A 144,179-nucleotide genomic window follows, 5' to 3' on the forward strand; every position below is an offset into this window, starting at 1 on the left:
TTTGACTTGGAACATTTCACAGATATCCATCATTCTCAGTCTAACAAAAGAGGTGAAAGACCTATAAAAGGAAAATATAGAACACTAAAAAAAGACATTTAAGGAGACCTTAGAAAATGGAAAGAATTCCCATGTTCTTGGATAGGTAGAATTAATATTATCAAAATGGAAAGAGCCATACTGATTTGACACAATCCCCATCAAAGTCCCAATGATGTTCCTCATAGAACTAGAAAAAGTAGTTATAAAATTCATTTGGAAAAAAAGAGACCCAGAATACCCAAAACACAATCCTTAACAAGAAAAGGAAAGCAGGAGGCATCACAATACCAGAACTTAAATTATATTACAGCACAGTACCTGCACCAAAATAGGCACAAAGACCAACGCTATAGAATAGAATACATAAGACATACCTACATAAATTCAGTTATGTGATACCAGAAAAAGGTGCCAAAATCAAATGTTAGAGAAAAGGTAGCCTTCTAAACAAATGGTGTCAACAAAACTGAAAAATCTACATGTAGAAGAATGAAATTTGATCCCTTTCTCTTGCCCTGCCCCAAAGTCAACTCAAAGTGGATCAGAGACCTAGAAATTAGACCAGAAACCCTGCAACTGCTAGAAGAAAATGTAGGCCCACCACTCCAACATGTCTGCACAGGAACTAACTTCCCTAACAAAGACACCTAAAGCACAAGACATAAAATAAAAAATCAATAGGTAGTATGGTATCAAATTAAAAAGCCTTCACACAAAAAAGGAAACAAAAACATAAAGAGAGAGCCTATAGAATGGGAGAAAATCTTTGCCATCTGCTTCTCAGATAGAACACTAATATCCAGAATAAACAAAGAACTCAAAAAACATACACAGACATAAACAAAAAAATAATAATGACCCAATCAATAAATGGGCAAAAGAACTGAACAGATACTTCCCCCAAAGAAGAAATACAAATAACCAACAAATGTATGAAAAAAAATGTTCAACATCTCTAGCAATCAGGAAAATGCAAATCAAAACTATTTTTGAAATTTTACCTCACTCCAATCAGAATGGAAATTTTCAAGAATAATAATTATCAAGAATAATAATAAATGTTTCAAGTATGTAGGGGAAAGGTACGCTCACACCTTGTTGGTATAACTGCAAATTAATGTAACTATTCTGGAAAGCAATTTGGAGATTCTTCAAAACACTAGGAGTGGAACCACCATATGACCCAGTTATTCCATTCCTTGGTATATATCCCAAAGATTTAAAATCAGCATACCACATTGACAAAACCACATCAACATTTACAGCAGCTCAATTCACAATAGCAAAGCAATGGAACCAACCTATATGCCCTTCAAACACATGAATGAAAAAAGAAAATGGGGTATATGAAGAAGAATGGGGAGCTAGAGTTGTGGCTCAGAGGAAGAGTGCTTGCCTTGTATGGGTGAGGTACTGGGTTTGAGTCTCAGCACCACATGTAAATAAATAAAATAAAGGTCCAACAACTAAAAATATATTTTTTAAAAAAAAAAGAGGAAGAAGAAGAAGAATGAATGGCATTATGGCATTTGCCAGTAAACGCATGGGGCTGAAAACTAGCATGCTAAGTGAAACAAGCCAATTCCAAAAGGTCAAAAGGTTGAATGTTTTCTCTGATATGTAGAAAATACTCCAAAATAAGGAGGTGGTATAAAAAATAAAATAGAAGGAAGATCAGTGGAGCAGACAAAAGAGATTGAGGGGAGGAAGGAAAGATGGGATTAGGAAATAAGAGTGGAATGAATTTGACATAACTTTTCCACGTAATATACAAATACACCACTGTGAATCCCACCATCATGTATATACACAAAACATTAATTTAAAATAACTGTAAATAAATAGCAGAAAAATCAGTAGAGTAGAGGGAAAGCAACAGGGGGAAGGAGATGAGGCAGAGAGAAACAGGAAGTACTGGGGACTGAATTAGAACAAATTATGTACCATGTTTTTATAATTATGTCAAAATGAATCCTAATGTTATTTATAACTGAAAAGAAACAATAAGAATAAAAAACAAAGAATATTTTACATTGTAGATTGATTTTCTTATGAAAAAGGTTTAGAAAGCAATTCTGAAAAAAAGGAATTAAAATATTATTTGAATAATGACAGTATTTTGTTAAGATGTTGTTATTTTTAAGGAGACTACCTTAGGAGCCAAAATCTCTTTTAATGCATATTGATTTGGTTTGTTTAAAAATAAAGTCCCTTTTCTTATCTAACTGGAATAATGAAACATTCATCCTAGCCTTCACAATACTAGAATGAATAGGATCTCAGGAAGAAGAGGCCCTTTTTTAAGAATTCACTAGTTCCTGGTGCAACTACAGAGCAGCCATTGACAAGTATATGGACCAGTAACAGGGCTGTTTTTATTGTTAGGACGCCCTAGAAATATCACTAACAGGAAGACAGGAATGGAGAAAAGGCATTGCTCTCCATGTGAACTTGAACTCATGTGGTCATTGTGAGAGAGACAATTGACTGGAGAAGCTAGGAAAATGTTTATAAGTCCTTTTATATTTATAATATAAAATATTGAAGTGATTATACTAATATATATATATATATATATATATATATATATATAGATAGAGAGAGAGAGAGAGAGATATGATAGATAGATAAAGTTTTAGCTCCTGCAATATTGGAAGGTGATGTCCCAAGATCTGTGACCTTGGGACCAGCTTCAGGCCCAGGACAGCCATTTATATAGTTCGATGGGACTCCCCAAAAACCTGAGAATCAGGATGCTTGATGGTATAAGTCCCAGTATGAAAACTGGCACATTGAAGACTTAGAAAAGCTGACTTTTCAGGTCAAATCTAAAAGCAGAAAAAGATCAATGTTCCAGAACAAGCAGTCAGGCAGGAGGGGTCTATCTGCTCCATTCAAGTCTTCAGTTGGTTGATTGATGTAAGCTTACACTAGGTAAAGTAATCTGCTTCACTCTATTTAATAATTTAACTGTTAATCTCATCCAAAAACACTCTAGCAGACACATCCAGAATAATGTTTGGTCAAATATCTGGGTACTCCATGGCCCACTCAAGTCGACACATAAAACTTTCCATCACATGTTTTTAAAAATATGGATCTCTGAGAATTCCTCTAACATAATTCAAATTATAAATCAACACTGGAAACTCATTTCCATTTTGTAGTAGTAGGGGCTGCCATAGTCCTCGCTCGCCCCTCCCTGTGATACTGTGCCCTGGCATTTACTTGGTCTTTCTAGGTATAATATGCACACAATTGAATTTGGGATTCTCTGGTTTAAACTGTATTGTCTATAAGAGCTGACATTGGTCTTTCTGGTGTGTGTGTGTGTGTGTGTATGTGTGTTCACATGCGCGCACGGATGTGCACACACATGTGTAGTCTCACAGCTATTACATTAGACCATAAGAAAAACTAAGAAGCATAGAGATCACTTATATAAAGGGGACACCTCCAAGAAGAAATAAAATTGATGTGCACATAGCCGTCCCAAAGGGTTCAAAAGGATTTGAAACACCCTAATCCCTGCTCCCTATCCTCTGACTACCCCGAGGTGCAGAGAGTAGCAAAAGTCACCATAGACCGCCCTGCTGGACTCCTGGGCATTAATTCTAGAATGAATTATGCAGACACAAAAGCATGTAATGCTGGGGAAAGAGACTGAATCTTGAAGCAGAACAACAAATCCGAGAGCTTTTGCACTGATTGAAATAGATGCGCTTCTGAAAGTGAGTAAATACCCTAGGAGATCAGTAACTGCACTTTTTTAAAACATTGATTTCTCAATCCTTAATTTCAGACAAATATTGGCAGTTTCTTAATGCCAAGAGGCATAAGTGAAGATTAAGTACTGAGCCAGACAGCAGCTTTAGGCTAAAAGGAAAGAAATTCAAACTCCATTACAAAAGTAGTGATATCCAAGTGCTGAATAAATTAATGAGCATTTCTACCCACTAGATACCTAACATCATCTCCTTGTGCTATACTCTCCAGGTGAGCTTAGATGAGCATCATGTTGAAATATGGTGGACTTTAAACTCCATTAGGATAAAAAAGAAAAAAGCGTAGCATATTCTTTTATTCTACTCCCCATGGCTCTTAAAAATTGGATACTTTTATATAATAATGCCTCAGTAAATATTAACTAAATGAATGGATTTAGTTTTCTTAAATATAATTCTCATAGTTAAATACAACATTCAAGTTACTGAGGGACTGCTGAGTAAAAAAAATGAAATTGTGATAGATAATCACACACACACACACACACACACACACACACGCACAAGAAAAAACATTTAAGAGGATCTACCTTGCTGTTAAAAAGAGCAAATCAGTTTTCATATTTATAAGTATGATTTCAGTCATGGTACATGATCCTCTTCTAAAACAGAGTGCTTGAACCTCCCAAATATGAGTAGATTCTTAATGCCTTTCCCCACTTCAATTCAGACGTTCACCTAATTTATACTTGACAGCAGTGGTATACATGGAATTTCCAATTCTTCCATGTACAGAAAATAGAAAAATCAGAAATCGGGAACAGAAGACTCACCTTGAAAAAAAAAAAACAGACATAAAGGATACAGAGAACAGAGCTCCTCCACATAGCTCTCTTATGGTGTTTCCTTTTTGTCAGAATTGTGAGATGTTAGCAGATTTTGAAAAGAGAAATAACATGACAAACTGGTTTTTTAGAATGAAATAACATGGCAGCTTCCTCACACTCTCCTGGTCTGAGCTGGCAGGACAAAGGGAGAAGTCTGCAGCAAGACATAGGTCCAGGAGGGAGGAAATGGATTTACCTTAGGACATTACGGACAAGAATGGAAAGACCAGAGCATACACAGGAAAATGCTTGAAGGGTCACTTTATAAAGATTCATGTCTGAGAAAGGGCCTGAGAAAAGAAAAAGATCAGTACACTCTCCAAGGTTTTATTCCATATGATTCAGACAATGAGGACTTCATTGACAGAAATAAGACAGAATTAGAAATCGTAAAATCAGTCCTGCAGCTGCCACATCTGAAACAATACTAGGAAACATCTTCTTTGTGCCACAGTTTTCTCCTCCACAAGGTAGAAAACATAACATCTATTCCCGCCACTGACCCACACTGACGTGATTAACTGGGTTCAAAAGAACTGGCTGCAACATTAAACTATGAAAATAGCAAAAAAGCACAGGACACAGAAGTAATTTTCTTATCCTGGGCAGGACTGCTCTGTGACCTCAAGGGTCCTCCTCTTCCATGCTGGAAAGCAAGAGAGCAAGTGCACCCCAAATCACTTTATGTATAGGGAAAAGACAACAAAAGATTTTTGATAGCATATTCTACACCAAATAAGGCAGGAGACAAGGTTTCAAAGGGGGTTGCCCAATCCCACTGGGTAATGGTCAAGTCCAGAGCCAAAGCAAACTTCTTTGAGAAACAAAAGTGAATGCCACTTGCTTCGTGCACAGCGAGTAGGGTTCCATGCCAGAACTATACCCCCTTCACTCAAGGCTGAGAGGGGATGCTTAGAAATGGGCGGGGCAGCCTCTCACATTCTAATTTTAAGATTTTAAGGTGGATTAATTGAGATGACATAAAGCACTTAGAACAGGACTCGGCAACACTAAGTGACTGTCAACACTAAACACAGTCACGATAGCATTTGAGCAGCACAAAGATGAAGCATTATCTGTTTTATCACCACTGAGTCTCTAGCACTTGAGACCCAAGGAGAAGTTGCCTCTGTGAGGACCAAAAGTGCAGTAGGATTGAGGAATTTGGGAGGAATAGGAAGTTCCACAACTGGCAACAGAAGGAAGCTGCCATTAACTGTAGATAGAAAGAAGCAAGAAGAGGAAGTGGTTTACCTGAGGCTAGAGTAGTAAAAAGGGATGAACCATCAAGAGCCCACACGAGAAACAGTTCCCCAACTTATTTGCCTCCCATCTTTCCACTGTCTAAATCCAACTAGAGGCCAGGGCCAAGAGTGCCAGGACGCGCTCTGTGGAAATTATCCTCCTTCGGCACAAAACAGGGCAGAGAAGAACCAGCACAGCACCCAGTGAATACATGTGGTTGTTCAACATATGTGAATGTGATAGTTAAATCCAAAATAATAGGCTGAACTCTAGAGATGAACAGAAAATAAATAAGCATATTCTAAAGGATGCCCTCTTTGAAGGAATGAGAAAGGGAGGTTTAAAAGGAGCAACACGACATTTGTTGAGGGCCACTACAGTTTTTCATTACTATTCATCATACACTACAAATTTTCAAGTGAATATTCTTTTTCTTTTTTTTTTTTGAGGGGGTGGGGTTTACCCAGGACTGAACTCAGGGGCACTCGACCACTGAACCACATCCTCAGCCCTATTTTGTATTTTATTTAGAGACAGGGTCTCACTGAGTTGCTTAGTGCCTCGCTTTTGCTGAGGCTGGCTTTGAACTCATGATCCTCCTGCCTCAGCCTCCTGAGCCTCTGGGATTATAGGTGTGCACCACCATGCCCAGCATAAGTGAATATTCTCAATGACCAATTTTTGTATTCCACGTTTTGAGTCATACAAACTCTGTATCCACTTTGAGGCTTCTGGTATTCATTCTTTATTAGAACATAGAGACCAGTCTTCAAGATTCCCCTGGTAAGAAAGAAATGAATATAACAAAAAGGGGAGGGGGGAAGCAATGGATTGTAGTCCTCATATTTCTAAGCAAATTACTTTAAGTTAAACTTAGAAAAGTTGAAGTAAGTAGATACCAGATGTCTTCTCAGAAAAATCAGAAAAGCAACAGAGTGAAAAGTCATAGAAAACATAACAGAGAATAAGGTCAACCTTCAGAGGTGAAGGGGATACTTCCCTACAGGGTGCATCTTTGGAGATGGAATACATGACACACTGAGTAATTCTAATTCTGAAGAGGATACCACATCTGTACAGAGTTAATTAGAATGTTTGCAGGGTTTTGGAGATCTACAATCCAAGATAGGATCTAATTTTATTGATATCAAGAGGTCCCACAGGGTCCTTGTAAGTTTTGGCCGAGTGACCAGCTGCTTCAGAGGAGAAATTTGGTTGATGTTGCTGCTGGTGGTAGTGGTTCAGCTGCAGAAACTCTGCAATTGATAAAGCTCAGATAAACCCTTATAGGAGAAATGAGTAAAATGTTTGTCCAGGATCCACGGGATTTGTATTTTTTGTAGCTGTCTTTTTGAAACATCTACAGTTGCCACCATTGACCTATCATAGATCTCCTAATAAACTATGATAATCTAAAGTTTGAAACACTACTTTTGTTTTGCAACAATACTTAAGCAAAAGTACTGGAATCATTTTATATGAGTTCTGTTTGAATTGTCTTTAGAAATGTTCCAGGCTGAAAGAAAAATTCAGATAATGTTTATTGCACAAAGAGATAAGAATGTCAACTCTGTTTTCATGGCATAGGGAAGTTGAGACTGACTTCAAATAATCACCAAACCCCTGGAGTTACTTTAAGGAAAAGCAGCACAGAAAGACAGAAGGTATTTTAGAATTTTGAAGAATAACTGTGTAATTAGAAGCATTTTAACTCCATTTTACCTTGATGTCCCCATAATATTGAACTTTGGGTTATAAAACTGCATGATTGTAGCAGAAATACTTGGCTAAAGTAAGGTCTAAATCATCCTTAGAATGTGAGGTGAAAATTTGTTTTCTTCACCCTACTCTTCCCAGGGCCTAGAAAATACTTAGCACATAATAAGCACTCAATAGACAGCTGCTAGGTGAAAATTAATGAATGAACACTTCAACTTAATTTAAAACATTCATCTGTAGAATAGAGAAAAGCACTAAATAATGAATCATCCTTGGGCCTTGAGTGAAGACTTAGCCTAAGGGTAACTGAATTAGATGATAACAAACTTGGCCTGAAATTTTCCTATTATGGCTCAAGAAGATCTTCTCATAGAACCATCCCATAATATTCTCAGAACCAGCCTATCCTAACACTAAAGTCTCCTCAAACCATTAAGTCACAGCCTGACAAACGGATGTCAACCATAACAGGTGTCACCTATATTTTAGGAATATTTGTAAATGTTCTCAGCAGGCATTGAGACAACAAAGTTCTTTTATCTAGTTTAGGCAAGTGAGATAATCCATCTCATCCTAAATTTAGTCTCTAATGACCCCAACCCTAGGTAATTTCTTCTTTGATTTCACATTAAGAGAAAGGAATGTTGATAAAGAATCCTTGTAAAATCCAGCCCTGAAGGAAAATGAATTTAATTTATTTGTCTTTAATTTATCCTGGAAACAGGTTTCTCATGAGTGCATCAGGGCCTCCATCTGTGCTTCTAATTTTTTTTTTCCTGGTAAAACCAGTGCTGTGAATAGATGACTGATAAGGGATATCTTGGATTTAAACTTGGGTTTCAGGTTGCATTCTTCCCATTCACTCCTGCCAATTGCATGGATGTGTTAACCAGAGGCAAAAAGTTACACCATCTGGTTACCAGGCATCAGGTGACTGGGTATAAGCAAACCAACACACCACACCACCTTCAGTATCCTCTTAAGGAAATGTTTATATTGCCACCTGCTGAGAAGCCAGAAGCTATGGTTTTAATTTTGGAGGTTTTGGCCGTCTCCCTCTTTTATTTATTCATGTGTATAGATTGCTTACTACACGTAGGGCACTATGCTAAGAGTTGGTCATATGTGGTGTGAGGCCAATTTCCTCTAGGTCAAAGAGATCACTTTAAATTAAAAGGGGGATTCTGAACTGGGTTCAGAACACATGGACTGGGTTCAACTTAAGATTGTTCAGAACCTTCTGTATTCTGGGCATTTCCACATTAATTATTACAGGTGATACACATTCTCACATTCTTTAAAGTTGTTTTTTTTTTTTTTTTTTTTTTTTTTTTTTTTAATGAGACAGCAATTAATTATCCCAAGTTACAGAGTTAGGGAATAGACATGCTTCGTTCAAACACTGAGTTCTCTCTAAGACTCCACCTGTTTTATTGTGTTGTTGTACTAGGGATAGATACCAAGGGTGCCCTACCACTAAGCTACATTCACAACCCTTTTTTTTAACTTTTTTTTTAATTTTTAATATTTATTTTTCAGTTTTCGGCGGACACAACATCTTTGTTTGTATGAGGTGCTGAGGATCGAACCCAGGCCGCATGCATGCCAGGCGAGCGCGCTACCGCTTGAGCCACATCCCCAGCCCAACCCTTTTTTTATTTTTAATTTTGAGACAGGGTCTTGCTAAGTTGCCCAGGCTGGCCTCCAACTTCAATGATCCTGCCTCAGCTTCCTGAGTTGCTTGAATGACAGGTATACAGGTCTGACCTTGCTTGGTAGAACCTCCCCTTTTATGTGCTGCATTTATTTCCCTGAAACTAGCTCACCTAAATTGGTGTGAGGCAAATAAACATTTTATGAGGAACCCAGAAATTCCAAAATTCACTAAAGAAAGACACTAAATTTTAAAAATAGGAATAAAGTCAAAAACAAACATGGTGATTCAAAAAATATGACAAGTTAATGTAGATAAAAATCCATTAAATATAAAACTAATTTCTAACATTTGATAAGATAAAGGGATCCCTAAGAACTAAATCAAATCTTTGATGTACCAAAAAAAACATCAAAAGTCAAAGATGTAAAACTAATTTCTTTCATGTCCTGAGAAGCAGGTCAGAGGTTAAAAACCTTAAGTAGAGTTTCTTGGACAAAAGTTTCCTTTGTTTGAAACTCAGACTGGAAAGTTATACTTGTGCACCAATATTTTTTCAAGCCAGAATCAATCCTTGGCCTAGCATGCAATTTCCTTCGAAACCTGGCGTTGACATCCTCTTCTAACTCAGACCAACTCTCCAATCTGATTTTCAGAGTGTCCCCTGAGCCCTTGTAATAGACCATGCATTTCTGGATAATAACAATTAATTCTATGTTGTAGTCATTGGTTTCTTATCCATATTCCCCATAGATGACAGTCTTGAAGGACAGAGACTAGATCTGTAGAGGTGGCATGTACTAAGTGTATAGTCTTGTGCCAGACCCAGTTCAATGTGCTTTTCTCATTTTATTCTCAAAATAAGTCTGTGACCTAGACAATATCCCCCTTTTACAGATAAGAAAACAAATAAAAGAGATTAAATAACATGCCCAAGGCCAACAACTAGTACTTTATATCTAGAAGTCAAATCCAGTAAATCTAACTGCAAAACCTTTCCACTCAACCACACTGGACTCACTCCTTTATTCCTGTTTTTATTCCCAGTCCCTAATCCCAACCCTAGCACAGAGCAGATGCTGGCTCCATAAGTGTGGGGGACTGATTGAAAGCCCAAAGCGGCTCCACCAGCAGCACTCACCAAGCTGCTTATAGCTCAGCCTTCACAGGAGATTTACTGCTCACACTAAAATTAAATTAAATTGCTTTCCCTAACTACCACTGACCAACTTGTGAAAGGAGACAGGTCAGAAATATGTTATGTAGCAAGGGGATATCAATGCCAAACCAAGTCCCCACACATAACCCAGTAAGTGGTATTTGAGAGTTGACTGTATTTGATAACACATACTTAGACCCAAATATCTCATGAACCTCATGAAATATTCATGGCTTTATATTCATGAAACCCTCATTGTGATTCATAAATACTAACAATAATATTTTACCAAGGGCAGAAAAAGGGGGTTATAAAATTAAGTGATTTGATTTGGCAAAGATCTGTCAGTAAATCTCTGGCTAAGACTGAAGCAGATACTATAAATCTAACTATGTAGTCTCAAGAGGGAAGAACTAGTTTTCTTCTGCTAGCTCTCTCCTAGTCTCTGCTTACCTACATTTTGCCTTCTTCATAATTGTCTTTCTTCTTTTTTCTATGATCTCATTCCAACTCTCTGCCAAATGTTTCCCTGGTATAATAATTTAACTCGCCTATGAGTGAAAAAAGAGAATGAACTGTGATCAGCTGTCAGTTTGTGAGTTAGAACTGAAAATGTTTTGCTTTTTATATTAGTTTAAAAAAAAAAAAGAAGTACGAGTTATGAAGTAGAGAAATTGGGACAGCCTCTGTGGGAGCCAAAAAGAAGAAAATTCCTAAATTCCTTGGAGAAGCTTCACCCTTTCCCTTTTCAATAAACTCATCTTTCCCTGCAACTACTTAGTAGTTATGGAAGTATTGCTGAAAACTTGCTCTGCAGTTGAACCAAGTGATCTCTGAAATGAGCCCAAAGGCAAAATTTTCTCTGTGCCCAGAGGTCTGCCAGAATCATACTGGGATTTTAACATTCCATGTATTCTCATCCACTGTATCCCCAAAACAACAAGACCAAGAAGATGGAAAGCCAACTTTCCTCTGGCATTTTTCCAGCATTAACTAAGTAGTGCATTTCTTTCTAAAATCCTTCTCACTATGACTTTCCAACATAAGACTGGCAAACTTTAACCAAGCAATGTTAAAAAAAAAATAGAGAAAATTCAATTGTGTCATTAATGCAGGAGAAGTGTATGAATATTTGTAATACTTTATATCATTAGAAATCCATTTCTTAGATAGAATGGACCTGAAAAACATAATTCTTCTTCATTCAACAGATTGATTTATAATCATAATATTGAGCAAATAATAAAGTATAGATCAGCTGGTCTACAGATCCACCACAAAAGTATCAATGTGATTTAGATAGGCTTAAAGTGTTAACACAAAATCAATGCTTGATATATTAATATTTAAATTTTATGCTGAAAATGCATTAAGGATTTAATGGAAGAAAATAAAATTTTTCCAAGTTTCCAAATTAGTAGACATAATGCCACAAACAACATATCATTGTCACTGTTTCCTCGACTTAAAGTTCTAAAGTACAGTGGTAGTGGGAGTGATGAGAACTGTCTAATTTTTTTCTTGTATAATAATAATTTAACTCTCCTCCTATGAGTGACAAAAAAATGAACTATGATTAACTGTCAATTTATAAGTCAGTATTGAAAATGTTTTGCTTTTTATATTACTAATAATCCGAATGCCTATAATTTTTAAAACTAATTTCAAACAACCCTATTCATAATTATTAAAAGTGAATAAGCAAAGAATGAGAGCAAAGATATATAAAAAGTACTTCAATGCATTTGAAATATAATTGGGCATGTGGGAAGATATTCATCACACATCATAAAAATAAGAGCTGAAATATTAGAATCCATATATCAAAAAAAATAACGTTCATGAGTTCTAAGTGCTATTAGCTCTAATTTGGTGAGATGTTCTTCAAGTTATTTTGATAATTAGAGTTTGGTGAGATCTGAAATACATTTCTCTAAACTGTGAAGCACAGTTATAATCAATGTCTTTGCTGCAGGTCTGAGTGTAGATAAAAATTTAAGAAAAGTAAACTTACTTTCAACATAAGCTTTTCACACAAACTGAATATTATATGAGAATTTTAGATTATCTTTAAGGTCCATTTCTTCTTTCTTCTAATGATAAACTCTTTGGCAGCAATCTGGGCCCCCATCTACTGGTCAGCTTGAGAATTCATGAAATTAATTTATCCTGTTGCTTTGGTTTCTGCTGTTGCTTGATATTGGTACCCATTCCCATTAGCACAACATTGCAAAACTTACATGCTTCTTAATAGTACTTTTAATGCACGGTCCACAAAATAAAAGGTACAATTTTATCTTTGCTATTTTTCTACATTAAGTGTTGTAAATATTTCTAAAATACAGAAAAAAAGGAAAATTAACTTAAGACATTATTTTTGCTGTGTCTTTTCTTGAAAATATGCATGTAATCCTGCAAGGTATTAAAGAAACCATGAAGCAATTTCATTTGAAGGAAAAATCTTTCTCAAATGACTATATATGTCCCTTGCTTTTTATTAGTTCTTGCTTCTGAATTTTCTTTCAAAGGGGAAGAGCTCCTAATAGTCCAACTACAAGATCTCCAAGGTTCTTGTCGGGTCTAAAATTTTTCAGTTCTGCAAAAATAGATTGATGAAGATAATTCTCAAGAAATATTTCATTACAAAATCAATTCTGACTCAGATCCTAAAACTTAAGAATTGGAACTAAGGATACTTTAAAGCCAGATAAGAACATTTCTTTAGTATTCATAAGCTGATCAACCAGATAAAGGAAGAAAAATTTTCCAAAGACTTTGACAATAACATTTTCTTAAAATATCCTTTCCTTTCTTTGTTTTCATTTTCCTTTCTTTTTCTCTTTTATTCTTCCTTATAACTGTATTCTTCAAGGTGTTCAAATGTCTTCCCCCTGAGATATTAAAATTCAAGCTTCTTATCATCTCCTTGACACTATTTTAACATACTCTTAAATTGATTTTATAATTCATCTGCAATGATCCATATTGTTTCATTTTGAACAATTAGACCTGACATCCATAGTCAAGGAAAATTAATAGATATTTTACCTGAAATTACTTGAAATCTCTCTTTCTTTAATTTTTTGTTTGTTTCTCTAATCTAGATAAGATTTATATTTCCAAAGAAAAGCAACCTACCTATGCATAGAATATTAACAATTATATCAATCTTGGGGAAACAGGAATGAAAATGTCACCAGGAAGCTTTCATTAAAGCCAAGTAAACTGCCGATTCTGGAAGAAGAGGTGTACCACTTTAAAATAAGCTTTTACTACATTCCAGGCTAAGTTTCCATAGGAGAAGGATATTTAGCTTAACAAAGAAGAACTATATTATAAATCTATACAAACTCAATGAACAAGACAGCAGTTGGTTACTCTTTCAGACTTACTTTAGTCAAAAAAATGTCCCTATAATATATTCCTACTCCACGCCTGCTGAAATATCTTCTAACAACAATCCTTTAAGCATTCAAACAAAATCTAGTCTTTCCCCTATTCTGGAACACACACATCCCCTCTGAATTCCACATTCACATTTAGTTGCTATCTATCCTCTCACATTCAAAGACACATACTAGGAAAAGTTGCTGGTGTGACAAATGCTGTCCCCAACCTCCTGTCTCTCATTGGTGCCTCCGTTCATAGAAGTCTGACTTTTTTTTAAGTATTTTATTAGTTGTTGGTGGACCTTTATTTATTTTTATGTGGTGCTGAGAATCTAACCTAATGCCTTCTCACACATGCTAGGCAAGCTCTCTACCACTGAGCTACAATTCCAGCCCAGCAGACTGACTTTTAATCCCACTTCTTGGGTGAAAATGCTCTTCCTAAGAAAAGCATTGAACTGCAAGTTGTTAGAGGCTAATGGAAACTTTCAACTCTCCACCTGTATTGATTTCTCTGATAAAACTGCTGATATGAGATTCACCAAAGCTCTTGGGCCACTCCCTAGTTCTTGGCTCCTGTGATAATGTTCTACTGATTTCCCACTCACTGATTGCTTCTTCACCCAATTTTAAGTGTCCCCATGGTTCCAGGGACCAACACTGGATCTTCTTTGTTTCTCACCCTATACTCTCTCTCTTAGCAGGCTTTTCTTCTTAATATAAATCTAGACACCTCCTTAATTTTTGTTTAGCTTCATTCTTCACTTCACATCCCAGGTACACCCCCTTAATCCACTGACCAAATTGCACATTTCATGACATCTTAAACTAATCAGCCAGCTAGCTGCTGTGATCACCCCTACTCATCTGCTTCTTTTTCATTGTTCCAAATTTCATTTGCTCCTGGAGGACCCATGAAGTCTTCCTTGATACCTAAGTATTTCTGGCCTACATAGTCAAATAGTTGTCAAGTGCTGTCTCCAAATGTCTCAGGTGTTCATTGTTCTCTAAACCTCTGCTACCCACTAATCAACTACAGTATAATCTCTTACCCAGAAAATCCATCCTCCTAAACTCTCTCCTCGTATCCATTCTTATTCTCATCTAAGCCATACTTTTGTGGAAATCATATTTTTAAAATCTGGATTAAGTCACATCATCGATTTGAATGTTTTCAACTTCTGTCTCATGGGACTATGATGATCAACCCAAATGTGAGGGCCCTCTATAACTGGGACAGGATTTGATTGACCAGCCCTAACTTAGATCCCTTTGTCTTCTCTGCCATACGCATATCAAACTGGATTTCTTTTTGTTCTTGCACTGTATGATACTCTTTGTCTTGGCAGGCCTATGTCTTTATCTTGCCGACTGTCTCCCTAGAGCTAATGAACACCTTTTTACTCTTTAGATCACAGAAAAACACCACTTCCTTCATTTCCCTCTAAGCCCAACACCCAATTATGGGTACTTGATATTCATTCACACATCAACTCGCATTCGTAATATTCAGCATAACCATAATTAAGTGTTTTTTCCTCCCTATGTAGCTACTAGACCAAGAGGCATCTATTACCTAAAAGAAGGATTAATACAGTTGACAAATAGGAAAACTTGCATCAAATTAATATCTTTAGAGTTTTAAAATCTAAGGCAATTCAAATGCTATTTTTGGTTGTGTAGTCTACTCCACCTAATCCCAACTCATTTAAAAAGAAGAAGAAGAAGAAGAAATTCCAAGGACATAGGGAAAAGGGGAGTCAAAGGCTGGTAGATCCTGTTCTGAGACATGAGGAGGGTGAAAGAGAAGACTCCCATATGAATCTCTTTGAGGAGGGGATATGAAAGAAGGGGCCACCTTCATTCCAAGGAGAGGCTGCAGAGAAGAAAAGGTTCATTGTGCTTCCTCACACAGGGAGTGGTGCAGGGGAAAACAGCTCCTGGTTAGGGACAATTTAGGCAGAGAGGTGAAATGCATCCTTTGGCCTGAAGAAAAATGTAAACATAGATGAAAAAGACCTAAAACCAAGATCACCTCCTATGGAAGAGAGGACATCACAGCGGAGGTCAGATGAGCAGGTTAAAAACCAGCACCATATAATATTCCTTCCGCCAAAGCTTGAACACATCATAAGCACCTAGGAATTCGGGGCAGGTGCTTCATAGAGACAACTGAGACTTATTTTCCAATACTTGCTGGAATGAAGATTTCAAATAGATAATCTGTCATTCAGAAAGTTAGTGTTCAAATCTCTGCAGAGGTTAGAAATGACAGCTGCTCAAAGCGCACAAGATTTCTGCTGTCCTATCATAGAGTTCCTGAGGTCAGCAACCCAAGGCTGGCATGACAATTTTCTTCTCATCAAGGAACTAGAGTGACTTCCATCTCCAGGTTTTCTTCATCATCTAAGATGTCTTCAAATATGCAATGGAGAAAAAGACAAGAAAAGGCCCAGGCTATCTCTCTGTCCCTTCTGCAGCTGGATCTACTGGGTGAAAAGAGAGGAGGGAAAGGGAGACTCGATACTAGCTTACAGATAATAATTTAGTTTTTAAAGGGAAAACCAAAAGATAAAATTATGCATGTAGATTTGTGAGCTGAGATCTGTGTACCCAATTCTGTCTTCCTTAGTAGATTATAAACTTTAAGAAATCAGAATCTATTTCTCTCTCTTCACAATTTTATCCAAACATCTAGCCAACTGTCCAATACTTTGTCCAACAAATGTTTGTTGAATGAATGAATAAAATAATTGGTGAAAAAGAATCAGACAAATGAGTATATGTGGTCTTCCATCACTCAGCATGACTTGAGATCTACTCTATGTTTTAATGAAATATGAGTCTTTAGTGCTATTTACTGAGTATTATTGAAGTTATGTCTGGGCACATGGTAGGATGGCATACATCTCATTTCTTGTGTCTGAGTGAAGCCACATGAGTGTGGCCAATGAGAGTAAGCAAAAAGGACTTGTTTATCTTCTGGGCTAAGGGATATAACTGCTGATATAAGACCCATCAAAGCTCTATTCCTACTGTTAAGAGTGACTAACAGCTTAAGAGATTGGGTTGTCTCCATCAACCTGCTGTCCTGATAAAGGTGACCTGCAGGGAGTGTGTGGCACAGACAAGATCATCTACCCTGCATTATGGTTTGAATCTAGAAATGTCACCCTCTGTCCCCCTGCCAAAGTTCATGTTTTGATGATTCCCAATGCAAGGTCAAGAGGTGAGGTTTTAGGCAGTGATGGGAACTATAACCTCTCAATGGATTAACCCATTTGATGGATTAATAATTTGAATGGTCTTCTGGGCGTCATCTATAGGCAAATGGAATGTGGATGGGAGAAGTAGGTCACTGGGGGTGTGCCTTGGGAATTATATCTTGTCTATGTCTCCCCATTCTGCTCCCTGGCTAACATAAGTTAAGCAGCTTTCCTCTACCGCACTCTTCCATCATGATGTTCTGCCTCACATTGGCCACAGAGCAATGGAGTTGGCCAACAACAGTCTAAGACCTCTGAAACCCTGAGCCCAAAATAAATTTTTCCTCCTCTAAGTTGTTCTTGTTGGGTACTTTGGTCACAGTGACCCCCCCAAAAAAATGACTAACACCTTATATTCACAGAATTACTTTCCCCACCATACAAATACAAATGTAGTCAAATGAGGAAACACTTTACTTGCAGGGAAATACAGTAAATTTTTTTGTGGATCCACCACCAACTTGAATTCTGAAATGGTCAAGTCAACTTCTAAAAGTCAAGACAAAAACATATAATTACAATAATTTTTAAAAAAATCAAGTGCAAGTAAAATTACAAATATATTTTCAAAAAAAGTCTTTTTCCTAATGTTTTAAAGAGTCCAGAAATAGAATTTTTTTAAAAAATTAATCACACTTGAGCCCAGATAATAGCATTATAACAACTGTACAATTAAGAGGTCTTTTTCAATCCCTTTTTGGACACCAAAGCTGATCATGTGTAATATATATTCACATATTATTACACAATATCAATATTAAAGAATACCACACAGAAACATGAGTATATTTAAGAGACACAAATTGCACTATGCTAACTTTAAAGTATAATAATCTGGCTAATCAGTGTCATTTCTCATTTTATGAATCTATAAATAAGTATGGATTCTGTAAGTTGATTAAAATCTATGATTTTTTTTTTATCCTGAAATTTTGTGGACCATAAAATTTAAATATAATTTGCTTAATACTAACCAGTTTTATCTTTCACAAACAGTATAACCAAAGCCTGGATTTTAAAATCTCAGAAATTTATAACAACATTTTGCTTCTTCCAAACAAAGCAGTTTTAGTTGCTTTTAACCATTTTCCCCTAACATAGGATTTCATGGCTATTACACCATATGATTTGAATACGCTGCAGGGTAATACTCCTAACTGGACAGTTAAGGTATGTCTGAATTGGTCACCCTTTTCTGGAAGAGTTGATTATTTTCCATGAGAATGAAAGAGTTTTACATTGAAGTCTTTTGCTTCAGATGGCTAATGGATAAATCAATTACACAGGCAAGAGGAGTGAATGGAAATAATTGGGTATCTCTTTCCTTATAACTTAGTCTTATTGACCCCATGTACATAGTATCATCTCAATCTAAATGAAGGTAAACTTGTTAGAGCCTCTGAAATTCAAGTTTGCATACTATTTTTTACTCTCTAGTTTATTTCTGAATTTAGTCCTTAATTGGAGAGATCTACCAACACTATTCCTTATTATTAAAAAGAGGCAAAAATTTCAGTTCATGGGGAAATACATGGGAAATGATGTCCCTATGAAAATTAAAATATTGCTGGGGTCCCAGGATTTAAAGGTTTGTTGGTATTCTCCACTAAATTTCCCAGCTTGTTTTGTTTTGTTTTTCGATCCTACAACACCAACTTTTTGCCTGATGCTGATGATTACAAACCAAAACTTCTCCTTAACGATAACAGGAAATAAAAGAACCAAACATTTCTAGATGAGCCCACTGGTAATTCCCAACTCCAAGGTGTACAGACCTCATTTACTATTTTTTAAGAGCAGCCTTTCTCAGTGTAAGAACATGATGCAATTTGGAAAAGGTGCTCAAACCAGCACCATTCTAACACACATAGCATGTCCTTGCAAAGGATCCCAAGAAGTCACCACAGATACATGACCAGCAGGATTGTTTGGCCCAGACAGCATGTGCTTAACAATTCCATGAAAAACACAATTGTGGAAATGGCATATGTTTGACACACCATGCAGGACCAGCTGGGCCCTGCTTCCTCCAGGAAATTCCAGCTGGGTTACAGGGCGGCAACTTTCCAAGACCATGATTCCCTTTAGGCCACCAGAGAGTCACAGGAGTTTGGGGTTCCTCATGGTTCACTGAATCCATGTGGTCACCATGCAGACACATGTTGTCAGTAGACATGGTGACTGAGCCCAGCTTGGCATTTCCTTACAGGCCTTGCTCTTCAGTGCCCTCTAAGGTGACCCATTCCCCCAGCCCAGCTTGCAATTGCTGCTCACTTTGACTTTACCTTTGTTTTTTATGACAAAATATTCAGCTTCCCCCACTACTAGGAGTTTCACTCTGTGCCTCTCTTGACCTGAGGTAATTTAAACCTATTTCCTTCCTTGCCTTCTTAAAAGGAGGCTTAATGGAATTTTGAATTTTTCCTATTATAAAAATTCTTAACGTTTTTTGTCAGGAGAGATTTGAAATATCACATAAAATGATGTACTCCCATCCCTCACCACCACCTCCAAATAACTGAATTACATAAATAAAACATTACGTGAAAAGTGCTTTTCTACAATTTATGGGAAGTAAATTTAACAAGAGCTGGCTCATTGTAGGAAAATTCAACTTATCTTTTCCTGATCCTTTTATTCTATACAGGGAGAGAAATTTATGTCAGTTAAAAAAAATCTATTACTGCTTCTCATAACGGAATCCATTATTTTTCTCCATGATCCATCAGGGTAAAAACAAGAATAATAGATTGCTTTGACAGAACCTTGAACATAAATGTCCCAAAGAATCAAACATAGTAAGTTAAATGAGTTTCAGGTGGTATTAAAACAGGAAAGGATAACCTCCATTTCATATTTTAAAACCAAATCTTACTTAAAAATTTATTATTATCAGCTACTACAAGACAGATTATATAGTAGTAGAATTTGCACAGTGAAATGGGAATATTTCCAATCATTCCTATATATGCCCAAGCAGAACTGAACCAAAAAAAAAAATGAACTCAGGAAAAGAAATTATTTTAATTTTATAATTCTTTTAATCTTATAAATAACTGGTTATTTATAATCTACTTGATTTTATTAGTCTAGATGACTTTAAATAAAGTTATCCTATACTCAGCCTACACACTAAAAATATTGTTGACCTTATTTTACAAATAGTATCACTTCTATGCATGGCTCTATAAACTTTAGTGCCATGAGACTTATTTTAGTCTAAGGTCCTGGAACAATTCTAATGTATATGCACATACCTATCTGCCTAACACAAATATGTAGGGAGAATGTGGAGGAAGGTGATAGGTATATACATGCCTACGTTAATTCTAATAGTTAATCCCTCTCACGGGATTTTCTCAATGGACAGCTATCCAGCCTCTAATCTCTAATTTTTTTCAGATAAACCAAAAACCAACTTGTCTCCAGGGAAGGTAAACTACATTCCCAGTTTTAGTGGCAGACCTTCTCCAAAACCAATCAACACAGTATTCTCATTAGGTGTATTATTGGTTCATATCTGGGCAGGTGACTCAGGTTGACTTGAGCAGAAAAATAAGAATGATTTTTACGCAAACTTGAGCAGAAAAATAAGAATGATTTTTACGCAATCTTGTTGGATGAGGCATAGAAAAAGGAATCCCAGTTGCCACAGACAGACATCTGTTACCATGAGAATGAAAACAACATTGATGGCAGAGGGGAGGGTCGGAAAGGTCATGGGTCTTGATTGACATCATTGGGCTGTTAATGATATTATACCCCAAACTCTCTCTACCTCTTGCTCCCAGTTAAAAGAGTTCACAAATTTACTGATTGCTTATTCCATATTGATTGAAGGTTTTTGCAACTTCTTTTAAAGAAAGATAAGAAAATATACTCAAAATATCCTGATTTACCATGGCACATTTCATTCATTTTTCTGTGCATGAGAACATCTTTGAACATATATTTGTCTCTGAAACCACCTTGAAGAAGTTCTTCTCCTTCTCAATTGGAGAATTTAACACAGCCATTGCTTAAGAAAACAGTTTTGGAAGGTGATCCTCAGGGTTATACAAAATTACATATAAGAGGAAAGGAGGGGTAAGAGAAGAATAATACAAGTGGAAGAAATGATTTACAGTAGAGGGGGTAGAGAGAGAAAAGGGGAGGGGAGGGGAGGGGAGGGGAGGGGAGGGGAGGGGAGGAGAAGGGGGATAGTAGAGAATAGGATAGACAGCAGAATACATCAGACACTAAAATGGCAATATGTAAATCAATGGAAGTGTAACTGATGTGATACAGCAATCTGTATACGGGGTAAAAATGGGAGTTCATAACCCACTTGAATCAAACTGTGAAATATGGTATATTAAGAACTATGTAATGTTTTGAACGACCAACAATAAATAAAATAAAAATAAAATAAATAAAGCAAAAAAAAAAGAAAAGAAAACAGTAACATTGCTACCAATGTCAATGTATATTGAAGGTAGAAAAAACCTTGTCCTGCTAGACAAAAAATATACAACTGCACGACTAAGTTCAGTTGTTATTACTAGACTCTATATCTGAAATTGAGCTTGACCTGCTTTGTGGTCAATTAAAAACTGGCCTGAAGGTACTGCTCTTTTGTAATTATTCAGAAGGCCACAGCCATTCTACAGCTTTCCTTTTACTTTTCCTAAACTTCTTTAGTACCTGTTTCTCAGATTTTGTGGGCTATTAGGTGTTTCTCACATATATCTGTGCATAATAACTCATCAGCTTTGCAAACTAATTCTTTAACATTGAGATTAAAACTAATGTAGATGATTCTCAGATGACACATACTGAGGTATAGAAAAATTCCATCATTTCCTTCCACAAAATGAGAAAGATTTTAATTCTTTTTCTCAACAGCTGCTTCATTTTTTTTATGCATAGGAAAAAATATGTGCAATTACTTCAAGTACAATCAAGTCATTTAACACGGCTTTGCCATCATTGTAGTTAAAGGATATTTTAAAAGAGAAAAAAAAAATTCTCAAAGCACAGGTCCTGCTGTGCAGCAAAGCAATCAAATTCCTTCATAATAACAGCCTGATGGGATTCAGCAATCCGAGGAATAATGAATAACGGCTCTAATCAGTAAACAGGAAAATGCTACAACAGTCACTGAGTAAAAATTGACTATCATCTGTTGATTCTCTTGATCGGCTTTTCAAACAATAAATAGAAATATAAGTGTCTCTTACAAAGAAAAATAACTTCATTTAGTTTGTTTGATTTTATCAGGCAGTGAGAAAATGATACATCATCTTAGACTGTCTGGTAGTATTTCCTAGTCAATAAAATGCACATATAAATTTTTTTTATAATGCATGGCCAAATTTGCCCTATTACTTGAATATGTCAAGAAAACTGATTTTGCAGTTCGTTGATAAAATTGAAGACTGTATTTCTTTATTAGTTATTCCTTTTTCTTAATTCTTAATTACTTCTTCTTCAGTATTCATCTTATGAAGTTATTTGTATCTGAATATGAAGACTCTGTTTCAAAATAGTCCTCAAGTTTCCAATGCAGTGTCTCAAATGTTGGTCGTTCCTTAGGGTCTGCATTCCAGCACTCCAACATGATGTTGTAGAATTGCTGTGGACAGTTAGATGGCTGTGGAAGTCTATAGTTTTGTCCCAACAACTGGATTACTTGAGTACCTGTCATACCTGAAAAATATAACCAACAAAAGAGGGGGGGCATGGATTAGACTCTTCAATCCACAGACACTTAAACTCAAGTTACAAAGCAAATTGATTTCTTTGATAAAGCTGTGAGATCTACCATACCCTTTACAGGTTGCGGAGATTAAACGACACCCTGCAGCAAGTAATGTCTATAAGACTGCAATTCAGGAGCAAAGGAGAAGGAAGCAATAAACCACCTCATTAATGCAAATTATCACCATCAAATTTTATCTATCTAGCTCCCACAGGCACATGGTATGGTCAGCCTCATAACTCTGCCCTCTAAGTCTGGGCAAAGCAGTTAAAGTCACACCTAAGTAAGTGACCTGCAGCAGAAAGGCCCACTTCAGAATTAATTACTTACCACTATACGGCATTTTGCCATAAGTAATGATTTCATAAAGAAGGATTCCAAATGACCACACATCGGACTTAATGCTGAATTTATTAGTACGAATGGCTTCAGGTGCAGTCCACTTCACCGGCAGCTTTATTTCGTGTTTAGATTCATAGATGTCTTCATTATCTACCTGTAAATGCATTAAGGATTCAAGCCAATTTAAAGTGATTTTTTTTTCTGCCCTTATTCATTTATAACCAGTTTCACATAAAACTTAGAGGGAAAATACCAAAAAAAAAAAAATGAGCTTAGATCAATTGATAACTAGCATAACAAATTCTGACTCTGACATTCAAGACAGAAACAATCTGTGGGAAGTTATCCATAAAATATTTGAGAACCTACTATGTACTAAGAATAATATTGAAAGGAACATCCTACTATGTGTAGAAGAATTCATACATAATGGGATTCTGACTTCCCATCTGCTGTTTACCAAATGGAAAAATAGAAGCAAAATAGGTCTGGTCTTTTTAAAATTTAATTCTGGTATTTAAGAGTCAATGACTTTGATAATTACCATGTAACCAGTTTGCTAATATTAAAAAGTAGAATCCAAATGATTTAAATTAATATATCATCTCATTGGTCTCCTAATTAATTTACACAAAGAAAATATGATGGTTTCATGAGAATAATTTATTTGTTATGTTTTCTGGCCCAAATCCATATTTTTAGGATACAATATGGGAAATTTAAAATTAAATTCAGAGATTAATACCTCGTCTTTATCTTAGTGTTTTTTGAATGGATGTCACCCACTGAGTGGGGAGGAAGAATTAAAAAGCCAATAATTGGCCAGCATGGTGGTGCACACCTATCACCCCAGTGGCTCGGGAGACTGAGGCAGGAGGATCATGAATTTAAAGCCAGCCTCAGCAACAAAGAGGTGCTAAACAACTCAGTGAGACCCTGTCTCTAAATAAAATACAAAATAGGGCTGAGGATGTGGCTCAGTGGCTGAGTGCCCCTGAATTCAATCCCTGGTACCTCCTCCCTAAAAAAAAAAAAAAAAAAAAAAAAAGCCATTAATTGCTCTAGAATTCTGGCAATAGGTAAATGAGTAGATAAAGTGAGCAAAGGTGGATAGGGTAACTGTACAAAGTGTCCTGGTTTTTATACAGGACAAATAGAAGCTACTTTTACTGATTGAAAAATAGGTCATAAGTTCAACCAAAACAATGGTATCATTTTCAATTCAGTTGATTATTTTTTTTCCTCCTTGATGAAGAAATGGGAAGAAACGCGTAGTTTGTCTATAAGATCTTCAGCTATTTGAAATGGTCTATGGACCACATAACTTTGAGGAACACTGCTTTAAATAATAGTGATCAGTCTGTTGGACTTTTAACCTATTACAAAAGCTAATTAAAACAAAACTAAACTTACCTTAAAAACTCTTGCCAGTCCAAAATCTGCTACTTTGTAGATATTATGCTCACCAACAAGGACATTTCTGGCAGCCAGATCCCTGTGGATGTAGTTCTGGGACTCCAGATAGGCCATTCCAGAAGCAACCTGTGCCGCCATGTCTACCTGTTGAGGCAGATGGATTCTTGATCCAGCATCATCTAAGGGACAAGAGAAAATAAGAGATTTATTCTGGAAAGTATTTGAACTATTGAAGTGAATTCTGACAATTTTGATGAATGAGATATTGATAGAAGTATGTGCCATGGTACTGATCTGCTAAGAAAGGAGCAAGGGTATCAAATAATCCAAAGATAGGAGCAAGTTTCTAAATGAGTCCAGTTACTGCCATTTTTTCAATACCACATTTCACCAATTTATCTCTTCATGGAAACTGTTGCTTAGGTACTTTTGGATTACTTTTAAACTTTACATAGTTTATTTTAGTCATTGAGCTTATAGTGGTCCTAATTTGCATGGCTGAACAAATGAAAAGTTTACATTTTTTTATAAGAGTTTTCTTAAAAACTGGTTCACTAATAAAAATGAAGAGTCTAGCAGTAGTTACAAAATGTGCATATTGCAAGTGGTGAACAGAAGGATTGTCAAGTTCAAAGACAGCATCAGCAACTTAGGAAGACCCTAAGCAGCTTAGTGAGACCCTGTATTTAAATAAAATATATTTTTAAAAGGGCTGCGGATCTGGTTTAGTGGTTAAGTGCCCCTGAGTTCAACCTGCAATACCATATATATATATATATATATATATATATATATATATATATATATATATAAAACATTTGTACCTCTAAGTTTAATATGTATTTTTTAAATTTTGCTTTCTTAGTCTGTTGTTCCTAGAATAAGTTGCTCATCTCTCTAAGTACAAACATACCTTTAATGGGCAGCATTTCACCTACTGCTCATTCTGTAAAACTAAGTACAGGAAATTTAGGTAGTAGGATCAGTTTTATCATTAGTAAAAGAGGTCCATGCTATTTTATGATGACTTTACAAAATAGAGTATCTTCAGATTTTGTTTTTTAAAGTTTCACATAAATACAAATTATTATTATCCCTGTGTGACTAAGTAAAATACTATTACACAGAGTCCATTGGTCTTATGAACATGAGGTTTAAACACAAGCCCTGATTTGAGTGCTCACTAAAGCACAAGATTTAGGAAAACTGGCTTAAAGCTGTCAGACTTGAGATCATGGCTGGGCCTCATATTTCTCTATAACCGTAAGCAAACTGTTTAGCACCCCTGTACCTGAGTTTCCTCATCTGTATAGCGGTAACAGTAACTCTTACAGTATAAATTTTTTAAATGAGAGTCAAAACAATTGAATACATGTACAGCACTTAAAACAGTACCTGGTATCTAGGAAAAACACAATAAATCCTAGCTCTTTTTTTTTATTGTTGGAAAATCCTAGCTCTTTATGTTATCATTGCTCCTAAGCAAAATGAAACATTTTGGGACTTGTTAAGTTCAAGATATATATATAAATTAACAATGTGAAAATGGCTGAAAGAAGATGAGTTTATGAGTCTAGAGTTCAGACAAGAACTTTCAGCTAAAGACATAGATTTAATGGTCATAGTTTGAGTGGGAGTTAAAACATAAAAAGTGGGTGAGGTCCTAGGAAGATATAGATTCATAAGAAACACCAATAATTGAGGGTGAGCACAGGAAGCGAACCTGACAAAAGAAAATTGAGAAGAATCAGCCACAATCATAAGAGAGGAGAATGTTTTAACAAATCAAAAATTGTGAAGAAAATGTGTCATCATAATCAAGTTTCACAGATAAGTTCAATAAGACAAGAACTAAGAGGGCTGTGTTAAATATAAGAATGAGGGAGTCATTGGCGAAGGGTTTTATTTGAGATTGTGTGTAAGAGGCCAAAGGGTAACTTGGAGATGAGGACATACAGACAGCAAGAGGAGATGGAAAATTTCAAAACCCTAGTCAAAAAGGGAAGGCAATAAGGATCTGGTAGAGGTAAATGTAATGTCATAGGAAAGCCATTATAGAATTCAGAAAAGTGGGGAGTTGTGATGGTTAAAGTATTCCAGGGTCTCTGGGGTGCTTGCTGACTGTGTTCTAATTCTTGATTTGGACAGTAGCTGCATGGTTCCTTACTTGGGCATGTTATAATTACATGTCAAACTATGCTACATGATTTATGTACTTTCTATATAAATGCTATCTTTTCTGATTAAAAAAAATGAAAGAGTCAAAGGAATTTTTAAATGAGAAAGACTTAAGCACAGCAGGTGTGTGTGTGTGTGTGTGTGTGTGTGTGTGTGTAAAAGGCAGAAGCATATTTAAATTGGTTGTGAGGTAAAACTAACTGCTCACCTATCCTTTTGTCCTTTACTTTCTTTTATCCTGGGCACTAGCAGAAGACCACATTGCCCACCTCCCTTTGCAATGAAGTAGGGCCATGTCACTAGTTCTGGGCAACACAGTGTGTTCAGAAATGATGTACATCACATATAGGACCTCACATCTCTATGGCTAGAGGAACAAATTTAAAAATTTTAGGAAAGAGTCTAATTCCCTAAAAGAGTAGTCTAAGCCCTATCAAAATTGTTATGTGTGTTCTGCCACTGAGAGTTTTGAATTGTGTATTACAACAGGTAACATTAATTATTCAGTCTACAACAAAATGTAAATATAAAGATAAAATATAACGCTGTAAAAAAGCATAATGGCAAAGCCTGGCTGCTGTGATGGTCAAAAGAGCTATGCCTTTTGATATCACATCCACTCAAAACAAGAAACAATGACATTAAGAGAAGCTGGTGACTGACCATAAGCTATGTGGCAGGCAGCTTCTAAAATAGCTTGCAGTGATCCTGCCTCCTGGAATTCACACCTTTCCAAGAGTCCTTTCCAGTGGACTGTTCTGGACCCAGTGACTCACATCTGGCAGAGACTACAGCAAGAGTAATGGGGTCTCCCAGGTTAACTCATAAACGACTGTGACTTCATCTTACTGATGCTCTGAATTCCGTTACTTTCTTGCTTGTTCACTTTAATGAAGCAAGCTGCCATGTTAGAAGCTACCCTCCACATCAAGGAGCATGGACCACTCTCCAGCTAACAACCAGCAAGGAGCTGACTCCCCTCAATTCTGCAGCCAGGAGGAACCAACTCCTCCTGACAATCATAAGAGTGAGTTTGGAAGTGAATCCACATCCACTAGAGCCTTCAGATGACTGGGACACCTGCCAAAACCTTGGCTGCAGCCTTATGAAACCCAAGGCTAGAACTTGGCTAAGCTGCTCCTGGATTTCTGACCACAGAAACTGTGAGATAATAAATGTTTGCTGCTTTAAGCTTCTAATTGTTGGGGTACTATCAAACCAGACTTCAACCTTGGAAAAGTCACCCAGGGTGTCTATTACTCAGTTTCTTCAATTGTAAAGTCGGGATAATAATGATACTTAGTTCATAAAGTGGTTCAAAAATGAACTAAGTTAACACTTGTAAAGAACTTAGAAAAATGACTGCCACATCCACTTGTCCTTACCTCTGTTTAACTCCAACAGTCCCCCGACCTGGTTCTCCATTACCTCTTTGGCCTTATCTTCAGCTTTGCCCTTGTTATTGCAATGTCACGACAGTGGCCTCTGTGATTCTTTCTACCCCACAGGCACACTTTTATGTTACCTCCAGCCCTTTGCACTTGAGATTTCTTTTGCCCATTTTTTTTTGTTTGTTTGTTTTTGTTTGTTTGTTTTAACTTATCCACATGGTCACTTCTCATTTCCTGGAAGTCTTTACTCAGGTTATTCCATCTTGGTAAATTATTCACTGGTCAACTGTCAATTTTTGTTTGTTTCTGGGGTGTGAACTCAGGGGTTCTCGACCACTGAAAAACATCCCAGCCCTATTTATTTATTTCCTTCCTTCCTTCCTTCCCCATAGGCCTCTCTCATTTGAGAGAAATTTATTACCAAAAAAAATCAGCCAAGCTTGGGGACTACAAAGACTGGAATATAGAGAAATATGATTAGAAATATGTATGTTATTTCAAATATCAAATACAATACCTAATCCTATTACAGTGCATATAAAAAGGTTTTTACTGGAAAGTACAGTACTGGAAGAAATTGGGTAATACACATTTCTTATCCTGAAGAGCAGTGACCTAGGGACTGCCTAAGTAAAGAGCAGAGCACATCTATACAACCAGACAGCAAAGCTGATGGAAATGTTCACAAACCTGTGACAGTTTATATCTGCAAAAAAAAAAAAAATTGCATCCTATTACTAAAGAGACTTTTACGTTAATGATACTTGTCTTGATGAGCTACTTATGAATGGCAGATTCACTTTAAGATCTATCTATTAAATCTACAACTCTTGATTGGGAACAAGTATAAATTCACTGTTCCTCTAGACTGGTAGGTACTCTTACAAATGAATGCCTTGGTAATGTTGTCCCTGATGGCCTAATCCAGCAGATGGTAGGGTTTGCACACAGCCTTGAATACCACATCAACCACAGAAATCTTCAATGCCCAAGGAGTTTGCAGTATAGTTAACTGGATCTTTTCAAGATGATACCAAGAATTGCAAAACTAGCTTGACTCTCAATCCCACTCTTACTATATTCAGAATGGTCTCAACTTATTTATTCAGTCAACACATAATCAGTGCACACCTTCTATATAACACTCTGTTCTAGCACTACAAAAACAACAAAATAAAAATTCTACCCTTATGGAATTGCATTTAGAAATACTAAAGTCAGGTGTAGTGGTACACACCTATAATACCAACAATTTAGGAAGCTAAGACAGGAGGATCACCTCAGCAACTAAGTGAGGCCCTAAGCACCTTAGCAAGACTCAGTCTCAAAATAAAAAATAAAAAGAGCTAGGGATGTGGCTCAGTGGTAAAAGTGCCTCTGTGTTCTAATCTCCAATACCCCCCCCAAAAAAATCTAAAATACTAAAAATAAGCTAAATAAATGTCATGCAACATAAGATGATTAACAGCTAAGGAGAGAACACCAAAGAAGAATATGAAGAGGAATATGAAGAATCAGTAGGAGATTAAACTTTACAGTTTGACAAGTGAGCCAGGTGCAGTGATGTATCCTGTAACCCCAGCAACTCGGGAAGCAGACATAGAAGAAGCACAAGTTCAAAGCCCGCCTCAGCAACTTAGCAAGACCCTGTCTCAAAAAATAAAATAATAAAAAGGGCTGGGGATGTAGCTCAGTGGTAGAGCATTCCTGAGTTGACCAGTGAACAACTCACCAAGGTAGAATAACCTGAGTAAAGACTTTCAGGAAATGAGAAGTGACCATGTGGGTAAATATTAAAAAAGAAAAATCAAGCAAAAAAAAATCTCAAGTGCAAAGGGCTTGAGGTAAAATAAAAGTGTGCCTATGGAATAGAAAGAACCACAAAGGTCACTGTAGTGACACTTCAAGTACACGGGCAAAGTTGTAGATAAGGCCAAAGAGAAAGTTGTAGATGAGACCTGGAAAACCAGGTCAGAAGGAATTAAACAGAGGTAAGAACCAGTGGGAGTCTCAGAAGGTTTTAAGCTGAGGAAGAACAAGCTCTGACTTATACTTCAACAAGATATCTCCAGCTGCTGTGTTGAGGAAAGACTGAAGAGGACAAGAAGCCAAAGAGGGAGACCAAGAGGGTGCAGAATCCAAAGTGGAGGCCAATGATTGCTTGAACCTTAGTGGGAACATTGAGAAAAGGGGAAAGACTGGGTATGTTTTCAAGACCAGCCAATAGGATTTCTAGGTTGGCTAGGTAATGGGATGTAAGAAGCAAAAATGCCTCCCAGGTATTAGACCTGAGTGTTGTCATTGTCCAAGAAGGAATTAAACAAGAGTAGCAGATCACCGTGGAGAATCAGGTTTGGACATATCATTTTGAAACGTCTAATTGTCATTTAGAGTAGAAATTAGGGTTGCTCACAAACATTTTCCCCCTTTTTGCAAGGCACTTTGGTGGATTGTACTGCCTATTCCATTGGACTTGATTTGACCAAATGAAAAGGGTACAGAAGTGACAAAAGTTAAGAAGCTTTAAGAGCCAGGATGAGATTGGTCCCATCCCCTTTCCCTACCAAGGTGATCAAAAGAGCTGAGCTACCAATCTGTTTTACACACAAAGCACAAGTAAGGAAAAAACTATTGCTGTGCTGAGCCTCTGAGATTTGAGGACCGTGGCTTCAGTCTGGACACCTGCACTGTCCAGACTGATACAACATTCCAGTAGAGAGGGCATGAAGGCAGCTGGGTGTATTATTCTGAAGTTCCAAGGTAGGGATAAAATTTGAGGAACTGTCGATACATAAACATTCAAACAATGGAACTGGGTGAAGTTAACAAAGGAAGCCAAGTGCAATGATGCACACATATAATCCCAGCTACTTAGGAGGCTGAGGCGAGAGGAATGGCAGGTTCAAGGCCAGCCTGTTCAAAGCATTGGCACCCTATCTCAAAATTTAAAAATAAATTAAAAATTGAAGAGATTAACAAAGGGATTAATGGTATTGCAAAATAATCCTGGAGGACTCCAGAATGTTGAGAGATCTGGGAGAAAATCACTTATTGAGAAGAACCAATGAAGAGGAGGATAAGTGATCAGGTTAACTATCTTGGAAGCCAAACGAAGCAAGAGACTTGAATGCTCCTGATAGATTTGAATACCAGAAATTTGACAATTAGATTAGTAATGTGCATGCTGTAAGGACTCTTATAATATGCACATTGTAATATGCACTTTGTTAGATCTAGCCCAGGATCATTCTTGTACTTTTTCCTGAATAAGGCAAAAGGAGTCAACAATTGAGGTCAGTCTTTCTGTGGTGGGTAGCATTCTAAGGGTGATAAATGTGATGATCTTTATGCAATAGGTAAGTATATTTTTGTTTTTAACAGAATTTATTATGTTATATATATTCTCCATTCTTTTGTTGTTGTTGTTTTGAAATTTAGAATTATCAGCTTCACAAGTCACCCTGAAATCAGAGAACACTCTTATCTTTCTGATATCTTTGTTCCATTATCCTCACCTCCTTTTGCCTCTATATAGCCTATCAATCTCGCTCTGACATTTCAAGAAATTACAGGAAAAGTCTGTTTTTCAAGCATGAATGATTCTCTCAGTATTTGATCTCAATTTCTTTGAATATCATATTTTAATGTGTATTATTTTATTGTTTATTAAATTATTCATTTGTAATAAACATCACAATTTCACAATGCCCTTAAGTCCTTTTTGACTGCAGAAAGTGGATGGAGGAATAAAGCTAATAGTATATTTTTGCTTTTAGTCTGAAAATTCTAATGTTGCCTAGCAGAGAGGTCATTTTTAACACCAAGTACAATATTAGCAAATACTGACAAAGACAAAAACGTCAGATACCTCTCTTGCTCTTTTCCCTGACGTTTCCCATGTTCCAGATTCTGTACCATAGAAAATATGGCTGACAGTGTTCAATTAGTGTAAAAAGTAGAGCATTATGCAAAAAATCCATTGATCAGTTTCCCACATTACATTTAAGCTCTCTGATGTGTCTATTGTGAACAATTTATTCTTCCACTACATAAATATTTTTCTCCCTTTGAGTCTGCAGAATATATCCTATTAAATAGTAGTTGAGCCATTCAATGTTACAACATTCATTCTTACAGATATACACATAGTAAATATCCTTTGGGTTAGACAAAGCTGGCTAAATTGACATTTATAGGACTAGCTAAACTAAATTCCTCCTTTTCTTTTTTCCTTTTATTGACTCTTTAGCTTACTTTGGAGATATTCTTGCAGACTTCCATGTCTCATCAACTCTGTAATAATATAAATTGGATCTTCTAAAGTGCAAACAGCATAAAGCTGGATAAGCTTTGGATGTCTTAGACTCTTCATTATCTGTGCCTCCCTCAGGAAGTCATTTGGATCCATTGAACCTGAAACAAGAAAAGGAGGAAATCACTTTATGTTATTGAGGCATTCCTGTCCTCACAGCAGCCTGGTGGGAATCGCCGAGATTGCCTCCTGCCTCTCAGTAACAGAAGAGCATCTGTGTCACAAATCTTCAGAGTTATCAGAGGAGAGAATCAGTTCAGCCAGGGCAACCTAATTACTAGATGAGGTGTTGTATCAGGGATGTGCACTTTATATGTTATGACCCGTAGGTGAAAAACGGTTGATTTGGGCCCATGTGAAAAATGAAGAGCAAAGGAGAGACTGACAGTCTAATTGATAAAACACGGCAGGCATCTGAAGAACACAAAGAGAAGACATCCTATCAACATGAACACTGGAGGACACGATGGCTGCCGGATGGCTGCCCTGGCCTTGGTACCCACTGTGGGAACAGCTGAAAAACAACTCCAAAACAATGCTATTCTGCCAAATTTATATTCTTATTCCTGTAGGAACACAGGCTATGGGCCACATAGAAAACATTCAAGGGGCATCCCCAAAAGATAGTGGCTTTTTTTCCCACCAATTTTACATGTTTAATGTGAAAATAATACTCAACATTTTCTCCCATACTATTTGCTTCCACTACCACCAGAGCCTCAAAAGCTGGATCAAATGATTAGGGAGATGGCATTGAAGCATATTTTGAAGACTAATCTATAATTAAATTGTGTTTAGATGGTTCAACTCTGAGTCACCATGCAAGGTGCCCAGCAGTTAATGTCAGAAAAAATCTAAGAGGAGGAAGGATACCTGGAGTTGACATTTCATCAGTAATTTTTAAATCTTTTATTTCTTCTAGGCTGTGATGTTTCAGAAACATTACTGTAATTGAAGAAATACTGTCATTTCACATCTTAGTATTCACTATAGATGGTGCAAATATCATTTCTACTGATGTCCAAAGAGACCATTCCATTCATCATCCTCTGAATGTCAGTGACTCTACAACTGACATTAGAACCTGGGTGTGGATAAGCTTTGACAATTCAAGGTAGCACTATGACTTGTTTGTTAATGTCAAGTTAAGAAGAGTTTCATATGACCTACATACAGGTTATTTCACATAAACATTGAAACAGTCTACCTTTTAAGAGCCCAGAAGTTTAGGATCCAGGTCCATTCAAAACTCTGGAACCTGAAAAAATCTTAGCTCTGTTACTGTTCCCTGTGCAATCTTAAGCAGGTTACCAAATCTCTCTGAACTTCAGTTTCTTCATCCACAAAGTACAGCTAGTGATCCTACTAACATCAGAAAATCATTATCAGGATAATAACAATGCCTGGAAAATGTGTACTCAAAGATTGCTGACCATTATATGTATTATTATTAACATGCACACTCATAGGAAAACTAAACAGACCAACTGTAAATATTTTTCATTGACTGAGGAAAAATGAGGTAAGGTGTTAGAGAGGAAAAAAAATGTTTTCTTCTATTTTCTTTTCCATTATATTTTTTCCTTTCTTTTTAGTTTCCTCAATTCTAGTTCTGACATTAAATTTAATCCACATAATCAAATAAGTTTAAAATTTGGAATCATAATAGAAAAATAACACTGGAAGGAAAAGAGACCTCTACACCAAAATAAAGTACTTTGTTCTTGGTTGGTATAACTAGTTTGTCTGGGATCAAATACGGATGACTGCCTCCCTCAAAATATAATGATTCATGAAGGGTTCCGTGATAACAGAATTAGTATCATCACTCAGACTGTTTATGCAGGACACTTAAACCATGCCCAAGTCACACTATCTGCAAGAGCTGAAATCATGATATGCCAGGAGCCTCTGTAGGTAGAGAACTCAGGGAACTCCTTCATGGCTATGCTGGTAGAGCAACAGAGACCCAATCTCAACTCAGTAATGCAACATTAAATATTAATTTTTGCCTGTCATAGCTACTGCAGGAGTTGATTTCAGGCTCATCTTTATTGCATGGTAGTCTGCTAAGCAATAAATAGCTGCTAAGATTGATGAATGGCCCCAGTGAAGTGAAGACATTTAACCAATCACCAAAGCTGTTTGTTGCTATTACACTGTAAATCAATAATAATTATTCCTGTTGGAAAGAAAACTATTGTGCTTTTTTTTACTATAAAAAAGATGATTTTTTTGTTCTCTTTTGACCTCCAGAAGGCCTTCCTTAGAAAGCAATGCTAGCAAGCATAGCTTGATGCTTTTCTTTCTTTTCCTTTTTTGGGGGTGGAGGGAGGGAGGAATTATTAGATTAACAATAAATTTAAAATTTATGTCTCAATAGTTCAACAAGTTTAGGATTTAAAAGCACATATACATGATGACTGAAAATCTTGGATGCTGAAATAGATTGTCCTCACCTGAGTGATGGCATCTGGCCCCTTAAAAGTGCCTCTCTGTTGTTTCCTCTGCCAGATGTTAATGCTAGAACTAAACTCCTGCACCAGTGAATCTACAATTCAGGGTGTGCATCTATCAGCAGCACCACAGAACCTAACATTTATTAAAAACTCACTGCACATACTTTATTCATATTTACTCAATCCTCATACAATCCTATAAAGTGGGGACTATTTTAATTCACATGTCCAAATGAGGAGACTCAGAAAGATTAAAAAATTATATAAGTTACAGAGGACAGAGCCAGGTTTACCTTTATGCTCTAAACTGATAACACCACAAGGTCCCAACCTTTTCAGTCCATGGCATCCTTAGTGCATCAGTAATATTTTTATAGTATGCCAGGTTAAAATGCATATTTAATAGTTCAATTACTAAACAACTAAGAAGCATACATCCTAAAAACTTAATAGCCATTTGAAAAATTAATACAGGTAAATTAAGAGGAAAAAATAATATTTATTTCATTCTTAACCACAGTTATTTATTAGAGTGATATAAGTACTATACAACTTCTCAAAATCAAGTAAGAGTTCAAACAGAAGTTCTGGATCCTGGAAAAATCTCAGCTCTGTTACTCTTCCCTGTGCAATCTTGAGCAAGTTACCCAAATCTCTCTGACCTTCAGGTTCAGCTCTACCACCTTTATTTCCTGATCTGTGTCAATTTTTGTGTGTATCTTGCCAATATTGGTCCACAGTGATAATCAAAAATCCAGCTTCACAAAAATATGATGTCAGAAAAAGGAATGTACCCATCTAAATCTGAATCTACAAACTACCTGAAGGTAGCAATTTGTGTTGTTTTGAAAACGTTTACCGCAAAACTTTTAAATATCCCACAAACCCCTGAGAATTCACTGTGATGCCTCAATGTACCTTAGCTCAACAGTTTGGAAACAGTGCTATTACACACTCTGACAGCCAGCAAATCCCAAGGGCTCAAGTTCTGCCACCAGGAAGCTTTCCAAATTTCTAAGAACTCTGGGCTCAGCAAGTAACAGAGGGCCCCCAGAAAACTCATCTAGCCTGTAGAGTTGGAACCCATATCTGTTTTGTGGAATAATGAAAATGCTTGTAAGAAAAAAAAAAGGAAGATTAATCTTTTGTTGCTGTTATTATTCTTTTCTATGTTATTAGAGGAAGATAGGAGACTGCCACAGTGATGTTGCACTTTTACAGAATGTCACTTCCATGGGGTCTGATATAATGGTGATAAGTCAAAAATCCCAGCTCTGCCATTTACTAACTGTTTAATAATAATAATAATATAATAATAAAATTTTTATTGGTTACCTACTATGAGCCAAGCATTATGCAAAGCATTTGTACTAGTGACCTAATTTAATCTTCATAATAACCCTGCTTGGTATATCTTATTATCCCCCATCACATAAATGATAAAACTGAGAGATAGAGTAGTTCAAAAATTTGCTCAAGATTTGAATACAAAGTCTTAAGAAAGTTATTTTTAATCTCTCTAAATTCTCTTATCCCACCTTTAAAAATGAGGGACTGTTCATTTTAGCATACTTCTTCTGCCTTCAAAGGGATAAGTGAAGATAGGAGAAGAAATACTTCCTGCAAGTTCAAATATGGGATTCTTTAGATGAACCATTTTATCTTTTAGTCATAGTCATTTGGCATCTAATAAAACAGTTATTCCCTGAATATCACCAAAGTTCCATCTGACTTTTCAGTAAGTTTTTATAGTCAGTGGGGTTTTTGTTTTGTTTTGTTTTGTTTTTGTTTGTTGTTTTGTTTTGTTTGTTTTTGCTTTTTAACTAAGATAGAAATGAAAGGGAAGAAGGACAATGGAAGACTGAATCCTTTAGATAAGAAATGTGTTGTTGGAATCTTCATCTGAGAACCTTTTAAGCTTAGCTAATCCAAGGAGTGAGTTGGCCTTTATATTTTAAAGCTTATCCACATGTTATGGTCACCTGGGGTGGCAAGAGAGATGACAACACCTGTTTGCTGCCAGCACTGACTGTCCCATGACCTCTTGGGCATTTTACAGTGGCAAACTGAGCCCATAAAAATCCACGTATGCCATTTAATCTTTAATATTTTCACACCTGGTTTTAACGTCTTTACAGCCACTGGAGTAGTGTTGTTCCAGAGGCCTTCCCAAACTTCTCCAAACTGACCGGATCCCAATCGCTTCAGAAGCTGGACAGAGTTGCGGTCTATCTCCCACTGGTCCACGGTTTTATAGGACAAATCAAAAGGAGTTGGGACTTGTATCTGTTTTGCAGAATAATGAGAATATGTGTAAGAGAAAAAGGAAGATTAACATTCTGTTGTTCAAAATAATAGTGTAGGTACTTGTTGAGGGAAATATTACTTTTAAAAACAAAAACACTAGAAGTTACATTCTAATTCCTTGAAAATAGAAAACAATTGTCGGAGATTCTGCATTGTTAACTCTTTAGATTCATTCTCTCTCAGATCCTGCACTTTGATGTCCATCTGTAGCCAATACCATGCTCACACACAGGTCTGCAATGATGTTTCCACCTCTCTGCTCAGCTAAACCCTCCCAATTTCAGCCTCCATTGGAGTTCCACTCATTCACAAGGCCTTCTCAAACTCTGGCTGTAGTATTAACTAGATATATTATACATTTCTGCAAAATATGTATTATATATGTTTGCAAAATAAAATCAACTCATTTTTGTTTAATTTGTTTGTTTGTTCATTCATTTAATAAATAAAAATTTTTAAGTAGGAACTATCTACCCTTCAGCAAACAAAACAGGCAAGGCCCCTGCCACCTTAGAGTTCGTAGTAAAGATTTCCATCTGACACACTTTCTCTGTTGCAACTATTAAACTCACTGTAATGGCACAAAATCAGCCAACAATAGTAAATGAATGAGCATATCCCTTCCAATAAAACTCGTTTACAAAAATGAATATGAAACAGATAGTTTTCCTCTTCCTGCCTTAAGTAAACAAATGATAAATTTATTTTTCCTGAACTGATATCACATGGCAAATACTTAAAAACAGTTTGAAAGCAGAAAGTAGTTCACCTTTAAGCATGGTTTCTCCAGCTTGACACACAGGCCATCACTTGTGGTGGTGTAGTAGTCCACGAATTCATTCAGTGTTGAGAAAGTTTTTCTCCGGGTAAGGAAAAAGCCTCCTTGGTCTAGTGTCCTGATTCTGTAGTGTTTCACAACTCCTTCATCTAAAACTGGAACCCAAAATAAGTCCTGTTAATAAACTTATTGCCAAAGCCAAGTAGATTCATTCTTTGGAGATTTTTCAATGTGTGGCATGAAATTTATATAGAATTCAACATTTCTCAACTTTGTCTCAGAAAAGTTAAGGAAGTTGATCAAGGATACACAGAAAGAAAGATTAACATTCTGTTGTTCAAAATAATAGTATAGGTACTTGTTAAAGGAAATATCAATAAAGAAAGAAAAAAGAGAGGGAGGGAGGGAGGGAGGGAAGGAAGGAAAGAAGGAAGGAAGGAAGGAAGGAAGGAAGGAAGGAAGGAAGGAAGGAAGGAAGGAAGGAAGGAAGGAAGGAAGGAAGGAAGGAGAAAAGGAAAAAGAATTTCAAGATCCTAGCACTAAAGGAAGTACAAGATAAAAAATAAAGAAGTGAGGTTAATACTAAAACCATTCCATGCTTTGAGGACTACACTTGATTTAAAAAGCCATAAAATTAACTCTCATTCCAGAAATTCAAGGTAAAAAAACTTGTCAGTTTCAGAAATCACAGTGTCCCTGTGATAAAATCACAAAGGTGTTTAGAAACAGTTGAACTCTTTCTGGTAATTTTTCCATGGAGTTTGATAACATGAGACTGAAATAGAACAAAGAGGGTCCTCAGTACTATCTTACAATGTTATAAGAGATTCTGCAGGGCCACTCATTGTACTATCCCTCAATGTAGGCTCATACCAGAATGTCCCAGTACAGCTCAATAAAAGCAATTCCACAGGTCCTAAAATGATGCAGTTCACATGTGCAAATTTCCTGCAACTTTGACTAATCCAAAGATAAATCTCATAGGATCTGAAAGAATAAACATCCTGCATCATTTTTAGGTAGTCTGACTTACAGCGAATATTTTATTATTTCTCCTTGCTACCAACCATTGTTCTTTCTTCTGTTATTGGCACTTCAATCTTTCTCATAAAACCATTGCTTCTCTAAGAACATATGATGCAGAGAGACTTGGTGCCCACCTTGAGTTGAGGGAGGCCTAATCAGACCAATTAAATCCAAGGAGCACCAATTCCAGGGTTCATGTCAGGGAGCTCCAGGAGGTCAAGAGGAATTTTATTGCTGCTGTTGTTTTTGTTTTTACTGATGGGAATTTGGAGCTATTGGCAGAATCCTTGCCTCCAGCATGGAGCAAGCTTACATGAGAAGAGAGGTAGCCCCTGGAGCCAGCCAATTCTGGCTTTACAGCTGCAAGAGTCCATTATTTTTTGCTTAAATTAGTTTGAATTGGGTTTTCTGCATTTGCATTCAAAATATTGACTGGTGCAATTCATACCTATTCTTTCACTTAGCAAAGTTATTGATGAGCATTGAACAGCATTTACCGTGAATATAGCTTTCTGAGTTCCTTCTAAATATAGAAACTTATGCTCCAATAACCAGGTTTAACTGGAGCAAAACTTTCATGAAAGGAAAGAAGACATTCTCATCCCAACATGGAGGTGTACTGAAGGTATGCCCATGGCTAGGAAAAGAATTTCTTAAAAAAAAAAAAAAAAAAAAAATTGGCGCACACCTGGCTAGGTATAATGAAAGAAGGCAATATCTAAAAGTGTTGAAAAAGCAGTGGAATGACTTCTTATGCATAGTTGAGCAAAGCATAATTTTATCACTTTTTTTTTTTTGGTACTGGGGATTGAACCCAGGGGCACTCAACAACTGAGCCACATCCCCAGCGCTTTTCTATTTTTTAAGTTATTATGTACTTAGTATGGCAATATGTAAATCAATGGAAGTGTAACTGATGTGATTCTGCAATCTGTATACGGGGTAAAAATGGGAGTTCATAACCCACTTGAATCAAAATGTGAAATATGATATGTCAAGAACTATGTAATGTTTTGAACAACCAACAATAAAAAAAAAGTTATTATGTACTAAGGTTGAATATAGTCCTGTCTATAATAACTCTACCAGCACATATGAAATCAGCAAAAAATGCACAATATATTTGCCAAAGCACATATATAAGAATGCTTTTGGTGGCACAAAAACAACCCAAATGCCATAAACTAAGATATAGAATAAATTAATATATTATTGCTTATTTGTCAAGTGGAATACAATACAGATTTTCAAATAAACAATTGACTACACTTAACATGAATGAATCTCACAAACAATTTTACATATGATTCCATTATTAAAAAGTTTAAAATGACCCAAAATCATTGATACGAGGAGTCAGTGAGTGAGGTATCAGCAGTATCCCACACAGTAACTAAGTATTGGTTACCTGGATATATTATGTAAATATTTGTTAAATGCTTATGAACTGTGTACTTTTGTTATGTGACTATACATCAATTTAAAAGAACACTAAAAGAGAATAGTTATCTGCCTCTGTTCATGTTCAAGTTCCTAAAATGCTACATCATGGTGCATGCTGCTGAAATATTTAAGTCTGCAAAGTTAAAGTAAATGCCACCTAATTCTCATGTTGGGTATAGGAAATCTCAATCAAGTATTCATAGAACATTAACTTTAACCAAATAAATTTTCTGGTAAACACTGTGAGAAACCTAGCAGCAAAAATGCTCCTTTAAATCACTGAATGGGTTGACTTGTGGTATAAGATATTTGTTACAAGCCAGAAAAATGCAGGGGGAATAGCAAACAAAATAGCAACTACAGGAATTCAATACTAAATTTGAAGGTAGCCTATAACAGTATCAACAACAATAAAGTAACCAATACAGCAGACTAACACAACTATAATTTAATAGCATACCTTTCATTTTCTTCCCAACACTCTTTAGTTTGTACTCCATGGCAATTACACGGCCGTATCCCTGGATAAAAGCTCCAGAAAAGATTTGCTTCTCACTTATAGGTATCAGACAGTCCTACTTAAAATCAGAAACACACTCACAATTCACTCTACTCCTTGATTAAAATGCCCAATGTTCTCCCTTTTACAGCCCAGGCCTGCTTCCAGCTGAAGGGCAGTCACGTAAAAAGTGGTCTAGGTGGCTTCCTCTCTATTTCTCTCTCTAGAGTTGCTCCCTCTCCTTGGCATTGCTTGCTGAGTTCTGAGTATTCAGGGAAGAAGCAGAAGAAGGAAGGGCAAAAACAGGAAGCCCACACTTAGAAGGGTCCAACATCAGTGGGCTTCACAGGCAGAGCATGCTGACAACGTTTCCATCTGACTCCCCTGTGGGCACTCAGATAGGCCCTCTAGAGCTTTCTCATCCTTGCAGGACCTCCCATTATAGCTCCCAAGAGGCAGGTTTTCCTAGGCTGCCTGCACCCTATGGCTTCTCAGCTCTTTCTTTGGCAGTTCATCTACCACACTTCACCCCAGGAGGTCTCTCTCCTCACCCTCTGACAGAAGTGCACTTGGGTGGAACTCTGAGCTCCTCCAGGCCATCTATTTACAGTTCCCTGGCACATTTGCTCATGTAGGAGGCCCAGTTATGGTCAGGAGATGAGGCACTTCTTATATTGCCAATTGATAACTGGGAGGAAAGGCTGATGTCACAAGGCACTTCTATCCCAATGCCATAGGCTATGCATACTTCTCAGCCTACATTGGGCACCTGTGTTCTATCCTCCAATAGCAGAGAACAGAGAACAAGCTTCCTGTGGCCTTTCCTGGAGGTCTTTCTCACTAGTTTGGGGCTCCCACTCATCACTTGGAAGAGAGTCTGGGCTCAGATTGTGCCCACACACAGTAAAATGCTCTCATCAAATCCATGCCTTCCACATGTGAGGAACCCATGAGCAGCAGTACCTATCTTTGACCAAATCCTTTATAAATCTGGGTATGGGGATCTAGCTTTGGAATTTGACTTTTATTTGATAGCCTCAGTCAAAAATTCCATTTAAACATTTCATATTCATTGAGCCAAGCACTCTGCTGAGCATTATTTTGCATTATTTTGTCATAGCTTCATAACAGTCCCACTGGGTAGATGTTACCAGACCAATTTTGTTGCTCATAGAAGAGAATGGGTAGCACAGCCAGATTCAATTCGGGATCTGATGATGCTAAGATTCACAGTATCCAGTGGGTTTCAGATTGACTAAAACACCTCTGGTTCATGACAATAAAATTTCATCATCTGAATATGTGAAATGTTTACCTTTCAATTCTTTTGATTAAAGTACGAAGGGCAAGAGTATGTTCAACTTCTCCGAAGAGAATCAGTTTCTTAATTTACAGATTTTTTTTTTAACTGGCTAAAATACATCATGATATTCTGATCTGTCAAGTTACCAATCCCACTGACTGTGTGACTCTTGGGGCAAGGTTAATTGCCCTGTATAATCATCACCAAATAGAAGGCTTTTATTAGGATATAGAGCTTAGCTCATAATAGATTTCTGTATATGGATTAAAAAGCTAACAAAAAATCAAACAGAGCTGTAAACAATATGTCAGTCTCGATTCATTTCTCCTCAATGTAATAAAAAATATTAGAAGTAGAAGGGTAGCAAAATATAAAGTATACCTGCAATTTATATAAATTACTAGCCTGAAAATTCAAGCCTTGCCATTTATCAAAAAGAAAAGTGCATAAATTATAGCTGAGATGTCTGGTAAGCCAATAGCTCTGTAATTGGAAATGATGAAAAGCAATAAAAAAAATTCTCATTTTTTAAACAAGATTGACCATTTTCTGGATCCAAATTGAAGTGGACTATGTGTAAATTAGACACAAATTTATGGATCTCACTTTAATGTACCACAAAATATCTAATAGTTTGCAAGCTAGAGATTAAAGTCAATAGATGACTGAAGGGTTAAAGTACTCCTTGTTATTTTCTTAGTAAGGGATGTAAATCACAATGATTGATATGGCTTTGGCAATTGCTATTGATTATAAAGAAAGCCCAAGCAAATGTTTTCCAGATCTTTGTAGATACAGGATTAAGCTCTCAACTATAAAACCCAAAATTTGGCAATACATCTAGGGTTTTTAAGCACAATAAGAGTGATTTTATTTAATAGGAAAAGCATTAGAGTAGGAGACTGGAGACACTGGTTAAAATTTATCTAGTATGCAACCAAAAATATGTCAAGCTCTCTGGGCTTTGATTTTTTTTATTATTAAAATTTCAAAAGTAGGCTTTAAAAAATTCTTTAATTTCCAAATATTTCCACCTTCATGTTCAACTATTTGTGATAGTTGTTTTTTCCTCTCCCAGGATCACAGAATTCTGAAATCTCTCTCCTTCTCTCTCTCTCTCTCTCTCTCTCTCTCTCTCTCTCTCTCTCTCTCTCTCTCTCTCTCTCTCCTTTTTTTAAGGTCCATTCACAAAACAAATAATCTTCATCTTGAAACACTTGAACCATACTTTAATATTTTCCTATGAATTGTCTAGCAGTTAGCACCTTCCTCTGGGTATCAATTTAGATCCTAAACCAGCCTTTCCTACCCACCCAAGCTCTTCATTTTATCATATAACACTGTTTAATTGTGATGACACTTATCACTGTAAAGGTATCTCTGTGAAGATAAGGGCTCTGCTGTACTGATTCAATACCTAGTCGAAGCTTGGCACAGAGTGGTGATTTACATAAATACTTATGAAATGAATGAATGATGTCATCAACTCTTGGATTTTAAGTGAAATATAAGTTTCTGAAGTGTCCACTACAAAGTTAAATAGACAATCACACAAAGACTTCAAGACTTAAGAGTAACCTGGAATCTTACTTTTAAAAGAAGAAAAACTTAGCCCAAGGATATAAATACTGGGATAGCCAATTAAGGTATATATCTAACTTTTTGACTTTTCAACATACCTCTATCTAGCATCATGACCATTTATATGTGGTTCATTCAAGGTTTCAATTTAAATAAGACTGAAATATATACATTCTTTTAAAATCAGATAACAGAAACGTCAGGGAAACTAAGTACGGTGTAGTCAAGATGAATACCTTTAAATTACAAAATTCTTAAGTAATCAAATACAAAATATATAAATATGGTGTTTTTCCGGGGGGAGGAGAGGTACCAGGGATTCAACTCAGGGGCACTTGACCACTGAGCCACATCCCCAGCCTGATTTTGTATTTTATTTAGAGACAAGATCTCACTGAGTTGCTTAGCACCTCACTTTTGCTGAGGCTGGCTTTGAACTTAAGATCCTCCTGTCTCAACCTCCCGAACTGCTGGGATTATAGGTGTGTGCCACCGCACCCAGCATATAACTATGTTTTAAAAGTAATTTTAAGTGTTTTAGTAGTGGAGTCCATACACTTGCAAATTCTCTTTCTCAATAAAAATGAATTCATGGGTCTTAGAACAAGGCAGAAAAGAATTTGCTTTTCCTTCTGTAATGTATTGTGCTCTTTATTACTGAACCAAAACTATTCCAAATCCTATATATTATAAGTAAATGATAATGCTTATGCCATTTTTTATTGTGAATTACTATGTGTTCAGATTAGTTAAGCATTTCAGTAGTTCAACCTCAAAAATATATAAGGCTAACTATAAAATGTAATGGAATCATTCATCAACAAAGTCAGTGGCGTCATGATTGAATTGAGTGAACAGACTAGGGATCCTGAGTTTACATCTTTACTCTCATGTTTGCTATTTGACTTAGGGGGAAGTGCTTCACCTGTCAACTGATTAATCTACCAGAGCATGTCCAAGAATTAGGATATATTGCAGAGCCATACGTAAGCATGTATGAAGAGTACGAAAAATGTTCATTGAATATTGAAAGAGTTCATCTAATTCTGCACATTATTTTCCCTGTGGATTATACCACAGGTCACCTATTTGGCTGGCTTTACAACCAGAGTAGCTGAAGAGATCCAGGTAAACTCAGATGGGGTCTGAGATTTCAGTCCTATTTTGCCAGATCCAAATGCATTTATATGTAGTTGATGACAGGTACACAGGCCCAGCTTTCTCCTAAGGCTGAGGTCTTATTCACATTGCTACAGAAGTAAAAAACAGGTTATCTGGCACAAAATAAAGGAGTGCTGTGAGATTTTATCATAAGGTACTTTCATAAATCTGTCCCAACTCTACAACACAGGTCACATATTGTTCAGAACCTATTAAATAATTATGAAAGCCAAGATATTCCAAAATTAGGTTTTTAAAAGACAGAAACTAACTTTGGAACACAACATAGACATGAAGTTAGAAGCTGTCTCTGAAAGACACAAAGACACCTAGTCAGTTCAGTGAAAAATATCAGTCTAACAAGTAGTTTGGTATTTTATAGATAAATGAATGGTTGAGTGAACAGATTTTCATTTTTCAGCAGGTCTTCTGGCATCATCTGGGCACAGTCTTATTCCTACTGACTGATAATAATCTGTTCCCATAGTGAGTAAAACAATATGACTCCATTGATTGAGCAAAGGATTGAAAATCAAGAACTCTCTGCCCTAATCTTATTCTGCCAGTGATTTGTTCTTTGACCTTAGGCAAGGAATTTCATTTCAGTTTCCTTATCTAGAAAATGAGAATAATGATCTTATCTATATACCCCACAGGGATAGTTTGAGTGTCATTGTTCACAAAGGATGATAGATATTTCTAATGTGCAATGTGCAAGTTCGGGTATTACAATATCAGTATTATCAAATAGCTTTGTCTACTGAAAAGAGGCACTTCCAAAGTAACATTTTCTACTCTCTGCAACTAATGCCTAGAGAGCCCAGTGGCTACCCAACATATTCAGTGAAGAAATTGCTATTAATTCCAGGTGAGAAGATTTCTGTACTTACAAACTCTTGTTTATTTGGTCTTTGGAGTATTTGTTTGTACATTTTGAAACCATGACTCTCCCCATACTATTGCCTCAGAAGTTATGCTGAGTTAGTTCTTCACTAATAAGTAAATAACACATAATTGAGTTATTAGGCTGCATTCCCCATTAAAATAGAATTCAAGACAGGTACTTATTCTATACTGAATTCTTGCTCAGTATTATAGAGTAGAACTCCAGTATGAGCACTTTGAAAGGAGAAATTATATCTGTCTAAAACATTGAAGTGGCATCATGTTAAACAGTTGCCCTCTTGGGGCTGGGGTTCTGGCTCAGTGGTAGAATGCTTGCCTAGCACATGTGAGGCACTGGGTTTGATCCTCACCACCACATAAAGATAAATAAATACATAAGGTGTTTAAAAAAAAAAAAAGAGTGGCCCTTTCCTTTTCTGGGGGAAACAACATCCATTGAGGCCAAAGAGAACAAACAGAACTGATTCTTTCTATGCATATAACTCAACTAGTGGGTGCAGAATATCCCTGGCTCCTAGTAAAGAATATTCACTGTGCTGTGGATGTTGGTTAGTAAGTTTTACTTTTAAACTGGTCAAGCGATCAGGCAAAGGTTCAAATGTCTATTTCAGATGACTCAAAAAAAGCTTTTCACTAAAACAGTTATTCGAGGATATGGCTGATAGCTCCCGTGTCCTGGGGACTTCCAGGATTGTTACAAGTCTAGAAGCCCAGCTGAGGTTACAGAGGAAACAGAATCAGAAACCAGAAACCTTTGCAGACAAAAATCAAGTTCTCTCTTCCATGCCATGAAACACAGAAATTGTGCCCTGAACCATGTATCTGTTCAAATGCTTGTCGCATTTTTTGAGGAAAATGTTGGTCCTACTCTCAAGACCCTTATAATTCAACCCTTCATGGAAAGAAGCCAACCCTCCACCCCTGCATCAATTTCTGACTCCTAAATTTAATCCAATTTAGCTGGCTCCTAAATTTTCAGAACAGAATGTCGATTTTATTGTTTGTATATCTGGCGTCTAAATCAGAAGGGTAAATTAACAATACATAATTGTAGCATTCAATATTTTGTCAGCTAATTTAATTGAAAGTCTAACACAGTTTCGCATGAAAACGGTTTTTGCAGTGTCTGATATTGCAGAGAAACTCCAAAAAAAAAAAAAAAAAAAAAAACCACAGCTTGACTCTTTATTCCTCTTGGGACTCTAACTTCTCACAAAGTATTATATCTGCAATAAATCACCAGAAATTAACATACTTGAATTATATTTTCTCAGTTTCCTGCAGAAAATCTTTCACTGGGTTAAGACAAAATGCAACATAGGAGCCAGTGCTTCTACTTTTCAAAACTTACCCGAAGGAAATAATTTAAATATTTACATGCATTTATTTAGTTAGTCCCTGCCTTATTTCAGAAAGCTTCAAAGGCTTGCATAAGTTTCAAAATAAAATAAAATTTAAAATAAGTGGATGAGGGATAGGAGTGTAGCTCAGTGGCCAAGTGCATCCTGGGTTCAATACCCAGGACCCCAAAAGTTTAAGAAAATGAAGAATATAGTGTTCTATTATAAAAAGATATAAGAAACATATGTGAATGAAGCAAGAGCGGGTAAAGGACAGGACAATGACTCTAGGATAAGGCTGATTATGTTTTACATGGGTGGCTTCAGATGCCCATCCAAACTGATGAGATGTAGACCAAAGATTTGGCTATGTGCTTTTCTAGCAGCTCATGGTAAATAAGGAAAAATATTCAGTTACCTGATTCTCAGAAGGAAATATTAACAAACTATTAGTCCAAAGCATTCATGTGCACGTGCATGCACACACGCACACTCACACACGCATACATACCTATTAATTTCTGGTATTAAAATGAGAAAGAAATTTCTCACATAGATCCTCATAAAGAAAACACAGAAAATGTAATAAGCAATATCATCAAAAACATCCTTACTGGTAAATACATCAACACACGGCAAAAAAAAAAAAAAATTGGTTCTTATAATGTCCATTATTGTGAGCCATTTTCCAACATGAAATTTAATAAAAACATTTGTATAGGAAACTAAAACAGCACATTTAATCAACCAAAAGGGGAAAAGCAATATGCATTAGGATGTTCATGCAGTATACTTATAGAATGAAATAACTATTAAATTGTAGTAAATCAAAAATCGAGTTAATTTTAAAAATTGTATAATTGCAAAAATTATCTAGAAATAATGTATTAAGTGAAATGAGGGGATATAAAATTTACAGAATATTATAATTGCAAACATGAGGATATATCTGGCAGCTCACATGTCCTGGAGCCATTTACTATTAAAGGAATCCAGCTGAGGTTCCTTGTGGAAGCCATAATTACATATGGGCAAAGCTGATTAAATTTGCCAACATGAAAATAACCGTTCGACTGGCAGATTTGTGGGTGTTTTATTACATCTGTTTTCTAAACCAACTGTCATAAAGGTATATTGCCTTTAAAATAAGGACATACATATAATGCTTCTAGAATTTTTAGAGAAACAATTTAAAAATTAACTATCTACAGACAATGGCTACAGAGTTTGCTCAAAACGTTGTCCAGTGTGATACTTGATATTCTTTATATTAAGAACCCATAAAACTCATTTCTCTTTTAATTTAATTCTTAAAATCATAATTTATCTTATCTTTCATAAGCCCATGAGAAGCATAATGTTTCCCTTTTTACCTTACTTTATCTGCCAAAGAACCCCTCGCTAAACTGATTTCTAAACTGTGATAATTATCTCCCAGTAGAGGCACAGCAAGACTTATTTCTCTGTTCTTTTTCATTGATTTTGTCTTTTTTATAATTAGCTGTATTTTATACTGTTTTGTTATTTTAAGTCAATTTAAAACATTTTGTAGACATAAATACATGCACAAATGAAATAATAAATAACAAAATGTCTTAGTACCCCTCTTAAACACACACAAAAAAACCAATTTCAAATAAAAGTGAATTACTCAATAATGGAATAAGTTGGTTCTACAGGATACTGTTCATAGGATGTTTGAAGCTTCAAATTATGAGATTCCTCTGAAAGGACAATATTAGGTTAGACATTCCTTGCAAATTTTAGTGTTCTGTTACTGTTAATGAAAATTCATGGGGAAAATAGAAAGTGAAATGTGAACTACAAGAAGTTTTAAAGATTTTTAAAAATATTTTTAATGATGAGAAAAGCAACAAGTAATCTGCTAGCTGGTCATGGAGGTGACATAATGATAGTAAGAACTATAGGAACTTTTAACCACTTATTCCCTGTTTCCTGATTGAAGAAGAGAAAAAAAGATGACAATTTGTTAATTTCTCAGTAGGATGTTACATATTTCAAAGCTTTCTGAATGTTATTTCTCCTCAAAACTCCCAGAACTCTCAAAAAAAACCTTCCTGGTGAAGAATGTGAGCCTCAATTCTTGTTCCCCTTTGCCTCACTGAGTTCCAGTAATTAGTGGACCCATTAAACAAAGTAAACATGAAAATCATTAAGAAATGTAATGGATGGTAATTAAAATGACTTCAGATTAATTTTTTATTTTTAATTTTCCTCTCCATTACAAAGAATTATTTTTGTGTATAAGCTAATTTACTTTCACAATAGAATATTGTCTCCTTCCATTTTTTACCTTGTTTTAACATATTCAAGGGAACTAATTTGCTAATTACTCATTCTCATTTCTAAAAACATGTAGCTCTTGTCCTTCCAAATTCTCACCATATTAAACAAGGATCCATGATAAAAGATGTTTCTGCTGTTTATTTCAAACATGTATTAGACAAAGGGCACTGGGGCCATTATTTTACGAGTCAACTTGAGTTGACTAAGGGATGCCCAGAGAACTAGTAAAATAGAATTTATCAGTGTGTCTGTGAGGATATTTCTTGAAGGATTATCATTTGAATCATTAAAGAAGAATCACCCTCACCACTGTGGGCCAGCATCATACAATCCACTGAGGGCTTGAATAGAATGAAAAGTAAAGAAATGACAAATTTGCTTTCTCTTGTTGAACTGGAAGATCTATCTTCTCCTGTCTATAGACATCGGAGCTCCTACTTTTTGGACCTGGTCACAACCTACACTTCAAATGCTGGCCAATTCTCTTCCAATTCACTCTTACCCATTCAGGGGTGAATCAGCTAAACAAGTGAGAATTACTCAGTAAAATCCATCATTACTCCCAGAGAATTATTCAAAGTACACATTCTAATGCAAGATGGGCTAACATCTCTGTCTTTCCATGCAAAAAGTAACATTCTTCATGCATAATAATAAAAATTTATTAAGTACTTCTTTAAGCAAGCACAGTGCAAAAGTGCTTTCTTATGAAATGCTTTAATAATCTTTATAATAACACTATGAAATATGAATTTTTTGCTATTTTACAAAAAAATGAAGTTTATGGAGTGCTATGGTTTGGTTCTTTAATATCCCCAAAGAACAACTAAAGGCTTCGTCACCTGCCTGTGGTGCTATTGTGGTAGAAACTTTAGGAGGTGGGACCTAATGGAAGGAAGTCAGGTCACTAGGGTTTGCCCTTGAAGGAGCTGTTAGGACCACAACCTCTTCACCTCTGTCTCTTTTACTCCCCAGCTGCCATGAAGTGAGCAGCTTTGTTCCACCACATGCTCCCTGATATGATATTCTGCTTTCCCACAAGCCCAAAAGCAACGGCGTCAACCAAACATGAACTGAAACCTCTGAAACCATGAGCCAAAATAAATCTTTCCTCTTTTAGGTGTATATCTTACATATTTCCTCACAGTGACAGAAAACTAACATATGGAGATAATAAATTGCTCAGGACACAGAAGAGGTAGATATGAGTGCTATAGTTCAAAACCAGGCAGTGAAACTCTGAAACACACAATCTTCATCCACCATCTCCATCTATTGTCAACCAGCAGAAATTCTTAGGTTGTTATCACAAGGCACTGCTCACAGCTCTAAAATAAACAAATCTAGTGCTACAGTGCTGTTCAATAATAAGATGATCAGGCTGTGTATAAGGTCTATTTTTGTAACTGACAACTTTTTGAAACATTTAACCTATTTAATACTGTGACTTCATTATTAGTCTTACAACTTCTCAGGCTTTTCCCCCTTTGTTTGCTTTTTTCAATATGGGTTCTGACCCGGGACATCATTTAATCTGTCACAACTTGTTCTTATTATTTGCAGACCTTCAGCTTCCACTACTGTAGGAAATGTGTGATGACTTTTCTGTCTCTGGGATGCTGCCCTCACTCATCTTTTGGATGCCTGAAGGAACCTCAAATAAAACCAATAAAATTTTAACTCACATTTTCTTATTCTCCAAGTTTCCTCTTATCTTGAATTCTCCATCCCAGTGAATGGCACCGCCATCCTGAAAACCAGACTCTGAAGCAACAGATTTGAGGATCACCCTTGATTCCTTTCTCTTCTTAATTTCTTATCTCTGACTGAGCTTTGTGTCTCATCGGTCTTCGTCCCAACTGTGTCACCTTGCTGAGTGACCCCTCATCTCTCTTTCCTGGTTGAAATAAGGTCATATGCTACTTTCTCAGTCTCCAGGCTTACTGTCTTTCTTCCATGGTTACCAATGTACTCTTTCTAAAATGTAGATCTGAACTTTTTTCTCTCCTCCTTAAAATTCAAATGTACTCCATTGTCTAAAGTTCAGGTCCTATAACGGAATTCTCTGCTGCACCCTATCCTGAATTTTTAAACACTTATTTATAATTCCTTGAAGGTACTATTCTGTTTGTACCCCATCTCTGTGTATTTACATAAAAGTATAACTAGAATGTCATTCTATTTTTCTATTACAGACTAATTCATTTTTCAAGCCTGGGCTCAGGCATCTCTTCCTTTCTTAAGCCTCCTGGCCTATGCCAGAAACACAGCAACAAGAGCAGCTCCTAGGTCCTTAATACCCCACTGTACCTCCATTTTTATTATTAAACTCATTCTGCAATATTGTTCCTATATATTTTCACTATACTTCTCCCACTGAACTTTGAGCCCTTTGATTGTGGAAACCATGTCTTAATTTATTTATTATCCTCAAACAGGCACAAAACTATATCATCATCATGACTAATATGAAGTTTTTATTGTCTGTCAAAGGTGGTGCCAAGAGCTTGGTATACATTAACTCAGTGAATTCTAACATCAGCACTGATGTGGGAAAATCAGGCAAAGTTGACAAATAATTTGTTACGGTTACTCAGCTCAGCTATTAAGTAACAGAGCTGAGAGTGAACCCCAGATAGTTTGATGTCTTAAGCTCTGCAACCGATTAGACTAAGGGTTCTTGGTACCTGTTTCAAGAACAGGTAGATACATAAATAAATACATGAATAATAAATATAGAGAGGTAAGGCTCAAGCAGAATGTGAACTATTGTATGGGTTTTAATATTTATTTCTCTTATTTTCCCCTGTAATCCCAGTCGAAAGATCGTAAACCTGTGTTTCTTCCTCCTATCCAAACAAGTCTAAGGGGCTAGCAAACTTCCAAAAGCTGCTGAATTAGACTTTGAATCACGTGCCCAACATCCAATCCTATCATGAATTTGCTAAAGCCCAATTTATGTTACTTGATTACTTTTGGAAATAAAAATTGTTTTGATATGGTGATAATTTAGAGGTCTTCATTTTAAGTTCATGAAGCATTTTTCTATCACAATTAAAGAAAGCTTCAATAAAAATCCTTAAGGACCTGCGGAAAGAATGTCCCTTGACGGTGAAAATGAGTTCACCCTGAGCCTCTCCCTTGAGAGGCAGCATGGTGGGGAAGTGCGTAGACTTGGTCTTGGGATGGAAATGAGCTGGGCTACTTACTTGCAAAGCAATTTGTCCTCTCTAACCTTCAGTTTCCTCGTCTGTACAGCAGAATACAAAACTCCTTAGAGGATCATTATAAAGATTAAAATGAATATGCTTAATTCAGGGCCATTGTTCCATGCCTGGAAGTTATAGTTACAGGCTACCAAAACTCCAAGCAGATGACACCACTAAGTCTGCCCCTGACATGGGCTCTCCATGGGCTTCTCATCATCAGCCCTTTCAGAAAATAGGAAACACAATGAAGATGAAGATGGAGTAGGGCTAACACACTGCAGCTCAGTTTTCTTTTTCAGTAATGCTTTAAAATATACAGATGCTACAATGTTTGTTTTAAAAAGAATGAGAAATGAAATCTCTATCCTATATTCTCTTTTTTTTTTAGTTTTTGTTAGACTTTTTTTTTTATTTATATGTGGTGCTGAGAACCAATCCTAGTGCCTCACACATATCAGGCAAGTGCACTACTGCTGAGACCCAGATCCAGCCCCCTATATTTTTTTATTAGAGTTTGTGATGCATTTTTTACACATTCTTTTTTATTGTATGGTGGGATAGATGTGCAAATAAGTTTAAGACAGATTATCCAACTATAAATCCCAGAGTCTTTCCTTTCTAGCTGTGTGACCTCAGGCAAGTTATCTTAATCTCTTTGTGCCTCAAGTTTCTTCATCTATAAATTGGTGATAATGATAGAATGTACTTCATAGAGATGTACAAATTAAATTTGTTAACCCATGGAAAAAGGTTCAGGGCAGTGCCCATCACATAGTAAGCATCTTTTAGGTGTTATGTATATTTTCAACAACCAATAAAGTAGACAGGACAGGTGCTGAAGTTATTTTACAGATAGTGAAACTGAGGTGCACACAGCAGATGGCCATAATTTCTGATTTACAATCTAGAATGAAATTATTGAGATAAAAAGGAAGGTATTAAATTATTGAGATAAAGAGGAAAGTTCCCAAGAAGCAACAAAATCATTACTACTAAAATATTTAATGCTTATCGTAGTGTACATACATTTTGTAGTAGTCAGAAAGTACAACAATAAAGTTGTACTTTCATGAGGTTAACTGTTAATTAAGACCACTTTTTCATCACTAGTATGTGTAGATATTTATGTCTTAATTTCCAATAGGCAGACCATCCTTCTCCATTGCACTGACTTAGGGCTGTGGCCAGGGACTGACCTTAGTAAATGGAGCTGCTAACTATTGAGGGTTCTCAGTACCTGTTTCAAGAACAGGTAGATACATAAAGGAATGCATGAATAATAAATGTATAGAGGTAAGGCCCAAGCAGAATGTGATCTATTGTATGTGTTTTAATATTTATTTCTCTTATTTTTCCCTGTAATCCCAGTTGACATAAGCAGATCCTAGCAGAAACTTTAAGTAGTATGAATGGTTTCAATCTCTCCCGTAATCTTCTGTTCTCCACCATGAGATTGTCATAACACAGGGTAGCTCCTTTGGCCTGCATCCCAGGAAGAAAGACAGGGAGATGAGCCTGAGCCTGGCAACCCAAGCAGTGTCCAGCTGAGCCACAGCCAGCCTGCAATCTTCAAGTGACTAAGCTTTAGGTGCAAAAAGTTATTACTATAGAACACACTAAAGAAAGCATTGCAAATTCTGAATACTATTTAAAGATATCAGAAAATCCAGTTGTAGACCTAGCTATATGTTCCCATCTGATTATCTTGGTCAAGTAACTTATCCTATCGAGCCTCTGATTCCTTTAGTTAGGAAAACTGTTTTGACTAGGTGATCCCTCCTGTTCAAATTCTCTAATACTAATATTCTAACAAGGAGATTTACAGAAAGAGAGTCTAATATGGTAGACACTAAAATATCCACTTTCTGAAAGAGAAAACCAAGACACAAATTTAAACATTGAATTGAAACCTGAAAATTCTGGAGCTTAATCATCATGGCAAAGTCACAGCCAGGGAAACATGGGTTATGCGTGGAATGATGGGGGTTGACACCAGGACCTGCTCTGTTCACTGGGCTTTCCTCTGACCCTTCATAGCAGCTCTGCCAATTTACCTAATCCTCCATTTTTGTTACCTAAATTGCTAAAATTAACAAAATGAAATATAGACAGTACACCACAAATTACAGAGAAAAAATAATAAGTCTAACATCTTCTTCTGTCCATCTCCCATGGAAATTGTCAAAGCTTCATAGTCCACTGTGATGCTAGGGACACTCAGCTAGAATCACAGGCAAGCTCAGTACATGTTCCTTGTTGATCAGGTTTGAGCACTAATGACAACAGCAAATGTTATATGGCTTTCTTTGTGCCAAGTTGCATTCTAAGCACTTTTCATTTATTAAATCATTTAATCCAAATAACACCATAAAAAGGTAGATGCTCTTTTCTTTATTTTTTTACTTTATAAATTTCTTTATTCTTTTTAATTAGTTATACATGATAATAGAATGTATTTATACACTTTAATGTATAATACAAAAATGGGGTATCATTTCTCATTTTTCTGATTATACATGTTGTAGAATCACACTGGTCGTGCAGTCATATATGTACATAAGGTAATATATAATATAATATACATAAGGTAATAATGTCTGTTTCATTCTACAGTCCTTCCTATTCCCTTATCCCCTCTATTCCCTTCACTCCCTTCTACCTAATCTAAATAATTCTATTCTTCATAGCAGCCCCCCTTATTGTGAATTAGCATCTGTGTATCAGAGAAAACATTCGGCCTTTTAGTTTTTTTATTTCATTTAGCATGATATTCTCCAATTCCGTTCATTTACCAGCAAATGTTATGATTTCATTCTTCTTTAAAGCTGAGTAATGTGTGTGTGTGTGTGTGTGTGTGTATCACATTTTCTTTATCCATTCATTTATTGAAGGACACTTAGGTTGGTTTCATAGGCTGTGAATTGAGCTTCTATAAACATTTATGTGGCCGGGTCACTATAGTATGCTGATTTTAAGTCCTTTGGGTGTAAACCGAGGAGTGGGATAACTGGATCAAATGGTGATTCCAATCTAAGTTTTCAGAGGAATCTTTATACTGCTTTTGATATGGTTGCACCAATTTGCAGTCCTACCAGCAATGTGAGTGTACCTTTTCCACCATATCCTCGCCAACATTTATTGTTTCCTATATTCTTGATGATTGCCATTCTGACTGGAATGAGATGAAATCTTAGAATAGTTTGGATTTGCATTTCATAATTGCAAGAGATGTTGAACATTTTTTCATATATTTGTTGATCAATTGTATTTCGTCCACTGTGAAATGTCTGTTCAGATCCTTAGCCCATTTATTGATTGGATTACTTGTTTTTTTTTTTTGGTGTTAAGTGTTTTGAGTTCTTTATATGTCCTAGATATTAATACTTTATCTGATGTGCAGGTGGTAAAGATGTCCTCCCATTCTGTAGGTTCTCTCTTTACATTACTGATTGTTTCTTTTTCTGAGAAGAAGCTTTTTAGTTTGAATCCATCCCATTTATTGATTCTTGATTTTACTCTTGTGCTTTAGGAGTCTTTTTAAGGAAGTCAGATCCTAGGCTGATGTGGTGAAGATTTGGACCTATTTTTACTTCTAGTAGATGCAAGGGCTCTGTGCCTAAGTCTTTGATCCATCTGAGTTGAGTTTCTTGCAGGGTGAAAGATAGAGGTTTAATTTCATTTCATTACATGTAGCTTTCTGTTTTTCCCAGCACCATTTGTTGAATAGGCTATCTTTTATCCAGAGAATTTTTTGTCCCCTTCGTTTAATAGGAGATAACTGTGTTTATGTGAGTTTGTCTCTGTATCTTCTATTCTGTACCATTGGTGGTAGATGCTCTTTTTAATTTCTACTCTCCTGAAAAGGAAACTGAGGCATGGAAAAGCAAAGTGATATGCCCAAAGCCACTGCTAGTAAGAGAAAGAACCCAGACCAAGCAAACTGGTTTCACAATTGTGTATTATAAGCACCAATTCTGTTAATGGGATTATCCAGTTGAAACTGTGATGACCTTATCTTTCCAATCAAGATAATCTTAGCAAAAAATTCTGCTCTCAGTTTTCTTTCAAATTCCCAATGTAAGAAAACCATCACCAATTCTACTCCACCTGTTGTTATTATTATTATTATTATGCCTACTACTGTGTACAGAAAGATAAAATGTTTCCTCAATTTGAGTATTTGCTTACTTATTAAAAGCTAGAGTATCACAACAAATAGTTATCTTTCCTTCATAAGTATGTCCTTTCTTTGTGGTTGGCACCTCTTCTCCACTGTCAACTAGGATGTTTGTTCTAGAGGAAGAGTTTATCTTGTTTTCCATTGTAGCTCAGCCCTCTGAATACTAACAGATGCATAGTAGGCATTCAATAAATATTTGATGGATGAATTAATGAATCTCAAGTTCTTTAAGGCCTGGATTACCTCTTTGTTCAGAATTATACATGTAACAGAAATATAGAAAATGATTTCTCTATAATTATATAAAAACAGGCAATATAAATTTTTGTTTTTGCCCTTTATTTTATGCTTTCTCCTCCTCCATATTTTAATTTTCACAAAACCTTTTTACAAACATCTGCAGGTGGTAAAGAAATAGTTCTGCAGGGAGAAGGGATTGAAAGAAAGTCCCTGCCCTACTGAAATAAATAGGAAAATAAATTTAGTCCCAGTCATGCATAGGCTTTTAAGACAACAGAATACTTTCTCAGATTATAGTTTCTGTGCCAAAGTTTCTAATAAATTAAAGCAAAGCACGTTTCTAAAATGCATTAGAAATGACTTCATGATTGATGGGATACTAATAAATAGTTATAAATTAGCTAATATGCATATATCATTTTAAATCATAGTTTAAAATTAGAGCTACTATCTTATTAAATTGGATTGTATTTATTCATTCAGATTTTATATTATGAACACATTTTGCATAGCAATCACCACATAGATAATAGATGTCAAAATCATTAAGAAAATTTAAACCTTCTTCAATCTTTAGAGATTAATAAAGTTAAACTACTGCCAGTTGCATACATTTTCATTTAGAGCACAAGTTTCTAGAAATATTTTGAAATTATAAATTTGTTTTCAGCTAAAATCAGATATCTTCCCCCTCTCTGTAAATGAATGGGCTATGAAAACTAAAAACAAAACCCTGTATTTTGTTTGTATAATGGTATGTTATTTCCTGACACTCCACAAGAGGGAGCAAATTTGATTGAAAGTCTTCCAATAGCCCATGCTCAGAGTGGGGGACAGAAAAGCTGCCATAGGGTCTGGATTTCAAAATAAACAGTTCACATATAGCACACATAAAATAAATTGTAGACAATGTCTCTGTACCAACACATAAAATACTCTAGGCAGATTTGATTTTGTAGTATTTTTTCAGTAATACATTTTTGCCACTTAGAGTAACAAAGAAATCTCTTATATAATTTACTTTAAATTGAGATGCAATGCTTATTTAGATGTTACTTACTTGAGACATAAACTAGACTAAACTTCTTAGGCCTAGTGGAAATAAGGAGGAACTAGGAGGGTTGTGGGTCACTGGCTTTCATTTACTGAGCCAAGACATCTTAATTTCCTGTCCAATCCAAAAGTGACACCATGCTTTTTCAAATATTCTTCCTTCTTCTCTCTGCCCTCCTGTCTTCACTGCTCAAGATCTTTAATCCTTCTCTTTTTTTCCAGTATGAGATTATTAAGTTAATATATGGACCCAAGAACCAGAGAGACCTGTCAATCTCAGTTCTGGTACTGTCATGCTATCTAAAAATATAACCCATATTGAATTTATCATGACCACATTGATAACATTACAACCTAATACCTTTGTTAGTTATTCAGGCATATGGATGATGGATGGGCAATTTACAGATCTGCCAGTTATTTGTTAAAGAAATCAAAAGTGTGTCAGAAAAAAAATAATTTTCAATTCTTAAGGAGCATCATGATTTTTAAAAGAAAGAAAATTCTTAAGAATGGACATTATCTCAACAAAAAATTAACTTTTGTGCACACTGTTTTTCTTAGTTTCACTCACTACCAGGTACAGTGCAAATTGTTTCATCTCTCCCATCATGCCTACCTTACTAATCCCTTCCAGAAAATCAATTGTTCTGTTTTGTTGAGCACTGTACACACAACTTGATCATTATACTTGTCACAATGTAAGCTACTTAGTTGCCTACACAATCATGCCTCATAGTAAACACAAATAAAAGTTCTATAGTGAGTGAGTGAATGGATGACTTAAAGAATACATTTATGTTTTTAAAAGAGTACAAAATGTCCCTCCCAATATTTCTGAAAATTCCTTTTCTATATGAAAGCAAGGTGAGGCAAGGAAAAAAAGTCAGTAGCATCCTTTTAAAATCGTCCAGCTTTCATAAACAAGCATTTATCAAAAAACCAACAAACAAGAAAATCTTTGTATATGCCAGACAAGGTGCTAAGTCCTGAGTACCTTGCTCAAAGAAAGTGAAAATAAAGATTAGGAAGCTGGGAAGTTCAAGCCTTAATCATGCAATAGCTGGTGTGAATCTTTCAAGAAGCACAGTGTGATCTAAGGCAATATGAAAGATTAAGCTGGAAATGGGTTTCAGCTTAAAGGGCTGAAATGCAAGGTAAATAGGAATTTATGTGGTTTGTAAAAGAGAGCTATTGAAGGCTTTTGACTCCTCCAGATAAAAGAGAAGAATGAGATATGATAACCAAATGCAATGCCTAAACCCTTACTGTATCAGCCAGCAAATAAATAAAGAGCTAGAAAGGACATTTGGAGAGATCTGAGTATGTAGTCTGTAATAGAAACCAGTGTGAAATTTTCTTGGTTTAATAATGGCACTATGGAAATGGGGAAGAGTGTCTGCAATCATAGGACATGCAGACTAATATTAAAGTTTATAGAGCTGAAGCCACCTGAAAACTGTAACTTATAAGTAGATGTATGAAAATCCAGACATATGAGTGATGGAGAAAGTAAACATCACAAACTGTTAACAGCTGGCGAGTTTAGGTGAAAGTATGCAACTTACCAACTTTATCAATAAAGTTAGGCCCCCAAAATGTAAATATATATTTTTACTTTATCAATAAGGGGAAAAATTTATATTGGGTGTTCGTCTCTGATGTTATAAAGGAGAATTCTAAGTCCAATTCAATTTTCATTCTTTTGTGATTTTTTTTCCTGGATGCTCACAGAATTTTTTTTTCATTTATCCTTGACATTAAAGCACTTTAAAAAGACACCTTAGGTATAGAGTTTTTCATATATTTTGTTTGTAACTGCATTCTTTCAATTTGCAAACAGGTTTATAGAACAAAAGCTCAGGAAAATTTCCTTCTACTACATATTTACTATTGTTTGCATTTAATTATTCTGATAAGTTTCTAAGATATATCTCCTGTTTATGCATCATCTGTCTTCACAAACTTTGATCTATTTTTCTTATCTCTTCAGAGAGCTTCTCAAGAATGCCCTTTATATCACTGAAAGCTTCCCTGCAGTGACAATTGTACTGTTTGCTATCTCTCATCTATTGCCTTTTCATGCTGCTTTTTATACCTAATTTCATAGAATGTGTGCTTTCTTGTATTCTATGATTTCAAACCAAATGGTTTTCAAAATTTTTCTTCTGTTCCTTTTAGTGAATGTTTTCTCTACCTTCAGGTTTGCCATCTCTTGTGCTCCTATTTTTTTTTTCCAAACCATGTTTCATATAAAAAGAAATAATTCTATGCCATCTAGTTTGGGAAATTCTCCATAGAGGAAAATATAATTATTTTTCCATCAGACTCCAGAGACTCTTTAATATGCTTTGTAGAGTCAAGACAGAGGAAATGTAGTATGATGTTCTTTTAATGCCCTTAACTGCTGAACCTTCTGTTCTGTGGAACATTGTTGGCTTACCAAATAATTCATGTTCTAGAAAATAATTTGGGAAATTCTGTTATTGAGTATCCAGAATGTTATGACCTCTTTTCCTTTTATATTCATCCTTGAATGAAAAAAAAACTGTCATTTAGGGGAAAACATATGCAACTGTGCTCATCTATCCATGTGGAGAGGATACATTTCCTTCTGTTAACTCAGACATAGCAGGGCTGCTAAGTCACCAAGCTTCTAAAGATTGCCTAAGTCTAGCAAACACCAACCCCCATGAGTTTGCTGGAAGAAGGGTGGATCTTCTCCTACTCTCCTGGCATGCTTTCTGGCAATTAAAAAAAAAAAAACAGAATTCAATACTTTGTTATTGCTATGGCCTAATGATTTCTGTACTCACCTCCCTCAACCCCCTCCCCTGCCCCCCAAAAAATCCATCTACTGAAGTCCTAATCCACAATATGATGGCACTTAGAAATGGAGCCTTTCGGAGACAATTAGAGTTAGAGAAGATCACGAGGGTAGAGCTCCCATTATAGGATTAACTTTATAAGAGGAAGAAACCAGGACCTCTTTCTGTCTCTGTCACATGAGGATACAGCAAAGAAGGCAGCTGTCTACACACCAGACATTTAGCCCCCTGCCCCCAAACACCAAAGCTGCCAGCACCTTGATCTTGGACTTTCAGCCTTAAGAATGTGAGAAATAAATATTCATTGTTTCAAACCACCTCAAATTGACAGCAATGCTGAGGGGTTTATGTTTGTTTAATAAGACAAATTTGTGCAAATGACCACAAGAAAGCCATGCTTTTAATTCCCTTTATTTCATAAGGTCAGCTTCACACGCCAGTCTGCAACACACTAGTATCAGTCATCATCTGTTGCACTTGTAACATTTGTTGGGTGGGAAGCTGTTGTCCCTTGGATGTAGAAAACGAGGGGCAACACATGGATGCTTCAGAAAGGCCCAGATCAACATCACTTCCACACAGGAGAGCACAGACCGACTAGTTTCCTGGTGTGTTAGTAAGCATTTCGTGACTATGACTAAAATACCTGAGATAAACAATTTAAAGGAGGAAAAGCTTATTTTGGCTCACCGTTTCAGAGGGTTTAGCCCATGGTCAGTTAGCTCCATTGCTCTGGGACTGAGATGAGAAAGAACTTCATGGCAGAAGGGCAGAAGACCAGAAAGGTACACAAAAAAAAATCTGCTGAGCTCATAGCAGCCAGGAAGGGAGGAGGGGTGAGGCAGTAAAGAAAGGAACTGGGACAAAATATGGCCTTCCAGAGCATGCTCTCAGAGACTTGCTTCCTTCACCAGGCCTCACCTCCTAGTAGTTCATTCAACTATCAATGGATTAATCCACTGATAAGGTCAGAGCCCTCATGATCCAATCATTTCCTAAACACCCACCGCATGACATTGCTACATAGGGACCTAGTCTTTAAGTAACATGAATCTTTGGAGAACATTCCAGATGATTCAAACCATAACACCTTGTCCATACAAAGTGAGCAGAAGTCAAAGCATCCTTCTACCTTCTTCTTGATCATCCCTAATCTGATGCCAAGGTCAAAGTCTGTTTCATCCACTTACAACATCTCAGTTTCTCTACATTCCCTGGGAATCTGGGAAAAATATCTATCCAGATTCTAACAAATCACTGATTAATAGACTTAGTTTATAGGGCTACTATAATTCTGCACCTCTCACATCTGTTCTTGAACAGTTGAAGAGAAACTAAGGGGATGCCAAGTTCAGAGATTCTTAGTTAGCCACAAGATTGATCTGTAACTATAACATGAGACAAATGTAAATAAAGAATAAATTTAATTTGGTAGCATTATAATGAAAAAAAGGAGTAGAATGTATTATGAATTACAAAAAGATAGCAACTTCACTGACCTCTATATGACTTATCAATAAAATTTCTACTTATTTAATATCTGAAATTGACTTTTATAGTTACATTCAAAGTGAAATAATATGCATCACTTCTTTGTTGCTCTTGCCCTCAAATAGCTCAAAAATGTTTTAATAAAACTAAGTACACATAACAAGAAGTCCTTTCCTTAATGCATCAATATTAGGGGTTCACAGACAAGCAAAAAGGGACAGGTGGGGGGGATGATAAAGAATAAGTCCTATAAAGAATACTATGGATTCCTTGTGGATTTCCCAATAAGTCAGTGCCCTGGGGGGGGGCGTATTTTGCCTGTGCATGTGAGTGTATACAGACAAACACAAATATATGTACTGCATAATAAAATGTTAATTTAATTTTATAGAGTATTTAAGACATTTGAAATATAACTTATCAGTAGCAATGATAAGAAAAGCCTCCATATACCATAACTCACAAAAAGTCACTTGCAATTATAGTCAATGATATTTGCAATTAAGCTGAACACAACTAAATTATGACTTTAATTAAAAGGCATTTTCTAAGATGGCACCAACATGTTTAAAATTTAATACATTTTATATGAGATACCAGAGTTATCAACATAAAATTCCCTTTCTGCAGCATGTGCACTTTTTAAAAAGCAAAACATCTTTAAACAACATCAAAATCCTCCCAGAGTCCACAGAAGTTTCATTACATAATAAATCCAAGAGGCAATTTTTTTTTCCAGTCATTTAATACTTGGCCCTACTCAGGATAAAGAATTGTATTTACATTCATGGCTAAACCAGAACAGGATACTGAGAAACTCTAGTGGTCACAAGGTTCACATCAATTTTCAATGAAGAATGAATGGATGGTTCAGAAGACTGACAAGGAAACCCTGAACTTTTGCCACTGGGCCAAACTTAGTTTAGAATGAGTCAGCAGATCTGGAAGATCTGGGAGCAATAATGGTAGCTGAGTAGCCTCTGTAAAGTGACTTTCAGTCTGAACTCTGGCGCCTGGCAGAGAGATAGAGGGTAACACTAACAAGTGATATCCTTTTCCAATTTGTCTCTTCTATAAAAGTCTTATTACCTGGAAAAAAACTAACCTGTCAAGGTGTGAAATTGTCTTTCTAACATAAGTCTGAAACACAACAGATAGGAGAATTATTTGTGATCTTACACAGCCCAAACTTCAGAGGTTTTTAAAAAGTGACAGTGGCCTTGCTTAGCTTTTTTCTTAGTAGGCCACAGCATGAAGAGGTAAGCATTAGAGGGTCTACTATCTTCACAGAATTAGTAGAAACTATAGAGATAGAAACATGCATGCAACAGAAGCAATGAAAATGTTTATTCTGCTCAAGGAGTTTACAGTCTAGTTTGAAAAGCACATTGTTACCCATAGTGAAAGAGTTGCTCATAAATAAGTGAATCTTTCAATGTGTAAATTCAAAATGAAGTATACTCACAAGGTCAATGGTCAACATGAGAATATTTCCTAAGGAAGCTGCTGTTGATCTCATAACTTTGTGTGTGCATGTATGCAAGTGTGTGTGTGTGTGTGTGTGTGTGTGTGTGTGTGTGTAATGAGGGATTGAACCCAGGGGCACTCTGAAACATACCCCCAGCCCTTTTTATTTTATTTTGAGACAGAGTCTCACCAAGTTTTTCAGTCTGGCCTCTAACTTGGGATCCTACTGTCTCAGACTTCTGAGTCATTGGAATTATAGGCATGCACCACCATGAGTGACTTGTTCTAATTATTTTTGGATTGCCTTCAGAATTAACTTATAAGTCATGCAGAAATAATAACATTTATACATCTATGGTGTCATTCAGGTTATTCACCCATATTATTCAGAAAGTTGCTTCAGATAATTCTGGTCATTTCACAGTACCAATGTTCCCCTTAATAAACACGTAATTTCCCCATCATAGGAATATTACATACTACATCAAGAGCCATTCTTTCTATGAAGACAATTCTACCATTTGTGCAATACTTTGAGCAACAGTGATCAATTACATTGGAGAGTAAAACATTCATTAGGTCCTAAAAATTGTAGAATATAATTCTAGAATATTTACTTTAAGATAAAATTATGTCACAAGAAAGCATGTCTTACATCCTCTAGAAAAGACTTCACAGTAATCATAAACTTATTACAAAACTCTGGCATATTCTTTGGGACCTATATGTTCACTGTAATGAAATTCAAATTCAGGAAATGCTATCCTCAAAATCAGTAGAAACAACTCTGAAACTGGTTTAAGGACTGCCTGGTAATTCTTGGCTCAATTAACCTCAGTTAAGGTTTTAAAAATAAATAAACAAGAAACAGCTCACAAAAGAATGTGAACTACTACAATGTCCACTCACAAGTACATCAAACACCTCGGAGACTATTTGCCCTGGTTCTCCCTTCTCTCTCCCTACAAATTACATCCTCCTACAGACTTTTTTTGGCTGAAGTTACCACTGCTCCCCAACTCAATTCAGAAGTCTGACAGCCAATTTTCACCCTCCTTTACTTTACTCTATTTCTGATCAACTACCAATTCCCATGGGTTCTATCTTCTAGATATCTCTCACCTGTATTCCCTTCTCTTCATTTCTCATAACTTGATCCTTTCTCAGGCCAACATCTGTGCAGACAAGTAGGACATTAAGAAAATCCTAGGAGCTCTTTCTGGATTGCAATGCAAAGGGTCCACTCAGCATGAATGCCATCACCCCCACCCAGCAAGAAAGGGTGCACCTAAACTCAGCTCCTACTGGCTCCCCAGTTGCTTCTCCTGAGAAAGAGGAGCTGCAGTTTCCCACAGTACCTGAAGTCCATAAGTTCTGGGCTTTCTAAACAACCCTGCAAATGCTTGACATTACAATGAGACTGCTAAACCCAAAGTAGTCTTCTTATCCCTAGTCCTAGGACCACTCTCATACTTGCCCCATTAAAAAAAAGAATAGTAATAATAATAGTAATAATAGTAATAGTAATAATAATAATAGGAAGAAGAAGAAGAAGAAGAAGAAGAAGAAGAAGAAGAAGAAGAAGAAGAAGAAGAAGAAGAAGAAGAGGAGGAAGAAGAGGAGGAAGAAGAGGAGGAAGAAGAGGAGGAGGAGGAGGAGGAGGAGGAAGAGGAAGAGGAAGAGGAAGAGGAAGAGGAAGAAGAAGAAGAAGAAGAAGAAGAAGAAGAAGAAGAAGAAGAAGAAGAAGAAGAAGAAAGCCATAGAATGACCATATCGCTTTGATGGGGGACACTCTGTGCTGGAACAGGGACTTAATGTGAAACCCACCAATTTGGGTTCCAAAATGCTTTTCTGCAGAATAATGATGGATATGCCTCTCACCTGATGGACTCTGCCTTTCACCTGTGACTTCAGAGAGCAACAAGAGATGCCCCTGTCTTTGCTCTTCTCACATATCCCCAGACTTATGTTTATAAATTTCTCATCCATACTTCACATTAAAGGCAACTACCTAAAACAGATCAGATAAATCACTTCCTGCCTAGGACTTTCCTTTGTAGAACAAAGCCCAAATTTCTCAGTATGGTGAACAAAGTCCTCAACCTTCTAGCTCCAACTTTCCCCACTCATTTTCTGCCCCTCCATCCACAGAGACACACAGACACACACACTTCACATACACATATCCTTCCACTCTCCTACATCTTTCCCACCACTGCACAAAACACAAAATATACTCAGAGGTCTGTGTACTTGTTATTGACAAAAATAATCACACTGCCACCTTGTAACACAAATTGATGGAGAACACAAATGCTCCCTCCTCCAGGAAGCCCTCCCCAAATCTTCTTGGGATGCTTGGCCCCTGCCCCTCTTCTCTCACAAGACTACTATATTATATCCTTCTCTAGACTTAATCCAGAGTCTGTTCCCCTCTGAGCTTTGCTTCCCTTCACCTAGCAGAGAGCCTAGCACATAATAGGCACTCTGAATATTTGTTGAAGAAATAAACTAATGTATAAATAAACAAGCTCATCTCCAGGAGGCATTGTCAATGAGCCCTTTTGTGTGTCTTCAATTAAGTCACTCTTTCAACCACCTGCAAGCTGCTATTATTTGTTCTTTAAACTGTTTCACCAAGGATGAATCTGGAAGTCTCTTTCCTACTCTGTAAGATTTTTATTGTTGTTGTTTGTTTGTTTGTTGTTGTTGTTTTGGTGGTGCTGATGAGTGAACCCAGGACTGTGGGTATATTAGGCAAGCACTCTACCAACTGAGCTATTTCCCCTTCCTTCTCTGTAAGTTTTATATGTAAACCATCTAAAGCAAAATTATACTGTGCAATGAGTTTTGAAAAACTCTCCACAGCTGAATTTTAGCCCTCAAAGTGCACGTTCCTTAAAATTTACTCTAAACAATAATATCAATGCTTTATAGGACACCAAATATTAAATTAATATTAATGGTAATAACAATAATAATTTCTTTTTTGTTTTTTCTCTATTTTCCATATTTTTATTAGTGCATTATAGTTGTACATAATGGTGTAATAATTTCCTTTTAAGTAATTGACTAATGTCAAGAAGTAGCCAAACCAGTGACATGCAGTCAGAAATTTATATTTTTCATCAGAAAAACAATTCACTACCAATGACAAATAACAGTAGGGCCACTAAAACTACCTGTCATGCATCTAATGAAGACAGATTCTCTGGCTACCACATATAATATGTAATATCCAAAAGCGCTGCTGTAATTCACAGCTAATTAGTGTCTTGCCGTTATGAGAGGTGTCATGGCCTAACTCTCTTTTCTGATCTACTCAGACCTCACAAGAGCCGACAGTCACGCAAGGATCACAACAACCCAATTAGCACCCACCCCAACCTTGGGCTGCTGCTTCTCAGAGCCACCCCAGCATCAATAAATCATGCTCTCTCATGAAGCTCTTCCCTGACAGCTGCAAGCCAGTGCTGCCCAAGGAATAAAGACAATACTTCTAAGGAAAACTCAAGTGGGAAAGATGGAGATAGAAAAGGGATATTATTTGCCTGCCTTTACCCGCACAGCAGTCAGCAAAATTGAAGACCATCAATTCTGACTGATTAAGGAGACAACTGCACTAAGGAATAAATCCATGAGCGGTACATCTGAAGATTTTTAGTGATAATCAACAGTCAGCAATTGGATTGTTTGTTTATTTAATGTGGATATATTGAAGACCTTTTTCTTTCCCCCACATAGCCTTCCCTCTGGCTAATAAGAAAATTTTCCTTTCAGTGGAACATAATAGGATGCATTTACTTTATCTCCCAGTGAATACACGGCAATCAGATAATTTGTTTGAAAGACTCTAAATTGTTTGACTTCATTGAAAAAGAATCTATAATGATATGCTGGTCTCTGAGCAAGGCCTACAAAGCTTCCTAAATCCATAAGCAAGCTCTAGAGTATTCACAGCACACACCAGCCAATATCCTCGTAATTTTGTTCTAAGCCTGTAAATCTGTTTTGCTCCATAATATTCTTTTTAGAGAATGTTCTGAGCCATTGCTATAGCCTAAATGTTATTCAAAGATAAAATCACGTAATTCAGCTGTTGCTGTTATTTTTCTCATGGAGTTATTAGTCTTCTGTATTTTTAATGCTGATCTGAAACATTTCACCTAACTGTAAATGACTACTACCTAATTTAATATATAAATATTGTCAAAGGCAAATAAACTAATATGAATGCATTTAAACAAGGAATTCTCATGTATCTCTTCTTATTAAGCATAGAGACTTCAAAAAGATTCAGTTTTCTTCATCAATACATAGTATGCTCATGAAAATACTTAAATATTCAAGTATTTATCTACAAGAATCTTCACTATATCATATTTTATAATAGCAAAATCACTGAAAATAACAAAATGTGCAAAACTTGAAATAGGTCAAATAAAATGATCGTTGTTTATACAGTGGAATGTTATGTAGCTTTTAAAAAAATATTAAAAGGCATGCAAAAATGGTCACAGGATACTGCAAAACAGAATTTAAAATGGAGCCTGGATCCACATTACACATGCACACAAAATTGTGTGTATACATATGCTTATATGTGCACATAGACATACATATACATAGATAGATTTTTCCATATTTACAAGATGGTCTCAATTTTGTTTCCTGTGTATGAAGGTGTGAGTGTATATGATTGTATATAAATATATGCAGATGGAGTGTAGAAAAAAAGGTTGACAGAAAAAATATTTCAAACACAAAATTTATTTTCAGAAAGTGATATGTTAGATAATTCTTATTTGAGTTGTTTGTTTATATAAATTTTTAATTTTTTTATAATCAGAACAATGTTATATAAAATATTCATGTCACCTGAATTTGTACAGGTATACATTAGTGTGAAGTCCCAACCAGGTAGGGTATTATTCTGAGCTCATAATGAAGTATTTTGATTACTGCCCTGGGTATAAGCAACTTTTAAAAGGTTAGGGACATGTTAAACTTGGACACATTTCAAGAATGATAATCAGAACAGCGTTATCTAACCTCTCATCCGTGAAGGTAAGAGTTGAGTCAAATCCACATGATTTTGAAAAATCATATAGATTTAGTATCAGAATAGGCAAAAGGACCCTCTGCAATATCTGACTCAATAATACCATTCTTGATTTTCTCCAGCTCCAACCCACCTGCTCTAATATTTGGGACCACCAGGTAAGCAGAAAGGTAACAGATGCCAAAAACACATTTCATGACCAGAGTACAGGTTCAAAGTTCCCAACACATGGGGGTTCAGGACCTGCTTCACTGTGACTCCATGAAGCTGTCCTGACTCCTAGCTCTGAGCCAGGCAGACACGGTGAGGTATGGGACATCACATGTACTAAGCACTTACTCCAGGTCCGAAGGAATGAAAGGAAGCAAAGTCTCTTCCCCTACAAGGTTTACATCTAGTCAGGAAAATTGAATAAGAGGACAATAACACAAAGGACAGGCTTTTTTCCACTGGAGATCAGGATAAGGCAAGTGGTGAAAAATTTTGATATTTAGAGCTGAACTAGTGTAGAGACTTTAAGAAAAGGCCACTCTGCAACACTGCAACATAAACCTTTAAAGATATTTGAAAGCAAAGACCTACATGTATCACCTGAACTCTCAAAAGTTCTTTCTCAGGTCTCCTAAGCTTCTGTATTTTCTAGGGTGGAGAAACATGTACTTGACCTTCAGCTGGAAAACTACATTTGATGACATCATACATATCATGAGTTAATTAAATGCATTTGCATTCAGCATTTCAATTCACTTCCTATTTACCAGGCAAAGACAGGTAAAATGCAAATGCATACATATGTGTGTGTTTGTATGTGTTATAATATGTTAAAATTTATACATTACATATACATTATAATGCATATATTATATGTGTGCATATGTGCATATATACAATTATATCATGGCCAAATTAAGTTTGAAGACAGTATAGTTTTTGTTTCTTGCTTATCATTTCCCTAAAAGGATCCTAGATAATGCTGAAGTGAAAAAACACAGCCAGATTTATGTGCTTACACTTTCATATCTAGAGTACATATATTTGAAACTGTTTATAGAGACTACTAGCTTTAGGAAATTTTTGTGTTAATTTTTATATTACTCCTGAGTAGTTCCGTAGATTTAATTTTGGAGTTATTATGAAGAAAACAAAAGAAGGCATGTTTAATATGTCCATATCCACACAGCAGGTTCATGAGTGCAGACTCTCAAATTTATATTCCAGCTCCACAAAATAATGTCCATACCTGAAAGGGAGAAATCTCCTTTCTGGCTTTCACTCTCTCTGATGAGAAAAGCACCCGTCTGATTTTCTGAATATAATAGTTGCTTTTCTGCATCTGCTCTTTTAATTGCTCCAAAGAACCACCTAAAAAGAGAGAGATGTAAAACCTTAATTAAACATCAACGTTCAGTTTTAAAAGCAAGAAACTTAGCAAGAAAGTGTCCTAACATCAGAAACATCTGACACACTAAATAAATTGTTACAAATATAAATAGTGACTTTTGCACTTGAATGATTTTTCAGGACGTCCATAAAAATAAATTATGAAGCAGAAACTTGGGGGATGCCTGCTCCACACCCCTCCTCATCCCTACAATCTGAGATCTTGTTCTCTCCTTCTATCAAAGCCAAAGCCCCTCTATAGTCCTTGTCATGTAAGCCAACATGATCCAGTCTCTAAAATTACTCATCATCACTATCCAAATGTCCACTGCTTACTTAATACCACCTAGATGTTAGGAGGCAAATATTTCAATTATTATTGCAGTGTGAGGGATTAAAAGTATACTCCCCCAAACATTAATTCCTTTCTTTTCCCATCTCCATTGGGGCCCAACCCCACTAAAATATATGTAAGAGGAATTTATTAATACAAAGGAAACTTTAGTCAATGAAGAGATTATATGAAAAAGCTACTTCTGGCTGGGAAGTACCTTCTTGGTGCCACCTCACCCTTTGTCTTTACCCTCTTATCTTTACCCTTTCAAAAATATAAGAGTTAGATGCAGAGATTCTATTTCAAGCTTTGACTCATGAATGAATCCATTGGCAAGCAGTCACATGCCATGCCTAAATCAAAAAGAGGGGAAAGTGCAATCCACCATTTACCAGAAGACAGAGAACAGGAAACACTGGGGGGGAACTAAACTAATGGATGCCACACTGATTCAGTGTCAGCACCAAATTAACAGTCATAGACTATTATTGGTCCAACAGAAACAATGAAAAACATGGAAAAGTTCCAAAGTAGCAGGTCACAAATTCATAGAAAATACAAATGCCTGTTTCCTACTATTTCAGAAATAAGTCAAGGGAATACTAAATAATAAAAACATAATAAAAACTCAAACTGACCCAACATATAGAACAGTGATGAAAGGACAAATTATTTAATAAATGATGCTGATATCATTAATAATCCATAGAGAAATATAGATGCTACCAACAGCTTACACAATAATTTCACATAAGGATCTAATATAAAAGGCAAACTTTAAAACTTTCTAAGGACATTGGACTAGAGCAAAAAGAAAAAGATATACAAACCTTAAAGGAATAGATTAATAATATTTATTGCATCACAATTTAAAACTCCCTCACCAACAAGATTACTATGGAATAAGATTAAAATACAAGTCACAAACTTGGAGAAAATTTTTCAAAGTATATAACAAAAAATAAGATTAATATTCATATTATATTGAGATCTAAAACAAAAGACAAAACAGTAGGAAAAAATGGCAAAGTACATAATTGGATAGTTCACAGAAATGGGAAACCCAAATAATTAATAAAAATGAAGAAGCACAGTCTTTATCTATGCTAATTAAATATTACATATAAAAACCACAATGAAAAACAATTTCACACTTTTCATGCTGACCAAAATTTAAAATTCTCACATTATCAGATATTGGAGAAAATATGAAATAAGAACTTTATACAGCCAGCAAGTGGAGCATGCCTGTAATCCAAACACAGGAGCCTAAGGCATGAAGATCACAAGTTCAAGGCCAGCCTCAGCAACACAGGCTCTCAGCAACTCAGCAAGACCCTGTCTCAAAATTTAAAGATAAATAAATAAAAAGGGCTATGGATGTGGTTCAGTGGCAAAGTGCCCCTGAGTTCAATTACCAGTCCCCCCCCCCAAAAAAAAAAAACTTTACACAATACTAGTGGCAAAATAATTTGGTTCAACAAATTTATAGAGCAATATGGCATTACTCAATTTCACTTCCTGACTTATATGGTGAGTGTGCCAAAGGAGAAATATGACAAAAATATTCACTAAAGAACTCAAACATTGAAAAGTTGGACCCAATTTTTGTGGTAGAGCCCTTGCCTACCATGCATGAGGCCCTGGGTTAATTTCCCAGTACCACCAAAAAAAAAATGAGTAAATAAATAAATAATAAATGTTGTTTTCAACATATATAAGCTTAGTTATGGATATTAAGTGTACTTTTACTCAGAAGTTGAAATGCATAAATTGTTCAGAGACAAAAGGAAGTAGAAGAAATTTACATACCAATATAATATCCTTTGTATAAAGTTTAAGCAAAGACATTAAAAAAGTATACATGTTTTTATGAATACATGAATGCCTAGTGAAATTTAATATTTAAAATCCATTTACAGAAATGACAAAATGTCTTCACACAGTATTTCAAGTGAAGAAGCACCATGGATGAAATACTCCTAATCAGCTCAATGCATTTTCCTCATTCAAAGTGCATTGATTATTCATATACATTAAAATGCTTGGTCAAAACATAAATACGTAAACGTTTACAAGAATTATAACTTATCTAGAAAATTAAATTCTTTAAATTATAATTTTTATCTCCTATATTTCATTCTCAAGTACAAACATTCCATTATGTTTTATGTATACACATTATATTGATATTTTAGATAATCAACCTTATAAATGATGTTTCCATTACCCAACATACATATAAGCAAGCAGTTTTTGTAAACCAAATGATTAAAGATTAAGCAATTTTACTATAAAGAAACTCTATAGTAAGTTTTAAAAATCCTGTCTCAATTTTGGATTTTTGTTTAGTAGATGGGTATAATTGCTTTTATGGACTCAGTACTGAATCTACAGTAATGATGAAATTGATATAAATATTTGACTGGATGCATCAGGTCACTTTTTTACTTGGCTGAGCTCCTACCAGAAAGAGAATATAAATAATAAATTGTTTTCTGGATGTAGCGGCATCATAATACCATCCTTCATACTCTAAGATGACGTACCTGCTATAGATTGCAATCTTTGGAGCATGTGATGCCACAGAGACTAATGAGAAAACAATAGCTAGTTCCACCCTCTGCACTCGTGCAAACTATTCCTTAATTTGAGGTCTGAGCTGTTGGCAGGACTGCCATTCTCTTCAGTTCTGCCTTTAAGTGTCCCTGCTGGCCCTATTGTGAAAGAACATGCATACCAGAGGTTTGGTGTCACACCACAGCCATTTGTGACACCCTCTTTAACCTGCAGTTCTTATAGGGAGTAAAACAATGAGTACTGAGAAGGGATCTAGATATCATATGAGATATAAATTGCACAGGTGACCCAAACAGAGCAGTGGTCTTTAGAGTAGAGTTTCTAGACCAGGAGCATCAGCATCACACAGAAATTATTAGAAATGGAAATTCACAGGCCTCATTCCAGACCTACTGAACCAATATCTCTGGAAGTGGATTCCAGCAATTTGGGTTATAACAAGCCTCCCAGGTGGATCTGATGCACATTAAATCTTGAGAACTATTGACCTATAGAAATAGTAAAGAAATTAGATATTTACATAAGACAGATACACACTATTGATATTTCATGAAAATAATCTATTTGCTGTACCATAACTATGCCATGAAGAAGCTATTGATTAATAATAACTAAAAGGATACAATACCTATGATAACTTATATCCCAGGAGAAATAAATGCTTCCATTAGATGAAAACTGAGCAAAAACTCAAGGATGGTGGCACATGCCTATAATTCTAATGATTCAGGAGACTGAGGGAGAGTCACAAGTTGAAGGCCAGCAGCCTGGTCAACTTAGTAAGACCTTGTCTCAACATAAAAATAAAAAGGGCTAGGGATGTATAGCTCAATTTTAAAATGCCCTGGGTTTGATTCTCAGTACCACTACCAAAAATAAAAGTTAATGCCTATTTGTGGCAAAAGGAATATGTGACTAAAGTCTAACTTTTATTTTGCAAACAATTTATCAAGTATCCACTGTGGGTAAAAGGCTACAACATGACAAGAGAAAAATCTTTAAGACATCATTAAATGAAAAGAGTACATTGCAGAGCAATCGGAATAATATAGTCCTATTTATATTTTTAAAACCAATCGAAACTCATATGTGCTTCTTCTCTGAGATATGATAAAAGTGATGACAAAGGACTTTCAGTTCTTACTTTGTGCTCTTCTCTATAATTTGAATGTCTACAGTGAGATGTAGTTGTAGATCACATTATAATTTATTTAAATATAAAAAATTAAGTTATTTAACAAACTCTAGGTGTTGTAAAGGTGTGGACTAGAAAGTCTGGCAATTAGAATTGATAGAGACAAGAAAAAACCCAAAGGAACATGAGAAGAACAATGATGGGAGAGTCCATGCACCACCAGGGTTCAACTCTGAGTGACTACAGATGGTGTGCCCGTCAACACCTTAGAAAGCAGTGTAGACTAATGGTTAAGAGTGACAGCATCTCACTGGAGATGTTAATTAACCTCCAAACTTCAATTTTCTCATTTGTAGGTGGGAACAACAACCCTCACAGCCTTGTTTTCAGATTAAGAAAAAATCACATCTGTGTAGAGCTTGATATCTGGACACATTTGTTTTCAACCCATTTTAAGAAAACTAATTTAAAGGATAAATTATAAATTGTTTTAGACCTGATGAATTTGAGCTCATGATTGAACACGAGTGAATATATAAACATGACTGTAATTATGTTCGTAGTTCATCCCTGCCTATCGTTCCTGATAATCTGCCACCAGATGGCAGTAGCCCATTTTACTAATTCAAAAAGAGGAAGAGGACCTTAATCTGTATTTTACCAAAATGAATAAATAAATAAAGTGAGCTTTAATTTTTTTAAAAAAAAAATTAGCATTACCACTTAAATATCAACATTCATATAATATAGATATCAACCAAATGTATATTTTTTTCTAATGTCTCCCTAAATAAAACAAGGCAGTTGGTCTTCAACTACCATAGACAAATCCTGAAAATAAAAATAAAAACAAGGTCCTAAAACCTATCCCAGAAAAAAAATTAAATATATATTTAAATATATATTTCTCCCAGAAAATGCAAAAAGGAAAGTTTGGGGTCAACTTGGCCTGATGACTGGGAAAAGTAACCTGGGAGGAGATCCCTGTGGTAGCTCAGGGCTAAGGGTGTCTTTATTGTTGTCATCATAGCCATGTGTGTAATGACAGCTAAAACCGAATCTTGTTCTCACCAGTGTGGCTTGGGATATTTCCATGGTATTAAACTTGGCAAAATGCCTATAGTTTGCAGTTCACACTCGTAACCACATTCAGTCATTTATCGTATCTAAATGAAAGGCTTGGCTCCAGGTTCCCTTCAGCTATTGTGTTTCAACAACATTGCCAGGAAGGCCTCTGTGAAGTCCCTTCATTTCCATTTGCCCCCAGTATAACCTCCATCCAGTTCATCATCACCACATGTGTTATGACAATATTCTGCAATCTCTTCTCTTTAAAATAAGTTAAAATTAAGAGCTTATATTTATTGATCATGTACCAGGAGCCAGGCAATGTTGTCACAAGATTTTACAGGCATGATCTCAGTCTCCCTTCTCTGCTCATTCCACCAACACTGGGTTTATCTTCTAAAAGTATGAACTGGTACATCTCACCAACATATACACATAAATAATGTTGATTTTGTTGTTTCACTGTGTTATTTTGATTGCTTTTAGAATAAAACCCATTAAGCTGGAATTGCAGGGTCTCTACCACCTGTACTTCACCTGTGCCTTCAACTTTGTCTTTCCTTCATCTGCTCCAGCAAAATTGGTACTGCGACCATTAGTTGTAAAAGAATTACTTACACATGATGCTTATTCAGAATTCCTGCAATATTCAGTGGCTACTACTCTTCTAGTTTGACATGAAGCAAACACAAACTAGTACCACATATTTTATTTGTTTATTTTAGATTATTCCTTATGTACACTTGTGGCCCAAGGACTGAGTCTGACTTATTTCTGGCAGGAAGCTTTGGCCTTTGGAGCAGTTAAATACTTGTTGATGAAACCATCAATACATTGTACTCCAGTGAGGGTGTTTTATATAGTCTTTGGGTTTATACTGACCATTGAACTTCAGATAATGTGGTGTTTTCATGTAATCTTTTACTTCTGTTTGCTACACACTTTGCAACAACATAAAGTGCCTTATCTTCTATGGGCCAGTTCCTTCATAGTTGTGATGTTAATTGGCATTAGAACACAGATTCTGATCTGACTTCTTTCTCTTCTCCCAAAGAGACCATTTGTACATGAAAGTAAAGATCAAAAATTAATCTGACCTCTCTGTCCTTCAAATACAAGCCTGTCAGGGCTACGCACATGTAAAGAATGTGTGATGAAGTAACAATGTCACTTTAGGTCAGTATCTGAGATAGGACATGCAGTCACACAGAAACCAGGAAGTGCTCTCTTGGATCATTGGATAAAGCTTGTTTTGTTGCTGTTGCTCACCTTGATAGTCACTCTAAAAGTAGAATTTTGAAGGAACTACTGTAGGAGAGAGGAAGTAAGGTGAGCCAATTTGTGTGTCCCTCACTGGGGGAGGTGACTATTTGCAAAAGAATCTGGTTATACCCTGAACCCATTTCCCTGAGTCTACTTATCAAAAGCATGAATTGCTCACAGGAAAAGTTTACAAAGAATACAACACAGTTCAAACAGGCATTCAATCTCAAAACACGCTGTTGTTTCACAACAGCCCCTATTTATGCAAAAAGAAATGGAAGTCAATAATAATTTCTCTTTTAAAATTATAGTGTGTTTGTGTGTGTGTGTGAGTGTGACAATCATCAAGTCTGAAGTAAAAATGTAAATTTAATCCATCTACTTTGTTTTCCTATAATATCTGTGCTAATGTTTGTCCCAGAAATTAGATTATGACTTAAAATTATTAACCATTGAATACTTTGTGTCACATCAAAAGAAGATAAATGCAATTGATCTTATATAATGCTTTGAAAAATTCCTTTATGTCACAAAACATTACATATGTTCATTCTTATGATTCTATGAATAAGCTTAGGGTACTCATATTCTTCTTAATGGATAGATGGGGCATTAAATTTCTGAAGTGGCAGTAGCAGTTTTCTATTTTTCTATTTCCCCTCCAAAAACAATAATCTTCTTTCACATGAATCATTTTCTTCCTCATTCTGAGAAAAAAAAAAATGTACCAGGTATTGAACCCAGGTGTGCTTAACCACTCAACTACATCCCCATCCTGTTTTTTAGGTTTTATTTGGTTTTTGTTTCTTTGTTGTTTTTAAGACAGGATTTCACTAAGTTGCTGAGACTGGCTGTGAACTTGTAATCCTCCTGCCTCAGCTTCCCAAGCTGCTGGGATTACAGGCACACGCCACCATGTCCAGTGAAAGGAATATTTTAATTTAATTAATAATAAAGTGAAATAATTCACACTGTCATAAATTGTCTTATATCAACTTACTTTATTTAAAGCATGGAGTGTTCCTAAAAGATCTACAAAATAACATTCCTTGGGCATTATCTTCAAGGAATGAAAAATCCTAACATTGAGTTTAGCCAGTTGGTGTATGGACTCACTTAAGATGGGTTATAATGTTAAGCTATGGGCTTAGTAGCCCACTCAGTATTTCTTGGATCCAAATTTTTCTAACAAAGAAAAAAAGAGAACATTGGTCTTCTTTTTTGCCTATACCAGAGATGATATTCAAATATTTCATGAATGTTACTGCACATACACATGCCATCAGAATAGACATCAGCAAAGCCATAGGTTTATGTCTTAAATTTCAACAGTCATAACTATCCCATGTACTACGCCATCACTTAGCCTTATGAAATTTTTTCATCTCAAATATCATACACATCTTAAAGGTGGCTGAACCTACTTTTGCCTGATATACCTTATTACCTGAACAACTAACAGTTAAACAGTTTTCTACATGCTTAATATGTTGAAATATGTCATTAACATTGATTTCATGATAATTATATGAAGAATAGTTGAAGAGGCAAAAGAAGAGCCTATTACCTTTCCTTTGAGACTCTGAAGATTAAAAAAATAAAACTACTTTGAGCAATTAATCAAAAAGAAGGGCTGGGGTTGTGGCTCAGTAGAAAAGCGCTTGCCTAACATGTGTGAGAGACACTGGGTCCTATCCTTGGCACCACATAAAAATGGATAAATAAAGGTATAAAAAAAGAAAGTATAGCCAGGCACAGTGGTACACACCTGTAATCCCTGTGGCTCAGGAGGCTGAAGGAGGAGGATTTCAAGCAAGTTCAAAGCCAGCCTCAGAAACTCAGTGAGTCCCTAAGCAACTCAGCAAGACCCTGTCTTTAAATAAAATACAAAAAAAGAGCTGGGGATGTGACTCAGTGGTTAAGTACCCTTGGGTTCAATCCCCAGTATCAAAAAAAAAAAAAAAAAAAAAAAGAAAAGAAAAAGAAAAAGAAAGAAAGTATAAAAACAAAACAGAGTATATAATTGTAAGGATGTGCAGTTGGAGAAATTAACTGTTAGCTATAACAAGGATGAAACTTCCTAAGGCAAATACACTTTGAATAGGATTTAAGAGATGAGAAATCCAAAGAAATGAAGGACAATCACGTGGGCACACATGGGTGAACCATTATATATCTGTGAGCAGATTGGTTTTATGGGTAACAGTGGACAGGAAGAAGCAAGAGATGTGTACAGGTCTTTGATGTGTACAGGTAATTCATATGGAAACCACTAATTCCATGGAAGAAACAGATCTTCAGCAAAATGTGAAAAAATATTATGAGGATCAGATACTTTTATGAATGTTTAACACAGTAGATAGTTTCAAGTTCTGAGTTCATCAGCAAAAATGACAGGAAAACATAGCTTGTTCTTCAAAAATTGATGAACAAATTTAAGTGAGGATGCGGAATGCAGATCAAGGAAGATTTATTCTTTGGGGAAAGACAAAAAAGGGGAACCATCAGATTTCTGAGTTGAAAAGAAATTTTTATATGAATTCATAGGAAATTTTGTTTTAATAAGTACATGCATTTTTCTGGAAAAGAATCTGTTATTTCATTAAAATTTCAAAGATGGCCATGACAGCAACTAACCATCTCCTTCCATAAGGCTAACTTTTATTTCCAAATTCACAGAAGAACTGGTAACGAAACCACCACCATGGCCTACTGCCACAAAATTCATTCATTATCTTTCATTTAACAATTGCTTCTGGAGTTCCTACTATGTACTGGGCACAATTATAGTTTGGTAGAATAAAATAGTGCAATAAATGGAACAAAAACTCCTGCCTTTGTGGTGCTCATATACTAATAGAGAAAGACAATGGGCAAAATAAATATGTGTATTTGAAGGTGATAAAAACAAAGGAGTAGAGAAAAAAAGCAAAGTAAGAAGGAAGGAGTGCATTTTTAAAATTACTCTTAGTAGGCAGCTGTATATGGCAGGTGGAATTCCAGAGGGTTTTCCTTTGTGTTTCTAAAGTCAAAGTAATCAAGAGAATAAATAGGGCTATGGAGAAAAATTGGATCAACTCTTTCACAGCCATAAATGAATGAATGAGGATCATAATCCATTGTAGGACTGAAGCCAATAACCACATTTCTCAACAGCAGCTTAGCTGAGATCTATTAGCATTTCTTTCTAATTAAGAAATAAACAATGCCCATCAACTTTACTCATTTCTATCACAGATGTGTATGGAAATACAAAACAGCAGAAGCTAAATAGACCCTCCAAAGAGCTCCTTGGGAGCTGGGACTCTTTAGCTAAGGAAAAGGGAGGAATCCGTTGAATGAAAAATAATCATACTCAGAATAGAAATAACATTTTTAATTATAATGAAATATTTAAGGTAGGATTTTTCATCGATAGCTCTTAAATTCATATAAAAGGCAACATGTTGAAATGAAATTGTTTTTCACTTTTGGTAAACATAAAATGCATAGCAGAATCTCTATATTGCCTAATTTTAATTCACATGTTTCACAGAGACAAGCTTGTGTGCGCGTGTGTGTGTGTGTGTGTGTGTGTGTGTGTGTGTGTCTGCAGCTACCATCATGGATGCACAGATGTGTTCTAGTTTCACTGCTCTTTGAGGTTAAAATAAAACAGGTCTCCCTCCACCCCTAGGCAACCAAGATGTGAGACACAGGATCCACCAAAAATCAGAGCAGGCTTTCATCTTCTCTCTTTTTAAATAATTTGGTTCTGTGCACCCAGGTACTCACTAAACTTGGCTAGCATTAATAATTACCAATTGTAACACCAACATTAATAACTTACAGCTGTTTTTAACTATACAAATGCCACTCACTGACTTGAAAATGGCAGACGCTGATCATGTCCACAAAGCAGCTTGTTCCTTTCAAAAAGAAAGCCAGAATCAGTGCCAGAAAATACACCTTTTGTTTTTGGTGTCAACAAGCTATTTGTCAGGAAACAAAGGGAAGGCTCAGCCAGCAGTGGTAGATTCTTCTGAAATTTTAAAATTAGACTCCTGATTGCTTTTGCATAGAATTAGCAAAAAAGACAGTTGCAGATAAATGACAGTCTCACTCCCTGGAATTTAGGGGAATGGCATTCAGAGAATTATCTACCTTGTCCCCAGACCCCAGCTCTGTCAGGGCTACCTAAGGATTAACTTTTTTAGAACTCAGTTCTCATACTCCAGTTTCTGAGAAATGTCCCAAGTAAAGTGTCTGTACAAGGTAAATACTACAAGAAGGGCTAAAGTAGAGCTCAGGGTGCTGCAGGTTCCCCGCACAGCAGGGAATTCTGAGGCACAGTACCCAAGACTTGCCTTTGGAAAAGCATAGCCCTGTTTTTGCAAGGGAAGGACTTTGTCTGGAGTCCACTCCTGAGTCTTAAGTGGTGCTGCTAAAATCCGCCTCACACTGAGTGCACCCTTTTATTTTCAATCCATCCAAAACATTATAAATTCAATCGAAATGTTGTGCAAAGTCTGTGAAGAACAAAGATTTAAATACAATCCAGAGTACAAAATAAGCTCAAACACTACCAGAAAACACTGTTTACAGAAATGTAATGGCCCTTGCCATGAAGAGCAATTTTCCCAAACCTTCTTCTCCCTTCTGTCCAGGGCCCCTGTCCAGTTGCTAAGTCTGCTCTCTTCTTCCTCTCCTCTCTTTGACAGGCTTTTACTACATATTTTCCCCTTGCTTTTGTATGCAAATCAGTTTGGTTCATCCTCACTCCATACTAGATTGTGGGACTACCTTTGTGTATTCCAACACTCATTAAAATGTTCTGCTCAATAAAAGCCCATCTATTTCGGCTCTTGATTTCAGCAACACAAACAGCCAGACTTTGAAAATAGATTTTTTTTTTTTAGCACATCAAATCCTTAGGCAGAGCATCTCTCACACCATTATCTATGGTTGGTACAGTAGCAACAGAATTATACATACTCTTACTGTCTAGAACAAGTCTGTGTCCTAGGAAAACAAGATGGGCAGAGTGCCTACCAGTCATATTAATGTTTTAAATAATGCCGTTTATTAAAATTATGAATTTCTTGAAGTGGCCTAAAATGTTCTTACAAAGTACCTTCATATGGGGATATACTTTAATGATCCACAATGTGAATAGTATTTATAAAAATCATGTAAATTGTGTATATTCAGATACGTGTTTGGAGAAACGGAAGTATGTCCCATCTCAGTAGCTGCCTAACTAATTAGCAAATTTTATTAAATAAAATTTCATTCCACAGTTTTGATGATACAAAGACTTTACTAGAGATACTAAAACATAATACTAGCCCCTTTGTCCAGGATTAACTGGGGGAAAACAAATACAACTCAGCAAAACACAGAATAAACTCTGACGTGTCCTTCACAACCCAGGAAAGAGATTTTTAAATCTTATATATTTGAAATGCCCTGATGTTGGAATGAGGGCACAGAACAGAAGTATACCACAGCCTTAGAATTGAGACCCCCCCAAGATAGATCTGAGGAGCAAATTTCTGCAAAGGCAAATGATTCTAGATTCATTACATGAGTGAAGTTTTCTCCCATTGACTTTTACTTATCCTTTGAGTGGAAACCCAAAGACTTGTGGTAGAAAAACCTTCTCTAGGTCATTTGTGTCTGAGTTCCTATGTTCCTCTCCTTTATACACCTTTCCTTGGTTCAACCTGTTTTGGGTATTATTTGGCAACTCCTTCTTCCTCCTTTTATATTTGAAATCTCTCTTGGAGCTAACAAGAGGCTATTGTATCTTAGTCTGTCACTACAACTGCCAGGCCCAGTAACACTAGCATTAAATATACCCTTAATACTGTAAAATGAATACATAAGTGAATGAGCAAAGGATTATTTGGAGATATGACTCTTATAGCTAAACATTAAAGTTGATGAAATCATTTCACTCAGTAGGACAAGCATATAGAAAGAAATATCAGAGGTCTGGTATAGACAGCAAATGAAAAAGACAGGTTTTACCCAGGTGAGTAATCTTAGAGTCAATCAGATGATCACAACCCTATAAGAAAGGTGACAAAAATAACTGTCATGAAAAAAAAAACAACATTTGTATTCCACTTTATACTTCACAGCATCATGATCTATGTTATGCTTCATTCTTATGGCAAACCTTGAAGGTGACTTAATATTTCTATTTTGTGGAGAGTTGAACTAGAGAAATGGAATTACTTTCCGTGCACTAATGCAATAATGCAATAATCAGCATTGCTAGGGCATTGGCAGAGTACAAAGCAGCTATGGCTTTTTAAGAGCAATACTACAGGTTCTAAAAATTGTGTTCCTGCAGAGTAACAGAATACACTCCTATGAAGCTAAACACTAACTCTCATTTGTAGTTCTGATGTAGGTTTGGTTGCATAAGAATCAAAAGTTACAAATGGAATGTAGAATGAGATTCAAAAAAGCAAAGCAATATTAAAATCATAGCTGATGTTACCAACAATAAATAACAAAAAGAAACTTTTCTAAAGTATCCATACTAGCTGGGCAGCGTAGCACACACCTATAATCCCAACTCTTCAAGAAAGAGGCTGAGGCAGAAGGATTGCAACTTGGCAACTTAATGGGACTCTATCTCAAAATTTAAAAAGGCTGGAAATGTAGTCAATCTCTGGTACTGCAAAAAATAGATATATAATAATTAATTGATTGATAGATTAAGTAAGGTATCAACAACAATAAAAATTTGATCAAACATTTTGAAAGTAAAACCAAGTTACCACTTGTTTTTTTCCACAGAAAATATTACCAAATCACTGACATGTGAAGAGTCAAAGAGAATTAAGTTGAAAAATAGAGAAAAAAATATACAGAAAGCATTAGTGAAATTAAATTAAATTTGCTATTATTGTAATGTGTGTTACTTAATTGCTTCTTTAAGTAATTGGAAGTGATCTCTTATTTTAATCTAGTAAATTCTCCCTTCAAATTCTATGTGCTGTAGACTCACTGGCTCTACATGGGTTCAAAGAAATATTTGCAAAGACTGGAAATCTCAATGGAGAAACACTATTTTCCCAACTCCTTGGGTTTCCATATGTTGTTTGTTATAGACATTCTTAAACTTTGCATTATAGAAATTTTCAAGTACATTCCAAAGTGAAGGAAACAGTATAATATTCACTTTTATCCAACACCCAGTTTTAACAAGGATCAATTTTCTAATCTTGCTCTTGTGGATGGGTTATAAATGTTTTCAAGGCTAAGAAACATTTCAAAAAATATTGAAATAGATCAATACAAAAAATTATTGAAATAGATCAATACTTATCTACTATGAGTTGGGGGGGACAGAAAAGACCATGAACACTTACAATTTTACATTATGGTTGGAAAAACACACATTTAGATGAGTAAAGAAAGAGATAAATAAAAGAAGTCAGAAAAAGCTACCTACCCATGCTATACATCATTTTGATATCAGGTCACTGGAGAAATATATTTCAAGATAAATTTATCATAACGAAATGTTTCATAATTGACATGTGTGATCAATATGTCAATGGTGCAGATAAAATATCACATGTAATGGCTGATAAAGTAGAGGCTCTGAGAAAAGGAACTAAGCAGTACAATTGTCTGAGATATATAATCATACTTCTGCCTCCAAATTAAAGTACTATTCTTAGGAATTTGGATTGACAATAATAGGAAATAAGGGTTTTCTGCCTTATGACTGCTTTATGCTGCTTGCTGTTTTCATGCTCATTATACATAATTAATTGAAATTAAACTTTACAGCAATGGTCATGTCACTTAAAAAAATCTGTTGATAACAAAAATAAGAGTTTGCAAAATCTGTTTGACATAAATGTTCAAAGCATACCCTAATGAAAATCTTTCTATTGTTTTTTAAAAATCCTGCCAGATCTTCCCTTTAGAAGCATTAAAAAAAAGATGATAAATTAAACTTTAAAAACATAGAAGAAAGAAAAAAATAAAGACAACAGTGGAAAATGGTCAAATTTTTAAAAACATAGAAAGAACATACAAAGATACAAGTTGATTTGGGAAAGATTAATAAAAGGCCTCAATCCAGGCACAGTGGTACATGCCTGACATTTCCACTACTCAAGAGGCTGAGGCAGTAGGATTGGAAGTTTGAGGCCAGCCTCAGCAACTTAGCAAAATGCTGCCTCAGAATAAAATTTTAAAAAAAGAAGAAGGTTGAAGATATAGCTCAGCAGTACAGTGCCTGCCTTTCATGTGCAAAGCCTTACGTTCAATCCTCAGCATCACAAAAGAAGAAGATCTAAGAAAGAAGAGGAAAAGAAAAAGGAAAATAGAGAAGGCATTAGCCTCTAGCAATATTGTCTAAGAAAACTAATCAAAAACCAATTATCAATATCAGCTAATAAAGATGGGACCAAAACACAATTTGAGTCAAATGTATGAAAGATGATATATCATGAGCTATGTAATGCTTTAAATAATCAATAAAAAAATACAATTAAAAAAATAATAATAATAAATATCAGTAACTATATGACAATAAATTTGACAACTTATTTATCCAATGACACAGCATTCTACTCTTGGGATATATACTTAAGAAAAATGAAAACATTATGGTCACAAATGGACTTGCAAAAAATTGTTGCTCGTAACTTGTAATGAAAAATGGAGAACAGCCCATTGACAGGAGACTGAAAAAACAAATTGTGGTATAGTCATACAACAAATTAGTGATCAACACTAAAAATAACCAAACTAATGATAACAACAATACAATTGGGGTCTTAAAACCATTATTGCCAAAGAAACAAGACACAAAGAAGTAAATATATGATCGCATCTATGTGAGTGTCAGAAACGCAAAAAAGAAGGTCTGATGATAGAAATCAAAACGGTGTTTGTGAATGGGTAAGAGAAGAGGAGAGACTTAAGGGAAATTTCTGAGGTAATAAAAATATTCTACGGGCTGGGGATGTGGCTCAAGCGGTAGCGAGCTCACCTGGCACGCGTGCGGCCCAAGTTCGATCCTCAGCACCACATACAAACAAAGATGTTATGTCCGCCAAGAACTGGAAAATAAATATTAAAAAATTCTCTCTCTCTCTCTCTCTCTTTCTCTAAAAAAAAAAAATTCTACATCTTAATTTTTGTGGGTTTACATGAGTATTTAAATTTATCAAATTTTATTGAAGTCTAAGTTTAATATCTGTATATTCTGGCATATAAAACTATAGTTCAGGAAAAAAAAATGTTTTTAAAAACTATAGTATGTGAAGGATGCAGTGGTGCATACCTGTTATCCCAGCGACTGGGACCACGAGGCAAAAGTATTGCAAGTTCAAGTACAGCCTGAGCAACTTAGCAAGACCCTATCTCAAAAATAAGACAAAAGGTCTGGGGTTGTGGCTCAGTGGCAGAGCGCATGCCTAGCATGTGTGAGGCACTGGGTTCAATTCTCAGCAATGCATATAAATAAACAAAATAAAGGTCCATTGACAACTAAGATAAATAAATAATTTTTTTTTAAAAAAAGGACAGGGGAATGTATCTCACTGGTAGATTACCTCTGGATTTCATCCCTGATATTGCAAAAAACAAACCAAACAGAACAACTAAATTATGTGCCCTTTATAACCCTTACATTTCCTTAGACTTGAAAAGAACTAGGTTTGCTTTTTAAAAAAGTATTCAATTGGAAAGTCTGACCTCAGAAATCTGCTTTTCATAACATTTATGCCTCTACTGCCATGAGTTCCTAAATACAACACACACACACACACACACACACACACACACACTCACCCACGTCAGTTAGAATGACCTTTGTGAATGTAACTCTTCCACCTTGTGTTTCTCTATTCTCAGCAAGGGGTAGGTATCAAAATGTGAGTTGGTTGCAGATAATATCTGCTTCCGGGTAAGCTATTTACATTTTTAAAAGGGCTTCTGAAGATAAAAACTTTAAAGAATAGCATGAATTTCAGATTCATGAAAGGGAAAATTTTCCTAGTTTATAAAGGCCTAGAAATATTCACGAGTCTCAGAGGTCTAGTCAGGGCTAACACCTGGAGTCAGAAGTCACTAATCTGTAATATTTCTTGTGAAAAATATGCTTCTAATCAGGGGTTTTAGAAAGCATATATTGAGATCAGAAACTAAACCAAAATGCACCGTCCATTTTCACTTTTACTATAAAAATGACTAAAACTTTATCTTAAAATCTATATAAGAAATCTATTCCATATTGAACTATAAAATATTCCACTGAATTTCAATTCTGAAGAAAACTCCTATCAGTAATAATGAAGTCAGCAAGAACTTATATCTGGGCCATAAACATCCTTTCAAAGAAATCAAGTTCTTTCTAGAAATAACAAAGCCTGAAGACAGATCCTTGTAATTCTGACCTTTTAAAAGACCTGAAAGTCTTATTAGAAGACCTAAAGACCCAGCGTAGGAGGTTCTGCCTTTGTTTTTTACAGTCTGTTTCTCCACCATGCCCTCACCTATCAATAATCTTCATGTGTTATAATCCTCTGTTAATAATGAGTCATCTAACATTGGTTCCGTAATTCAGGATGGTAAACAGCGTTAGAACAAGCTGTCATTCTCTGATCAGACTTGGATCCAAAGTCAGCCAGTCAGCTAGTTAAGTCAGTGTAAATGAGTACGTTTTGCACGTCATACAACCTCTGGTCTCAGTCTTCTCATCTTGCAACAGGTAATTATCGTGCCTTCCATACAGGGTTATTGCAAACGGCAAAGTAGAACTAAACAAGGAAACACCCAATACTTTAATCACTCCTCAACATTTCTATTGCATGCCCTTCATTCTATAAATCTACCAGTAACTCTGTAAAGAACAGAGAAAGAGGGTACCCTCTTTCCAGGTTCTTCCTTTCTTCCTGACAAAATCTGCACAAGAGGCACTTAATGTTTCTTTACAATGTTAACATGCATCAAAAATATATTTTAGGGGTTGGGATTATAGCTCAGTAAGTAGAGTGCTTGCTTCATATGCAAAGCCCTGGGTTCAGTCACCATCACCATACACTCATTCACACACACACACACACACACACACACACACACACTGTATATGCATATACATATTTTTTAAAGGAAAGACTCCAGCTATATATATATATATATATATATATATATATATATATATATATATATATATATATATCTTCAAGATCTAAGGCTACATAAGAGCTTGCTATAATGTGGATCTGGAATATCCCTGCCAAAAGACCTATCCATTAAAGGCTTAGTCCCTAGATGTGGTGCTATTGGGAGATGGTGGGACCTTTACAAAGTGAAGGAAAATAGGTCACTTGGGGTATGCATAGGAAGGCAATATTGGGGCCCTGGCTTCTTCTTGCTTCTCCTTTTGCTTCCTGTCCTCCATAAAGTGATCAGGCCTCCTCTACCACATGTGCCACCACAGGCCCAAAGCAATGAAGCCAAACAATCACAAAATGAAACTTCTGAAACCATGAGCCAAAATAAACCTTTTACAATATAAGTTATTTATCTCTGGTATTTTGTCACAGTGACAGAAAGCTAACAGTTCTTAGACTTGACATTAAAAAGTATGATTCATAATAGGGAAGCATAATAAATTAAACCTCAAAATACCCAGGTGTGATGGCACAACCCTGTAATTTCAGCTACTTAGGAGGCTGAGGCAGGAGGGTCACAAGTTCCAGGTAGAGCATTGACAATTTGAATGAAACCCTATTTGAAAACAAGTAAAAACTTTTTTAAAAAGGACTGGGGCAGCTCAGTGGTAGAACATCCCTGAGTTCAATCCCCATAACTGTCCCCCACATTAAATTAAACCTCAGCAAAGTGAAAAGATTCTGCTTGGGGGATAAAATGACAATCTAAAGACTGAAAGAAAATGTATGAAGTATTTGCAAACCACATATATTATGAAGAATTAATATCTAGAATTATACAGAATTCTTTAAAACTCAACAGTAGAAAAATGAGCAAAAGGTATAAATAAATATTTCTTGGAAGATAATAAAAAGAAGTTAAACACAAAAAGATGTTTGGCATCATAGACATTAGGAAAATGCAAATTAAAATCAGAAAATATTACTACTCATTAGAATGGCTAAAATTAAAAAGAATAAATTAGAATGAGGATGCAGAGAAGCAATCATTCTTACATTGCTGATGGAAATAAAGTGTTACAACTACTCTGAATATGAGCTTTGCAGATTTTTATAAAAATAAACATACAAGTATCAAATGGCCCACAATTGCATTTTGGTCCTTTATTTCAGAGAAATAAATATTTCTGTTCACACACACACACACACAAAAAAAAAAAAACTGTCCAAGAGAGTTCAGTGTCTTTACTCATAACAGAGAGCAACTGGAAACAACTCAGATCCCCTTCAATGAGTGAATGCTTAAACTGTGTAGATCTAAACCCTGGAAAACTGTACAGCAATGAAAAAGAAGAAATCACTGATACATGCAGCAACCTGGATTAAATCTCCAGGGAATTTTATTAGATGAAAAGAATTCAACTCCAAAATATCTGATTCAACTTATATATTATTCAAATAAAATACATGGAGATTAGTGATTTCCAGAGTTCTGGGCTGGAGGCTGAAGGCAGAAGAGGAAGAAGTGGAGGTGAGAAGCAAAAGTGAGGTAAGCTGGTTGTCACAAGCAACAGCAGGGACCCTGGTATAGAAGAAACTGTACCTTCACGGTATCAGTGTCAGTATCTTGATTGCAATATTGTAGTGTCACTTTGAAAGATGTCATCATATTTTTATCATCTGCATGTGAGTTCATAGTTATCTCAAAATGAAAGTTTCACTTAAAAAATCCACTAATGTTTACAAACAACTTCTCTTAAAAATCATAGTGGGATTAAAAGTGCTAAAAAGAAGAAATTAAGGTTTATTTCACTTATACTATAGGCATTTGCAATGCAAGATCCAAAATGTAGACTGTGCCACAAATTCAGGCATATTCAAATTATTATTTGCAATTGAGTTCCCTCTACACTCATGGAACAAAATGTGAATAGCAAGCACAAATAACATATACTGATAAAAACAGAAAAGAGAAAAGGTACAACAAACAGGAGATAAGCATTTACTTTCAGGAAAAATGGCATAGAAATGTACCAGAGCACCAACGCTTGTGCCCTGGGTCAATCAGTGAGATGGTGAACAAGACATGCAGATTAATAAGAAAATTCTAAGTAACTGAGGAAAAGGTGAGCCTAGAATAATTCTTGAGTTGTTACAGTGCCCAAAAATTTGGTGTATTTTTTTAAAGACCCTACCAGCCACAGCCAGAACATAAGGACAATTAGAGGGGCCAAAGTAGATTAAACTCCAGCTTACCATAAGATATACGTATATACACACACAGATACATGTATACTTGCCTATATACATCCATATATACACAGAACACTAAGTTTGTCTTTACCAATGGAAAAAAGAGTCAGGAATGTGGATAAGACATTCTTCAAGGATCTATGTTCTTTGAGGCCCAACTTAGAGAAGGCTGACTTCTCTATCCACAAGGGAAATCAGGAAAGAAAAGTTTTCGAGAACCCAAGAGGTAACAGATCAAAGGAATAATCCTACAAATGATTTGCCAGATGGAAGAAAATGGAACATACAGGTGAATGATGCCAGACTTGGGACCTGAAGAAATGATCAGTTGATATCAAAATTGGACAGATTGAAGAGTAGAGAAAAATGTGTGCAAATGGGGCAAGAAATAAGGGCATGGAGTAAGACAAGACGATAAGTTCACAGTACAACTCAAAAATGTTGCCTTCTGGCCATAATGTGTCCTTGAAGCATAACTGCGTATGCTCCGCAGTTATCAGTGAGGCCTTGAAGAGCTGACCATCCTCAACCACTAAGTTTATTGGGAGAGATGTGTCCAATGCAGTGGAAGCTGTTCGACAGGTTGAAGATCCTAATGACTAACAGATCTTAATTACTGCAAGGACTAGTGAGAGAAAATACTTAAGTAACCTGGCAGTGTTCAAACACTGCTATTCGTTAAGAATGATAGTCATAGAGTAAAATAAAAACCACAGTCCCAAACACAGACCATCAACAGGAAAGAAACAAGGAGGCAAACTTCTTAAGAGTCAAATAATACATAACAGATGATAATACTTATAATGAATATAGTGGCGTATGACCAAGTCACAGAATTTGAGATGGATTTAAAGCATATGCTTTTTATTTGTGCACCAAAGGTTAAAAAAAATGAAAACAATGAAAGTAAAATGATAGATATATGATCACTAGTTTAACTAAAAAAAATTAAAAAATAAAAAAGACAAAAATGCCTAGAAAAAAACAATATGAAAAAGTAGACTATGGAGTTCTTAATAAAAGCATCAAAATTGTAAAGATTATCATAAATGATAGTAGTCATGATGATAATTAAATGTTAATATGTGCAAAATAGAATAAATAAAAATCATAAGGAAAGTTTCAATTAATTTTCTATAGCAGCTCACAAAACAAAGAGAGACATTTAACTTATGTTTACCATTTTAATTACAAAGTATAAGTAACATGCAGTAACTAAATAGAGCACATTAAGTAACTAAATAGCTGTTCAGTAAACATCTCTAAATAAATAAGGGGATATTGAATTGAGACTGTCTGTATCTTATACCACTGAAAACTCTGCATTATAATTCTCTCATTAATTTTTTATTGAGCATGGGTTTAAACCCTGAGGATAACAGCAATGAACAAAACAGACAAAAAATCTCTTTCTTCAAGCAGTTGGTATTCTACTACTCCATACAAAATGGTCAGAAAGCCAATAACCAAAACAAAGAATTGAATTATACATTATGTGAGAAGGTGAGAAGAAATTTTAAGAAAATTAAAGCATGAAAAAGAAATAGGCATGATAAGGTGGGTCATGGGGGAATTTTAAACAGAATAGTCTGGGGAGGTGTCCAGAGATGGTGACACCTGAGCAGAGGGGGAGCACACACCACAGACTTGTGGTGGAAGAGCATGCCAGGCAGAGGGAAGAGAAATTGCAAAGTGTCTGAGGAAGGGGTATGACTATTGCACCCAGGAACATGCAGGATACCTATGTAAATGGGGCAAATTGAGGGAAACAGAGAGCAGTAGTCTCCACATCTCAATTTTCTGCTCCACAAAGACCAAAGCTGTACCTTTCATCTCTACTCCCAATGATTAGTATGAGATGTAGCGTAGTAGAAATCACCACATAAATGCTCTCTGCCTAAATATAGTGTAAGAGAATTACTGATTGGCACGTGTTGAACATGTCCTCCAAATCTGTATGTTGAAGTCCTAACCACCTGTACCTCAGAATGTGACCCAGTTTGGAAATAGGGTCATTGTGGATATAATGAGTTAAGATGATGCTGTCCTGAAGTAGAACAGGTCCCTGATCCAATATGACAAGTGTGCTTAGAAGAGTTGGGGAGAGGAGGAATAGAACATTCAGACAAGCACACAGAGAGAACATGTGTAAACACGAAGGCAAAGATTGGGGAGACATACCTACAAGACGGGACTCCAAAGACTACCGAATGCAATCAGAAGCCACAAGACAGGCATGGGACAAACCTCCCTCACAGGCTTCAGAAGGAAACAGCCCACCAAACAATGACCTCAGTCTTCTAGCCTTGAGAACTGTAAGATGATAAATTTCTGTTAAGCTGCCCCATTTGTGGTACTTTGTTACAGCGCTCTTAGCAAACTAATACATTGGGTGGATGATTTTCTTTTGACAAAGTCTATGCACAATGTAAAAAGAGGAAGTATATTTAATTTTTACATGGTCAAAAGTCTGAAAATTTATTAGCCTAATTGGAAAAGGAACACATGGAAGAAAGTTCAAATTTGTTAGTATAGAAAAAGATTTGTTGAAGCAATTGTGATTTCCTGGTGTTAGAAAAAATGATTATGATATCAAGTAGTGATGAGGACTTTGTGAACATGTAACCACTCTGTACTGTGTCAGTGGAATCCTTTTGAAAGAAACTTGGCAATACATATTAAGAGCCTTAAAATAGTTCATCCCTTTGGCTCAATAATTCAGATTCTGGGAATCAATCCTAAAGAAATCATACGAAACTTGGAAAATAATTTCTGTGTAGGAAGATCATTGTTGCTATATTATTCTAAACACTGGAAAAATAAAAAGTGCCAGAAAACATAAATGCTTACTATAAAAAGAACTGCTAAATAAATTCTAGTCCATTTACTGTCAGATTTTTATGGAAATTGGAAAAATTAATATGAAGGCTGAAGAGTACCTTAGATGCATAGGAATAAATAGAATGTGTCTACTTGATACTTTCATGTAAAAGATATGCATATGAAAACTAAGAAGATATTTTTAATATTTGCGTATTTGAAAAATACGTATCTTATTTGATAAAACATATTTTATTTGGAAAAGGTTTTTAGTAATATTCAAAAATGTCATCACAGCATCATATTTGATTGAGTGACAATATTTAAGGGAATTTCAGGGAAGAGGAAAATCACATCTAGCTGTAGTGGTTATAAGGAGACATAATGCAGCTGGATTTAAACTGGACCTTCAGTAAGACGTGGTAACACACACCTGTAATCCCAGCTCAACTCGGAAGGCTAAGACAGGATGACAGCAAGTTCAAGGCCAGTCTGGGCAACTTAGTGAGAGCTTTCTCTCAAAATAAAAAATAAAAATTGCTGGGAATGTAGCTCAAAGGTAGAGCACCTTCAAGGTCCTATACTAAAAAACAAAAAAACCTGGACCTGTAACAATTTGGATGACTGAGAAACAAACAAAAATAGAAAATAAAAAACTTCTCAAAAAGCACATTCAGAACAACACTCTAAATTTCTGGTTTCCACATCATCCAATTTAAAGAAATAAGTAATCAATCCAATGAATCTGTGTTCATCTAAGCCAATTAGAATTAGGGTCCAGGGACCACCTCAAAATCATGTGACCTCCATCTTCACCATCAAAATACCTAAGATCTTCTAGAAATAGATGCAGTTTGAGTTTCTTTCAATTTATTCTTTGAAGGGTAGGACTGTCATAAAAATAAATCATAGTTGACCCATTTATGTTCAAAATATGAGACAATGGATTGGGAATAAAATTCATTTTAAGAAATGACACAACGATTCACTTGAAAAATGTACCATACTCTCAGATATTCTCAATTCCTGAAAGATGATCACAACAGTTTCTGATAAACTACTTAAAGATGTCAATCTAACTAAGTAGCAAATTGAACTCTCCCAAATTTACCAATATTACGATTCTTTCTAGATTCATCCACAATGATTTATCATCATTCCATTCTAATAAAACTTTGTCATTATTCTGAACTACAACTAAATTGAGATTCAAAATACACACAAGAGAAGGTAACAGAGAAATACCCAAAGTAAGATTATTTCCTGATAAAAAGAATCCCTCATGGAATTCCAAGGTGTATGGAATCAGGGACCCTGTAACACCTCCCAGACTCACCCACAATATTGAGCACACAGCAGACATTAATATTGTACCTTCTGAGAAAAGCAAGACAAGTAAAAAATCATAAAAGAAAACATTGACAAGTAGATTTATATGAAATGTTAAAAATATGGTGTTTTGTACACAAAGACACCATAATCAAAGTCAAAAGGCAAACAAAGGGCTTAAATGGAGCTCACTGGTAAAGCCCATGCCTTGCATACATTAGACCCTGGGTTTGATCTCCAGAGATAACAAACAAACAAAATAAAACAGGTAAACATTACTCACAACCCATATAAAAGGAAAAGGGTTGCTCTCCCCATAATGCTCATAATGATCAATTCATATACTAAATACTTCAAATTCTACTAATTTTTTAAAAATGTATATTACCCTGATGGCACATACCTGTAAGCTAAGCTACTTACAGGCTGAGGCAGGAGGATAAAAGTTTGAAGCCATCCTGGGTAATTTAATGAGACCATCAACAATTTAGTGAGACCCTCAATAAGACCCTGCCCCCCCCCACAAAAACAAACTAAAAAGAGCTGGGGATATAGCTCAGTGGTGAAACAGCAACCCTGGATTCAATCCCCAGTACTGGGGGGAAAAATGCCCACTAATGTGATAATAGTTTTCACCTAATAGAAATGTCAAGGTAAAGAGGAAAAAATAACACCAAGCTATGGTGTATGTATGTGGTGAAGCTTCACATACTATATATATATATATATATATATATATATATATATATATATATATATATTATTATATCTCATTTTTCTTTTTAAAAAACTATACAAACACATACATACACACATGCATACAAGTCTTGTATGTAAATCTGGCATCATATATATGTATATGTATAACGCACAATTCCTAAAAGACCAACATGCAACAACAGAAGAATTCCTAATAAGACATACATGAAAAATACCGACCGTTACTATGTCTAATGTTCAGATGAGACGGAATTTTTCCTCACATTTTTCATTGTTGCCAGACACTTTTTATAATTATAATGAGGTTCTATTAGTTTTCATAAGCAGAAAGTAGTAAACATTTGGTCCTTTAAAAAAAAAATACAATGCTAACATAACCAAAATCAAATCACGAAGTCAGCTTTGAATCATACCTCCAGTTAACTAACCCCTCACCCAAGGTGGTCCCTTTCTAAACCTTAGCATAGACCATGGAGTCTCCTCCAGCACCACAGCATGCTAAGGAGGGTGTAATAATTGCAGAACGAGCACAGCAGAAGAATCACCATCTGTGCAGTAAGCTTAATAAACTTATTTAATAATACAGAATTCTAAGATAAATCTTCAAGAAACATGAGGTGTACTGATGAGTGTGCATAATCTACTTGGCATTGTTATTACACTCCATGTTTAAACACTTTGCATTGTTAATTAATGTTAGTTAATATTAGAAGTCCTGTTAATTACAACTAAAATGTCAAGTAGCATTTTAGCAAACACATATTCATTTTGGGCTGGGGATGTGGCTCAAGCGGTAGCGCGCTCGCCTGGCATGCGTGCGGCCCGGGTTCGATCCTCAGCACCACATACCAACAAGGATGAGAACTAGAAAATAAATATTTAAAATTCTCTCTCTCTCTCTCTCTCTCTCTCTCTCTCTCCCCTAAAAAAAAAAAAACACATATTCATTTATATTTCATAGTTGTATTTAATTTCCTAGGGGAGGGAAAAACATCTCTCAGAGAGTAATTCTATGTGGTGGTGCTGCACAATTGACTCAGTATTTTTTTATGTTAAAACTATTTTAGAGGACTAGAGATGTGGCTCAAAGTTAGAGCATTTGCCTGGCATGTGTGAGGCTCTGGGTTCAATTCTCAGCACCACATAAAAATAAATAAATAAAATAAAGGTCCATCACAGCTAAAAAAAAATATATATTTTTAAAGAGAGCTTTAAAAAAAACTATTTTAGGCATGTACATATTGTATTGAATTCACTGAAAATCAAAATCCTTCTTTAAGGATACAAATAAAAATGTAATCAAAATTTTGAAATGCCTCTGATTAAAATCCAGATACCTGTTTATTAACAATACAGCCTTTTGTTGTCATTGTTAGAAATACTAGAGATAATTTTCTTCAGTTCTCAGATGTTCCCTTCTTGTGCTCAGATTCTGAAGTAAGAAAGACTGTGTTCTCAAGACTATGCACTGAAACATAGACAGCCACTTATTAATCACAGTCAGCTGGAAATGCCAGACACAGAGGAAACATAAGCATAAGCTAATTAAAAGGCCACATTTCAGTTCAAAAGTCTGAGTGAAGGGGCTGGGATTGTGGCTCAGAGGTAGGGTGCTCACCTCGCACCCATGAGGCACTGGGTTCGATTCTCAGCACCACATAAAAGTAAAATAAAGATATGTGTCCACCTACAACTAAAAAAAAAAAAAAGTCTGAGTGAAAATAATACTCTTTCCCACAATATCAATAGACTTTGAAGCTGGCTATGCTTACCAGTATTTTTAGGATGATTGTAAATACATACCTGGACAAAGAAGGACATTTTTTTCCCAATAAATATCAAAATTAAGTATTTAGGGGTAATTTGGCCTACCCCTATAGATCAAGGGTTCAGTATAGAGCAAAGTATTTTATCTATAACACCATTTACAAAGTTCTTCAGCTTTTAAATTCTAGGCTCTTCACGGAATTTATAAAATGATTTTTCAATTAAGCCTCCAATTCACCCCTACCCTCAATCCCCACAAAAAAAAAAAAAAAAAAAAAAAAAAAAGATCATTAAGACCTTATAAACCACTGCAAGGAGATTCAAGGGTTAACTGAATGAGATCTGAAACTGCTGGAGAATTTGGAATGGAAGAGTTTTGGAAAGACTATGACCCTACTAAGTCAGATCCAAAGATCAAGGTGGATCGGACCCAATGAGAGCAGAAGCTGGTAAGAGGATTGGTGGACATATGGTGAAGGAAGAGACAAAATGATGTGCTGACTGACTGGAAGTGAGGTGTGAAAGGAAAATGGGAGTCAAGATGTTTGTAAGATATTTAGTCTGAGCAAACAGGAACATTTGCCATGTAAAGAGCTGGGGAAGATTTTGTGAAAAAGGTTCATGGGGAGAATAAAAGAATTCAATTTTGGAAGTATTGGAAATGATTAGAATTTAGACATTTCCATTTGGAAATGGTAATGTCAAATAGATCACTGAGAGGGACAAGAAAGTGGGGGCAAATAAAGAACCACGTTTAGAGCTCTGGGCACTCTGATATCTAATGGTTTAAGGGAAAGAGAAGGAACCAGCAAAAACATCTGAGTCAGTGGTATAGCAGAAAACCAAAGGAGTGGCTATCTTGGGGATTGGTTAAAGGAAGTGTATTAGGAATGTTGAGAGTTATCAAGTGTACTAAGTGATGTTGATAAGAATACAAAGATTAGAAACTGGCCAATAAGCTTTGTGATGTGAAGTTTCTCTATTGATCTTTGATAAGAACAGCTTTCTGAAGTGGTAAAAAGGAGAAGTCTAATTGCAATGAGTTCAAGAGAGAATAAAGTAGCAAAATCCAAGTAAACATAGAGGATCCATAATTATTAAAAGCGACTGAGGCTGGGGGTGTAGCTCAGTGTTAGAATGTATGCTTAGCATGTGAGAAACCATGGGCTCAATCCCCAGCACCACAAATAAATAAATAAATAAAAGAGATTAAAAGAAACAAATCAACCAGTCACAATGAATGAACTGTGTCTGGATCACAAACAAACCACAAAATAAATCCATGAATGTGGATTCAAATAAATAAACCATAAAAAGTAAACAACAAGACTATGGGAAATTCCATGTTGGATGTTTGATAATATTAGGATTACTTATTCTATTGTAATTATGTTTATTTGTTTATCAATAGCATTTCATGTCTTTTACTTACAAAATATTTTTCAGATAGAAATATATCTGCATTTGAACATGTATATGTCTAGAATTTGCTTAAAATAATACAGAAGAGGTGGTAGAGAAATGGGAAGAAGAAATAAAAAGATACAAGATTGTCATGTGTTGATAATTTTTGAAGTTGACTGATAGTATGTGGGGGCACTATTTTCTATACTTTTAGAATGTTTGAAATTTTCCACAATAAAACAATTTTAAAAGAGGGGGAAAAAGAAGGAAATAGGACCTAAGTTCAGACAACTTTTGCAAACAGATTTGCTGTATAAGAAAGGCGTTTAATGTGCAATAGCTGGAGGGGAGGTAGAGACAAGAGCTGTTTTTAAGAGTTAAGAATATTGATTTTACTTGTTTGCTGCTGCATGGCCTTCCAATAAGAAATTAGTTGTAAATAAATAACTTAATTCTTTATTAACCAGAATTTAAATTATAAATGTAAATTTATAAGAGGTCAAGAAATTTTTATAAGAAATCAATACTCATTTTTCCAATTTCAGTTGGGCCCATGGAATGCTTAACAATCATGCACATTCTAACCTCTACGAAAAGCAGTATGGAGATTCCTCAGAAAACTTGGAATGGAACCACCTTTTGACCCAATATCCTACTCTTTGGCATAAACCCAAAAGACTTAAAATGAATATACTATAGTAATGCAGCCACACCAATATTTATAGCAGCTCAATTCACAATAGCTAATCTATGGAACCAACCTCAGTGCCCTTCAACAGATGAATAGATAAAGAAAATGTGGTATACATACACAATGGAATATTATTCAGCCATAAAGAATAAAATTATGGCATTTGCCAGTAAATGGATGGAACTGGAGGCTAATCATGCTAAGTGAAATATGCAAATCCCAAAAACCAAAAGACAAATGTTTTCTGGATATGTGGATGTTAACATACAATAAGGATGTGGGGGGAAGAATAGAAGTTCTTTGGGTCAAACAAACAGGACAAGGGAAGGGAGTGAGTGGGGATGGGAATAGGAAAGACAATAGAATGAACTGAACATAACTTTCCTATGTTCATATATGAATATATGACCATGTTCAACCACAAGAATGGGAAGTTATACATCATGTATATATAATATGTCAAAATACATTATACTGTCATGTATAACTAAAAAGAACAAATAAAAAATTAATTTAAAAAAAGGTCTGGACTTGTAGCTCAGTGGCAGAGCACTTGCCTAGCATGGTTCAGGCACTGGTTTTGATCCTCAGCACCACATAAAAATAAATAAATAAAACAAAGTATTGTGTCCATCTACAACTAAAAAACTTAAAAAAGAAAGAAAGAATAAAAAGAAAAGAAAGATGATCACCACAGGGCCAAAGCATTTATATGGGAAAAAAAATCATGCACATTCTATACTTGCTAACAGCCTTATTTTTTTTTCCAATTTAACCACAATCGTTATTCATTCCCACCACCCATTTAAAGCATATTCTCTGAAACACTCTTCCTAATAACAATGATTGAAAATTCTGCTTCAAAGTTATAATCTGCTACCATATTTGATTAACAAACTATCAGTGCATGATTGCTAGAACATTTGAATTAAATGTAACGAATGCCTATATCAAAAAAGGAAAAAGCAAGGAGAATTGTCAGTATCATTCATGAGCTATGCCCTTAAATCAAGTGTTCAACTCATTGGTCCCTTGGTAGAGTTATTATTAAATATTTCCTTAATCTCCAATGTACTGATTTTTTTTTTCATTTTGGTACTAACAGGTACTGAATTTCTGTGTTGCAACAACTACCCACAAATAAACAGTGAGCAGGTGAATGTCTGTTTCTATGGTTTCTATTTACAGTAGAGAACATTCATAGAGATTGAAACTTGCTACTTTCCTTGGTGATAAAAATTTTAAGTATTGCCTTCTCCTCCCTTTTTCCTATCCTTTTCCTCCACCATCTTGTCCTCATTTCATATATTTTCTTTCTCTTCATCTGGCTCTCTTTCTTAATCACTATTACCTGTAAATTCCATTAAGTGTTATTTAATTTCATTTTTCCATTCCAGGTAAAGTGGACAAAAAGAGCAGGCAGTGGGAGAGCTGTCTGTTCTTTTCTTTAATAACTTTGAGTAAATACTTTGTTTCTGAAAATAGACCAGCAATTTAAGAAGAAATGGCAAAGTTTCCTTCTTTGCTTGGACAAAGCTTCTTTCCATGACAAATCTTCCAGTAACAGGGGTAATTTGCTCTTCTCTCTCTGCAGAGGCTGAGATTATTAGATAAGGTAAGCTCCTAGAATGCAGTGAGCCAATTACTTAAGTTGTCCTCAGCAAATACAATGACTTTCTGCTGGATCAAACTAAACCATTTATTATTTATACTCCTCTTCTTTTCCAGTGGCACAAAATTATGATAACCAAAAATTGTTAAAATATGTCAAATGGATAGTGAAAAACAAAGGTTTGAAAAATAAGTTTGGATCATTTTTCTTATAATACCCATTGTACAAAACTAAATCACTAAGGACTCTCAAGCACCTGTCAGTATGCAATGATGCAGATAGAAATATTAAGACAAAATGCTTGTGAAAATATCTTATCTTCCCAGAACTGTTGAGCAAAGATTCCTGGGAGATGTTCTTCCTTTACATTTGAGAAAGATTAGATTCTGTGAAGTTACTTTCAAACTCAGATCAACTGATAACATTCCTTTGGAAAGGAAAAAAAAATAGTATTTTGTCCATTAAAGTGAAATAGATTTACAAGACAAATATCAGTCCATTTAACTATAAATGTAAATGTATAGATAGGTTGAATGAAATAAGTAAGCTCTGTCCTAGAAATCAACATTAGAACTGTGCAGAAGTTTATACAAACCTTCTGTCATTCATGTCTAACTATTCTTCTAACTCCTTAAAAAGCTATTTTCTATTCTACTTGTGAAGATGTCAACAGAATAAAAGTTGTTATTATTATGATTAACATGGTTTTTCTTTGACTAGTAAGTCACTAAATAACACTTATTTCAGATTTGCCCTAATAGGAGTAGCAGAGCCATCTGAACATACCAGTGCTTTCTTCTTGACTTTCTGAGTCACTGGGAGCAAGAAAAGCTATTAACTTATTCTAATTCCCTGCAGCAGCCTTTGGTTTTACCAACTTTCCTATATAGCCAATTTCCATTGGCAAACATAAAAGATTTCTTGCCTCACTCCCAAGTTTGTTTAACCCTATGTGCCAAATTTACAGGTCAATTCATTTTTAGGTCCTTAAAATCACTTGGTTTTATCTCTATCCAACAAGTTTCTGTATTTCTTTATGAAAGATAACCTACAACAAAATTTCACAGGTAACTTGGATGGTATCAAGGAGATATAATGCAGGAAGAAATAGGTTTAACTGACTTTCAGTAATAATGATTAGCATTATATCTCCTTCACTTTGGACCCAGCAATAAAGCATGAATTGAAAAGCTGAGATCGGGTGATCGTCTCCTTAATACAAATGCTTCAGAACACAAATGCAAAAACTCCAGGGATATTTTTAAAAATATAGTTAAAATAATGTAAGCACAGAATCATGAACTTCCTGAATGCCTACATTTGTCTGACTTACTTCCATAGTTAACACACTATCCCTGACTAACCCTAACCCTAATCCTCAACTGTAAACCAATGCATGCTATCATCTGCTCACCAATCCCTCTTCTCGTTTTCTGTAGTTCCTAGTGTAATCTCACCGTATTTGTTTTCCTTGAACATTAATTTATTTTCTTTTATTTTTATTTATACTCCTATTAAACATAAGTATGTGTATTCTCACACTTTTTCTAATGTCTGTTTTAAAAGTTTAGAAAAAGTGCCTTTTTTAAAAAATTTACATCATAAGCCATTATGTCCCCTCCTGTCCTTTGTCTCTATTTTTTCTTCACACTTTTTTGTCTCTTCTAATGTACCTGGGTCTCATTCAGGGTTAAAAGCCCTTCTGAGAATACTTTCCTGCCTCACTTCACAGATCAAGAGATGGCTAGAATGATCCCAGCAGCTCACTCAGGAGACTGAGGCAGGAGGGCCGCAAGTTCAAAGCTGGCCTCAGTAACTTAGCAAGGTACTGAGAAACTCAATGAGACCCTGTCTCTAGATAAAATATTTTTAAAGGGCTGGGTATGTGGCTCAGTGGTTAAGCACCCCTGGATTCAATCCCAGTTATCAAAAAAATGAATCCCGTGCACATGTACACACACATAGACGAGGAGAAAGGGCAAAGATGTGCCCTGATGGAATTGAGAAGCAATGAACTAAACAAGGTAAGAGGCAGAATATAAGTATCCCAACCAAGCTCAGAAAGACAATTATTGAAAATGTATTTTTGATTAGTGAGTGTACAGATTAAAATGTAAAATTGTTTTTTCTTTATAATTTAGGGTTTCAAAAGTGTAACATACATCTAGACTAATCATTAGTATTTACATGTTTAGTTGATTACAATACAGACCCCCTAGAAAAACTCAATATATGTTCTAAGAAAAGAAATTTTTAAAGGAAAAATAAAAAGAGCCAGGTAGAGCTCAGTAGTAGAGTACTCCTGGGTTCAACTCCCAGCACTACACAAACAAAACAAAACAAAAACAAACAGGAGTTTAGAAAGAGAAGAGAATAAAAAGAGGAAAACAACAGACTTAAGGTCAAATACCGTCATTATGACAAAGCTTTTAACTGGACTCTGAGCTTCCTGGCAGCTAAGAAGGAAGAAAACTGTGGTGTGCAATAAATTATTAGTATCTGCTATAAGGAAACAAATCAACTTTTCAAGAGGAACAAACTTTAACCTTTTGCTGACACTAATTTGAGAATACAGGTTCTTCTACGTTCTAAACATGATTTCTTTTAGAATATCATAAAACCTATAATTCCTTGTCTGAAAATGTCATATAAATTTTATGTGCAATTTCAGAGTGTTCATGGACAATCTCAAGCATATTTTTGAAACTATAGGAGACCATGGTCCACAGGTTAAGGGGTAGAAGTAAATAATGACATCAGAAATTGGAAAAGTCATCATCAGTTTTATCTCTATTTAGGTTAGAAGCAGAATATTAAAGGATAATTCTGTGAAAACAATTTTGTGCCAGTCACATGGTGCAAGCCAGTAATTCCACTGATTTGGGAGGCTGAGGCAGGAGGATCGAAAGTTTCAGGTCAGCCTTGGTAACTTAGGGAGACCCTCAGCAACTTAGCAAGACCCTGTCTCTAAGTAAAAATATATATAAAGGACTGGGGATGGGTTCAATCCCAAAAAGAAAAGAAAAGAATATTGTAAGATAGAACAAACCATGAACTACATATGCTTATATCTGACCCCTTATGACCAACATACTTGCTAGCCTTTGTTTTTTATGGAATAAGAGACTTCTTTAAAAAAAAAAAAGTTGTTGCTTTTTGTTTCTTTGTTTGTTTTGATGTGCTACTTTAATCCAAGGCCTTACATATTTTAGACAAGCACCCTATTCCTGAGCTACATTCCCAGTCCCGACTTCTTAGAATTTCTTTAAATAATGAAGACTAAATAGTAAGAACTTTAAATAATAAGGACTAAGAATGTAGCTCAGTGGTGAGGTATCTGCCTAGCATGCACAGGCTCTGGGTTCAATATCCAGTACCAAAAAAAAAAAAAAAAAAGGGGTTTACAGAAGAATAGAATTCACCATACTCAGATGAGTAAATCAAATAGCAACCTATCATTCCCTTACTTTGTAGTGTACTAACATGCATGCCAGCACAATATATTATTTGGTTTTCCTTATTGAGGGACTTTATTTAGTCTCTCCAACTATTTTTTCACTCTAAATTATGCTTCCAAAGTACATCCATACTTTTGCATGTCATTCAATTTATTATTTTCACTCTTGTATAATATTCCATTAAATGCATGAACCACAAATTATTCTTCTATCATTAGTGGACATTTGGACTAACTCCCGTCTTTTTCTATTGTGAACTGAGTTACTATGAGTGTTTTCTGGGAAGAAGGTTTTACTCTAAGGATGGACCTAGAGGAGGAACTCAAAGGTTCATTGTTAGTAATAATTTTATTCTTGGGCTAGCCAGTTGTAGGGATGTTCATTAACCATTATAATTCAGAATTTACTAAAATTTATACAGATTCTTTTGTATTTACCAAATATATTTTTAAAAGATAAATTTTTAAAAAATTATTGATATACTAGAATATTTTATAAGACTAAAAAATTTTAGAAATGGACATTAAGTCTTCAAAAAATAGTCGGAATTTTACTAAAGAGCAAAATCTTCAAAAGTGAAAAGTTATCTATTGGGGTTCTTTAGTCTCCACTAACAGTCATGAAACTATTTTGCTTTCCATCATTCTACCAGGACCTGCTAAGTCAATAACATGAATTTTTATTTTTCTAAACTACTAGTTCCCTGAGTCAGACTTTTGATAAGAGATCACAGAGTTCAAAGTGATTCAGCATCAAAACCAATATCTGCCTGTTTTGGTATCAACTATTACATAACCCAAATACAAGTTATTGAGTCAGTTTTGTATTGTTTTTATCTGAAACATCACTGTCGTTGCTGTATTATAATAGCCTGAGGCTAAACAGAGGAAGATTCTGTAACTATAGTATAACAGAGGAGAAAACTTAGGGCTTTCCTAACCCACTCCCCAGGGGTTTTCCAGAAAGTGCAGAGACCAGTGTATTTATGTTGTATATAAAATATTCCTCACATAGGTTGATCAGAGTGCATTATTTTTGTTTCACAAAATAGTGTTACTAGAATACCATAGAAAGGAAATTTTTTTAAACATAGATGCAGAATATATAGTTAACTATTGAAGTACTTTTAAAGAATAATTAGGCTGATTTAGTATTTCCAAGCAAATTCTGATCCTTATGCCTCCTTAATCTGCTGTTCTATATCTGATCTGTGAACTTTCCTTCACAGATAAATTTCTTTAAAGTAACCTATATTTACTGCCTCTCTAAGACTTACGACTGGGTTCACTTTTCCCACAGCATGACCCCCAAATCTGATAGTTGAGTACCTAGGAGAAAAACTGATGAATTCTTAAAAACAATTTTGGGAAGATCAGACCCACAAAATTAGAAATGAACCCTAAACCTTTTCTCAACATACCTCAATTTTCAAATGCTGGATATCCAGTGATGACGAATACCTACCAACTTTGACACCCTAGAGAGGATGAAACATTTTTTCAAATCCTAATCAGATCCAATCCTTTCAGACCCTGCAGACTCTGCTTAGAAGTGGAGGCAGCTGAGCTCCACTGTCCTTTGGCCTTGGGTTCCCCTCAGCTCTCATTCTCAGGGTGAACCTAACTCTATGCGTGACCCCTATCATACAATACATCATCTAGGACCCAACTCAGCCTAAACTTCTCAGTGCAGAGTCCTGGATAGAAAAGCCAGTTCCTCTTTAACAGCACTTTATCTTTATTGCATGCCTTGACCTACCATTACTTTATGAAATTATGAAATTGTTTTTCAGTCTCCCCAATAATCCTCCAAAAAGCCAACAATCCTTTCTCTTCTTCATTACCTTGATCTTTCTGACCCCAAACCACCATCTTGATTTTGTGTGTGTGTGTGGTGGTGCTGCAGATTGAACCCAGGGCCTTGTACATGAGAGGCAGGCATTCTACCAACTGAGCTATATCCCCAAATCCTTTATATTCAATTTTCTTAATTTAAAAAGATGCTTTTTTCCTTCTACTTTTATTAATTCTTCATTGTTTCCTGTCCAGACTGTTCTTTCTTATATTAGGTTTTGCTGCATACTATTTAGCTAATTCACAAATCTAAAGGCTTATGACTTTGAGACAGGCTCCACTGATCTTAGCCGGATTAATCATGAATCTTTGGTCAGCTGGGACCAATCAGGCCTCTCATCCTTCTGGAGGTTAGTTTGAGTTTTTTTCATGGTAGCTGCAGAATTCCAAGAGCAGTGAGAGAGCAAACCACAACATGCAAGTACTTTCCAAGGAAGTCTCTGCTTTTGTCACAATTGCTACCATGCCATTCATCAAAACAAGTAAATTCATCAAGCTGATTGTCAATATGGCAGGAGACTACCCAAGAGTGGGGACACAAGGAGGCAGGAACAAAGGGAGTCATGCCACAACCTACACATCACATATACTCAGCTAAACTATGGGCATTTCTAAAGAAATGCCTCCTTCTCCTGTGTTTTTAGACTCTGCTGCTATGGTTCTTATAATCTTCAAGAAGTCTACAATGTTCCATTGTTTATATATTCCTGTTACATCTATAACAGCACCTCTCTGTGAATGACTTCAGAATCCATCCTTACAGAATAGACTTGTTCCTTTGTCTTGACTTTTGTGTTTCTAAATTTCTCCTGGACATTTTCATTGAGATGTCCTATTTACAACTTCAAATTTTGACATGCCTAAAAATTGAATGCATTTTTTCCCTTTCTGCTTTAACTGTTCCTTCCATCCCCATAAAAAATTACTGTGCAAAATGACTATTTCTGCTAACGCTGCACCTGGTGCCAAATCACATATTTTTCTATTCCAGTCACTTTCTCTTTTTCTTCATCTAATTTATAGTTTTGCCTCTACTATTTACCAGATAAGAATACTCTAGAATCTATTTAATTTTAGTTTCCATTTTCCAACCCTAAAAATAGTGATAAGAAAACTTGCCATACAGAGCTATTATAAAGATTAAATTAGTTTTGTGTGCTTAGCATATTGAAGATACTCAAAAATATTAGTTATTTCCTTTCCTCTTAAGTCTTCTTGTCTTTATTCATGAGATTGTTCACCTCCATACCCTTCATTTTTTTAACTGACACAAATCAAAATTAAGCTCTAATGACCTTCCACCAAGGAGTTTACTTACTTTCAGCCTCCACATTTGCCAATGAGGATAATAACATCTATCTATCTCATTGGGTTGTTGTGAGATACACAAGACATGCAAATGGAGTTCTTTATATGGTGGGTAACACAATAAATACTAAGTCTTCAAATGCTAATTATTACACTCTATTGTTCTGCTAACAATAAACCAAAATCATAGGAAAACATGTTCATTCCTTCTGCAAAGATTAGAAAATGCTTCCAAGAAGAGGATCATGTAAGCTAAACACTGAAAAAAGGGTACAATTTCCCCCAAAATCAAGACTGATCTCTCCTACTTCTGCACATTTATTCTCATATTTGTTTCTTCATTTAAGCATTAAGTAATTATTTTTTCAAGTGTGTACTTCATGACAGTTTGTGCCACTCTTGTACACTGATCAGCATCTGTCCACGCTGAGAGAAAGATGAGCAGCCCCTGGCATCAGGGAACTGGCCAGGTACTATGGTCAGGCCTCAGCGTTCCCGGTTGAATGAACTATTTTATAGAACATCAACATCAGACAAGACCACCCTGTGACCATGATGTATCAAGTCAAAAACATGATCGTATCACTCCAGAATCATGTTTGAACATCCACAAAAAATGAACATTGTCCAACCACAAAAATGACCAAACATCTATCTATCTTGACAAACCTGAATGACTGCTATTTCAGCACCAGTTACAGCATCAATCTACTACTAGTCTTTCCTTCTTCTCAAAAATATTTATTGACACCCAATCATATATTAATCTTCGTTTCTTGACAGCATTGATCCAGAGCAAACCCCCGCTTGCTTCAACTCTCCCCAAAATCACACCCTCAAACTTCTAAATCCTTTCTAACATCCTCTTACAGAAATGATCCACTCTTCTCCATGGTGTGTGTTCTTCTCTGCAACAAGTAATGTACCACTACAGATGTGGTCTCGGTGGTCTTTTGTTGAAGGGCATTGACATAACATTCTTGGTTTTTTCAGTCTTACCTCCAGGGATTGCAAAATTCTCTACAGAGGAAACACCATCTTATTAATTTTTTATAACTCCCATGATGGAAAAACAATGCCTTTAATAAGGTGAGAGGATACAAAAAGTTTGTTGAATGCATACATGAATCTCTTAGGACTTCTTTTCTTCAATCATCAGAAGTGCCAAAAAGACTTAGGGAAATCATTCTGAGTCCTGTTACTCAGAGGAATAACAGGCTCCTTAGAGGAATGACTCCTGGGCAATGACTTGGCAGTCAGCACAGTGGCTAGCAGGATGGTGTCTTGGTCTGTCATAATTGGCTAATATTCAGAAATGGCAAAAAAGACATATGTGAGGTTAGGATAGCATTACAATGACCTTAAGAACCATATGGGATTCTTCCAAATCATCCAAATCAAGCTGCCAATGCAGTATGCAACATTTCTGTTAAAGAAAATATTTGTGATAAGATTCTAAATTCCTTAAAAATTATACACATAAAATATATTATGTATACCTTACATAAATGAAGTTCAAAAGTTTATAGTAATTGCCATTTCTTGAGTTGCATTGTCATGTTACTTTCAAAATGCCACAGAAATCATAAAAAAAGATCTAACTGAGAAATGTAGCCTAAATGTAAAAGCACTATAAAATATGCCATGTAAGTTTTTAAAAAGAAGACCTTAATAAAAACATTAAAAACTAACATGCAAATTAACTCAATTTTTAAATAGAAAAACATCTAAAAAAAACTTTTGTTGAAAAAAATGACACTACAGAAAGATTTTGACAAAGGATAGTCTATTAAGCATATGAATTTAGCCAAATAAGCAATAAGGTGGGCAATATGGATCACGTGATTTATATTTGCATCTATGCATTTTAGCAAAATTCTTCTATTACATTAATCTTCAAAGAAACAGCCACATAAACTAATACTAAAGTTGCTGGCTTTGGGAAATAGCTGTAAGGAGCCCTGAAATATCATTAAAGCTGCTATTAATCTGCACAACTACCTTCCCCAGGGAAAGCAACCCAATGCTTTCAATGCTAAGAAGTGCTAAGAACCCCCATTAAAAATGGGAGCCACAAAATACTGCAGAGAAATTAGCAGCTAATTAGAAAGAAAATTAGCAAAAAGAAGATATAATTATTTTGTTTGATAAGGTTTAGGAATGTAACAGTGAAAATCTATTAATATTCAGTAAACTTTCAGTATATATTAGCTGAAAAGTATTTCATATACATAATAATTTTAAATTATGTATGTCAACCATAAAAACTGAAATAAGTCTGGTCCCAAAACGTTAATTTTATAAATTGGGTTTTGGTTTTCTGTCCATTTAAATGCTCTGGCCAGTAATTCCTCGACTTTGAATGTAACCATTATATGGTTTTAAATGTGTTCATGTGATATTTAGATACCATTTTCATGAGATTTACAATCTGTTGCTGGCTTGATATTCATTCTACATTATAACAAATATCTGAATCAGTCTATGAATTTAGTATTTTCATCCCAGGGGCATACTAGAGCAACTGATTTCTGGGATCCTGGAATTATGCTACTATTAATGCAATTCTAAACAAAAATTAAAGTATGAAAATTCATTGAGAGAAGAATGGATAATAGTCTGTGGATTTAATGTAGTTTTCCTGGTATTAAAAAGCAACTGAAAGAGAAAAAGTTAAAAAAAAAAAAAAAGAGGGGGATGGTACTCTGACAGCTGCTTTTTAAAAGACCTGAGATTTGGAGCGATCATTCGTTTAATTATCCATTTACCCAACCAATGTTTATTATGCTTAGCACCACTCTAAGCTCAGGGGGTAGGCAATGGCTCCCCTTCCCATCACTCACATCCAAAGCTCCTAGTCTGACCAAAAACAAATTAATAATATCGACAAAGCATGCTAAAAGGCTCCAAGCAGGAACACCTAATCTAGACTAGAATTCTCAGAAAGGCCTGGGATGGGAGGGACAAAAAAAGGCGAGTCCTAAATAATGAGTTAGAGCTGGTTAGGGAAAGTAGAGGAAGGAGAGGATTGCAGTCAGACAGAATAGACCATGGGAAGGCCAAGTCTGCTGGTGACAGCATGGAACTTTCAAAGACAGAAAAGATGCTCAGAGACCAGCCCAGGGAAAGAATATCGGGAGCTTGGACTAGAATGGAGATGTACAAAGAATGATCCATTTATATAGGTGAAGGAAAAGCTGCTGACTAAATAATAATATACAATATTTACAAATTTCGTATGTATGGGGTTCTCTGCTCTGCACCCTTTCTGCACAGCATCTCATTAATGTCCTACAACGATCAGGTGAGATAGATGTCATAATCATTTGTATTTCCCAGAAGAGAAACTACTCAAGATCAGATAGTTAAGTGATAACAGAGACAAATTCAGTTCCAGAATCTTTGAGTCCTTATACTGTGTCTTTAAAGCATACCACACTACATGTCAAAAAGAACAACCAGCATATTATTTCTATTAAAACTCTATACCAATAACATTTGGACTGTTAAAATATCTACTGGAAGAACCTAAAAGTAGCTCTAGTTTTTATTTACCATGTAAATTCTCAGTGTAGTACTCATAGGAGGAAAATCCAAAGGGAATTTTTTTTTTTTTTCTGAGCTGACAACCAGTTAGTTAATTGAGGCAAAGAATTGTTTGTTGATTTTTCTGCCTTGGGAACACAAGACAAATTAAAGTGCATAGTACATAGTAGGTTCTAAAGAAAAAAAAAAGTTAGTCATGCTTCACTGTATAGAAGATTGTGTCTACTTTGACAATATTATTTTGGTGAGATGCTTAAGTATTATTTGTCAAAAGGGAACATCAAGATAAATGAACAGAGACAGTCCATGTACTTAACTGAATTTACTTGCATCAAAACAAGCCCATTCAAATCCAATAGAATCTTTTGTGTTTTCAAAGAGTAAATTCAATCAAGGTGGAATTTAGGTTTTAATCTTTAAGACTACAGTTCAGTAGTTAATGATTTATTTTACTTTCACAAGATTTTTTTTCTATTGTTTGTTGAAAACCTAAAAAGAAAAAAAAATCAATACTTTTACTAAAGAGAGAGTGGTTCTGAATGAAATATCGCAATTGAAATTTTTATAGTATTATCACCTTTATTACATTTCCTAGAAAAGATGATTCCCAGCTCATTTTTATGATTCCATACTATGGTGTTTCATTGCTTCTCAAAGGTATTTTTGAAATACAGGTAATCAAGTTTTATTGCCATTACTTTTAAATGCTATTAACTAAACTTTAACTTTGATATCAATGTATCTCAATTTGTTCCTCTTTTTCTGACTTTTCCTTTTTTTCAATGGCTTAAACAAAAGACATTTTTTCATAGTTCAGGAGACTTTGTCATTTTTTTATACAGTTTAATTTAGTAGTTAACTATAATTTTGTGTCAAAGTGGTGACAATTTATATAAAATTTCATTAGGTAACTAATTGAGGTAAATAGTTTTATTAACATAAACATTGTATGGTAATATTAACATGAAAAATTATACAATATTATACCTGAGATGAAAGTCTGTATTAATTATTTTAGCAACATATTTGTTATATTATTATTTAACATCTTGATAAATGGTTCATAATGACAACTTAATGGATGGAGAGAGTAGAATACCTCGTAATCCTATAGGTAATACTGTGGTTTAATAATAGATGCTTTTAATTAAACTCATGGGATCTAAACATGCTCTTGAGAAATTTTAATTATAAATTCTAAAATCTCATCTTGGATTTATCCAAAACATTTGATTTGATAAAAAGCAATATGTATATTTTACACACACACACACACACACACACACACACACACACACACACATATATATATATTTGCTTAGTCTCAAAAAACTAGAGTATTTAAATATATTTTGTCTTAGAGAAGAACTGAAAATGCATTATTTTCATGTCAACACATGTGCTTTTATTATTCCTTGAAAAAAAAACACCAAGGTAAAGAAACAGTCTGGATAAAGAACCACTGTGGGATGATAAAGAACCACTTTCTAGTGACTTAACTACTCAAAGTAGATAAAAATCCACTATGTAAGATTGACTTAGGAATATTTTGATGCCTCTCTCTTCTTTCTTTCTTTCTTGACTTAGGAATATTTTGATGCCTCTCTCTTCTTTCTTTCTTTCTTGTTTTATAATAGTAATTTTAATTTTAAGCCATATTATTTCTCTTTGACTAATTTGACATTCAAAACCTGGATTCACATCCCAGCCAAGAAAGAAACTGACATCTAGGTAAAAAATGATTAGGAACCTTATATATAACTAGTATTTGATAATTATTAAATTCTTCAATATTTAAATTACCAAACAGGAAAACCTTACTAGGTTCTAAAACGAAGATGTAAGAATCTTCAGAGCATAGACTACTGCATTTCACCATGTACTTTCTTCAAGCCAGACAATGGCAGTGATCTTAGATGATACAAAATCTTAAATCTTGTCTAACACATTAAAGAGAAGGAAAATATTCTCTAAACGAAGAGAGAAATTTCATTACCTTTGTACTTATTAACATTCTAATCTTTTTAGCCCATAAACTACCAACATAATTATAAGTTACAAATATTTACTCTTGCTTTCTTTTTCAAGGCAGCCCCTAGAATCCTGAGCAGGTAAAGAATCAAAAATAATTGAGGAGAAGAAAAAAACTTTCTACTTTGCTTCTTCCTTTGCTAAAGTGCTTCCTTTGCTAAAGTGCTAACAAGACATACAAAGACACCATTGTATCCGTGGCTCCTACACAAAAATAGGCCATCCTCAAGTTAGTGGGGGACAGAACTTCATAGCCTTTACAGTTTCGGATGCAGTGCTGAGACACTTCTGAACATAAAGCCACATTAGGCAAGTAACAAAACAAAGACTGATTCCTTGACTTTGCTGAGTCATTCACCTAGCACCATACCTGGCTCATGGAATCGACAGAGAGCACAATTGTGGACTCTCCAGCAGGAGCATACACAAGAATACAACACAGAAAGAGATGGAGCTTAATTAAAATATAAGATTTAGATATTACTCTATTGATTCATTGTCCCCCTCACTCCACCACCCCCTCTCCCTCCATGGTGCTGGGAATCAAACCCAGGGCCTCATGCACAACAGACAAGTCCTCTATCACTGAGCTACACTCCAAGCTCAGATTTTATTTTTTATGAAAACCTAATTTATGCCTTTGAGAAGCTTATGGAGTAGAACTGGAGCAGTGTATTTCACTGTTGTTACCGTAACAAGAATCTTCCACCCGCAAAGGAAATTCAAATTGTTTATGCTAACTGCTACCCCTAGGCCTGTGTGGTCAAGTGGGTGAAGCAAAAACCATCAGCTGCTGTTTTTTGTGCTTCTCTCCACACTCCCACCAGTCCTCTCTCCAGGAGACTAAGGGACCTCATCTCTGACCCTAGTTCAGACACAAACAACAGCTAAGGCACAACTAAATGTAAAGATGGCCTTAGGCCTTAGCCTAAGCAACTTCATTTAAAAACTCCAGTGTGAAACCTGAAGTCTAACCAGGCATGCCTAAGGAGCCTTCCAGTATGGCCCTCAAGTACAAACAAGTCACTAATCCCCACCCTGATAAACTCAGAGTGAAGTCAATGGTATGTTGTCCTAACTCTGATAAAAGCAAGAAACAAGAAAATCAGGGTGGGGACCACCAGACCAGATGCTTTAATCACAAGGCGAATGACATCACTGAGAAATCCCACAGCAGCTGATAGGGATTGAAAGGGTGGTCAGAAGCCCCAAAATTTAGTATAAATGATGGAACAAATGAAAAGACTTTCAGCCAACCGACACTGATGCACACAAGCCTGAACACCTGAGGAGGGCCTAGAATGACATCCCAATTCATATCATCTGCCTGATCCTCTGCATTGTTCTCACCACTCTCAAACTCTATAGCAGCCTCTTGACTCTGGTGAGAAAAGGACTTCTCCCTATGACCCACCTCCTCAGCCAGATGTCAGCTCTACCCCAGGAGAAGTCTGCCTTGGTCCCTGATCTGATCACCACAGTCTGAGTGAGTGTGCATCTGCTGGACTTGGATCCTAAGGCTTGAGACTTTTGATCTGACACTTGAGCTTAGCATGCAGAGGGAATGTCTGTCATGAGCCTGCCATGATTAAGTGTGTCTGCAGTGCTTAGAATTAATCTAGAATTGTTTGCTGTGAATTGATTGTGTCTATTGTAGTGTCTAGCATTAAGGCTTGTCATTTTCTTGATTAAGATCCTTAATAACCTATAGAGTAAAATTATATTGAGTGATTTGAGTGAATAAAGTATTGAAAAGGGCAGAAACATGTGGACATTCTTTATTTCTCCCCCTCGACTGCATAAGTCACACCTTTTGCCCATCATGACACTAAGCAAGTGGGCAAACAACTTTTTAAACTAGTTATGGATAAATGATGCTACATTATTGCTGATCATTTTGTTTTTCATCAATATATTGCAATGCTTGAATTTCTTACATTAAAATTAGCAAAACGTGAAGCCATTTTTCTTGATTTCAAGAAAAATGTAATATGTAATTTCCATTTCATTATTTTCTGGGTTAACTTTATATCTTGAAAAACACTAAATATTATATTTAAAGAGAGCTCTGTGGGGCTGGGGTTGTGGCTCAGTGGTAGAATGTTTGCCTAGCACATGCAAGGCCCTGGGTTCAATCCTCAGCACCACATAAAAATAAATAAATAAAATAAAGGTATTGTATCCAACTACAACTAAAAAGATAAATATTTTTAAAAAGAGAGAAAGCTCTGAGTAAAAAGACCCCGAGAGTAATGTTCATGAGGGATTTCATTTTGAAAATGTAGGGGAAAAAAATCTATAAAAGGTTGTATGAATAAGTTCAAATTGAAGATAAGATAAATGCAGTAATGGTTCTTTACAGAGACAAAATTATTTAAGAATTGAGCTTTTATATCACTTAATGTAAGATACTCAGAAAAGTTACAGCCTTTCTAAGAGGAATAATCATCAATTAGTAAATTGGTTTCTTTTATCAATAGACTAGCTCTTTTGTCAACATCTCTACTTTCAAGTACTAAAAAAGAAAAGAATTTGACAAACCAAACTGATTTACCCTGGCACTAATAACTCCTGAAGTACTTGCACTAAATTTCTTACTTATGCAAGTCAAGAATAAAGATATAAACAGTTGGGCAGGGTGGCCAACACAGGCAGGAGATCACAAATTTGAGGCCAGGCTCAGCAACTTATCAAGACCCTGTCTCAAAATAAAAAATAAAAAAGGCTGGGAATGTAGCATCCCTGGGTTCAGTAGCCAATACCAGAACAAAAAGACATAAACATATGAACACTAATATACACTGCATTACACTGTTCTAATTAGAAATTAGATGATCCAACTTTCATTGGCTTCCCATTACCTACCCATCTCACATGTATGAATATAAACAATAATCTTCCCTTAGTAATATTTACTGAGCTCAATAAACCACATGAACTTTCACAGTGTTCATAAGTAAAAATGAATTATAGTTTGAAAAAAACACACTAAAGATATTAAAGTAAGTTATTTTTGTATGATTCCTTCCATAGTACAGCACTGGGCAGGCCTCTGGAGACACTCCTTCTGATGACTGCTAAGTTAAAATCACTTCTCTTTGTGGCTCTGCGGTAGAGAGCATGCGTAGGCCTTGGGTTCAATCCCAAGAATTCCCCCAACACACACACACACACACACACACACACAACACCACATCATTTCTCTTTGAAATGGAGTAGAATTCAAGAGGCTGCAGTGACTTGCCCTAAAAGTATCAAAGAAATTTAGCCATATGGTGGCAAAGACCTCCAGAAGTAATCTGGGTTCAAAGGTGAGGCCTCTATGTGCACTTAGAAGGAAACAAGTGGGCTGTCCTGGGCTGAAAGCAGAATGGTAGCATTTTCTGGATCTTATTCCAGTAGGTATAGTGATTCCAAGGAGGCTCACTGCAGAGATCTGAGCTGGCAATGACAGATGGAAACACTGCTGAAAACCGATTTCAAGTCGAAAGGTCAGGAGTTATGTACAGAGGGAAAAAGAGTATTCTTGGCTACAGATGGCCCATGAGAATCAAAAAATAGCCACAATACTTTAGCTGCTTTATTTTGTGCTTGTAGGCAAAGACCATCTAAATTAATAAGGATACTACTCATGCCTTTTACCCAGTGCTTGATCACCTTTGGATTGCTTATCTTGAGTCTGTCAGCCTGCTTTCTTCAGCATTAAGAACGAATGCTTGATAGAATAAGAGTTGTGTTTCCAAGACAGATGTGGTGGCCCACACCTGTAATTTCAACTTGTGAGGTAGAAGGATCACAAGTTCAAGGCCAACCTGAGCAATTTAGCAAGACTTTGTCTCAAGATAAAATAAAAAGGGCTGGGATGTAGCACACTGGTAGAGCACCCATGGGTTCAATCCCCAGTACCAAAATATATATATATAAAATAAAATAAAAGAGTTTGTGTTCCCAAATAATCAGAAAATTCAGAAATCTAGGCAACTCTAGAGACTTTACAGATGAGGAGATGGAGGCATTACACAGTTAAATGAACTGAATATTTAATTTATTTAAACCTAGCAGATTATGAATTCAAGGCACTAAATATTAACATTATGGTATTTTTCTAATATGTTACACTGAATATAAAATATGCATAGAGCCATTTATTACATAGAAATCATGTGACAATAAAAACATATAAGTAAACATTCCACGGATAAGAAAATATATTTCTTGTAGATCATTATAGAAAATAAATGTTCACACAGGTGATTTTCTCATTTAAGAACTAATCAATTCCATTCATCAAAAGTACAAATTCAATTCATTTCTATTTAGGTATAAATTAAAACCTTTTATAAGCTCTTGATGTTGAAAAGACTCTCAAAAATCATCAAACCACCTTTCATATTAGGATTTATGAATTTGGAAACTAACAATAATGTTCCCTGGCCTATCATCTTATTCCCTGGGACAGCAAGAGACGTTGCAAACCACATAAAAAGAAAAAAATACTTATATGAGATCATGAGTGAATCCCCAGGATTCTTCCATTAAAGAATCATTCTATAAAATGAGTACATTTCATGAGAGACATTCTCAGTCTTGAATTTCATTGAAACCAGGCAGCAATAAGACTGGGGCCCACAACAGTCTCCACTTGCTCTCAATTCACCAGACCCCATATATCCATCATCAAGACTGCAGTTTATCCAACTATCAGCTGATAGTTGTATATTCAACTATCAGCAGTAGCTGACTCTTCCCCACTCATCATATCCACTACTGTTCCTCCTGGTGGTTGGATAGATGGATGAATGGATGGATGCGTAGAACGATCAAGTACATAAAATTTTGCTCCTTTGTTGCACTATAATTCATAGGACTTATTCAGATACCCAGATAAAGTCTTTTTATTTTTTTTCCAGGATCAAATCTTTATCTACTCTTTCAGAGAAATGTTCTCTTTATTTTTCTTGTTAAACTTTAGTAACTCTCTGTACCTGGCCAATGTTTAATCATCATATCCAAAAGATATCATAATTTGAGTCACATACTTCAGAATCTGGGAATTCAAAGAAAAAATGTCTGTCATGATTTTAGTGGGAAAAAAATAGAATTGTATAAAAGTCACCTTCTATGTTGATTAGCCTATGTGTGTGACTACTAAGAATGAAAAGGATTAGAATTCATGTTAGGATGTCATGTATAACTTAAAAGAACAAATAATTTTTTTTAAAAAAAGAATCATGTTAGGACTTGATATATGCTTCAAAAGTCAAAACAAAAACAAGAGAGCTGAACTTTAGATTTTAAAGGATGGTTTAAGAGAGTCTTATGGTTTACCTGCAAATGAAATATATTTCTGTTTTTAAAGTGACCGCTGGCTTATTTCCTGTTTCTGTTGATGGAAGTGCACCTGGCCCATGGGTATGCATACTGTAATCAAAGTCATTTCAGCAACAATTACCTGCAAGTTTCACACTGACTTTGCAAGAAAGGTATGTTTCAACTAATGGTTTTTTACCAGCACTTCCATACACTCTCTATGCAACTCTGGAGAATAGGAGGTTGAAGATAGGAAGGAAAACTCAGTACCCAGCCCTCAGAGAGTTAACATATAAAGTGTAGGTCTGTACTACTCACGGCTCTGCTTGTAGGCTCCTGTCTTCGGCCACGTAGTTAGAAGGAATATAGCCCTGCAGTTGCTGGCCGGAGCCATCTGCCCTTTTCTCCAAGTGTCTGGCCAGCCACCAGCCTTCATGGGAAGTGTCCAGGACTTGGAGTTTGTCACCTGCACGGAAACTGAGGTCCTCTGCTGTCCGAGCTTGATAATCAAACAGAGCCACAAAGTAGTGCCTCTGGCTTCTCTTTGGTTCATGTTTCACAGTCTGAGGAGCTTCAGGGGGACAGTGGGCCCCTGGATTCTCAATTACCACCGACTTGTCTGCCTCCTGGGACACACAGGGGAGACAGGGTTCCAAGTGTGCCCAGAGCCTCAAACAGATATTGCCCATGGTGCCCTGGTTAGGAGAGGGGGAGAGGGCCTTCCCTCTCCCCGTCGTCTCCACAGATCCACTTTCTCTTTTCTTCTTCTCCAGGTAACTTTGAAATCAGCTCCAACTCACCATACTTTGGAGAGTGGGCTAAGTCCTGTTTCAGAGCAGTCCCGCAGATCTGGTTGCAGCAAGCCCTGCCTGGGGAGATTCACCTCCTGGTTTTCTTCAGCTGTAGCTGCTGTCCCAGAGCAAAATCAAGTGGGAACTGGGCAGTTGTTCAGGGGGAAAGTGCCTCTTCTTCCTGTCTGCTCAGGAATCCCACAACAAAATAAAAGTAAATTAAAAGGACTTTAAATAAATATCTGAGAGCAGAAAGAGCCACCTTGCCCTTTGTCTAAAGAAAAAAGTTAGCAAGAGAAAGATACTATTTCCAGGTAAAATCTCCATGTCTCACCTGTGCCACAGCCCTTTCCAGGCTTCAAGTGTGCTCCTGTGGTTCCACCCGTCCTGATCCTGACTTTTCTTTTCTGTTTTGCTAATGAATAACCAACAGACAGAAACTATTGCCTTTAACATCCTGAGCTATGTACAGACTGTAATAATTTCTCCTTACTTCCTGGTTTCTTCTGTGATCTAAATGGGATTCCCGTTCCAGTTACCCCTCCCTTCTCACACACCCAGGATAGGCCAGCCCCCTTACCAGGGAGCCAAATTCCTTTCATTTTATCCTGGAGAAACAGGCTAGCACAGGTAGCCTGTGTTTTGCTATATTCCCAGCGCAGAAATCAGGGCAGAGGATTTTTTTTTTCCACCACAAATATGAGTAGAATTGTTTTGCAACCACTAGGGGAAATAAAAAAGGCAAATCAGAGTGTTCAGATATTTGTTGCCAGACACAGGGCAATTGAGAAAGAACCACTGAGTCCCTACCCCCCCCCTTTTTTTTTTTTAACCACCAGGAATAGATTTTAATGGCCTTAAAGTATATTCACAGTCTGGAAAAGTAAGAGAGCAGATGACTAAAACTCTGAGAACCTGAAACACTGTTTTTTCCCACAGAGACATTTGATTTCCCATCCTTCACATACTATTTCTGAAACACACACACACATCCACACACACACACACACACACACACACACACACACATTAGGTGACCAGTAGAGAAAAACAAGTGGAAGGGCTCTTTGTGAACCACCATGAAGAATCTTTCTGTTAAACTTTGACCCCCAGCTCTATACTGGTTCTTTCTAACTTGGCAGGGGTGGTGGCAGAGTTCAGGGACTGATGAGGCTGAGAGCATTGATCTATTTCCCCTAATTTAGGGCAGCTTTCTCACAAATGTATTTCCTGAATCTCAAGAACAACTGGACAAGGACTTTGGGCAGATCAACCAGCTGAGAGCATTACAAATTGTTCGTGATATGCCACTTGTTCCTGTATAAGATATTTATTTAAAATTTTCTCTCTTAGGAGCTGGAGGTATTGCTCAATGGTAGAGCACGTGCTTAACAATCACAAGGCCCTGGATTCAAATCCCAGCAGCAAAACAAAGTTTCTCTCTTAAAAACAAGATAAGAGCTGTCAGAGTCTGGAACCTGGCTAACCTAGCCCTAACATAATCTCAACACTACTGTTCTTTCTCGAATTGCAAGGCAGTTTCAGCAATTAGAATAATGAAAGTTAAAAAAGAAAGAAGGAAAAAAGAAAACCAAAGAATCATGGCCACAGCTACGTTGCTCTAAAACTAGGTACAAGGGACAGATCATTTGGTTAGAACAGAATCTTTCATGCTCCCAGGTTTCTCCACTTGTCCCCCTTGTCAGAGTAGAAGTAAAAATTTTCAGGAACAGAAAAGCTAAAAGCTGAGCTAGGTTTTTTATTGTATTGCTTTGTTTTGATTTGATTTTTTTATGACATGGGACTTAAAATAGAAGGCATTTATAATTACATATTTTAGACAGAAGAGAAAAATAAAAATTATGTAATACTGACAAACCATAAAATTCCAAAAGCAATAGGTACCCTGCAAGTATAGGATCCTGTTAATGCCCCTAAACAAAGTTGCAGATGCTGAAGTCTACATGATCTAGAAATGAAAGCAGATTTGGAAACAACCAGAGAGATGTGTCAAACCCAAATTTTAAGTGGGGCTTGAGACTTCAAAAATTTGAAGATTCCAAATTCAATTATGACTTCACTATAGTTATGACAAGGCATTCTGTAAAAAGACAAAGCAGCAGCTTGCACAGCAGAGTCACAGAGCAAGTGAATGAAAGTGAAGAAGCAGTCAACCATCCAATGATGGACTTCTGGCGATCGATGGCCTGAGAAGCAGAGTACAGGGTGGGAAGGGACTTCCTCCTGCGGAAAGTACCAGGATCCTCCAGTCACCCAAGTTTGAAGGCTTGCCATCATCTTTTACTGGCTCCCTGGTTTCTTCCAGCTAATCAATCACTAAATTTTGCTCAGTCTTCCTTTACTCCACAAACTTTTTGGATTTTTTTTTTTTTAACTCCATCTGAATGACAGTTGGCCACTAAACAGAAAAAAGAGTATTTATCCCTAGACTATTTCAGAGGCCTCCTAATTGGTCTCCCTTCCTTCAGCTCATTCCTATCTCTGGCTCATCTTGCATACCAAGATAAGTGGTGTTTGTAACAGCTTATGGAGAGATGGTTATGATAGTAGCAGTGACCCAGGTGATGCAAGCACTAATTAAGAGAAGCTGTCAGTTTCAGAGGACTTTCTGTGTACCGCACTCTGCTAAGAATGTGACAATTGACACATCATTTAATTCTCACGAAACTTTAAATAAAAAAGAAAACTATGAGGAAGGTAGTAGTTTTCATTTTATTTTAGAAAAGAAAGGCTTGAAGAGGTCAGGTGGCTTGCTTAAAGTCACACAGCCATCAAATAGTTGAATGATGAGTCATGCCCTGTACTCAGTCTGACTCCAGAGCCTAAGACTGTAAATCCTCAGTTTTGCAGATCAGGAAGAATCTAATATCATTCTTCTATGTAAAATCCTTCAGTAACCTTTAAGATGTTTGGAATAAAACCTAAACTTTTAAGTATTTCACACACAGCCCTGCAAATTCCTCCAACCTCACAGACCCTCCTTCACAAGCACACGCTCTGACAGTTCCCCAAACAAACAAACAAAAATAAATAAATAAACAGCTCCTGAGATTCCAGGCCCTCTTCCCACAGCACCCCTGCCTCCTCTTCTACTTGCTCTGCTGATGACTTCCTTGTGATTTTTTCAGGATGAATTGAAGCATCACCTTCTCTGCCGTAATAGATTAGTAGGACTCTGCACCCCTGAAATCTGTCATACACTTATATTCAGTTGCTTTCTGAGTCCTTCTTGGGTTCCCATAGTTGTCTGCTTTTCCTTGGAGAATAGAATTCCCTTCTCTGAATTCTCAAAGCCTTGTTCAATGTCCAGTGTGTAAGTAGCAGATACTCATAAGTATGAGTTGAATAAATTACTAAAGACAGAAAGAGGAAGGAAGGAAAGAAAAGAAGGACAGAGGGAGGGAGGGTGAGAAGGATGAGAGGGAAGAAATGAAAGAAAGAACAGAGGGAGAGAGGAAGAAAGGAGGAAGAAAGAGGAGAGAGAAGGAAGGAAAGAAAAAAGATGAGGAGGGGAAGGGGAGAGGAGAAAAATAGGAAAAAGGAAGGGGAAAAAAGGGAAGAAAGAAGGAAGAAAACATCAATATTAAGTCATAATATATTATATATGACATAATATTAAGTCAATATTCACCAACAGGAGTGAAAGGTCTATAGTGTGACAAGTGCCTTGGCACAGAGGAGTGACTTTCTGTCCTTTGTCTTAGCCCCTTCCTTTCCTTTTTTTGATTCACTGACCTTTGGGTTCCTTTGCCAGTCTCCTAAATCTCTCCCTCTCCATCCCTCCCTCTGAGCCCCATTCTTATAGCAAATTGCCACCAGATTAATCACAATAACCTTCAACACATGCTCATTGCCTAGAAGAAATTCAAAGCTAAAGAATTTGTGCTTCACTCAGTCTTTATCAGATGCACCCTTTCAACATCCCTCTCCATTAGGGGCTCACAGTAACCCTTGGCTCAGCCAAATTGGTTTACTAGGTCTCCCAATAAGACTTATCTGTTCCCATATCTAATTCTGCCTCCTTTGGCATTCTTTTTCTTCATATTCCTTCTCCTCCCAGCAGATTTCAGCCTACATTTCAAGGTACGAATAAAAAATCCCATCCCTCCTTCATTCATTCCTGCCCCAAAATAATCTCTTTCACTCTTGAGAGAAAGTACTGGATTCCATATACCCACCTCAATACACACAACATTAAATAAGTTTCATCATTCCCCTGCTATGCAAAATCCCCCAGCTATTCAGTTTCATCCCAGGATAAACTGTCAGTCTCCAGCTCTTGCTAGGCCCTCAGCACTGCTCAGCATTATTTTATATGCCGATCTGGTCAGCTGCTGTTTTCTGCAATTTCTCATAACTCTGTTAAATCACCCACTGTTCTTCTCCGGGATTATGCTGCTACCTGCTTTCCCTGATAGCTTTGTTGTATAAATTCACTGAAATTCCAAATCTATTTGATATTAATTCACTCATTCCTTTTCTTGAATCAAAAAATGTATCACAAATATTTACACTTTCTTTTCACCTATGGTGATCTTAAAAATGGAAAAAGGTGGGGGTGGGAATTCAGTCAAAGAGATATAGCCTTCAACAAATGATGTTGGATCAGTTGAACACCCATAGACAAAAAAAAAAAAAAAAAAGAAGAAGAAGAACCTCCACAAGACACACACAAAAAAGGAACTCAATTTAAATCTCACATATTATACAAATTTAACTCAAAATGGATCATGGACTTGAATGTAAAATGTACAGCTATAAAACTTCTGGGGGGGGAAAAGAAGAAAATATCCAGAATCTAAGTCTAGACAGAGATCTTAGATGCTTGACAAAGAAAGCACTATTCATAAGAGGACAAATTAATAAACCTCACCAAAATTAAAAATTTGATCCCTGAAAAACTGTTAAGGAAATGAAAACAATGAGAGAAAACATATAAAGTACTTTAAACTAAATATCTCACAAAGAATATATATCTGGGGCTGGGGCTGTAGCTCAGTTGTAGAGGCTTGCCTAGCATGCCTGAGGCACTGAATTTGACCCTCAGCATGACATAAAAATAAACAAATAAAACAAAGGCAATCTGTCCATCTACAACTACAAAAAATTAAAAAAAAAAGAATAAATATCTGAAATGTGCAAAGAAGTCTCAAAACTCAACAGTAAGGAACAAAACATCCAATTTGAGAAGGTACAATGACATGAACAAACATTTCACTGAAGAAAATAAATAGATGGAAAATAAGCCCATGGGAAAAAAATGTTCAAAATCATTAATCATCAAGAAAGGCCAATTAAAATAATGAGATAACTTTATGCACCTATAATAATGACTTAAATAAAACAGCACCACCAAGTGAGGATGGTAACGAAGTGGAGAGACTGGATCCACTCATTCCAAAGCTAGAGCATGAGCTCTCTATATATTCCCACTCAGAAATTGCTGATAGGAATATGAAATTTTAGAACCTCTCAAGGTTTTTTTATATATATAAATGGCAGGGTTTTTAAAAATATAAAATTAAACATGTAAATACTACACAAACCAGCAGCTATAATATTGGACACATTCTTCAGAAATGAAAATTTATGGTCACAAAGAAATGTACATTCAAATGTTTATGATATCTTCACTCATCATAGGTCTAAACTGGAAAAAACTCAGATGTCCTTCAATAAGTGATAGATACATATCATGGACTTATATTTAGCAATAAAATATGTATATGTTTATACATACACACACATATATATATATATATGTTTGTGTCTATATATATGTGTGTGTGTATATAGATATAGATATAGATATATGTATATATACACAAACCTGGGTAAATATGTGTAAAATTATGTTGAATGAAAAAAACACTGATCCCCAAAGATTACATTATTGTATGATTCACTTTATAAAACAATCTTGAAATAAAATTATAGAAATGAAGAATACATTAATGGTTGACAGAAAGGTTGGAGGTTACGGATGTGGCTATAGAAAGACAACATGAGGGATTCTTGTGGTGATAATGTATAAATCAGATTTTTATTGTTGTGACAAAAATATTTGAGAAAAAAAGTACAAAGAGGAAAGATTTATCTTGGCTCAGGTTTCAGAGTTTTCTGTTCTTGGTGAGCTGGCTTCATTGCTTTAGGCCTAAGATGAGGCAAAACATCATGGTGGAAGAGTGTGGTGAAAGAAAGCTGCTCATCTCATGGCAGTGTGGAAATGGGAACAGGAGAAAGGAGAGTTGGGACAAGATATACACTTCCAGGGCATGCTCCCAGTGACAAACTAGGCCCTACCTTCCATGGTTTTTACCATCTTCCAATAATCCCGTTACGGTTTGGATATGAGGTATCCCCCAAAAGCTCCTATTTTAATGCAAGCATATTCCAAGGTGAAATGATTAGATTTTGAAAGCTTTGACCAAAGCAGTCCATCTTAGTTTGAATGGACTGAGTGGAAACTGAACAAGTGGGACATGGCTGAAAGAGGTAGGTCACTCTGGGAAGGGGCATGCCTTAGAAGGATTCATCTTCCCTGCAGCCTTTTCTCCTCTCTCTCTCTCTCTCTCTCTCTCTCTCTCTCTCTCTCTCTCTCTCTCTCTCTCTCTCATAGGTAGTCTGTGAAATGAACCTCTGAAACTGTGATCCCAAAATAAACTTTTTCTCCTCTTAGTTGTTACTTTCAGCTAAAAAGAAAAGTTAACTAACAAAAGTCCATTCAATTGTGAACCCATAAATGGATTAACCCATGTATGAGTCCTTGTTTGGGGGATATTTTAAATCCAAACTAAAATGGATGATAATATTCTGTGTCTTCCATGTAACTATGCCAGTATCTGGGTTGTGATGAAGCAGTGTAGTTTTGCAAGGTGTCATCACCGAGGGAGATGGGTAAGTGCACATGAAATGTTTCTGTATTATATGTATTGACTACATGCAAATATAAAATTATATCAAAATTTTAAAGTTATAAAAAAGGAAGGAAACAAAACTTCAGTGGCTACTGGCCCCTTGAGAATGAAGGCCATATTTAAGATGGCATTGAAAGTCACATTCATCATCTCATCTTTCATTAACTTCAGTCTTTTCCATTGTATGTTATGGTTTGAATGACCTCCCAAAGACACAAGTTGAAGCCTTTGTCTGCAATGCAGCCAAGTTCAGTGGTGGGGCTTTTGGGAAGTTATTGGATTATAGGGTTCTGATCTCATCAATGGATAAGTCCATTGAGTTCATAATTGAATAGACTATTGGGAGGTGGTGAAACTGTAGGAAGTAGGATCTAGTTGAAGGGAGTGGTCTTTGAAGGTGTGCAAGCCAACAAAAATAAAGGGAAGCTAGGTGACCAGACTGCCCTCAAAGTCTGGCTATAAGGACAAGTTAAAAGAAACTACACCATCAGAGGTTGATGGCTTCTTTACTACTGGCTCCATCACCACTGTATACTAGATAACACTGTCTTTTCCACAAGGTCTGAGCTAGCTTTCAGCACCAGATTTCAGACAGATCTTTCATGGAGGAAGACTGAATTCTTCCTCCCCAGCTCACAGAGTGGTAGACTTCTCACACATCAAAAAGAGCTTGATATGGTAAACAACCACAAAAAATAAAAAGAAAAATTTCTACTATGTCTAGTTTTACTCCAAACTATACTCTGGATAACATTCTCTCAATGTAGCCAAACATGTAATTTTGTTTTGTTTTGTTTTGTTTTGTTTGCACCTGTTGCCCTTTGCTGAAGCCTGTCTTCTACATGATATGATTACCTCAACCCCTATCCCTTTATCTTACTGTCATCCAACGTATTGCCAGATAAATATGGGTACTTGATACCTATAAGAATAAAAAAAAAGTGTGTCCATCTTTATCAATTCTTTCCTGACCAACTAATTAGACAGAATTCACTACTCCCTCATTTGTGTCCCCTAACCATGTCTCATACACATTTCTTTTTTGGGGTATAGAGGTTGGTACTGGAGATTGAACTCAGGGAACCCTGAGCCACATCCCCAGCCCTATTTTGTATTTTATTCAGAGACAGGTTTTCACTGAATTGCTTAGTGTCATACTTCTGCTGAGGCTGACTTTGAACTCTTGATCCTCCTGCCTAAGCCTCCCAAGCTTCTGGGATTACAATCATGTAGCACTGCGCCCAGCTCTCATACCTATTTCTATTATCCATTTCATGTCTGTCTCACTCAGCTCATGCTAACCTCTTTATCATTTTTACTCTAGACTTTTTTGTTTACAGTGTTGGCACAATGCCTAATAGTTAATGGGCACTCAATGAATATATTATGTTGAGTGAAAATTAATGAATACCATTCATCTAGAACATAGTTAATAAGAGCCTATAAAGTCTAGTATCTGTGTATGTGTTTTTTCCCCAGCCATACATATTATTCTGTACTTGAGACATAAGGTGGTTTCTTATATTCCTTTTTTAATATTTATTTAAGGTTTATTTATAATTTCTAGAACCCTAAAGAGACTCAGATGAAGCAGAGAATGTTCTGGAACTCCTGGATAGATTACCAGTTCTTATGTTCCTACTTGGAACTTATGTCTTATATTTCCTAATATCCTAAGGAGAATCTAGACTGTGGTTCTATTCATAGGTGGTCTCCTGTTTTCAATTCTGTTCCACCAAAATCTATTCTCCAAATAGTAGCCAAAAATAATCTTTGTAAAATATAAACTAGATTTGTTTTTCAATAGCTTCCCATTACACATAAAATAAGCTCCAAATTCCCTGTCTCTGGAAATAAGGCCCTTTGGGGTATCTCCAGCCTACCCCTTTCTCTCTATTGGGCACCATTCTTCTGACTCTCTATGGTCCAGCCACAGCAGCCACTTTTCTGCTCACCAAGGCAATAGAGAAGGCCCTTTTCTGACCAGGAATTTTTGCTCACTGTTTCCTCAGTCAACAACATTCTTGTTCACATTCTTCATGTGGATGGATTCTTCTGTTCTCAGCCTAAATAATATATCATTAAAGAGATTACCCTGACGACTCTGTCTAAAGCTGCAAAACTGCTCAGCCTAGCTTCTTTCTTATCATGTGCCATGGGTTTAATTGTGTACCCCTTCCCCCCCTAAAAAAAAAAAAAAAAACTTGTGTCAAAGCCTTAATTCTCAGCATTTACGAATATGACCTTATTTAGAAATATGGTCCTGGTGCAGCTATAAAGTTAAAATAAGGTCATTCGGGTTGGCACTCATCCAATATGACAAGTTTATAGATTAAAAGGGAGACATTTGGACACACACATGCACAGAGACAACACCACATGAAGTTACATTGGGAGAAGATGGCCATGTTATTGGAGTGATCATCCATAAGCCAATGAATACTAAGGATTACCACAGACCCCAGACACTAGAAGAGGCTAGCTAGAGAGCGTGAGCCTACTAATACCTTGATTTTCAAAAATATAGCCTCTAGAACCAAGAAACAATAATTTTTTGCTGTTTTAGGCCATTAGTTTAGGCATTTTGTTACAGCAGCCCAAGGGAACTAATACAGCTTGTCAGCACAATTGTGCTTTTGCAGCACTCATCACAATCTGTATTTTTGTGGTCTATTTCTTTGCCTGTCTGTTTAATACAATTACCCCTACTAGAAATTGCTTCCAGTGAAATAAAGACCTCGTCTACCCTCACCACTGCAATGTCCCCAAAACTTAGCTATCCACAGATGATCAAACAATAATTGTCATATAATCAGCTGATATATCAAAAACATATTTTTGTTGATCAAATAATATTTATATAGCTGCATTAGATAAAAAGATACTGATAGTTCAGTGGAAAACTCTTATTTCTAGAAGAGAATTCAGGACACTTGTACTAATTATAGAGTACCATTTTTTAATATGAAAGAAAAAGTGGAATATCCCTTTTTTGGATATTATCTTATAACCAAGGTCAAATAATGATGCCTGTACATTTTTGTGGAGATTGATGCCAAGATTCATATGGAAACTTTTTCAGGCTCCAGATGTTTTGTCTGATGCCATTAAATAATTAGACCCCAAAAAGTCTCATCTTACCCCTTGGACCTGAGTCTTGCCATCATTCATCAGCTCAATTATTTTTTTTAAATTTCTCTTCTAGACGAAATTCAAATACTTCCTTTGGCTGTAATAAAAGCTGATGCCTTGGGATTCTTCATCTGTTTCATCTTAGCCTCCACCAGTCCCTCAATTAGTCATCTTTTGGGGTTTAGACATTAGCCTGACACCAGGGGAAATGACAAACATCTGTTAAAATGAGCTAAAGGATGGGAAATACATTATGAAGAGCTTGAGTTATTTCAGAGGAAAATGATGATGATGGTGAAAGAATAGCCTTAGTATTTGAAGGAGATGGTAACAACTTAATTCTAAATTTATCCTAGTTTACTTAGCTAAAGAGCATAATCCTCATTCTGGAAAGAGGAACCCATTAGACATATTCAATTGAGACTTAGAATTTAAAGGGAAGCAATGATTTCCAGAAGGTCGACATGGGCTCAAAATTGTGTGGGGGGATATATCCCAAGTTAAACTCAATTTCTTTTTTCATATATAATTTCTATTTTTTACTTAACAGTAGCACTTGGAAGACATCAAAATCAAATGCTGAATTTTATCACAACTAGTGCTATCTAAATAGCTGAAACAGTTGAAGGACATGAACTTTGAGGAGCCGTGGCATGCTAGATCTTTACTATTAACAATTATAGTGTCATTCCTGACCAACAACAATGGACTGCATTAAACATCCAACCAACACTGAACATGGGACTCATTCTGTCTTATCTAGAGGGTGCATTTTCAATATTCAAGGAACATTACCATCCTCATTTTTAACACCTGAAAACCCATGGATTTTCTCCACAGTGGTCCATTTAATGAGTTTTCTTGTTTGCAAGCAAATCAATTCAGCTTAAAAAAAAACTAAAACTCTTTGTTTCTTTGTTTAACATTGCCTAAGACATGAAATAGGCATAGCATATCTAGATTTGGAAAAAAAAATCTAAAGATACCTGCAAAGAGGTTTAGGTAGAAAATGTGTTTTCTAATAAGACCACATTAGTATTCTAGCATTACAATCTCCCAGAAGCAACTGAGAAGCCTTTCCTAAAAGGGAAATCAGGATGGAAGTGTAGCTTGGTGGTAGAGCACTTGCCTAGCATGTGTGAGGTCCTGGGTTCAATTCTAGCACTGTAAAAATAAGTAGATAACACTTTTAAAAATAAAGTGGGGATAGGTAACCATGGTCTACTGGGTGAATTGATTTTGCCAAGGCCATGTACTTCATAAAATGGGTTTTACTCTGATCTAAAGCAAAACTATTTTAGTAATACTAAGGAGCCTCTCTAATCTGTTAGACATAACACACTTTCTCCCAAATGACAGACAATCGAAGGACCTGGAAGTCTCTGGATTGTTGGGAGGTTTTTGTTTGTCTGTTTGTTTGTTTCTTTGTTTTTCTTTTAAGCCCTTCTCTTTGATATTTTGACAAGCATGAGATAAAAAAAAAATTGTGATTGGGCAGACTTAACATGAATGTTTGTAGGATGTCAGTATGCTTCTTACTGTTAATCTTTCAAGTTTATTGGCTAATTTCAAACCTTGTGTGCAAAGTGAGATTAGCAGAGCTGCACCTCTGTTATAGTTTAACTCCTGTCAAAGATTAATTCTTACCTAATACTATTGTAAAAAGGATTTTTTAAATGTACATTACTAGGTCAGATAGAATCACAACTGGATGAAGGAATGGACTTAAGTCACACCGCTCATTTGTTGTTAGCTGTTGTTAGCTGTATTGGTGACTCTGGACTTGGGGAGGGGTGTCCTCATACACTGCCGTGCAGAGGCAGAATGGATTGTGGGTAAGAATTTCAGGGTGGGAGCTATAGCTCAGTGATAGAGTGCTTGCCTAGCATAAACAGAGCCCAGGGTTTAATCCCCAGCACTTCAAAACAAAACACAAAGCTATAAAACTATTTAAGAATTCCTGTTCCCCTGTCACTCTTTGGCTTTGAGATAACATTATCCAATTCTTAGCCTTAGTTTGTTTATCTATGAAATGCTGTCATTTCCTTGACAATAACATGTACCTCAGAAAGATGTTAGAATTAAATGAGAAGATACATATATATATATATATATATATATATATATATATATATATATATATATATATATATATATATCCTATCTAGGACATCGTGTATACCCAGTAAGTATAAGAAATTATTATAAGAATAAAGAACATGCAACTAGCCAGCCTGATCTGTCTTCTTCTTGTGACACTTAGAACAGTTTTAGGAAATGATCACATTCTCAGATCATTCCCCTCCCACCTATAAATAAAAGCAAAATCCATATCACACATCCAACTTCAAAAGCATTAATAAATATATAGCTAAAACTATGATTCTGTATCTATATGAAAGAAACACAGTATATTCTGCATAGGAAAACATCCTTGATAAACCTATTTTAAACATCTCCATTTTTTCCCATATTTTTTTCTTCATATGACTATTATCCCATCCATCATTTCTTAATCCCATTTCTCAGCCTCTCCAGCTATATTCTTCTCTCCTTTTCTCCTCAGACATTCATCCATATGTTTCTCTCATCAAAACATCAATGTATTAGTTCATTTGAGCTAAAGTAAAAATTACAACTGAACAACTGGCAATAAATAAAGTATGCTTCAGTCCTATGATATTTTATATTAAAATTTTGTCAATGATTCCAAAATACCAAAGTGCATTATAACATTTTTAAGAATAAAATACTTTTATATAACACTAAATTACTTCTGTTCTATTAAAAAACCAAAGTAGATAGATTCTCGAAACAGTTTAATCTAATTGCAAGTTACCCATTATTAGCCACAGTGGTTGTTGGTCAGATATTGTCTTCCAGTGGGTGGGTGATCACCCCATGCCAAGGCAAGGAGAAAGGAATTTAATGACAGGGAAGCAAAGTTAAAAGTGTTTCTACTTGCCTTTTAAGAGTGGTAGAAACTCTGGAACTTATGATTTTGGGCTATGTTCTTTTTGCCAGAACCTTCTTGGCTTTAAGGCCATAGTTGTGCCCCAACCCTGTAGGTAGGGATGGCAGAGTCTCTTGCTTGCTCTTGCTTTCAATATGGAAGGGCTTCTGAAGTCTGAGAATAGATCTGTATGAGTAGAGCAGGTTGACAGCATCATTAGCAAATGAATTTTACATGTGTCTGTGCATCAGCTATAATTTGTCGATTAATGAGATAGAGGGTCCTTTTCTCATTGATACACCTTGGGACATATGGAAAAGAAAGCTTACCCAGACAGTCATGCATGAAGAAGGGAACAGTTTTTTAAAAAATGTGATGTCTAAACTTAAAGAAAATACGAGTTATCCAAGTAGAAAACAGTTTGAAAGAGAAAGGGTCACAGGTAGAGGAAAAGCAAATATAAAGACCAATGGCAATAGAAAAACTGGTGTGTTTTATCAACCAAAAGACAACTTCATTTGGTATATCTAGGAGGCCTAATCCAGGTGTAAAATAAGCTCAATTCTGCTTAATTTTATAGATCAAACAAGAACACTCTCAAGCTGGTGAGGCCCACAGATAGTCCAGGGAAATTCACTGGGACTTCCTCTTGTCCCTCTCACCCTTGACCCACAATTACTCCTGGGTAGACATCCACATTTGAAAGCTTCATCTAGCCCGGTGCTTCTCAAACGTTAATGTGTATATGAACCACCTGGTGATCTTCTAAACATAAATTCTGAGTCTGCAGGTCTGGGATGAAGCCTAGGAGGCTGCATTTCCAACACTCCAGGTGATGCCCAGGCTGCTGATCTGAGGACCACCGTTTATGGAGAAGGAATTGAGACACTCCACTTAGAGCTCATACCTCTAAGGATATGATACATCAGCCCATCCTCCTCAACGACAACTGCTTACTTTTGAAAACATTGTTATCAATTAATCCCTACAATTTGCAAATATTTGTAAAATATTTGAAAGACCACTTAGTTCAATTACATCATTTTAAAATGGAAAAAATAATAACAGCCTAGAAATAAAGTGACTTGCCTCAGGACACTGAGGTATTATTGATGATAAAGTCAGGAATCCTCAGCTCAATACAAGAGGGTCTTTTCTGACCACCACACAGCTTCTCTTCAAGAAATCCAGTCAAAAAAGAATTCTGGGGCTGGAGTTGTGGCTGGCATGTGTGAGACCCTGGGTTCGATCCTTACCACCGCATATAAATAAATAAAAATTAAAAAAATAAAAGATCCATTGACAACCAAAAAGCACTTAAAAAAATAAAAACAGTATTTTGAGCTGTCCTTGGCTGACACCAATGACTCCTGACTCCAGAATGGAAGAAGAAAACAATGTAGCTAAGGTACATTTCAAGGTGGAAAGTGACTATTCAATTCTCCAGGGCTAGGCTCCCTAGCTCCTGAACCCCAGTCTAGGTTTATATTACGCTAATAGTAATTCACTTTATATCCTTCTAATTATAATGAACACAAATCTATAACCTGAGCCACAGGCTTCCCTTTCTTACAATACTGCATTTCTGAGGTAGCGTTTGCAAAAATCCCAATAGCAGTAACAAAATGCTAACCCAAGGGGAAACAGAATTTTGCCACATATCTAATCAGTACTTTAAAATTAAAAGAGCTTTGTAAAACATTACTACTTTTTTTAAAAAAATTAGTCATAAGCAACAATAACAGAAACAAATGCATTGCTTCTTACCCACACATGCATGACTTTATATAGAATCTAAGAAAAAGAAATTCTTGTACTAAACTTCTGAGATTTAGAATCTTCCAATGTCCACGCCAAGTACTTGGGTAGAACTTCAAGAATTTCTTGTCCAGTGAAGCCTTTTCTTGGTCTCGGGATGAATAGGTAGTATACTTACCTTTATTTTGATACTGGACTATCTCTAAGCAGTCATGTTCAGATTTCTATTGTTCACACTAAGGGTTACTGTTGTTTTTGTGTTTTGAAGCATTTCTTTTCCTTTGCTTCTCTATTTAAAAAAACTTATTGTTCTCATAAATTCCTGTTATTTAAAGTCAAACTCAAAGAAGTATTTTATTAAATTCAATAAATACCTCTAATAGGTCTTCAAAAATAATAAAAGCCTCTTTAGAATGGTTAGATTATCTGTTGAGTGCTGGAATTTTAATAGCTAAGTTCATAATAATGATGTTTTGTAATGTTATATTGAAAAATCTGTTAAACTGCATAATATATAATGTCATATGTGGTACAGCACTTTACAGACTTGTAATTGGTGTCCTGGGCCTTGAAACTTGCAAGTGCTGATTTTAGGAAAGTATCCAAGTCTCAGGGGTTTAATTTTCCTCAGATAATAATCAAAGTAAACATGTTCAATATATAATCAAAGTCTATTGACAGGTGGTGTGCTTTTCCTCAGTTGAAGTTAAACCACAAGTCATACCTTGTCCCCCGTGTACATAATGTTACATATGCATATAGTTTAATGTTAAATGCAAAAGCCTATAATCTGTGTACTATTCTCACCTCCACAAAGCAGTACACATTACAACATGGTTGACCATACACACTTGTATGTCTCTTTGGTCATTAGAAATTTCACTGTCAAGTTTTTAAAAAGCACATATGAATTGAGTTACAACTCCATTCTACGAACCTAGCCCCGATGTACAGAAAGTGAAAAATCTCTCCCTTTCATCATTCTCTTCTTTGTCCTCTACTGGAGGGTCCATCTTCAGTCAGTAGAGACCATTTACTGGCTTCACTGCCTGGTCAGTGTCAGATGCAATCAAACTTTTATCCAATGACAAAAGCACTCATTTGCTAGTCTATCAGAAGCAATTGTAACACTCATGCCTTAGAAGATCAAACCATACAATGGACCAGTTGAAAGGAAGCATACTCCAGTGGCTGTTATAAACTGTGACTTGTCTATTGACAATTATTTGTTTCAGTAGTCCTTAAGGTTTACTGCCTTTGCTTCACTGAGACAAGAAATATTTAATGAGCTCCTATTATGTGCTAGGCACTGGGCTAATATGAAGCATTATGTCTTTTATGTAAGGACAGCATCACAAACAAAAAATGTGACTGATGAACACTATCAGTGCAAACAGTGACACAGATCTAAATAAGGTGTAAATTTGTTTGGAAGTAATGTCGCCCTCTTCAAATTCCAAAATAGTTTTCTTTTCTATAATTTAGTCACTGCATAATTATTGAGCATCACCTACTAGGTATTAGGCATAGTGCCTGATTTTTGAGTAAGTAGACATAAAACAAGATATAGTGATATTCTATATAGAATATATAGTCTATGGAGCTGGGGTTGTGACTCATTGGTAGAGCATTTGCCTGTCATGTGTGAGCACTAGGTTCGAGTCTCAGAAACACATATAAATAAATGAATAAATAAATAAAATAAAGGTCCATTGACAACTAAATATATATGTATATGTATGTTTGGGAAAAAAAAGAATTTCTTAAAAAAAGAATTTATAGACTAGTGTATGGATGAGACAGTATTAGACATACAGCTATAGAAATAATAATTTTTCTAAGAGTTATGAAGCAGAAGTAGAAAGGGCTATAAGAAAGATATTATACTCTATTATACACAAGATTCTTTAGATCTATACTTGTTTGATCTTTATATCACCCACAGAATTTGGGAAAAAATCTGAAAAATGACAGATATTTGTTGAATGATTGAGCCCTACACTTGAAAATGAGCATAGTGGCTCATGCCTGTAATCCAAGTGACTCAGGAGGCTGAGGCAAGAGGATCTCGAGTTCAAAGCCAACCTCAGCAATTTAGGAGGCCTTAAGATACTCAGCAAGAACTGTCTCTCAATAAAATATATAAAAGGGCTGGGGATGTGGCTAAGTGGTTAAGTGCCTCTGGCTTCTATTCTTGGTAACCACAAAAAAGAAGAAAAGAAAATGAAGGAGAAGGAGAAGAAGAAGAGGAGAAAGAAAGAAAATAGGGGCAAAGAATGTCACTCTTTAAAAAGAAAAATATTACAATCTAAAAAAATGGGAATTTTTCTGGATACATAATTTACCCAAATTGAATCATTAGAATGCAGAAAACTTGAACATACCAGTAATGGTTATTTAAATTGAATCAGTAATAAAATCTCCCAAAAAACAAAAGCCCATGACTAGATAGTTTCACTGCTGAATTTTACTGAACATTTAAAGAACACCAATGTTTCTCAAAATACTCCCAAAAGTTGAGAGAAAGGGAACCCTTCAAAACTCATTCTGAGTCCAGCTTTACCCTCATACTAAAACTAAACAAGGAACTAGAAAGGGAAATTACAGACCAATATTCCTGATGAACACAGATACAAAAATCCTCAAAAAAATCTAATCCACCAGCACATCAAAAGAACTATACATCATGATCAAGTGGAATTTATCCAGAGATATAAAGATGGTTCACATATGCAAATTAACAAATATAGTGCATCAATTATATCAACAGAATGAAGAGCAAAAATCGATGTGATCACCTCAATAGATGCAGAAAAAGATTCAGTAAAATGCAGTATTCAGCAGAACATCGTGATGCATGCCAGTAATCCCAGCAATTTGAAAGGCTGAGGCAGGAAGATCACAAGTTCCAGGCCAGCCTCAGCAACTTAGCAAGACCCTGTTTCAAAGTAAAGCATAAAAAGGATTGGGGATGTATCTCAGTGGTAAAGTGCCCCTGGGTTCAATTCCCAATACAATAAAAAAAAAGAAAGAAAAAGGAAAAAAAAGCAATTTCCTTTCATAATAAAAAGCTTCATCTTCAAAAAGTTAAGTATAGAATTAATGTATGTCAACACAATAAAGGTTATGTATGACAAACCCACAGTCAATATCACATTGAATGAGGAAAAGCTGAAATATATTCCTCTAAGATTGGGAACAAGATAAGGATATCCACTTTCATCTGTCTCATCTGACATGAAATTGGAAATCTTAGCCAGATAAATAAGTCAAGAGAAAGAAATAAGGGGCATACTACATGCTTTTATACATTGAAAAATCTAAAGACTCCAACAAAAACCTACTAGAACTTATAAATGAATTACAGCATACAAAATCAACATATAAAATTAGTATCATTTTTATACACCAATAATGAACTTTCTGAGAAAGATTGAGAAAGAAATCCCATTCACAATAACTATGAAAATAAATAAGTAAATAAAATAACTGTAAATTAATTTGACCAAAGCAGTGAGTGATTTCTACAGTGGAAATTAGAAATACTGAAAAATGTTGAAGAGGACAAAATACTGGAAAATAATCCAAGATTCATGGGTTGAAATAATTAATATTATTAAAATGTCCATGCTACCCAAAGTGATTTACAGAGTCAATGCAATCCCAGTCAAAATGCTAATGGAATTATAAATAGAAATAGAAAATAACAACAAAACTCATACAGAGAAACAGAAGACCCCGAATAGCCAAAGCAATCTTAAGCAGAAAGAACAAAACTGGAAGAATCATAATACTCAACCTCAAAGCACAGCACAAAGTTATAGTAACCAAAACAACATGGTATTGACATAAAAAGCAACACATAATACAATGGAACATAACAGAGAACCCAGAAACCCATGTGTCTACAGCCAACCCATCTCTGTATAGGCACTAAAAACATGCTTTGGAAAGACATTCTCTTCAACAAATGGTGGTGAAAAAGACTTAAAACCAAAACTATGAAAGTACTAGACCTGAAACTATGAAAACAAAGGGGAAGCACTTCAATACGTCAGTTTAGGCAATGGTTTTCTGGAAGATGCTGAATTCACAGGCAACTAAAGTAAAACTAGACAAATGGAATTATATTAAGCTAAGAATTTTCTGTAAAACAGTGGAAACAATTAACAGAATAAAGACAAAACCTGTAGAACAGGAGAAAATATTGAAAATTGTTTATCTGACAAGGGATTAGTATTCAGGATATGCAAGGAACAAAACAACAACAACAACAAAACCCTCAACAACAAAAGAAAATAATGACCCAACTTTAAAATGAGCAAATGATCTGAAATGACAACTCTTTTAAAAATATATACAAATGACCAATAAGTATATGAAAAAAATGCTCAACATCCCTAATCATCAGGAAAATGCAAATCAAAACCACATGAGATATTATATCACCCTAGTTACTATAGCTATTTAATATATATATATATATATATATATATATATATATAATGTTTTTAGTTGTAGAGGGACACAATGTCTTTATTTTACTTATTTATTTGTATATGGTGCTGAGGATGAAACCCAATGCCTCACACATGCTAGGCAAGCGCTCAACCACTAAGCTACAGCCCCAGCCCTACAGTAGCTATTTTTAAAAAGACAAAAAACAAAATGCTGAAGAAGATGTGTAGAAAGGGAACACTTGTTCGCTGTTGGTATAGCCATTATGGGAAACAATATAGAGATTCCTCAAAAAACTAAAAATAGAACTGTTATATGATCTAGCTACCCCATGACTGGGTAGATATCTAAAGGAAATAAAATCAGCTTATCAAAGAGATTCCTGCACTTTCATGTTTAATGAGCACTCTTCACTATGGGTAAGATATGGAACAACCAAAGTGTCCATCAGTGGATGAAAGGATAAAAAAAATGTGGTATATATGCATAGTGGAAAAAATCATTCAAATATAAAAAAGAATTAACTTCTGTCATTTGTTGCAACACAGGTAGAACTGAAAGTTATTATGCTAGGTGGAATAAGCCAGGCACAGTAACACTGCCCCTCTTGTTCATATGGGGAAGCTAGAGAAGTAAGTTTCATAGAAGGAGAGAGTTTAAAAGTGGTCACTAAAGGTTAGGAAGAGTAGGGGACAGAGGCATCAAAGCAGATTGGATAACAGGTACCAAAATACAGTTATAGAAGAGGAATGAATTCTAGTGTCCTACAGCACAGTATGGTGATTAGGGTTCATAGCAATTTATTGTACATTTTACAGAGAACTGGAGGAAGGGAATCCAAGGATAGTAAATGACCGAGGAGGTAAACGGTCATTTACTATCGGTCACCCTGGTTTGATCATTACCCATTGTGTATGGGTATTGGGGTGTCACATTGTGCCCCATAAATATTTTTGCAAATATTGTATATCAATGAAAGAAATATTTTAAATGAAAAATTAATCAAAATTATTAGATCTGCCATTTATTATTGCTGTTTAAACTATTTCCAATTTTCCTCCTTCAAGTATGTGGAAGAATTGTACTATTCTATCTCTTTGAAGATAAGCGTGGTCATAGGATCTGTTTTAACCAATAAAATGTTATTAGAATGAATGTATATCATCTCCGGGTAAAAGTGTTTAAGAAGAAACGTGAAACTGAATGTGTTTCCTTCCTCTACTGTGACGACAATGTTCCAAATGAAAGGTAATCTATTAGCCTGAATCCCTAGCTAAGCAAAACCTGAGAGCCTCCACTGACTGGATAGATAAGTTAGTTGTGCAATAACCTTTGTTGTTCTAAGTCTCAGAGATTTATGGATTGTCCCTTGTAGGAGTTTAACCTAATCCATACTGACTGATAACCTATGTAAGGTTAGATATCTGAACATAAAAAGGGCAAAAACATCTTTAAAATATTAAACAAGCTGTTGGTACGATTAGTGTGTTTCTTAACTCTCAACAAAAGGCTTGGGGTATTCCCCCCAAAAGAAATATTTCTTTAACATGGATCCTAAAAAATGTAATGCTTGTCATGAAGAAGTTTATCATGTAATTATGGAAGGATCCTGTGTGTATGCCAGCTGATAAAAAATATTGAAAGAGAAGATTGGCACAAAAAGAATGTATTGATGTGTCTCTACTATACTCTGATATTATTTATTAGATATTGTTAAAAAAACTTGAGTAAGGAAGGGTCATGTTCAGGGATATTTTATGGGAATATTATCATTTATAAGGCCATTTTTGTGTTCTGTCTTCATTCAGCAACTTCTCATTTTTTAACTCCTGAATATATTTTACTAGCTCTACCAAGTGTCCTTGTTATTAAGACATTGCATTTAATAGAACATTCTTCTGTGAATTTGACTAATTAGAACATATTTAACAAATTTGATGATTTCTGGATAATCTGTTTTTTACAAATATTCTAAACATGTATTATTGAGAACCAGACCCTGCATCGGTGTGACTCTACTAAGATACTGTGCCCAGGACACGAAAGTGGCTGTCAGCCTTATGTACCACAGCATTTCAAGGTGGCAGACAATGTACTAGACCTTATCAGTGGCTAAACTAAAATAGCAGCTGTCTCAAAAGAGTTGTGCAGGTTAGAGTTATAAAAAAAAAATGGGAGAACATTTACAAAAATAATCTTAATGTTAAACTTAGATACAATACAGAATTTAACTCTTAAATATTAAATTGTTAAGATGACTGCTACCCCCTGCTATAACAGGGCATATATAGGAAGAATTTTTAAAAGTAATCATTCTGAAATGCACTATCTTTTTGCATTTTTTATATTTATTTTTTCCATTTGTAAAAAATTCCATTATGAATATTTTGAGTTATCGTTAATATGTCATATATTTTATGAGATAGGGATTAGTCCTCTATTTTATATGATTCATGAACTTCAGCAAATACTTAAGCATTATTTTATTATACTTAAAATCCTATTTTCTTCCAGTCAAATATAATTCTAACTTTATGCTTACAAATCCAACAATGGAGCAAGAATTCATGCAACAGAAATTTGATGTACTATAAATTGAACTGGAGAAATATCTATTTTTTTAAGCAATGGATTTCCATAATTATTCTTAAGTAATGACAAATGTGCCTAGCACACTGGACAAATTTCAAGGGGGAACCATTGTAGTCGATGATTTACAAATTTTAACTGGAAATAAAGAGATATATTGAACTGAACAGGAAGCAAAATGCATCAACACATAACAACAATAAAATATAAATTTAGCAGAAATCTTCATTGAAAACACTAAATTACAAAGGCACTAAACTTATTAAAGATGAAAGGGGGAGCAACAGATAACTGATCACCATTTTAGAACTGTTCCAAGAAGACACTACAGTCCACAGCTTATTTTCTTTGTGCATAATATTATGTAGGAAACAATTTTTCAATTCATGCAGTAATATTTATACTGCACTTTTCCACTTAAATGTGTTCATAAATATTAATCAATTCCCACAACAACACTAGAAGATAGCTAAGAATTTTCCAGAGTTGACAGACTGAGAGCTTAAAATGATGTTTGGCTACAATGCCAAGGATTGCTCAGGGAATTAATAAGAGAGCTGACACCAGTGTCCAAAATCCTGGCTCCTGGCTGCTGCTGGGGTGAAGGAAGCTGTCAGAGAGTTTACTTGTTCTGTCCTCTGTCCTCCATACTGAAACGAAGGAGACTAGAGTGTTTGCTCTGACATTACTCCTGCACGGTCAGCAAAGCTTATGCAGATGCTGCTTCTATCCCAGCTCTTGGTGTTTCATGGGGTTAGGTATTTCACCTACTTTAAGGAAATTTAACACAATTTCAAACTCACAATTCAGAGATCTGGCTCCTGAGGTTTGAGAAAGTCTGCATACAGCTTAGAAGGTATTACCATTGCACTCTGCAAAGCTAAAGCTTTGTCTGGGCCTGATCTGAGTGAATTCTTAATGGCAGACAGCTTCATTTACATGCTTTTAATGCTAGGAAGCTTGTGATTTATATGTGGCATGTTGGTAACCAACAGTCCTTTATTTTTACCAGGTACTAAGGATCTCCCATATACTAAGGACATTTTTTTGTGTGAGTGGAATTATTTAGATGCAAGCTTTACAGCTTAAAAAAAAAATACTAAAAACTTTTCTAGAATTGGTTTCTTTCAATAGATTTTTTTTTTTTTGGTGATGTTACTGGATATGGATTCCAGAGGTACAATCCTCCTGCCTCAGTCTCCCAACTAGCTGGGATTACAGGTATAAGCCACAGGTCTCAACAGAATGACTTAGTGTTCCAGTAAAGACTCCAGCTTCTCATGTATAATCTAGAGATAATAACAATCCCTATTATAGGTTGAGAAAATCATTCAACAAATATTTATTGAGTACCCTATGGTAGACATTATGATATGCAAGACATTTAGCAGATAGAAATATGTAAATATATGACAATTTAATTTAAAATATTTGGAAAAAGCACTAAGAAAGCAAATATTGGAGTATTATATGCTAATCATTGTCTGGTTTGAGGAATAAAAATAAGAACCAAACAAAGTTTCTGCCCTTATATTGTTTACAACCTGGCATAAAGGATAAAAATCAAACCAATAATTTCAAACAAAGTAATTTCAATTGTGACAAAAGCTATGAATAAGACCTCATCCTGGTCTTGATAGCTGAGGACCTCCTTTGCAGGAAACAATTAAGCTGAGACTTTCAGGGAGAGTAAGACAAGCTGGTGTAGAGTGCTTTATTACAAGGGAACTCCCCATGTGCAAAATCATGTCATGGGAAGGAGCCCCTCACTTTTTAAGTGCTCTAAAAAAGGCCACTGTGCCTGGATTGAACATAATGAGGAGAATGACAGTAAGTAACAATAGACCAAATATGCATGACCCTGTAGACTCTAGAATGTGAAAATATAGTAAGATGATGAATACAAGATTTTAGCACATAATAAGCTTCATCTAACATTGGTTCCTTGACATCCCTTGACATTGACTCACTCTTGCAAACTCCTCTGCATCTTCATTATGGTTTTCTTAGCATTCTTCTTTTTTTAGCATTGTAAACTGAGTCACTTCTTCATACGTTTTCATCTCCTAAGTGTCTTACACATCTGTTTCTGTTATGAATACTCTCATCAAACAAGACTATTGCCACATGAGTCAAGATTTTTTTCAAAATTATTTAAAGAAAATTATCAATTTTTTTCCTGATAGTGTGTTATAATGGGTGTCATCGATATGTATATATGCAAAATTACATGTGTCCCATTTATTTATGCAGATTTATACATGCCAAAGAGCAAAAATCAAAATTATTTATTATCTTTATATTATTTTAACTCATTCTCTTCTATTGAACCACACTTCATTTTGTACTTCACTTGTGTTGCAACTGTTGTGTCCTTTCCTGGATTTTAAATACAATTGCAAAATTTGATTTCTGCTGTCTTTGTTTAACAAAGGAAAATTTGTTGTTGTTTTTCTCATTCATTTCAGTCTTTGTAGAACTATAGCTTTGATAAAGAAGAGAAGGTGTGGTGTAACCTGTGAACATCATGCTGAATTGTTTCTGGTCATTGACGTGTCTAAAACCTTTTTGCATTTATTTTGAGGACAAAAACTAATAAATGAACTTAAATGCTTAAAGATCACACATATCTTATCAACTCTTTCATGTGTTTTTCCTGACTAATGTGGTTTAGTGAGCTGACTGCTCAAATGACCTTGCAGATACAGTCAGTGTTAATATGCCTATTGTACTATGAGTATTCTGTGCACTGATAATCTAAATTAAATTAATAACAGTAATAACAGACAGCCATCATTAAATGTCTTTCACTTTGCTGGCAAAGTGAAATCTGAACTTGTCAGAAAAAATAATATGTTGGTCAGATCAAGGAAAGAAGGGTGACAACATTACAGATTATTCTTATTATATTTCATTTGCATTTTATTTGCATTTTATTTAATAATTTGGAATTATCCTTGGGTAGCTGAAAGACCCCAACTAATAAGGCCTTTCAGATACCCAAGGATAATTCCAAATCATCCATGCGTCAGATTGACTCTTTAAAATATAAAAGAAATGAAAATGAAAAAGTTTTAAGTACTTATCACATTTAGATTAATGTAGTAATTCATAAAGAAATAGAGCACATCATGCATTCCATTTTATGTATTTTTACCTGTGATAAAGATATTGTCACTCACCCTCACTACAAAAATAGAAAACCAAGGCTGAGGCTTTATATAATGGACCTGAGATCACACAGTAAGGGCCAAGCAGGCATCTAATGCAGAAAGATGTTACTTCCTCTGCTGCATTGGGAGGAGCTTTTCCTACAGGGCTTGCTAGTGCCAATGAGAATGCTGTCTTGGACTCTAGACATTCACCCCTTTGGAGTACCCAAGGAGTCACTTCTCCTTTTACAAAAATTACCCTTTACTTTAGCCTGCTCCTCAGACAATATGGTGTCTAAATCCTGT

The 144,179-nt window shown here is 35.7% G+C and overlaps 1 protein-coding gene across 2 annotated transcripts; it reads right to left on the bottom strand.

Annotated features, from left to right (window-relative positions):
* Positions 1-21,523: 21,523 nt before the first annotated feature.
* On the bottom strand, positions 21,524-119,533 carry FRK (fyn related Src family tyrosine kinase). Of its 2 annotated transcripts, XM_081295397.1 has the most exons (9): positions 119,228-119,533; positions 118,421-119,078; positions 70,346-70,467; positions 38,001-38,164; positions 37,042-37,210; positions 32,408-32,566; positions 24,582-24,763; positions 23,157-23,322; positions 21,524-22,774 (listed from the first exon to the last, which is right to left on the bottom strand). In XM_081295397.1, exons 2-9 carry the CDS (start codon positions 118,789-118,791, stop codon positions 22,563-22,565), a joined length of 1,545 nt encoding a protein of 514 aa, XP_081151523.1. In that variant the 5' UTR covers positions 118,792-119,078; positions 119,228-119,533; the 3' UTR covers positions 21,524-22,562. The 2 variants fall into 2 exon arrangements, with proteins under 2 accessions (XP_081151523.1, XP_081151524.1); XM_081295398.1 differs by having other exon boundaries at positions 118,421-119,533.
* Between the last annotated feature and the right edge of the window lie 24,646 nt (positions 119,534-144,179).

The sequence above is a fragment of the Spermophilus citellus genome, assembly GCF_964194105.1.
Source record: "Spermophilus citellus genome assembly, chromosome: 5".
NCBI classification, from domain to species: Eukaryota; Metazoa; Chordata; class Mammalia; order Rodentia; family Sciuridae; genus Spermophilus; species Spermophilus citellus.

Coding starts and splice junctions, on each gene's coding strand:
- FRK (XM_081295397.1), bottom strand. CDS start 118,791: ATGGGCAATATCTGTTTGAGGCTCTGGGCACACTTGGAACCCTGTCTC. Junction 24,764..32,407: donor TCTGCAAGAATATCTCCAAA/GTAAGCTAAAGA, acceptor CTTGTCCCTTAG/ATGATGCTGGATCAAGAATC. Junction 23,323..24,581: donor GACTGGCAAGAGTTTTTAAG/GTAAGTTTAGTT, acceptor ATGCATTTACAG/GTAGATAATGAAGACATCTA.